The sequence below is a fragment of the Brassica napus genome, chromosome C6, assembly GCF_020379485.1.
Source record: "Brassica napus cultivar Da-Ae chromosome C6, Da-Ae, whole genome shotgun sequence".
Lineage (NCBI taxonomy): Eukaryota > Viridiplantae > Streptophyta > Magnoliopsida > Brassicales > Brassicaceae > Brassica > Brassica napus.
In genome coordinates, this window is record NC_063449.1 from 33,224,564 (window position 1) to 33,368,742 (window position 144,179).

The 144,179-nt window shown below is 35.1% G+C and overlaps 11 protein-coding genes, 2 long non-coding RNA genes, 1 other non-coding gene and 2 pseudogenes across 25 annotated transcripts; 7 read left to right on the top strand and 9 right to left on the bottom strand.

Annotated features, from left to right (window-relative positions):
- Positions 1-2,515: 2,515 nt before the first annotated feature.
- On the bottom strand, positions 2,516-3,088 carry LOC106433352 (defensin-like protein 1). Its single transcript, XM_013874192.3, has 2 exons — positions 2,965-3,088; positions 2,516-2,885 (listed from the first exon to the last, which is right to left on the bottom strand). Exons 1-2 carry the CDS (start codon positions 3,026-3,028, stop codon positions 2,710-2,712), a joined length of 240 nt encoding a protein of 79 aa, XP_013729646.1. The 5' UTR covers positions 3,029-3,088; the 3' UTR covers positions 2,516-2,709.
- A 5,781-nt stretch (positions 3,089-8,869) lies between these two features.
- LOC125588490 lies at positions 8,870-9,340 on the bottom strand. Its single transcript, XM_048759856.1, has one exon. The coding sequence runs from the start codon at positions 9,338-9,340 to the stop codon at positions 8,870-8,872; it is 471 nt and encodes a 156-aa protein (XP_048615813.1).
- Positions 9,341-17,344: 8,004 nt separating this feature from the next.
- On the top strand, positions 17,345-19,439 carry LOC125589208. 12 transcript variants are annotated; one of them, XR_007325380.1, is made up of 5 exons: positions 17,345-17,765; positions 17,836-17,988; positions 18,088-18,327; positions 18,410-18,520; positions 18,964-19,439. It is a non-coding gene; the product is annotated as an uncharacterized LOC125589208 (long non-coding RNA). The 12 variants fall into 12 exon arrangements; XR_007325384.1 differs by having other exon boundaries at positions 17,347-17,765; positions 17,895-17,988; positions 18,203-18,327; XR_007325377.1 differs by having other exon boundaries at positions 17,349-17,765; positions 18,091-18,327.
- A 2,692-nt stretch (positions 19,440-22,131) lies between these two features.
- LOC106433344 (F-box protein At3g07870) lies at positions 22,132-23,253 on the top strand. The gene has a single exon (XM_013874187.1). The coding sequence runs from the start codon at positions 22,132-22,134 to the stop codon at positions 23,251-23,253; it is 1,122 nt and encodes a 373-aa protein (XP_013729641.1).
- A 1,647-nt stretch (positions 23,254-24,900) lies between these two features.
- Positions 24,901-26,575, top strand: LOC106433333 (ER lumen protein-retaining receptor erd-2.2-like). The gene is made up of 6 exons (XM_048760380.1): positions 24,901-25,287; positions 25,403-25,602; positions 25,677-25,817; positions 25,893-25,973; positions 26,071-26,195; positions 26,273-26,575. The coding sequence occupies exons 1-6, from the start codon at positions 25,065-25,067 to the stop codon at positions 26,319-26,321; spliced, it is 819 nt and encodes a 272-aa protein (XP_048616337.1). The 5' UTR covers positions 24,901-25,064; the 3' UTR covers positions 26,322-26,575.
- A 5,130-nt stretch (positions 26,576-31,705) lies between these two features.
- Positions 31,706-35,978, top strand: LOC106433359. The gene is made up of 6 exons (XM_013874198.3): positions 31,706-32,231; positions 32,670-33,523; positions 33,604-34,305; positions 34,565-34,839; positions 34,934-35,015; positions 35,093-35,978. Exons 2-6 carry the CDS (start codon positions 32,672-32,674, stop codon positions 35,777-35,779), a joined length of 2,598 nt encoding a protein of 865 aa, XP_013729652.2. The 5' UTR covers positions 31,706-32,231; positions 32,670-32,671; the 3' UTR covers positions 35,780-35,978.
- Positions 35,979-37,582: 1,604 nt separating this feature from the next.
- LOC106433353 lies at positions 37,583-39,874 on the bottom strand. The gene has a single exon (XM_022704385.2). It carries the CDS (start codon positions 39,872-39,874, stop codon positions 37,583-37,585), a length of 2,292 nt encoding a protein of 763 aa, XP_022560106.2.
- Positions 39,875-51,944: 12,070 nt separating this feature from the next.
- Positions 51,945-52,740, top strand: LOC106433346 (gibberellin-regulated protein 1). Its single transcript, XM_013874189.3, has 3 exons — positions 51,945-52,167; positions 52,248-52,287; positions 52,378-52,740. The coding sequence occupies exons 1-3, from the start codon at positions 52,093-52,095 to the stop codon at positions 52,557-52,559; spliced, it is 297 nt and encodes a 98-aa protein (XP_013729643.1). The 5' UTR covers positions 51,945-52,092; the 3' UTR covers positions 52,560-52,740.
- A 5,645-nt stretch (positions 52,741-58,385) lies between these two features.
- On the bottom strand, positions 58,386-58,457 carry TRNAT-CGU. The gene has a single exon. It is a non-coding gene; the product is annotated as a tRNA-Thr (tRNA).
- A 1,452-nt stretch (positions 58,458-59,909) lies between these two features.
- On the top strand, positions 59,910-60,367 carry LOC106433345 (annotated as a pseudogene).
- Positions 60,368-60,880: 513 nt separating this feature from the next.
- Positions 60,881-61,568, bottom strand: BNAC06G22260D. Its single transcript, XM_013874196.2, has one exon. The coding sequence runs from the start codon at positions 61,292-61,294 to the stop codon at positions 60,911-60,913; it is 384 nt and encodes a 127-aa protein (XP_013729650.2). The 5' UTR covers positions 61,295-61,568; the 3' UTR covers positions 60,881-60,910.
- A 20,535-nt stretch (positions 61,569-82,103) lies between these two features.
- LOC106433332 (histone H3.3) lies at positions 82,104-83,017 on the bottom strand. Its single transcript, XM_013874179.3, has 4 exons — positions 82,851-83,017; positions 82,693-82,769; positions 82,501-82,591; positions 82,104-82,413 (listed from the first exon to the last, which is right to left on the bottom strand). The coding sequence occupies exons 1-4, from the start codon at positions 82,920-82,922 to the stop codon at positions 82,243-82,245; spliced, it is 411 nt and encodes a 136-aa protein (XP_013729633.1). The 5' UTR covers positions 82,923-83,017; the 3' UTR covers positions 82,104-82,242.
- Positions 83,018-87,089: 4,072 nt separating this feature from the next.
- On the bottom strand, positions 87,090-88,137 carry LOC106433349 (auxin-responsive protein SAUR50). Its single transcript, XM_013874191.3, has one exon. The coding sequence runs from the start codon at positions 87,710-87,712 to the stop codon at positions 87,386-87,388; it is 327 nt and encodes a 108-aa protein (XP_013729645.1). The 5' UTR covers positions 87,713-88,137; the 3' UTR covers positions 87,090-87,385.
- A 5,615-nt stretch (positions 88,138-93,752) lies between these two features.
- Positions 93,753-95,636, top strand: LOC125588646 (annotated as a pseudogene).
- A 1,852-nt stretch (positions 95,637-97,488) lies between these two features.
- LOC106433334 (B-box zinc finger protein 21) lies at positions 97,489-99,154 on the bottom strand. Its single transcript, XM_013874180.3, has 3 exons — positions 98,848-99,154; positions 98,366-98,758; positions 97,489-98,108 (listed from the first exon to the last, which is right to left on the bottom strand). The coding sequence occupies exons 1-3, from the start codon at positions 99,037-99,039 to the stop codon at positions 97,734-97,736; spliced, it is 960 nt and encodes a 319-aa protein (XP_013729634.1). The 5' UTR covers positions 99,040-99,154; the 3' UTR covers positions 97,489-97,733.
- Positions 99,155-109,741: 10,587 nt separating this feature from the next.
- LOC125588647 lies at positions 109,742-112,863 on the bottom strand. The gene is made up of 3 exons (XR_007324777.1): positions 110,948-112,863; positions 110,550-110,646; positions 109,742-110,398 (listed from the first exon to the last, which is right to left on the bottom strand). It is a non-coding gene; the product is annotated as an uncharacterized LOC125588647 (long non-coding RNA).
- Between the last annotated feature and the right edge of the window lie 31,316 nt (positions 112,864-144,179).

Genomic DNA, 144,179 nt, shown 5'->3' on the forward strand with positions numbered 1-144,179 from the left:
TCATATGATTTCTCACATAAACAGTTTTCTACCTATGTAATCTGTATAAATGGCTCATATTGTTGTAATATGTCTAAAATATTAGGTTTGGGTTGTTTCCACTGGACCATTTTCCACCCACATCTCGAGATGGGCTATTAACATCTCACATCGTGGGATTGTAGTGTCATTGGGCAATATATAAGTGCATGGACAATTTTTTCACTCTTGAACTAGCTTTTGTATGTGAGTTAGACCCATCACTAGCTCATGGTAAAAACCCAACAAATAATTTCCCACATAAATAGTTTGCTACCTATGTAGCATGTACAAGTGGTCTATCTTGATGTGGTATGTTCGAGATGTTGGGTTTAAGATGTTTCCATAGGACCGTTTTCCACCCAAGTCTAGAGAGACTATTAGATAATATATAGTGCTTGGGTAATTCTCCATTCTTGATTTAGTTGTTTAGACTCATCACTAATAGCCTCTTCGACTACATGTATCACCATGGCAGTGGCACGATACTATTGATAAACTTGTGGTGTTGTATATCGGGTCGGATCTGATTCTTTTGATGAGATGATATCATTAAAGAAACAGTATAATGCTAATTTTACTTGATATCTCCTTAAAAGCCCGCGTAACGATTCTTCAACGTGAATTGACTCGTGGTTTTCATCTAGTGACTTAACGTAAACTTTCTACAAAACTTGATGAGTTTTTCTTCTTTGACATATTCGTTGGCCATTTAACCGGACTTGATAGTCTTTTGTAGTAGAATAGTTTATATATGTTTATTTTTAAAGATCAAAACCAATATACTTATATACATAGTGAATAAACCACCACTATTTGTTTCTCTTCTAAAGTTGAATAAGCTAGGTAGCTACTTTCCTGTTAAACTGGAGTGATGTTATATATGTACCTCCATACGCGCGTGAGCGTAAACATTTTCTGATTAAAGAAATTAACGTAAGCTTTTTGGAAGACTTTTAAATGTTTAGTTTTTTTTCTCTGAAATTTCTATTTTATTCATCTTCTTTTTGGAGATATGTTCTGGAAATTTTACAGAAGAAGGATAAACTGAAAACATACACGAAAATGAAAGATGAGAAGTTAAAAGAGAAAGTACTTAGTTGAAATTAAAAAGTCAAGTGAAGAAGCCTTGAAAGATGATAATCAGCGATTGGTGTTACGGTTGAAAGCACTTAATTGAAATTAAATGTTTAGTTATTTTTTCCTTTAGCATGTTCTTCCGTCATTTAACATATTAATGAACACTATCCTGTCAAGGGAGGGAAGAATATGTCAAAGAGAAGACTTGGTCTTAGCCTTAGTCTCTTCGGAGATTATTACCAATATTCATATATATATCAGAACCGCCACTTTTGTTTCTTTTTCTTTATCTAGACTTTATTGGCTAGGTAATCCAATTTCTGATTATAGTGAAGATGATATTATGTACCTCCAGAGTGGATGCTCTTAATCATGTGTAGTTCTTATTGAAAAGTTCTCACTCCTTATGCCCATGTTGAAGACAAACATGGACAAGAAGAAACAAGAATCCCCTATATATTATTTGAGAAACATTACAACTTCTTTTTGTAGTCACATGTCATCACTATAATGATTCTTAGAATCACTAGAGAAATATGTTGGTCTATCTAATTATATAATAAGATTTTTATTAAACTAACAATAAATTCATCATTAATGCACTTTATTATTTCCTTAAATAAAATTTACGGAATTGCCTAATGTGTCTAAAGTATATATGACAATTAATGATTTTGAATAATAAAGATTTGATAAAAAATAGTGTATCTTCTATCATATTTGTTTAATTTTAAACTATTAAATAAATTAAACAACCACAATAACCATATAATAAAATTTTAGATTTTTATGTATATCTTATATTTTGAATTTTTACAAACGGCTATAAATTACTAAAACTGTTAAAAGTCTCACATTCAAATTTTATGATCCATGGTATAAAATTTTTTTTATGACAAAATACAAATGATTACAAAAATTATATAAGTAAAAAGTCTAATTTAATTAATTATTAAGATTAATATATATATCGTTTTAAATTAAACTATACACCATATAAAATACAATATTTTAGTTTCAAAATTTACTTTGAACAACTTTTTTGATAAAAGTTTTGAACGATCATTGACAACTTATTTTTTTAAAAAAATTATAAATTACTAAAACTATTAATCCCACGATGAAAATTTTGTTATCAGTAATTTATTTTTTTTTCTATAAAAGATACAAATGATCAAAAAAACTATATGAGTAGAAATTATCATTTAATAGACATTAATATTAAAAATATACTAAAATATATTATTTATGTTAGTATCACTTAAATTTAATAACATATCCTACCAAATATAAAAAAAAAATATTTTTTGGATTAATAAAATTGATTTATATGTTTACACCAATTTAATTATATATTTATAGTTACTGAATTTTAATTATTTAATATATATTTATTGTTTCATAATATGTAAAAATATTTAATACATAAAATAATTTATATATATAATGTTGATTCCGCGTAAGACGCGGATCTTAACCTAGTATTACATTATTATAGCAAACAGACATAAACATATATGGTACATGTCATAATTAGATCACTCGTAGAATGACACGTGACTTACTTTATGAGAATACATACTTTAACTCCAAATATGTTTGGTATATTAATTAACATGGGAAGTAGCAGATGCACTTGTTAGCAGGGAAGACAAAGTTGCAAGATCCATGACGTGCTCCTTCAAGTCGAATGCACTGATTCTTACACGCATGATTGTTTCCACAAACTCCTGACCATGTCCCACTTGGCCTCTCGCACAACTTTGCGTCCACCATTGTTGGTGCTTCTGCATATATCTCAACGTTAGTAATATATATAAGAAAATTAGCTATCACATTTGCCATGCATTAAGATGCATTACTCACCAAAAGCAGCAAAGAAAACAAGAGCAACAAAGAGAAAGGTGGTGATGGTAGCAGCCTTAGCCATGACTATGTTTCAGTGTATGAATGTTTTATGTTTAGTGTGAGGAAATAAGCCAAAAGATCAACCTCTATTTATAATGAAATGATGGTGGGTTGGCTAGTATTTTACTTTTCAAAGTACAATGTATTCTAACCCCCACAAATGAACATACGTATCGTCTTCTAGTAGAAAACATGAGAACGCAAGCCTTTAATTGATAGAGAAGATAAGATATAGATCCATTCATTTATGTTCTTCACTAGACGTGTCTTCCTCTGTGAGGCTGTCTCTCTCCCTAAGTAGCTTCGAGTAAGTGCTCCATTTTCGCATTGGCGGCTAGTGCATTTGACATTTCTTCCTTTCTTAGATAAGTTAATTTAACTATGTCACGAATAAAAACTTTTCATCTTTGCCTCAATTTAATATTTCGATGCGAGAAAACTTAAAGGGAAGTAGCTATGCACTTGGCGACACTGATGCAAGCCATCTGTAAACTTTGTCCTATTTAATGGATTGGTATTGGGCTCGCGCTAACAGTTGTTCAAATTAGAAATGTGAATATGGATCACCGACAAGACTCAAGGGCCCAACTAACTTGACTGAGTGGGTGAAGAAACCAGTAGTAGTTCTTGTTCTTTTAAGACCATCGGTCCACTCTATTTTTTACTCTAAAATAGTTTATAACTAGTATACATTTTGTGCTCCGCACGGATTAATTCCATTCTCTTTCAAATTATTTGTTCACTAGTATGTTTCATCCGGACTACGCACGTGTATACTTTAATTACTTTTAAAAGAGTCGGCGTTTATTTCACATGAAATTAAATTTGAACGATTTCTCAATTAGAAGATTTTTTTGATGAAAATATGACATTTTAGTGTATCTATTTGTATTTATCAAAAAAATTATTTTGTAAAACAATAATAGTAAGAGAAATATTGCATAATTTAGATATTTTTACTTGGCAGACCATAATATAGGATAATATTCTAGATGTGAACTGATTACAAAATTATTTATTTTATTTTACTTTCGTTTTTACCAGATTTTTTATTTCATATGCTTATTTATGTTATGACGATGATGATATGCATTACAGAAAATGATGTTCAGAATTTGTCATTTAGGGGACGCACAATTTCGATATTTAAGAATTTGTCAAGAGTAAATTGTTTCAACATTAATTGATAGTTAATGAGAAAAATAGAAAATAAAATTAATTTGTTGGTCAAGGTTTTCCTGCTTACCTATTAATCATAGCATGAGTGGATTGAGAGTCTCTTGGTAAGTTGGAGTCCATCTTCTCTTCTATCCTTCATTAACCCATGTGGTCTTTAATCTAGAACAAAACTTGTCAATGTGTTATAAAAAAAAAAGAACAAAACTTGTTTCTTCCTCCACCTAAGAAGAGAATATGTTTTACCAAAAAAGACGAAGAAAAAAATCTTTGTGAAAGTTGAAGTCGATCTCTTCTTCACTTTTCATATATCTTCTTCAGCCTGCTTCGATTTTTGTGATAATCATAGCTCTTTATTCACTCTTCTTATTTAGTTGAAATTGTGTTCTCAGCTTATTGCCCTTCGATTTTCAAAGGAGCTGCTTAGTTCGAGGAAAAGTCATCCTCAGTAAAAAAAAGGAAAACAAAGAAGTTCTGTAAGGAAGATAAATTAGTTATGAGAGTTAAAAATTATCGCTTACTCATTTGTTAAGAAACACTATAATGTTGTAAAAGAATGGAGAATTATTTCTGTGTATTATTAATGAGTAATAGAGGTTCCTTATATAAGGATTACAAAGTATAGGAAAAAAGAAATTATCCAAAACCTAATACAACATGAAATAAGAAAAGATCTAAAACAGATAAATGGAAAACGTCCTAAGACTAAAGTCGGCCAAGGCATGGACCGGCTCTCTCTCCTCTTGGACGCCGACTCTCTCTCCTCTTGGACACGGCTGGGCCTTGTCCTGGTCTTGGTTTTGGGTCATCCACATAATGATTTATAACACTCCCCCTTGGATGCAATAACCATAAGGGTTTGTATCATGCACGACCTTGCCTCATTAAAACCTCTCTAGGAAAACCAAAAACCCAAGATGGGAAAAAATGGAAACCGTAGACAGGAAAAAGAGTACAACACATGACACTCCCCCTGATGAAGGCATCACTGAAGATCCTTCAACTGGCGCATTCCTATCTGATGAACCAGCTTCTTGAACGTTGAGGTTGGCAGAGACTTGGTAAACAGATCGGCCGAATTATCACTGGACCGAACCTGAACCACTTCAACTTCTTTAGCCTTCTGCAGGTCGTGGGTGAAGAAGAACTTAGGCAAGATGTGTTTCGTTCTATCTCCCTTAACGTATCCATCTTTGAGCTGAGCTATACAAGCTGCATTGTCCTCATAGATGATCGTTGGTTCTTTCTTTTCTTTTCCCACGGCCAGGCCACTTTCTTTTAAGATATGGCCGGTCATGTTCCTCAACCACACAAGCTCTCGGCTTGCTTCAAACATGGCTATGATCTCGGCATGATTAGAGGATGTTGCCACTAAGGTTTGTTTCGTGGACCGCCAACTTACTGCAGCCCCACTGTGTATAAACACATAACCTGTCTGAGATCTAGCATTGTGTGGGACAGATAAGTACCCAGCATCTGCATATCCGGCCATGTTCTCTCTTGGCCGATCGGTATAGAACAATCCGAGATCGGTTGTTCCTTGCAGATATCTGAACAGATGTTTTATTCCGTTCCAGTGCCTAAGTGTTGGACATGAACTGAATCTAGACAGTAAACTCACGGCAAAACTAATGTCCGGTCTTGTATGGCTAGCCAAATACATTAAGGCTCCAATGGCACTTAGGTAAGGTATTTCCGGCCCGAGCATATCCTCGTTCGGCTTCCTTGGTCCGAATGGATCCTTCTCAAGGTCTAAGGACCTCACGACCATAGGACTCGACAAGGAATGAGCCTTGTCCATATTAAACTGCTTGAGTATCTTTTCTGTATATGTCTTTTGATGCACAAGGATTCCATTTTTTACATACTCAAATTGCAGTCCCAAACAGAACTTAGTTTTTCCTAAGTCTTTCATTTCGAATTCTTTCTTTAGACATTCGACCGTTTGGGAAATCTCTCCAGGGGTTCCAATCACATTCAGGTCGTCCATATAGACAGACATAATCATGAAGCCCTTGCTGTCAAATCTCTTTATAAAGATACATGGACTTGTTCAGCTTAATGCAATGCTGTTCTCGAGAACCTTTCTTATCTTTGAGCTCAATACCCTCTGGAACTCTCATATGAATTTCATTATCCAGTGGACCATACAGATACGCAGTTACTACATCCATTAGGCGCAGATCAAGTTTCTCTTTCACGGCCAGACTGATCAAGTATCGTAATGTAGTTGCGTCCACCACAGGGGAATAAGTTTCCTCATAATCTATTCCTGGTCTCTGTGAGAATCCTTGTGCTACAAGTCGTGCTTTGTATCTCACTACTTCTCCTTTCTCATTTCTCTTTCTCAGAAAGACCCATTTGTATCCCACTGGTTTGACATCTCTAGGTGTCACGGTTATAGGACCAAAAACGCCTCCTTTCTTTAATGATTCTAACTCCACGTTTATAGCTTCTTTCCATTTGATCCAATCTGATCTTTGCATGCATTCATATATGGACGTGGGTTCTAGATCCTCATCTTTTTCCATGATCTCAAGTGCTACTTTATAAGCAAAAATATCATCGACGTCGATATCATTTCTGTTCCATTTCGTTCCAGACATTATATGGTTTATAGAGATCTCTTGATTGTCCGGCCCTTGTGTCCCATGAAGTTTGGCGTCCCGAACCCCATCATTTGGAACGGTCGGATCATTTGGTTTGCCGGCTCACTTGGCTCGACCGTCTGGGTCGGCTCGGCCGGTCCATCAATGTTTTGGACGGTTTCCTTGATGCTCTCGGATCCAGCACCTCTCTTGGACTTCCGAGGCTGTTTATCTTTGAAACCAATAGGTCTACCACGTTTGAGACGTTGTTTAGACTCTGTAGCCACTTGACCTTGTCCCTTCTGGACATCTATTCGTATTGGTGCATTACAAGCCGGGATTTACGATTTTGTCACTCTATTTGGGTCAGCAAATGAATCTGGCAGTTGATTAGATAGCTTTTGAAGATGTATAATCTTTTGGACTTCCATATCACATTCTTTATTCCGAGGATCTTGCCAAGATATTGATGGTCGAGACCATTCGATTTCATTGCTCAATTCTTTGCTCAACCGGCCGTTATCTCCCCCTAAGGTCGGATATGTGGACTCATCAAACTGTGAGTCTGCGTATCTGGCCTTAAACAAATCACCGGTTGTTGGCTCAAGATACTTTATAATGCTCGGGGAGTCATATCCTACGTATATTCCCATCCTCCTTTGTGGTCCCATTTTCGTTCTCTGTGGTGGAGCAATTGGAACGTAGACGGCACATCCAAATGTTTTGATGTGGGACACGTCTGGCTCATGACCCGTGAGTAACTGGGATGGCGAATATCTATGCTCACTAGATGGCCTGATGCTAATCAGTTCTGCTGCATGTAATACGGCATGTCCCCACGCTGATACCGAGAGCTGAGACCGCATGAGCAATGGTCTGGCTATCAGCTGGATACGTTTAATGAATGATTTGGCCAAGCCGTTCTGCGTATGTACATGTGCCACGGAGTTTTCTACGCTTACCCCCATGGACATACAATAGTCATTAAACGTCTGGGACGTAAACTCACCAGCATTGTCTAGACGTATAGTCTTTAAAGGAAAGTCTGGAAAGTGTGCTCTCAGTCTTATTATCTGAGCAAGCAGGCGTGCAAATGCCAAGTTCCGAGTGGACAGTAGGCAGACATGCGACCATCTGGTCGATGCATCAATCAGGACCATGAAATACTGAAACGTCCCATTAGGTGGGTGTATTGGTCCGCATATGTCTCCCTGAATTCTTTCCAGAAAGTTTATAATCTCTTTATTAACTTTGGCTGATGACGGCCTGGTTATGAGTTTCCCTTGTGCACATGCTGCACATGTGAGATTGTATGGGACAACTCCTTTGAACGTGTGCCCTTGTGAATTCATCATCAACTTTCGCATCATGTTAGTATCGGGATGGCCAAGCCGGTTATGCCATAAGGTGAAATTGTCGCAGGCATTAGCCTCAATCATACTGACCTTTGCATAGTATAGGCCAGTAGACATTGCAGGTAAGGTTTCTAGGATCCTTTTATAGCCTTTGGTGATCGAAATTATGTTAAGGAATTCTTTATTTCCTTCTTCCCATGTTTCAAGATGGAAACCGTTCAATCTTATATCTTTGAAACTCAATAGGCTCTTTTTAGAGCTTGGGGAATACAAGGCATTTTTGATCTCTAGATGAGTGCCCGTAGGCATCAATACATAAGCCTGGCCGTGACCTTCAATCAGGCCGGCTACACCTGCAATGGTGTGTACGTTTGCACTTTGCATTTTGAGATTTAAGAAATATTTTTTATCTCTAAGAATTGTATGACTTGTGCCACTATCCACCACGAGTATGCTCATTTCGTCATTCATTTCTATAAATAAGATTTCATTTCTCAGAGACTTCAAAACTTTCATTTATTAAAGTTGCAGAACACCGAAAATTAAAACACCAAATCAATCATAAAGCAATAAAACAAGTCGTATCGAAAATTTTAGTCTTTGAGACAATCAGAAGTCTCAAAATCCATAAGGTCGTCATCTGCAACATCGGATTCTTTATCAGTCTCATAACCGGAATCATGGACCATATGGGCCTCCGGGTTCTTGTCCTTAAGACTCTCTTGGTAGAGCTCACATAAGTGCTCAGGATTTGGTTGAGTAAGACGGTTTGGATATACCGCCTCGACCTCGTCCATATCCGCCTCGGCCACGGCCGGGATTGGAACCACGACCACGGTTATTGTGGTTTCCTTTCCGTCCGGCCAAGTACTTATCTCGACCGTTCGAGTAATTGTCACGGTTCATGTATCCACCACGGCCTTTGCCATATGATCTCTTATCATTCTGGATGTAATTGCACTCGTTGGGATTTTTCTTTTCAACTTCATTAGCCTCTGGTAATGGGGCAGATCCGACAGGTCTAGCTTCACTGTTCTTCATCAGGAGCTCATTATTTGCCTCAGCCAGTAGCAGGCACGAGATCAGATCAGTGTATGTGGCGAAGCCTTTCATTCGGTACTGCTGCTGCAGGATTATGTTTGAGGAATGAAACGTAGAGAATGTTTTCTCGAGCAACTCTTCTTCGGTTACTACTTCACCACAAAGTCTCAACATTGAGACCGTCTTAAACAAGACTGAATTGTACTCATCCACTGACTTATAATCCAAGAATCTTAGATTCTTCCAGTCATTTCTAGCTTTTGGGAGTAACACCGTTTTCTGGTGATCATATCTATGCTGTAAAGCATCCCAAAGCTCTAGTGGATTTTCCATCGTAATGTACTGATCTTTTAGACCTTCAATGAGGTGATGGCGTATAATGCTTATAGCCCTGTACCGATTCTTGTCGGTCTCATTGTTGTCCTTGATGATTGTATCACCAAGACCTTTTGACCTTAAGCTGATCTTTGTATCTAGCGCCCACTGCAAGTAGTTATCTCCGGAGAGATTAAGGGCTGCGTAGTCTCTATTTGAGATTTTCGACATCTGAATCACATTATCATTTCAATTTAGGTTCACAATGTGATCATGTGGCCGCATGGTATAACAAGCTCGGCCAAAAACTTGTCTTACGCATCTATGAGAAAACAATCAATCTAATCGACCATGGTACGAACAAACAAGCCGCACGGCTATGTGGTCAAGCAATAGGATCGGACATGTAAATCTAAATTGACCATGGTGCGAACAATCCTAATATTTGATTCTACATGTACCAGGGAGATTAATGCCACACGGCCATATGAATTTCAATGCAATCAGATTCGAATTCATGTGTTTCTATATGCTGGTCGATTTCTTTAATCAATGTGAATGCAATCCAGTGCAAACAACCTTAGCAATTTATGAATTTAGGGTTTCTACTTTTAAATCTAAGGCTGTCGGTTTTAATTAAAGGTTTCAAGGCCTTTAGGATTCAAGTTCTAGATTAGATTACTTCAATCAATCAATCTAACAATCCTAAAACCTCAAATCAACAAACAATTCAATAAATTAAAATCGAATTCAGTCCTTTAGGGTTTAGGGTTTCGATTCCTAAATTAGGGTTTCTCAGAATCAAATCAGGAACAATCAATTTAAGTTCTAAGGAATCAATTTCTATATTTCTAGTTAGGAGGTTGCCGATTTTAATCTTGTAGGTTTTAGGGTTTTGATCAAGATCAAAGTTTCCATAATTATGGATTAGGGTTTTGATTAATCTAGGTTCTCAGATTAAGTTATACCTTTGTTTATAGGGGTTTAGAACCGGACCACCTTTAGAGAGAGAGAGACGAACGGATCGGGTCGCGGATGGAACGATCGCGGGCTGGAGGCGTCTCGGCTGCGAGCTGCGCGGAGATCGGGTCGTCTCGGGTGCGATCGCGTCTTCGGGTGTTGATCGCGAGCTGGGCGGTTCTTCTGAGCTGAGAACGTGATCTGAGAACGTTTGGGATTCAAGAGGGATCAACTGAGTTCTTGAATGAACTAAGAACGTGATTAGGGTTTAGGGTTCTTGGTTGTGGTCGCCGGTTTTGGCTTTTAGGGTTGAGAGGTTTCGATTTGTCTCAGGGATCTAGAGACGATCGTGCTGATAACGTGTTGTAAAAGAATGGGGAATTATTTCTGTGTATTATTAATGATTAATAGAGGTTCCTTATATAAGGATTACAAAGTATAGGAAAAATGAAATTATCCAAAACCTAATACAACATGAAATAGGAAAAGATCTAAAACGGATAAATGGAAAACGTCCTAAGACTAAAGTCGGCCAAGGCATGGACCGACTCTCTCTCCTCTTGGACGCCGACTCTCTCTCCTCTTGGACACGGCTGGGTCTTGTCCTGGTCTTGGTTATGGGCCATCCACATAATGATTTATAACATATAATATAACTCCACCACTAACAAGTGGATACCAGTATATATTTCAAAGCCATGTGTAACTTTCGCTTAATCATTTTCAAAATCACTCTGTACACAATATCGATCGTTCTTGCCACTTCAAAAACTTTACAGCCACCATCAAATTGAAGATTTGTCTTTCTTCAAAGAAAACAAATGAGAGCATCTGCTGTTCTACTTTGTGGAATAAATTAAACTATTTGAATTTTGTAAATAAATTTGTTGTAGAATTCGATGCGTGGACTTGATATAATGTATGAGTATGAGGTGGAGATCGTGGTTGAAACCTATAAAAGAACTTTTCATTTTTTGCTATCTTTTCGGTTTTTGTCGTCACTTTTTTTCTATTTTAATGCCAAGATATTGTTTCAAATTATTTCTTTTAAGTATTTTTAAAAAAATTGAAGAGTTAACACATGTCAAAATATAATTGATTGAGTGACTTGTGTTTTAGTATATAAATAATTCTACAATATAGTTGAATAATATTCCAGTGATACTCTATTTTGGAATGAAAAATAGAGTGATGAAAAAAAAAAACTTATTCTATATATATAAAATAAACTTAACTTTTACTCTATTATAGAATGGAAAATAGAGTACTATTGTAGTATTTTACTTTAAAATTTTTTTTAGAGTGGAAAATAGAACTAGGTTGGAGATCTCATGTGTAATCTTGTCTAAAGCAAAGCCCAAAGCCAAGAGCGGATGCGCTTCGTAATTGATGAGATTGAGTAGATCTAGTAGACCCTACTATGTGATTGATTGATGATGTTAGCTCCATAATAATTAAACATCTTTGATTGATAAATCATGACTATAGTTTTCTTTTCTTACAGCAAAACCAGAGTTTATGTTTCTTATAGACCACAACGTTATAAAAATGTAATTTTATTGTTATTTACATATACTGAAAAAAATTACGGATCTGATTTTACTGTATATAATATCAGCCACGAGTGCCCGAGACGTTTTTCTCTTTTTTTCCTTTGTTCTCTTTCATAAATTTTTCACAGAGGAAAAGTGAAGAAATGAATCTTTGGGAAATCGACGGTTATCTTACGGCTGTTTGCTTTTACTCCGGTTTCGGTATCACCGACCAGTTTTTTGGTTGCCGGTTTATTTCGGCTTTGACTTCCGTTTGTGGGTAGCGATGGCTCCGTCTGTACCGACTTCGCCGGCTTTCGACTCTGGGAGGATGGTGACTCCTATAGCATCGTTCCTTTCCGGCTAGGTTCCGGGTTTATCTCGGATTAGTTTGATCTACACCTTCCGATCTTCTCAGTTCCAATTGACTCTCGATCTGAATTCCCGTTAGACTTTCTTTTCCTCTCCAAAGGTCATTGCATCTTCATGCTTATTCGAATCTTTAAAGATGCATGTTCGTGCATGATGGAAATTCAGTGTTTTTCAGAGCAATTGAAGACGGTTGCCTTTCTTGCGCGTAGATCCGTCAGACCAGACTCTACGGTTGGAACTCTTGTGAAGGTCGTTCTGTTTGAACGGTTTATTCACTGGGTTTTCTTCGCAGATGGGCGGAGCTCCGCCGCGTCTCTTCACTGGCTCTTTCCAGAGGAAGACGGTGGTGGTCGCTTGCTTTGACACGTGTGCAATGATCGTAGGGCGATCACGCGTGGTGGGTGGTGTCCTTTCTTCTTCTACGGTTTTGCTCTAATAGGCTTACGGCCCTGAGTTGCTTTGTTTAGCTTGTTGACCCTCTCTTGTAAAGTTTGTTGGGTTTTGTCACTTTTGGCTTTGACCCACTTGATAATAATAAGATGACAAAAAAAAAAATCAACCATGCGATTGAACAAAAAAAGTGAATGGTGATTTAAGGGTCATGCACGGAATGAAATGGCATCGATTTTGTATTTGATTATTCATGCAATAATACAATAGCCAAAAAGTTCATACAATAATAATAGTAATTGATAGTGTCTAAAACCCAACATCTGCCAAACAAAATTAATGATTTGTTCCCAATAATACTGATATTATCTAGGGAAAATTGTCAAAACTGGAAAAAAAAAATGCAGCATGGTTGTCTTTTTAATATAAAAAAAAATGTGTCCACTGTTTCTCTTTTTTACTCTTTTCAATTCTAAAAGTTAATGAAATAAATGATTTTATGAATTAAAAAAATTGTAAAAAATGGAAACAATTTATAAAACACTCATATACACAAACTCATATTTTTTTTTTTGGTTGAAAAACTTGATAAATTAAATTTTAAAATTACGTTATACGAAAAGTATAATTCATTTTTTACAGAAAATGAGTTAGTAGAAAGTGAATTCTAGAATAAACAAGTTCGTCTACTTTTTTTAGAACGGACAATCTACTTTTACTAAAAATTCTAAATAGGAGAATGTGAATTGTATTAATTGTAAAGATAGCTACTTTTCTGTCGGATGCAACTTCTACTTTTATTATGTATTCTCAACTCCTGAAATGTGAAATTTAGACATTACTCTGACGGCTACATGAGGTAGAATCTCCTTATGAGATTTTTGTTTTCGTTCTAGGCAGTGTAGAAAATGCATTTCTACGGATAAAAAAACTTGATTTTTGCTAAACTTTAGGAAATTTCAGTTAAAAGAATATTATAAAAATATTTGAAATATTCTAACTTCCTAAAACGTGTATATTTGGTCACAAAAAAAGTCTATAAATATTTGTAATCTTTGTGCTTTCCTAAAACGTTACAAACATATATATATTCAACGTTTTTTGATATATTTACAAACATATATCGACCAAAAATTATATTTTTTTATTTTATTAATATATTTATTAATATAATTATTTGAAATTCAATTGTGTATATCACGCGGGATATATAAATGTTATTGTCCATGCTATGCATGAGAATGTTTTATCTTTAATTAACATTATATATTAAAAGTAATTATTGAATTTAAGTATATAAGTATCGTAAAAATATGGGTATATAAGTGTTATTTATTATAACTGTTTAAAGTATAAAATTATTTATCATGATTAAACATTTAAATATTTAATAAAAGTTTAAGTTATTTAAATAATTTATAAAATAGTTAACATACACTAAAAATTGTTGAATATCGACTAAAGTGTCACATAAATTTTGAGTGACACTTTAGAAACTATCTTTACATGTGCTAATATGTAATTACAATCTATTAAGTAAAAGGACAACCATGTCTAATTAAAATCTATTAAGTATTTTATGTGTATCTTAAATTTTGTGCAGACATAATAAGTTTAGAATAGTTAACATGGTTGTCCTTTTATGTGATATGTGACACTTTAGTCGATATTATCTAATTAAAATCTATTAAGAATTTTTTTCTATATGATCATTAAAATATTTTCTTTTTGATAAGTTTATTAAATTATATGTGCAGACATATTTTAAGTGACACTTTAGAAACTATCTTTACATGTGCTAATATGTAATTGGTTCTACTTAATAGATTTTAATTAGATAATTTTACTATATTAAAATACTTATAATTTGGATCTGAACCAATGGGGGTGCTCATCACGTAGTCAATTTTTGTTGGAAGTAAAAAAATAAAATAATTTAGAATAGTTTAGGGGCATTCGGTCTAGAACCTCTAGACATTAAAAAATACATCATTGTATAACATTTTTGCAGTTGGAGACTTGAACCATTTGATCTCCGCGACAATGAGTGGTGTGACATGCTCTTTAAGGTTCCCTGGACAGCTCAACTCTGACCCTCGTCTCCATTTCTTCATGGTTGGTTTCGCTTAGGGGTGTTCAATCCGGATATCGGTTCGGTTTAGGTTCGATTTTTTTTGGTTTTCGGTATTTCGGTTAGTAAAATATAACTACCATTCTAAATCCATATTTACTTCGGTTCAGTTCGGTTTATATACCGTCGATTTTCGGTTTATTCGGTTTTATACCAAAAAACATAATTATTTAGTTTGAGATCATATAAAATGAATTTTAGAGTCATATTGTCAATATATTCATTTATTAAAACTATATTACATGTTCAAATAAATGAACAAAAACGTAAAAATGCTTCTACCATCAAATAAAATCATCAAATCTATAATTAAAATCAGAGCCTGAAATTTTGAAAATAAAAATATGAAACAAAACAGAAGCATGAAAGAAAAAATTTTCCACTCTTCCATATTTAGTGTTCATTAAAGTCATCTTTTTTCGATTGAACACGAAACTCTGTTTGTTTATAGATAAGAAAAAAGTTGTGAAAATTTTCTATTAATTATTTTCCATCAAATTTATCATCTTCATATTAATTTATTGAATACTAAAATAAAGCAAAAAGATAAAAAAAAATTTTAGAAAATAAGATGTCTGAATTGCGATGTATTCAAGTGTTTTACAAATTATATAAGGTTCTTTATTACTATAACATTATGGTAATAGTTATTAACACAAATTTAACTTATATAACAAATAAATTTTCATGTATTGTTATAAAATAGATACATATTTACATGTTTCTACTTTTAATCGGTTTTGTTCGGTTTATTCGGTTTAATCGGTTATATACCAAACCATATCCAAATCCTACGGTTTTTATAAAATTATATCCATTCGGTTTATATGGTATATACCAAAACCAAACCATATTGTCTATTTCGGTTCGGTTCGGTTCGGTTCGGTACGGTTAGGTTTTACCGTATTGAATAGCCCTAGTAACTTTCGCTCCTCTCACTTCACGTGGCTCCCAACAGTACATCTCCCTCACAGTCCCTGGGCTCACTCAGCAAATGTGGAACGTCAAGAACATGATGTGCGCAGCTGATCCACGCCACGGACGGTAGCTCACAGCCTCAGCCATGTTCTGAGGAAAGATGAGTACAAAGGAAGTTGACGAACAGATCTTGAACGTCCAGAACAAGAACTCATCCTACTTCATTGAGCGTAAAATGTTTATTCTAATAATTGTTGAATACGATCTTTGACTGTTCAACCATAATTATATCTTTCATAAGCCCTATATATATTAATTTGAATGTCTATTAAATGTAATTTTTATTCATATGGTTTTATGATCAGTTGTATTTTATTATAACAAAAAATTTAAACTATAGATCATAAAATTTTCAATGTGAGACTTTTAACAATATTCATTATTTATAGTAGTTTTTAAAAATTCAAAATATAACATATACGGAAAAATCTAAATTTTTATTATATTGTTAATATGATTGTTTAATTTATTTTAATAATATAATATTAAAAATAATGGAAGATATGTAAATTGTTATTAAATCTTTATTATTAAAATCATTAATTGTCAAATATGTATTTTCCACTTTTGGTAATTCCGTAGTATTTATTTAATGAAAAAATGAAAACTAATAATTATAGATTGTTAATTAATTTCATGGTTAGTTTAATAAGAAATATATAATATATGTTTAGTGGACCAACATATTTCTCTAAAAACTTTAAAAAACATTCTATTGATGACATGTGTCATAGTTAAAATGTTATAATGCTTCTCTTTTAATATATAGGAGATTTCTTCGCGTAGTGTTTTGAAAACATGGTTGGACTAGTTCTTTATCAGATTTTGGATTATGTTACATAAACTTATATTATGATTATAACAGTTATACACAATATTATATAAATTAGTTATATAGTTTTACATATATAATTAATTTAATTTTAAATAAAAAAATTTGTTCTGATCATTATGATAGTTTTTACATCATACTTAGAGTTGTTGATATATAATTTATAATTTTAATAAATCATATTTGAATAATTAAATAAATGAAAAATGTGAATGTGTTATAATATGAATCATGGAGTCTACGAAGACATGTATTTTCATGAACATCATCGTTTAGATTTCATATATTTGTATTTTTTATAAAGTTGTAACTATAGTATAAAACTAATAAAAAGTAGAATGCTTATATATATATATATATATATATATTAAATCAAGTATATAAAACAAATATATATATATATATATTATATAATCGCCCGAAAATATAAATTTGTAGAAATACTACTGGAGTAAAAAAAATTGAATTCTGGATAATCTAAAAGAAAATATTTAGTTATTTTGATAATTATCATTATATCAATATCTAAAATATTATGCATTGTGTTATTATCTAAAATATTATGTATTGTGTTAATCATAAAATCTAAAGATTTAATAAACTAAAAGAGAAATCTCTATATATACTTATTTATCTATCCAAAAGAAAGAAAATAAAGTTGTGAATTTCCAAGTTCTCATGCAATAAATGTAATTTTATTTTATGAAAATACTTATTCAAGTATAAAAAGTTTATTGTTAATTTATTTTGGATTTTTCAAAAGCATGGATCATTTAGTTTGTTGATTTCTGAATTGATTTACAAGATGATTGATTATGTGGATGCTGCATTCGCGGACAAAACACATAATCTATTATTATCGACGGCGACACGGTGACGTTTGTGCTTCTTCTCATCACCAATCCATTTCCAATCAAACGTTCAGATCAACTGGAAAGACAACAATGGAGACATTCTTGAATGATGTCCGAATTGGGACGAGCGGAGCTTCGATTTTGGCTAATTGATTTGTTTGGAATTTCTGGGAAGCGAGGAACACGGCGAAGGGGCATTTTAATTGGTCTATAGCTCCTGCTTATTGACGAACAGGTTAGAACTCTGTGTTGATTAATTTTACTGCTTCCATTGGTTCCTATTAACTAATACCATTCTGCGAAAGGCAACTGAGCGTGGACAAGAATACATTCTTATTATTTTCTTTGCAACAAAAAAAAAAAGAAAAGGTTCTGCAACTCCAGTTGGTGATTTTGGAAATATGAAGAAGTGCAAGCAAGAAGCTTTATCAGACATTTAATCTGCTAGAAGACTAAACGTAAGAATGTCTTAATGGATATACTCTTCTTTTATCTTTTTAAAAAAGTTACCCGACTGCTCAAGTGATATACTTTAATCATTCTTTCTTTATAAAAAGTAGTAAAAGAACTCAAGGTTCTTATCATCATGGAGCATAAACATCCTCTACCCAGTTTTTCCACAACAATTGACGCTCAACGTAATTCTTCACAACAAAATCCTCCTCATATCAGGTTATGGCAAATCGCAGATTGTTAGATGCATCTGATGGTTATAGACTATGAGAATTATGGAATACCTAATGCCGAGTACCATTCAATTGTGAGGAGGCGGTAGAGAAGTTGATTCCGTTCTCCAGGTTTCACCTTTTTGTCTCCCTCATTAATTGCTCAAGTTCCTTCTTGGAAGATTGTGTAGTAACTGATTTGCTTTCTCATCAGGTGGTGCGCTGCTTTGAGGACAACGATATTTATCATGTCGGTGGCAAAGTAAATCCCACGTCTGGCCTTGATTTCATCAATCTCAAACTCATTTTCTGCGACTTGGATCAGGTTACGCTTACTTATTCATTCCCTTTCTCGAACCTGGCTAAGCATAGTTTTATTAAAGCTGCTTTACTTCACCTTCTTACAAGAAATACAGATTTGTAAAATACTCGAGAGACTTACGAAATGCAAGGCAAGAGGATTCACAATCTAAAGTCAAAGAAAACTATTGTCTGAATGCCTTTGGTATAATTGTAGTGTGCTTTATAGTGATATTGCAGTAGATGTGTAGCTACGTAGTCTAGACAAGTAAATTAAGAAAACACGAAGGATCAGTTTAGCTTCTATAGATAATGGGATTTGATGTATTTGATTCACTAAATGAATGGAGTTAGAGCTTTACAAAAAAATGTTTCTTTTATTGCATATCTTTTGGCGATTTTTGACCCGTTCAAACTAATGTGTTATATATGCACACAACTGTTCTGATGGATCAAGATTTCTTGCAGGGAAATTGAGAAATTAAAATTATCTGAGATGTCAAGCAAATAAGGCGTCATTGAAGTGGCGAAGATGTGAGCAGTGCTTGCTTCTCATATACTCAACTTCAGTAGTAAACTTTTGTGATTCTCTTTATAACGACCGATGATTTGTTTGAAACCATATATGTTTTTGAATCCTCACAGTTTCATTTTAGAGCAAGATCTAAAGTGAGGTACATGTGCAGCATTTACAAGCTACACGATGAAGCCAAATACAAGGTCTTCATGCGCTGGATATCTGATGAGTCAAAATGGGAGCACCAATTTAAATGTTGTTCTAAAGATGGTGTAAAGAAATGCTGTTCTAAAGCTTCCGATAAACCATGTTTTGTTCTTGGATATGATCTTGCAACTTTGAATTTAATAATTTATTATTTTGTTTGACTTAATAATTATTAAGTTGTCAAAATTCGTTTATAAAAAAATTAACAAATATTAGCTCTTTTGTCTTCTTTTTTGTTTAATAATATACAGTCGTGATCTTATACTTGCCCTGGAGAAACGAGACACCAGAACTACAAACTAGCTTATGAATGTATCTTGATCTAAAATTATAGCACACGATACATTTTTAACTAATGCATATATCATATTATGTTTTTTTTTATGTTCCATAATAAATTTCTAAAATAAAATAATAGATTATTCGGTATAACAAATAAAAATAATATAGGAGGTAATAGAATAAGTAAAAAAGCCACCGATTATATACGAAACTGAATAATAATATTTTATTAAAACACAAGTACATTCACTATATACAAAATATAAAATAATCAATGTTTGGAGTATTAAACCTAACAACAACAATACAAACTTGAATTTACTTACTATATATAAAAAAAGTGAGCAAACCTTAAGAAAATATATACCATTTCAATCATGAAATTCGTGTCATGCTAATACAACTTTATAATCTCTAAAAAGAATAATAAAAAATAAAGAATTTTAGTTAGAAAATGACATAAAAATGTATTCTCATTATAAAAAACATAAAAAGAAAGAAAAATAATAACAAAAATAGTATAATGTCATAAAATATATTTGACAACAAATAAAAGAACAAAAACAAGTTACAAAAAGAAGCAAACATCAAACGTTAAGTAAAATGAATATAGTATCTTTCATCACTTAAAATTTTCTACAAGACAACAATCATTTTAATACATACTAGGATAAGACCCGCGCCTTGCGCGGAATTAAGTTATTATTTTTATTATATTTTGGAGAATGAAACAATAGTTTGGCTTCATTTGGATTAGGGGTGTTCAATCCAGATATCGGGTTGGTTTCGATTCGGTTCGGTTTTTTTCGGTATTTTGGTTAGTAAAATATAACTACTATTCTAAATCCATATTTACTTTGACTTTAGTCTTTCACATACTTTTGAAAGATTTCAACTGGACAACTAAATTGATCATCCAATCTTGTTGCTTTAAATCATTAGTATATATATATATATATATATATATATATATTATTTAGTTTGAATATTTATTAAATAAAAATTCATATGCGTTTTATTTTATGATCATTTGTAACTTATTATAACAAAAAAAATAATCTATTGATCACAAAATTTTCAGAGTGAGAATCTTCAAATTTCTAATAATATATAGACGTTTTGAAAAATTCAAAATATAACATATAAGAAAAAATATAAATGTTTTTATTATATTTAATGTGATTTTTTAATATCTTTTAATAATATAAAATTAAAAAAGAACTAAGATACCAAAATTGTTATCAAATATTTATTATTCATAATAATTAATTTTCATATATATGTTAATCATATTAGGTAATTTCGTAGCTTCTAATTAAGGAAAGTGCAAAAACAATATTTGGTAGATTATTTATCAATTCGAATATTCGATAGTTAGTTTAATAAAAAAATATAATGTAAGTTAAGATGGACCAACCTATTTTTTTAAGAATAGTATATTTTATATAGTCATTTATTAAATGAGAATTTATAATCATACACTTCTATGATCATTCATATCGTTTTATAACTGAATATTTAAATCATTGATAACAAAATTTTCAATGTGAAATCTTTAATAAGTTTATAATTTATAAATGTTTTTGAAAATTCATTGAAAGTTTTAATATTAAAATATTTATGTAATCTTATGGTATATAGTTTAATCTATATATATATATATATATATGTTTTATTATTAAATGATATTTTTTACTCATATGGTTTTAAAATCATGTGTATCTTCTTATAATAAAAATGTTAAACCATTGATCATTAATTTTTAACATAATAATTTTAATAGTTTTAGTCATTTATTGTCGTTTAAAAAAATCAAAATATAACATATACGAAAAAATCTAAATTTTACTTTTATAGCTAATTTGATTGTTTAATTTATTTTAATAATATAAAATTAAACAAAAAATGATGGAGGAGATATAAATTGTTATCAAATCTTTATTATTAAAATCATTAATTGTCATATATATATTAGTCATTTATGGTAATTCCGTAGGTTTGATTTAAGGAAAGAAAATAACATATCATATCATTATATCATATAGTTTGACCAACTTATGTATCTAACAACATATAAAAATCGAATGTGGACCTACTTATTTTTCAATTGAATGTAATTGACTACCTAATTGAGTGACACCTATGCATTGGGGCCTATTTTAATTAATACAAAATTGAGGTTACATCTTTTCAAATGTTCTTCAATTAATATATAGGGGATTTCTTACAAATGCAAACCTAAAATACAAACCACAAAATCGTACAAAAAATTAAAATCTAGATCACAAGTAAAGTATATCCCGCCCGTAGGGCGGCTTACCCTAGTTTATAATATAATTTTACTATTTTATCATTAGCTCTCCCAATTAGGCTAGCTGTAATTAGATACACAGAATATAGTCAGATTATACATAGAATAAGGAACGAACAAGGTTCTTGGTACATTTTTCTTTACAGTGCATAGTGTTTATCCCTAGTTTTGAAGATTCTATAAAATTTAAGTTTTGGGAATAAAATAGAAACTGAATTAGAATACTTACTTTCTTACTATTAAACTTCCTAACCTGAAGATTTGGCGAACACGCATATACATTATATAACTCACATGTTTTCTCCGGTTACTTAGAAAGATGTTTTCTTGTTCTTTTCTTCCTCCGGAAGTTATCATCAGAATCCTCTCTTTCATTCCAAGCAAAAGATTACCAAAACTCCGATTAGTTTCAAAGCAATTCAACTCCATAATCTCCGAACCCTGCTTCCTCCGTCTCCACCACACTCATGCCCTAAATTCACCATCCATCCTCACCGCCTTCAGCGTTTCCAGCAAATCCCTAGTCGTAGAGCTCAAGCTCCTTCGCTACACAAACCCTAACCAAACCGCTCTCACTGCTTTTCAGGCATCTCTTTTCGAAGAACGCTACAATGAGCAAACACAAAAACCCATCACAAAAAGCTTCCTCGGAGACAGAGTTAGAGTCTTGTCTTCCAACCATCAGTTAATATGTTTCGTGACTTCCAAGGAACACTTTCTCTATGACCCTATTAACCAAAAAACCCTAGAAATATCTCAATCACCATCTGCTTCTTCTTCATCTAGCCTTGTCTCCTTTGGCTTCGTCCCCTCAACATTACAATACAAAATCATCAGATTTCTCCTTCCTTGTCACCCAATCTGCAAGTTGGAGACACTTACCTTGTCCATCAAGGGAAGAAACTACAAGCACCATCTCGAGATATCTCCATGGAGATCACAAGAAACAGAATGTCCTTACCTTCTACAGCCATACCCTCCAGTTCACGCTGATGGATTCCTTTACTGGACAACAAAAGAAGCTCCAGCAAAGATTGTCACTTTCTCTCTAGAACATGAGAAGTTCTCTGTTCTGCCTCCACCACCATGTTTTGAAGACAATCCTAGTCACGACTTCAGCTTATGTGGTACCAGAGGGAAACTCTGGGCTGTAGACTACAATGCTCTTGAACCAAACATTGAGATTTGGATGATGAATGGTTCCAATGGATCTGCTTGGGTTAAAACGCATCTTATTGACCTCAAAGAAACGTTGACCCGTTACTATCGAGCGTTTCCGATCAGGATTCATGATATACGATGTGATTGTGTGTTTTTCCAGGTTTTGTATCCGAGTCGGGTGAAGATTTATTACACAAGCAAGAACGAAGTAAAGGACTTTGGAGAATTAAACCATGAGTTACAGTGCTGTTATTACACTGATGGTCTTTTGTGTCTCTGACTTTGACTTGTAAGATCTTTTGATCATATCTCTTCAGTTTTGTCTCCATCTATTCTAGTATTCTACATATGATGAAGTGTATTAGGCCTGCCGGTTCGGTTCAATCGGTTAGCTTGGTTTGGTTTATTTGGGTTTTGTTTAGTTTGATTTATTTTGGTTTCGTTTGGTTTGGCTTCTATGCTAAATGAACCAAGCAAAATTTTGGTTTAACTTAGATCTCATCTTAGTTTGTTAATGAAAATCTTATTGAAACTAATCGAAGTTTTTTTTATTTCAGTTTAGTCTCAGTCAAAATTTCGAAATTGTTAAATTCCGATTATTTAGGTTCAAAGTTTGGTTCATTTGGTTAGTTTGCTATATATATTTATATATTGACTAGATTAAAATCTGCGCCTTGCGCGAGATTAACATTATATATATAAATTATTTTATGTATTATAAATTACTTTATTTATTATATATTTTTACATGAATAAATATATATTGAATAAATAAAAATCAGTAACTATATATATAATTATATTGATGAGAATATATAAATCAATTTTATCAATCTAAACAATATTTTTTTCTTTTTGATAGGATATAATTAAATTTAAATGATATTAACATAATATATTTTTTAATTTTAATGTATAAAATGATGCTTTCTGCTCATATTTTTTATATAGTAAAAATTTAAATTACTGATAACAAAATTTCCATTCTTGATTAATAGTTTTAGTAATTTATAATTTTTTAAAATTTAGTTGTTAATGTTTGTTCAAATTTTTTTATCAAAACAATTGTTCAAAGTAAATTTTTAACTAAAATATGTATGTATTTTATATGGTATATATTTTAATTTAAAATGATATATATATATATATATATATATATATATATATTAATCTTAATAATTAATTAATACTTTTTACTTATATGATATTGTAATCATTTGTATTTTGTCATAACAAAAATTTTAAATCATGGATCACAAAATTTGAATGTGAGACTTTTAACAATTTTAGTAATTTAAAGTCGTTTTTAAAAATTCAAAATATAACATATACATAAAATTCTAATTTTTATTATATGGTTAATGTTGTTGTTTAATTTATTTAATAATTTAAAATTAAAAAATATGATAGAAGATATACTAATTTTTATCAAATCTTCATTGTTCAAAATCATTAATTATCATATATACTTTGGCCACATTATACAATTGTAACTTTTATTTAAAGAAATAATAAAGAATATTAATAAAGAATTTATAGTGAGTTTAATAAAAAGCTTATTATATAATTAAATGGACCAACTTTGTTCTAATGATTCTAAGAATCATCGTAGCGATGACACGTGGCTACAAATATAAGTTGTAATGTTTTTTCAATTAATATATATATGGATTAGTACGGGTTATAATTAAAAAAAAAATAGAAAATCGGAGTAACCAACTACTAAACCAATTACCGTATTTTTTGGTTTAATCTACCGATCATGGTTTTGTTATTTGGGAATACGCCTTGAAACTAAACCGGTTCTTACAGTCGTTGGCTTACCACAAATCTAACTTTCACCTAAAACAAAACTAACCCATCCACGCGTCAGCATCTCTAAGTGTCAAGCTTTGTTTTGTTTTGTAATAAAAAAGAGTAATCTTTAGTTAGTGCAGTTATCACCCAATCGTCCCAACAATCAATTCGCACACATAAGAGAGAGAGAGAGAGAGATCTGGTTCGTTAAAATCTTTAGTTTAGTGCTACGAAAGGTCTCGACTTGACTGTTTCTATTTGACGGTAAGAAAGCGAGGAGAGCGAAATCAAAAGATGAAGGCGGCGCAGAAGCCGATCCACGCCGTGACGACATGGGTTCGCCGGCAACCACCAAAGGTCAAAGCTTTTCTCGGTGTTGTATCCGCCATGACTGCTCTCGTTCTCTTAAGAGTGATTGTTCACGACCACGACAACCTTTTCGTCGCCGCCGAAGCTGTCCACGCCCTTGGAATCTCCGTTCTTATCTACAAACTCACCAAGGAGAAGACTTGCGCCGGTACTCAATCTCTCTTGATTCTTGAAGTGTTTCTAGGTTTAGATGTTGGGAATTGATTGGATTTGAGATTGATAGAGTTGGTTTGATTGCAATCTTTGGTTTGTGTTTCCGACAGGATTGTCTCTAAAGTCTCAAGAGTTAACAGCTCTGTTTCTGGCTGTGAGACTTTACTGTAGCTTTGTGATGGAGTTTGATATCCACACGTTACTTGATTCGGCTACATTGGTGACTACCCTTTGGGTTATCTACATGATCCGTTTCAAGCTTAAAGTTAGTTACATGGAAGACAAAGACAATTTTGCGATCTACTACGTCGTAAGTTGTTGTCTTTTTGGTTTCTTTCTTGAGTTTCTTGTTGGAGATCTCAACTTTTCTAAACATTGCTGCAGGTTGTACCATGTGCTGTATTATCAGTCCTGATTCACCCATCAACACATCATCATATAATCAATAAGATCTCTTGGGCCTTCTGCGTTTACCTAGAAGCTGTTTCAGTCCTTCCTCAACTTAGAGTCATGCAAAACACTAAGGTACTTTCCAAAAGCTTGTAACCAAGTCTTTATCCTTTTACAGATTTAAACTAGTAACGCATTGTCTTGTCTCAGATCGTGGAGCCATTCACAGCACATTATGTATTTGCTTTGGGGATCGCCAGGTTCTTGAGTTGTGCACATTGGGTCCTTCAGGTTTTTTTTTCTTTGTTTCCTTAACTCTAATCTATAAAGCTCCATTATGTACAACTATATAGTATACAATAATAATAATAATGTGATGGTGGTGTAGGTTTTGGACACTCGAGGGAGGTTACTGACTGCTTTAGGATATGGGTTTTGGCCTATAATGGTTCTCCTCTCTGAAGTCGTACAAACTTTCATTCTTGCCGACTTCTGCTACTACTATGTCAAGAGGTAAAATCAAAAATGTTTCTGACACCTAATGACATTGATGGATGTTAAAAGATTCTTATGTTTTTGGTGTTCTACAGTTTGATGGGTGGCCAGCTAGTTCTTCGTCTGCCGTCAGGTGTTGTGTAAAATCTGTTGAAGAAGAGAGAAGAAGACACGGTATGGCTTTTGAGCTCATGGTATGGAGTTTGATTCTACGTTTTTTTTTTGCAGGCCATCGTTTTAGTCTTCTGTAAACTCCTTTTCTCATACGTGTTATGTTTGTTTCTTGGATGACTGTAAGGAAAAAGGGAGTTGATTTAGAGATTTTTGACAATATTACCTTCTCAGCTTTTAATCTCTTGCTATATATTTTGCTATATAACAAAATTGGTTTTGGTGTTGTTTGAGAGAAGAAACAAAAACTTTAGTAAATTACTAGTAGAGGAACAATGAATTTTATGTGACCTCTTTTTCTTTTCAAGACTACTACTTTTTTGTGACCTATATGAATATTTAAATGCTGAGAATAAACATTGGTGATGAATGATATATTAGTTCACGTTTTCACATTTTACAAAAATGATATACTATTTATTATCATGAATAATATTTCTCGAAACTTTAAGTTAAAAATCATTTAACTGCATATAGTTATGATGTTCAAAGTCTAATAAAAACAAAACATGGTTAGAGTATAGAAACTTTTTCCAGTGTTTTATATTTATTTTATATAAATTTTATTCAATTTTTTTTTAATAGAACCATTTTATTATTCATCTAATTACCAATCAAATATATCATATTCGTTTTAAAAAAAATTCAATCATAATTTTATTTGAGTTGGAAATACATTATTTATAAAAAAAGTTATGGACTTTCATCATATAGTCTTTTACGTTCCCAAAAATTGATTTATTTTTTTTTTGTTTCGCAAAACTGTCATTTTATTTTTATTTTTTAAAGTGTCATTCTTCTAAATATATAAATTTATATATTAAATTTATCTTTTGCCTTTTTGAATGATCTAGATTTTAATTTGAATCAGTATCATTTAATTAATTTACATTAAAGAAAAGTTTATTAATATATTTTACATTTTAATATATATGAAATATGTTAAAATGATATTTTTTTCAAAACAGAAGAAATATAATAGATAATAATATAAAAGTTTTAAAAAAACTTCTGTATATAACCAATAAACACTACACCTTTTTAGTGATTTCATAATTTATTTAAACAGATTTTTATCACAAATGAAAAGAAAACAAATTAAACTTGAAGAAATAAGAAACTAATTTGGATGTGAAATTGGTATTGCATATGACCATCTTTTTCCAATAAATATTCACGACTTATTTTAGACGAATTAGTTAGTATCTAAGACCTGAGTGATGACAATTGATGCTATTTTTTGTTTCCTTCAGCTATTTAAACTTTTATTTGCAAGTAGTATTATTTAAAAATAAAAGCTTTTAAGTTTGAGCTTATCCAAGTATATTTTGTTATAATCGATTTCGACTGTTTTGGCGGCGGCAACAGCTGGAAAACTCTATAATCATATAACCTAATTATATTCCACCAGATATCCCTATTTTATTATAGACTGGGTGAAAAACTTTCTGATTTACAGTAATCTTTGAAGAGGTTGAGGTGGAACTCATATAACCAGATATAAATTTTTTGAACTCATCATATAACCAGATATAATTTTTTTGAACTCATGTAAGCATATAGTTTAGCTGGAACTTAATTACATGTATATGTTTCAGTATTTCTTTTAACAAAATAAGAATAATGACAAATGCAAGGGACGTACGAGATTAATTTAACTTTTACTTTCTTATTTCCTTGAACCATTTGAAGTATAGTTCTATCATATGTGGTCACTACACGATTCCCTCGGTGTTTGGTATCGTAGAGATTGTCGTTTGTAAGAATGATCATGCAGAACAAAAGTAAGTATGGACCATAGCCATTGTGATTAAAAGAACCATGGCACAATTGCTACAAAAATATAAGAGAGCGTTACACTAAACGACACATTGCGTGTTTCCTTTTCACCTAAAGACACGTTATGAATTTGACACACTTTATGTGTACAACAGACTTTTTTTTTCTTTTTGGACAGTGTACAACAGATTTTTTTGAGACGAAAATGCCATGGTTTCTTTTTGTGTAGTTTCCCTACCAATTCTTCTCCTTTTCATCGTTTAATAACAAAATATATTAGTTTTTAATTGAAACTAACTTTTTGTACCCCATCATCTTTCATTCATCATTATTTACTATTTCAAAGATAAATGTATTAAGTATATTTATATAAAAATAAAATATTTTTTCTTTTTATTTTAATATCCATATGTATATATATTTGATATTTTTTAAAAAATAATAATTATATTGTGAAAAAAAATTCTCGTGGATATAGTTTCAGTGGACAAGACTCCTGAATATGTTTTTATATACGAAGTTGTTGTGGATGTGTTCTTATGGACAAACTTATGTGGTTATAGTTGTGTTACTATTCTGAGAACTAGCTTGTTGGTAGAGTTTAGTAAACAAGAGAATCGGAGTGGAAGCTATTATTGTTAAACCCTTTATATCTTATGTTGCTTATTTTATACAAAAAAATTAAAATTATATTATTTTTTTACCAATTGGAATCTATTATTGAATTTGTTTTTACCAATTTGAACATAAAAAATTATAAGTGATGTTATGTGAATTGTTGGACATGAAACCGTGGACAATGAATAGCATTCCTAACATATGTGCATGTCCATGTGATTACTCTTACTAAATATATTTTTTTATTGCTAAATGGTAAATATCATTGCAATAATGAAGGTTTGATTACATGTTAGTGCAACCACAATCTGCTTTTCAGCTATTCTGAAAGCTTAGAGGTGCAAAAAAGTTTAAAAAAACTTCTAAACTCCAAAGAAATTATGTTCAAGTCTTAACCAAAATGATGGAAGCTTTGAACATAATACCAAACTAGAACAAAAGACTAACAATTGATCTCCCCCTCCAAGTCTTCTCGTAGTACTGGAACAACCAGAGGTAACAAGGGTAAAGCCATAAGAGAAGTATAGTCAGGTCTCACCGAAGTGGCTCCAAGCAGGCACCGACGGTAACGACTGGCTCCCATCCCGGAGCTCCGCTGGAGGAGGACGCTGACCAACAAAACTTAAGCTTTCTCGGCACTTGCTAACATGTAGACCCGACTTCGACGCCATTTGAAGATAAAACAAAGGTTACGGTCAAGCGCAGACGGTCGATTTTGGCCCCCTATCCGCCTACGCGACACAATGGGCACAACGTCGGCCTCAGGACACACGGAAACAAGGACCAAAGCTTAGGAGGATGAAATTGATGAACAGAAGAAGTGAATACTCCTTAAAAGCATATGGCTTTGGGTAAAAAGAGTCTCCTCCTTGAAGCAGTTGACGCCGTAGCTTTGGGTTGTCCTCAAGACCCAAGTGAACAACATCGGACGCAAGAAGGAGTTACCAAACTAGAAACCCGAGATCACCATGGTTGATGTCTTTCGAACTAAGGGAAGAGGTCCTCGGTGGCTTACCTCACAACCACCTTTCACTCACGAAGAGAGGAGAATCCCTACAACAACCTTGGAGCCACACAAAAGAAGGAACATACTGGAGTGAGACGATGAGGTGGAAGCGGTGACAGCAGCGATGCATCATGCGTTCCAGCGAGTCTCAGATCTCAGATCTGACCCAGATCCAAGCACAATCGGTGACTAAAGGTCGATCCAAGGCTCCCGAAGCTTACCTCAACAAACCGGACCTCGTTCGTGTTCCAGAGAGACCAAAGACGCCTTCGATTTCAGTTTACTTCGACGGTGAAGACCAATCGAACCCAGACACAACGAACAAAGAGGAGAGAAGAGAGGAGGAAGCGAAGGGATGAGACGGAATGCTTAAAACGGACAGTAGATGTGCGGTGGCCGGAGACGAGGCTCAAACAGCCACCACAAGAAAGAGCTTTCTGTTGGCGAAATTAGGGCTTGACGGCTGCTATGGGGAGCGTTGAGGTTTTAAAAGAGACAAAAACTACTAACTAAATATTTTAACCTCCTCTGGTTGTGGACTATTGAGTTGTGTATAGGGAAAGTTGTAGATATGTGAACTGTGGATGTGCTACCTTTGGATGCATGAGTTGTGGACATAGGTGTAAGAAAAAATTGTGGATCGTGGACATGAAAATTCAATCTCAATGGGTTCACGAGTCGTGGACATGAAATTTTATGGACGGGATCTTCTGGACGGATTGATGTGGACGGGTATGTGCGGATATGTTTGTATATAAATTTACAACCTGTGCATATATAAAATTGGATTCGCATACACGATTTTGATTCAGCGACACATAAATGGAGTTTTACAACCTTTAGTTAATCTTGAAAGAACATGTAAATGATTTTCTAAAGTTTAATGGAGTTTGAATTGTTGGAAAAAAAACAGTCCCAGAAAATACGTATTAGTTGTGTTGTTCTTGGTTTTTGTTATTGTTGGTTTTTGATTCATTATGACTTAGACCAAAGAAAAATCATTATGACAACGATTCATATTATTAAGCTGTTAAAAAAAAGTTATAGTCGATTTAGTTAGAAACAGAGATCAAGACATAAAGAGATAAAAAAATAAAAGAAAAAAAGAAAAAAATTGGTTCTTACGTAGAAAGAAAAATATATCTTTAGTTGATTTAGTTTGAGGGTATTTGGAACATTATACATGTATAATGTGTCTCTCTAGTTAGAAGTGTTTTATCCGGTAATTGAAAACACATAATGTGTGTCTGAGAATAAATATTTCAAATAATATCTTAAATTAAAGTGCATGTTTCTTTTAAGTCAATTTGCTTGAAAGAACCCATTATAAGTTAATAATATTAACATAAACTACTAGACTATAAACTCCAGTTTTTTTAAATCTCGTGGCCCTAATAACAACTAAGCCCTAGAATGGGATGGGAATAAAAGAACGCCAAAGAGACCACAGGTTGGCAAAATTTTTTATTTTATTTTATGTCAAACTAGTATACTACAGCTGTTAAGTGAATAACAACACTTCATAGCTGGCTAAAGAACTCACTTGTATTTATTTATTTTCTTAATTATGTTTCTTTTTGTATATACTTTTGGTAGCATAAGACCAACTTCAATGGTTTGATACCATGAAAGTATCTAAAAGAAAAAAATAATAGCATTATGATTTCAGATTTTTGTTTTGATTTTTTTAAATAGATGAAATGTTAGTTAGGTGACATGTGTTATTTAAAATTGTTAATGGGTTCTAAAAGGTTGAGTTTTAAGAATTTTTTCATCTTTCTCTTTGTTCTTTTAAATATTTTTGAGAAAATTGCCAAAAGAGAACAAGAAAACAACATAGTTGTCCCTATGGTATAAATCCATCATTAAATTGTCCCTTTAGTATAAAATTTTCCAAAATTCCAAAACTAACCTTGAATTAATCTAATTAAACATAATTTAATTGTGTTTGTTTCATGTGCTAAGTAATTTTTTTTTTTAAAAAAACGTGTTACAAAGATATATTAAAAAAGTTAAAACAAAAAGGGAACAAAACACGTAACCCTAATTTCTTGTTGGTTTCTCCGCCTCTCTCTCAAGAAAAACAATCGAGACTTTGAAAATGGCGATCCTGTGTAATAACCGGTGAATTCAACGGCGAAATCAAGCTTCTCCGCCTCTCTGCTGCTCGCTGCTTCTCTCTGTTTGCCTCCACCTCTGAACTAATTTCGTTTTTGTTTCACCGCCTCTCTCTGATGGCCAAAAAATTGAGACTTTGAAGATGGCGATCTTGTGGACGAACCAGTGAAATCAAAGGCAAAATCGAGCTTATCCGCCTCTCTGCCTCTCCGCTTCTCGGCGCTTCTCTCTGATTCTCTTCACCTCTCCGCTACTCTCCGCCTCTCTGCTTCTCGTCGCTTCTCTCCATTTCTCTCCACCTTTCGGCTTCTCTCCCCTTCTCCGCCTCTCTCATCCGGCTATCTGGTCTCAATTTGTGAACGGTTTGTTTCTTTGATTTGTCTTAGTCTTTGTTTCATTATTAAGTTTGTTACTTTGACTTGGATCAATATTTGTTTGCTTGTCTGAATTGACTTTTTGATTATGTGAACCGATTTTGGTGAACAATGTTAGTGTTTGTGTTTGTCTTTATGAGTGTTACGATACTGATTTCGCTGAACAAAGTTTGTGTGTATTTGACTGTTAATTGTCTTAATTTGCTGATTTGATTGCGAGATGGAGATTGACTTGTCTTATTTGATTAATCGATCTACTGTGTTTCTAAATTTAAATTTGATTAGACAATGGTGTTTTGCTTTTGATTATTATCTTGTGTTTGGCTCAGTTTCACTCTGGCTCAGTTTCACTCTTACGCTTGTTTCGGACGTTTGCATGTTTATGATATTGCTGTTAACAACCATGTGTTTTATTATCTTTTGTAGATATGGAGCTGGAGCTACCTAAACGATTATATGCAGAGGGTTCAGAACCTCGGGTTAAGAAGATCAACAACAGTTGCCGCATGGAACTTATCAGAGATCTGAAGAAAGCTATGTGTGCAGAGTACGATGATGTGAAGAGAGATCCTGTTTTCACACATATCATGGCTATTGCCGAAAATGATCTCAAGTTCTCTGGGAAACTAGTGGATAGCTTCATATGTAGACAGCTGATTACCTCAAAGCTGCATGAGAAGTGGTTTGTTTTTGCGAGGACGCCTCTCCGGTTTTCGCTTCAGGAGTACCATGCTGTGACAGGCCTCAAGATTACACGGGAAACTAACAGTGACGTAGTGAAATGGAAAAACGACGGGGGTTTTTGGAGTAACCTACTGCACACAGGTGGTAAGATCACCTTGCAGTCGATCAGAAAGGTTCATCTACAAGAAGTTCACACTTGGACGCGGCTTGATAGGATGAGGTTGATCTACTTGTGTGTAATAGTGGGTGTGGTGATGGGGAGAGATGAGAAGGTGTCCATCCCTCATATGTACATCAAGTTGGTGATGGATTTTGACAAGGTTCGGAAGTTCCATTGGGGTCTTCACTCGTATGATTTCCTGTTGAGTTCGATTGAGAAGGCAATGAAGAAGTTGGGTAAGAAGGAGAGCTACATTTTCGAGGGTTTCTCCTATGCTCTCCAGATTTGGATTATGGAGGCAATTCCTGATTTTGGAGAAATATTAGGCAGAAGAGTCTCAGACAGCTTCAAAGGTCCAAGGTGTGGCAATTGGAAAGGAGTTGCAAAAGTTTCTTATGAAGACATCATTGAGCTCGAGGACTCCTTAACTAAGAAGGTAACATTCTCTCTGTTTTTTTCTTTTATATGGTTGTTGTATATATTTTGTTTGGATTTTCATGTTTTAACTGTTTGCAGGATAACTTCTTCTCGGTCATATCAGTGACTGGTAATGGTGATGTGTTTCTAGATGCTCAGTACACAAGGGAGGGTGAGATGGAAGATGAACGAGTGGACCTTGTTTTGGGGAGGATCAGGAACAAGTATGATTGGAGCAACACAGACTGGCCAGTTTTAGACCCTGAAGAGTCTAAAATGGAGGAACCCGACAGCCATGATAGAGGGTCAGAAGCTGATAAGATCGTGGATCATACGGATGTTGTAGCAGACGAGGAGAACTCTTCGGTTAAGGTCGCAGGAAAAGGCAAGAGAAAGTTTCTTGATGAAGGAGCAGAGACAAGAAAGAAGAAGGTGCTGTGTAAGCGATCAGCAGAAAAGTTTCTGACTTTTGGTCCTGAAACTATGAGTTTCATTGAGGGTCTTATCCGCACATCTGTCACTTCATTGGGAGATGTGCTCAGTATGCAAATGGCGAATATGGAGAGGGTGTTTACAGAGAGGATGGAAAAGATGGAGATTGAGGTTTCACAGCTCAAGGACGCAATCAGTTTGACTGGTGAAGGAAGCTATCCTAGTAAGAAAGAAACTGAAGAAGCTCCACTAAACAGCAAAGCCAAGGAAGCTCCACCTAAGAGCAAAGGCGCTCAAGCTCCACCTAAGAGCAAAGGCGCTCAAGCTCAACCTAAGCGCAAAGGCGATCAACCTACTCCAACAAAAAAGGTACTACCTAAGAGAAAGTGTAGAACTTGATGAACCTGGAACTAGGATGCTTGAGTTAGGGTGCTGGAGCTAGGCTTATGGAACTTTATATTGACTGTGTAATATTATGTAATATGGAATGTGAAACTTTGTGTAATAGGTTTCTAAAGTGTAATATGTTTGAATGTTTGTGTATTAAACTCTATGAATGTAATGCTTTGTTTGTGTTATGAATAAATGGCTTCTTCTTATATGCAATGTTTTAAATTTTAATGAATAGGACGGGAAAAAGATTGCTACAGAAACTAATGATTTTGATTTTGGATTGAGTACACAAGACTTGCGGGACCTGTCCCAAGCTACATTTGTTGACGGTTTTGATCTGTCTCAAGTGAAAGTTGAGACGTTAAGTAAATCGAAACCGTTTAACATGGCTCCACTGCAGTGGAATGATGAGGAAATGGATCGAACCAAAGAAGACTCGCCAGATGCCGCGTTGGTGTTTTTCCGTGAAGAGGATTGGGAAAAAGTTAGAACTTGGTCAACTTCCTCCACGTAAGTACTCTATTCTCATTCATCTGACATGTATTAATACATTTAAAATAAACTAATGAATGTTTTACAATTTTATCATTGTATTTGGTTTCAGACCTATACGGATTGGACCTGCCACTTTAGATTTTGAGATTGCTAATCGTCTTATGGATAAATCTGAGTGGTTAAATAGCTTGGTAAACCTTAGAGACTATTTGCTTCCATATGTGTCTTTTAAATACATTGTGTGTGCTAAGATTTTCAAAATATGCAGGAGATTGACGCTGCAATGTACGTATTCCGGGAGAGAACATCTTTGAAACGATGGAGACCTCATCGTGTCGCCTTCATGACTGTCGTCTTCAGCAATATGATTAAAAAAGAGTATGGTCATTTAGAAGCTCAGGGTAGAAAGAGCTACATGCTTCATAATTTGCTACTGCAGTTCGGTAAAGGAGTCCTTCCACCACATGGCAGGACACATGAGATATGGAATATAGATGTGGATCGCCTGTATGTCCCTGTTCATGTCAGTGGGAATCATTGGATCGCCTTGTGCATCAGTTTCGTGACGAGGAGCATTGAAGTGTTCGACTGCTCGGGTAAGAAAAGGTACAAGGAGGTGGATGGGTTCGCAAACCTTATTCCGCGTATTGTCAAGGCAGTTCAGCCTATGAGACACCAGAAGGATTTCGCAGTCGGTGCATATACTGTTTCCTATGTCCCCGTTGGGAATCTGAATAAAAGTGCATGCGACTGTGGCGTCTATGCAGTGAAGTTCATTGAGTGTCATGCGCTTGGATTGGAGTTGTCGTTGTTGCATGATGGTAACATTATCGAAGCTCGCCACAGGATTCTATGGGATCTTTGGGAAGCAGCTAATGATCCGGAATTGATTGATAGGATGTCAAAGTATCAATCCCCGGAGTGTCTCTCTTCGACTGTAGAAGAGATTTTGTGAGACTGCTTGGTTTCAAGTTCTAATGTAATGAACAAGATTGCTTAATCTGATGTATAACTTCTAGATTTTATTATCATTTTTAGGAACAAGACTGCTTAGTTTATTGTATAACTTCTAGTGTTTAATTATGATTTTTAGGATTGACTCTTGTAATCAAATGTACATCTTGTGGTTTTGTTATTAAGAGTTTTTAGCTGAAGAATGCTAGAATTTAACACTGTTTTAAATTAGAACCTTAAGCTAAACCCTAAACATGCCCTAACCGAAACACAAAACCCGGAACAAGACCACAGTCAAACCTAACCTAAACCCTAAACATACCCTAAACGAAACAAAAACCCATAACAAGACCACAGTCAAACCTAACCTAAACCCTAAACATACCCTAAACGAAACAAAAACCCATAACAAGACCACAGTCAAACCTAACCTAAACCCTAAACATACCCTAAACGAAACAAAAACCCGGAACAAGACCACAAGAACATTTAGAATAATTGTTTTACTAGATCATCCCGTAGGAGTAAATAAATCGAATCAAATGTAATACACTTAACTTGGCTTCTTGCAAACCAGACTTTTGATCCAACTCAACAATCAAACCCGACCAGAACTAGATCCACAATAAACCTAAAACCCGACATATATAACACCAACTCAGCAACCAAACCCGACTTTTCCCATTTTTTTCTGTTCTTCTTTTTCGTCAATCTCCTTTTTCTCTCTGAAGCAGTTTCTCACACACATGAATACTTCAAGGCGACATTCATACGGGGTGCCATCTAGGTGCTGGTGCGGGAAAGGGGTTGTGATATTCTACTCGAGAACTGATGACAATCCTTACCGACGGTTCTATAGATGTGAAATAGGGGCACAGGTTCATAGTCTTGATTTGTTTTTCGATTCAATTACCGATTTGTTATGTTCCTTTTTTGTCTGATTCGATTTTCGATTGTGTAGGATAAACAGCATGTTTTTTCATTCCATTTTACTTCTCCTAATTTGATTTTCGTTTCTATGTAGCGAAAGAAGGAAAATCATTTATTTAAGTGGGTTGATGACGCCTTGCTTGATGAGATTCGAAGGGTAGAGGCTGAGCAAGGGAGAATTGTAGAAGAGATTGAAGATCTGAAAAGTAGTATCACACAGAGAATAGAAGAAGAAGTTAGGAAGCAGAAAAATTCACTCGAATTAGGTTGCTTAGGAAGCATTCTATGGCTTTTTGGAAGATTAAGAAGCCAAGAATGAGTGAAATCAGTCTACTGGTTCTAAGTATCTTCTTGTTAGTGTGTTTTTTTCATTTTTACCAGTCATTTGGTTCTTAGTATTGGCTTCAATAAGTGTTTTGTTGCAACAATATTTGTGTCGACTTTACCAGTCAAATGGTTCTTATATTTTGTGCTCAGTGATCTGTTCTTACAATCCACCTTTTTTGTTGAAAAATCAGACATCAGCTATTGTCAAACAAACTTAAACTCGAACTCAAAAGCATAGCTGAACATAACTAAACAAACAGAGAGATAGAGAAGTGAAGTGAAAATAATACCAATGTATAACAATGAAACTGATAAAATAACCATACAAGAATTATCCAAAGTATCCAAAGTTAAACAAAGTTGATTGTTTTTAGAAGAAAAAACCATACGAGACAAGGCAATACTGCACTTTCAAACACCACAACTTGCATACTTGAACAGACCAACCTGTAACAGAAACATAAATACCTGAAACACAATTAAATCGAGATTGAAAAACATATAAACGAACTGGCTATATAAGCTGACCCTTACCATATGTGACTGACTATATTGGTATTTTACAAGTTGCTCTGTTGTGCCCACTAATACCACATCTACTACACTTGCGAGGCTGCCTCTTTTGTGATGTTTGCGATGACCGAAGTTTATCTTCAACAGTTTCATATCTCCGTTTTCTATTCCTTCCAACTGATTTTCTTGACTCTGGTGGTAGCACATTGTCCACGACAACATCTTCTGGCATGGACCAAGCATCCTCAGGAACAGCAATAGGATTGATGCTTTCATGATAAGCTTCTCGCCAAGCTTCTGTAGTGTAAAATAAATCAGTTAATGTGTGTGGCTGTCTGCCAACATGAAACCCAGCTTTAATTGCGTGCCGACAAGGTATCTTCATCAGGTTGTACTTCCCACATGAGCAAGTACGTCTATCCAAATCAACTAAGCAGTCGATTTTATCACCTCTAACAAGCAAGCGACCATCGCTGACAGGGTAAACTGCAAATCTTTTGCCTTTCTCGGTTCTCCTTTCAATCTTTTTCTCCACATCTTCGGTAAGAGGATGATTATGCTTTGAAATCTTTTTCTTACGGTTATAAAACCACCGAGTCAGCATTTCTCTGATACTGTCCAACAAGGGAATGATTGGATACTCTCTCGGCGAACGCAAAGCAGAGTTGATGGATTCGGCAGGGTTTGTTGTCCTTATGTCATATCTATATCCAGAGAATTGACATCTTGCCCACTTTTGGACTTCAGCATCCCTTAGGTATTTTCCAATTGCCGGACTGATATTACACACATTAGCAAATATCTTTTCAAACTCAGCAACTCTATAAACCTTGGACGCCTTTGCAACCAACCCAACAAGTCCTTTCCCATGGTAATATGTTACCACATTATTCAACAAATGATGAATGCAAATACCATGTTTAGCTGTTGGATACACAGTCTCAAGCGCCTTAGCAATGGCCGCATGTCTATCCGAAATGAAAGCCAAATGATGATCATCAGCAATGACACTATTTAGTTGTCTCATAAACCATTCCCAAGAATTTTCATTCTCTGAGTCGACTACTCCGAATGCAAGAGGATACAAATTAGAATTTCCGTCTACAGCAGTTGCAACCAATAGAACTCCTTTGTATTTGTTCTTCAGAAAAGTGCCATCAACCACAATAACCCTCCTTATGACTCTGTTAAATCCTCGTAGCGATTGCCCAAATGCAATAAACAGGTACCGAAATCTCCCTTTGCTGTCAATCTCATACGATGAATGTGTTCCCGGATTAGCCTCTCTGAGCATGTGCAAGTATTTCGGTATTTTTCCATAACTTCTCTCTGGTATACCTCTAACAGCATTAACCGCATATTCACGAGCATCCCATGCTAAAGATTTCGTGATCTCACAGCCATGATCCATAAGCATAATCTGTATTATATCATTGCATTTCGGCCCTTCCTTAACCCCTTCATACCTATGCATAATCAGACTGCCTATAGTTTTGGCCGAAGCAGTCCTACCCGGTTTGGTTTTGTTTGAAGGTGCACATGTATGTTCACCGACATACTTTTTGATAATGAAATATTCAGAATCCTGCAAACACTCTGCTCGAACACACCAATTGCATGCATTATCCTCACATCTAACGTACCAAAGTTGTCTATCCGTTTTGATAACCTCATAGTGAAAGTTATGCTTCATTGCACATATCTCAAAAGTCGCCTTCAGCAAAGTTTTGTTCTCAAACAATTGTCCCTTCTTAACAACATTGAGCACAGAAAACTTTGACATCTTATGTACGTCCTCTTTGGCCGAGATCATGGTATCGGCATGATAGGCATCCTCATCAACTTCGACTCTTCTAATCTTTTCTTTCTTTTCCTCGCACTGCCTCTCAACAAACACAGGAGCTGGTTCATTCCCCCTATCAACCGAGTTTCCCTCCTCTTGAGCAGTAGTTGAATCAGCTGGCGACTTGTTAAGATCAAAGTCTGGTTCATTCAGATTCTCAACTTTGGCTTTAGATGTTACACACAATCGAGTAGAAACACACTTTTGAACAAAACAAACAAAATTCTGAAGCTGTCGATCATTTGCAATGATCACAGGCGGACAAGTTGATGTATTGATCAACTCATTAGGTAGATAACTCAACTCCAAATCGGGTAAGCTATCTTCTTCCATATCAAAATCTTCCAAAACCATTCTTTTAAAATCCTCTAAGGTAGAAGTTGATTCCAATAACAGTAGCCTAGCCCCTCTCTCATCAGCCGTAAAAACCCATCCCGTGGTTGCTCCAAACTCCCAAACACCACATGTTGTATAGATATGCATCATAGAACAAGAGTTTGTAAAAATCACAAGACAAACTATAGAGAAATCATTGGAAAATCATAGATTGGTGAAGAAGAACATTCAAAATCGATTTTTTTTTTAATTTTTCACGAACCAAATCAATGAAAACACGTTTTAGGAAGTTAGAATATTTTGAGAATATTTTAAAAACTGCAACTTCCTTAATTTTCGAAAATTCAGTTTTTTTATCCGTAGAAGGCACCTTCTACACTGTGTAGAACATAACAAAATTCCAGAATGTAATTTCTACACTATGTGGACGTTCGTATATGTTTTAGATTTTGCATTCCTGATAACTTAGAATACTCAATAAAAGTAGAAACAGTTTTCTGAATAAAAGTAGCGATCATTACAAATAGTAGAATACGTATTCCCCATATTTAGAATTATAGTAAAAAGTAGTTTGTACGTTCTAAAACAAGTAGATGGATGTGTTCATTCTAGAATTCATTTTCTACTTACCCGTTTTGTGTAGAAACAGAATTCTACTTTTAGTAGAACGTAATTTAAAAATATTATTTATTATGTTTTTCAACCCAAAAAAAATATGTGTTTGTGTAAATGGGTGTTTTATTAATTGTTTATATTTTTAATAATTTTTCTGATTCATATAACTATTTATTTCATTAATTTTAACATATGGAAAGGGTAAAACGGAGAAAAAATGGACAAAAAAAGATTTATACCATAGGGACAACTATGCTGTTTTCTTGTTCTCTTTTAGCAATTTTCCCAATATTTTTTATTTATTTTTAATTATAAAAAATCCATAAAACCTATCGTTGGAGTTTTCTCTTAAGTGTTACTACTTACTTCACTGAGGCGATATCTTGTAAATACCCAAAAATACATTTTTTATTTACTACTTTGGATACCAGGCTTTAACCTCTTAACCTATAGTTGGAGTTGTTCTATTCCGGTCTGGCTTCCCAGACCACCTCAAACTTGAGTAATATAATAGTCGTTTGATGCCAAAAAAAAAAAAAAAAAACCTCCTAACATGGCAATCAGGATATTTATAATACAGTTTAGGAAATTGTTGTAGTTAGAGTATTTACTTGTTGTTAGGATGTAGAATCTGTAAGTTTTGTGTATTATTATAGGATGTAGAATCTGTAAGTTTTGTGTATTATTAATGAATAAGTATTCCCTTTATATAAGGGTTACAAGAGAGATAAATGGAAATAAAAGAATAAGAAAGATTACAAATCATAAACATAAGTAAATTAGGAAAACTAGAAGAATGGAAAGTCTCTTGGCCGTCTCTCTCTCATACTCGGTCAACTCTCTCTCCTCTCTCTCTCTCATGCGGTTTGGGCCTCTAATAGATCGGACCGGTTATGGACATCCATCAATTGATTTATAACACTCCCCCTTGGATGCCATGACTATACAGGGATTGTAATATGTTTAATGTTGCCTCATTAAAACCTTATCAGGAAAATCCAGTGGGACAAAACCATGATGAAGGAAAAAGAGTACAACACGCACTACTCCCCCTGATGTGAACCTCAGTGGATATCCTTCAGCCTACGCATCCCAATCTGATGTGTGAGCTTCCTGAACGTGCAGGTAGGAAGTGCTTTGGTGAATAGGTCTGCTGAATTGTCACTTGATCGTACTTGGACGACCTGAACCTCACCGGCTTTCTGAAGCTCGTGAGTGAAGAAGAACTTAGGCAATATATGTTTCGTCCTATCACCTTTTATGTAACCGTCCTTGAGCTGAGCAATGCACACAACATTGTCCTCATACATCACGGTTGGCTCTTTTCTCTCGGCCATCCCGCAATCAGCTCGGAAGTGTTGGGTCATCGACCTCAACCAAACACACTCGCGGCTGGCCTCATGTATGGCCAAGATTTCCGAGTGATTGGATGATGTGGCCGCGATGGTTTATTTCATGGAACGCCATGAAATGGCTATACCTCCATGTGTAAAGACATATCCTGTCTGTGATCGAGCATGATGTGGATCTGATAGATATCCTGCATCAGCAGAGCCAACTAAACCATCTTTGTTATGGTTAGTATAATATAGACCCAAGTCTTTCGTTCCTTGCAGGTAACGAAGAACATGTTTAATCCCGTTCCAGTGCCTTTGGGTCGGGCAAGAGCTAAACCTAGATAGTAGGTTCACGACAAAGCTTATATCAGGCCGTGTGTGAGTTGCCAAATACATTAAAGCTCCTATGGCACTGAGATATGGCATTTCGGGACCTAGGACATCCTCATCGTCCATCTTGGGACGGAATGGGTCAGTGTCCAGACCGAGAGATCTCACGACCATGAGACTGGTTAGAGGATGGCAATCAGCCATATTGAATCTCTTGAGTACCTTTTCTGTACATGCCATTTGATGCACAAGGATTCCATCACTTATGTACTCAAGCTGTAATCCCAAACAGAATTTCGTTTTTCCCGAGATCTTTCATCTCATATTCTTTCTTAAGGTATTCAACCGTTTGGAAAATCTCTTCAGAGGTTCCTAGGATATTTTATATCATTAACATATGCTTGTATACTTTAGTTCTCGAGAACCTGTTGCATTTGACAACTCAATACCCTCTGGGACTTATATATATATATATATCTCATTATCGAATGGACCATACAAGTAGGCGGTTTCTACATCCTTTAACCGCAAGTCTATTTTTCTTCTTTTATGGCCAGACTTGTTAGGAATCTAAATGTTTGTTGTATCCACCACATGGGAGTATGTCTCCTCATAATTGATTCCTGGTTTTTGTGGAATCCTTGTGCATATGGCAGTGCCTTATATCTTGCTATCTCGTCATGTATCATTTCTTTCACAAAGACTCATTTTGTCCAACTAGTTTCATATCTAGAGGTGTCCGAACTATGGGACCAAAACCTCTCTTTTCTTAATGAACTTAACTCCATGTCCCCTTTCCATTTGATCTAATATGATTTGTTGAGTGCACTCATGTATGGACGTGGGTTCATGATCCTCATTCATTTCATAATCTCAAGTGCTACACTGCATGCAAATATATCATCAATGTCGACATTCTTTCTCTTGTTCCATTTGTTTCCCGGACATGACATAACTTATTGAGGTTTCATTATGACCTTCAGTACCCTGAAGTTTGGCGTCCCAAGCCTCATTGTTAGGCACCTTAGGTACAACCATTTTTTTTATGGTTTCCTCATCCACGGCCGTGGCTTTTAAGTTTGTCCATCTTAGGATCGACCATGTCTAGGATTCCCTCGTCCACAGATTTATTAGCACCTTTTTTAATATCCGAGGGATCTTATCTTTGGAACTTATTGGTCTACCACGTTTTCAAACGTGCCTTAGACTCAGTAGCAACTTGATTGTGTCCTTCTTGAACATCAATTCTTATTGGTGCATTAACAGCTGGTATATATGACTTAGTCATTCTATTCGGGTCAGTAACGGAATCTGGCAATTGTTTAAGCTAGCTTTTGTATAATCTTTTGGACTTCTAAATCTCATTCTTGAGTCCGAGGATCTTGCCAAGATATGGATGTTTGATTCCATGATATTTCTTTTACCATTTTACTGCTATCTCCCCCTAATGTTGGAAGTTCAGATTCATTGAAATGTCAATCTTCGTATCTGGCCTTTAAACAAATCACCCGTAATTGGGTCGAGATACTTTAAAATCGTAGGGGAATCAAATCCAACATATATCCCCATCCTCCTTTGAGGTCCCATCTTTGTTCTCTGTGGTGGAGCAATTGGAACAAAAACGGCATAGCCGAATGTCTTTAGATGGGAAATGTCTGGCTCGTGACCCGTAAGCAATTGTAATGGGGAATATCGGCCGCGTGTCCCCACGCTGAGACCGGAAGTCTCGACCGCATGAGTAATGGTCGAGCTATGAGTTGTATGCGTTTCATAAATGATTCGGCCAAGCCGTTATGTGTATGTACATGTGTCACGGAGTGTTCCACACTTACCCCCATGGACATACAGTAATCATTAAACGCTTGGGAAGTGAATTCACCAGTATTACGAAGACGTATAGTCTGGAAATGAGCTCGTAATCAAATTATCTGAGAAAGTAACCTGGCAAATGCCAAGTTTATCATTTCCTTAGTGACTTTAACTGGTGATGGCCTAGAAATGAGTTTCCCTTGGGAACAAGCAACACAAGATATGTGCTTAGGGATGATTTGTTTCTCTTTAAGAGAATGGCCGTTTGAGTTTAGAGTGAAATTGTCGATTGCTTCTTTGTTAAAAGTGGCATTGACTTCGATCATACTGACTTTAGCATGGTAAAGACCAGTAGATAGTGCGGGAATGGATTCTAAAACTTTCTTATTGCCATGGACGATATCAAAGATTTAAAGGGATTCTTTGTTTCCTTCGCCCGTGGTTTCAAATATGAAAGCTATTCATTCGAATGTCTTTAAAGCTTAATAGGCTTCTCTTAGATTTGGGTGAATACAAGGCATCTGATATCTCAAGATGTGTACCCATAGTCAACATGATGTTAGCCTGGCCATGACCCTCTATGAGACTAGCTATACCCGCAATGGTGGAGATGTTGGCGTTTTTCAGAGTTAGGTTTATGAAGTATCTTTTGTCTTTTAAGATCATGTGGCTTAGAGACTTCATTTATAAAAACCATTCATTTATTATTAAGTTTCAAAGAAATGACAACATTGGAAATGAAAACACCAAATCAAAGAACACCAAAATTTAGATTACAAATGTCGAAATCAAACTTCAGTCTTTAAGACAATCTGAAGTTTCATAATCCATAAGATCGTCCTTTTCATGATCGAAATCATTTTCATCATCTTGATATGTCATATGGACTTCATGATTCTTCCCTTTCAAACTCTCTTGATAGAGGTCAACTAGATGCTTGGGAGTCCTACAAGTCTTAGCTCAATGATTGCTCATTCCATACCCATGACACACGGATTTGTCTGATGATTTGGTCGAGTGTTGGAGTTTGAATGTAGATCCACGGCCGCGACCATGGCCTCTTCCAAATGAGCCACGATCTCGTCCATGGTCTCGACCATTCCCTCGCCCGCGGCCAAAAAATCTTCGACCGCGGCCACGTCCATTCGATTTGTCTCGACCACGGCCATGCTGGCCATTTCCTTGAACGTGGTTGGACTCTTTATTTTCCTCTGTCGTGTGTGCTTCAGGTAGTGGAGCTGATCCAGGAGGTTTCATCTGACTGTTTCTCATCAATAATTCATTGTTCTGCTCAGCGAGCAAGAGACAAGAAATAAGATTAGCATATGTCTTGAAACTTTTCTCACGGTACTGTTGTTGTAACAATACATTGCTTGCATGGAAAGTGGAAAAGGTTTTCTCAAGCATATCCTGATCCGTAATACTTTCATCACCACAGTTCAATTTTAGAAACAATCTTAAACAGTTCAGAGTTATACTCGTCCACAGACTTATAGTCTTGGATCCCGAGATTCGTCCAATCAAACCGAGCCTTTGGTAAGATCACTGTTCTCTGGTGATCATATCTCGATTTCAATTATTTCCAAAGATCTAGTGGATTCTCAATGGTTAGATACTGATCCTTGAGACTCTCAGCTAGATGATGACGAATGATCAAGATGGCTCTGTATCGATCTTTTTCACTGGCATTATTGCCCTCGGTGATACATTCACCGAGATCCTTGGATTTCAGGATGATCTTAGCATCAAGCGCCCACTGAAGGTAATTATCTCTAGAGAGATTTAGGACAGCAAAATCAAGGTTGTTGATTTTCGACATCCGAAATATTTTTTTAGATCTTTTAGGAATAGGTTTTAGTGTTTAAACGATTAGGGTTTTATGTTCAAACAATCAATCAAGCCTTACGGCCAAGATCTATGTCTCTCGGCCAATAAGCCAGCCGCACGGCTATGGATGCAATAGGTTCACTCTTATGCATTTAGTTTGTCATGTAATTGCAATCCTAACATGGTTTTTATCAGTTCATACATGATGCAATCAAACATGCAAAATCCCGGCCAAACAAAAGAACAAGCCATACAACTATTTAATTTGATTCAATACCATTCCTATAATAAGTTCTAGGTGCAATTTGCAATCAATCAAGTGTGATCAAATTAGAGTATGAATGCAACAAGGCTACACGGTTACGAGATGATATGATCTAGAACAATTAACCTAGTAAGCAGCTTCAGATTCGATTTTAAGACAATCTAAACTAGGTTATTAGGGTTTCAGTTTAAACAATCTAAACGATTTCAATTTATTCATATTTCAAGTTTAAGCAATCTTAACAATAGTTCTAGGTGATCAAATCAATCAATCAATGTTCAATTTCAAACAATCAAAATCGATTTTCAGAATTAGGGTTTTAAGGTTTCGATTTGATTAACAAGCAATTTCAAATTCAGGATGATCAATTCAATTTCAATCAATCAATAAGTTTTAATCAATCAATATTTTTCGAATTAGGGTTTTAGGATTTCCGAAAATTTGATCTTAGATCAAAGGAATTTGATTTGAGATTCAAAACCATTAAGGCTTTGATTTTAATTGATCAATGGATCAATCTCGTTTTAGGGTTTGGGGATCGAACTTATAGAGCTTCGATTTACTCATTAGGGTTTTGATCTATTGTCCTATGGTTTTATCTTAGAAATTATATTTTAGGGTTTCATTCTTTGCAATCAACCAGATTCGATTCATGTTCTTAGAATTTGAATTACCTTAGGTTAGTAGATTGTAGAAACCGGACCACCAAGAGAGAACCGCGAGCTGGACACGAACGGGACGCGAGTCGGCTCCTATCGGATCGCGAGCTGGCTAATGTTGGATCGAGCTGTTTGCGGACGGACTGAGGCTGATGTCGCGAGTTGTCCTTGCTGGATCGGAAACACGCACCAACTCCTATCGGGTTTCGAACGTCGGCTCGGGAACGCCTTGGTCGTCTGTCGCGAACGAGCTGGAGCAAACCGGGAACGCGAGCTGAGGCTGAAGTCGTCTAGGATCAGGAACGCCTAGGGGCTGGGGCTGATCGTCGGATGCGAGCTAGAACGGAGATGCGAACGGATTAGGGTTCGTCGGGTTTGAATCACCGGGTAGATTAGGGTTAGGGTTTTGCGATTTGGTTTTTAGGCTCAGGGTGTTTTAGAGGCTTTCGTGCTGATAACGTGTTGTGAAACTTAGGATTTAGAATCTGTAAGTTCTGTGTATTATTAATGAATAAGTGTTCTTTTATATAAGGGTTACAAGAGAGATAAATGGAAATACAAGAATAGGAAATATTACAAATCATAAACATAAGTAAATTAGGAAAACTAGAAGAATGGAAAGTCTCTTGGCCGCCTCTCTCTCATATTCGGCCGACTATCTCTCCTCTCTCTCTCCTGCGGTTTGGGCCTCTAATACGGTTGTGGACATCAATCAATTTATATATAACACTTGTTTTAAATTTTTTTTTGTAGCTGAACCTGTTTTAATTAGTTTAATGATTCTTAGGTTAAAAAAAAATCTTTTAATCGTATTCTCCTTTTTTTCTAGTCTCCCTTACGGCAAGTTTTTATATTCATTGATTTGACTTAGCGATTTGAAGGATCGGACTACGACTACCGAACGTGTGTTCCCTGTATATTAATAAGAAACATTACCATTTTTTTTAGTTATGTGTTTTCACCATTTCGAATCATTAGAAAAATAGGTTGGTACATATAATTATATAATAAACTTTTCATTAAACTAACCATAAATTTATTATTAATGGTCTTTATTATTTCCTTAAACAAAAATTATGAAATTACCTAATGTGACTAAAGTATATATGATAATTAATGATTTTGAATAATAAAGATTCGATAAAAATTAATACATCTTCTATTATATTTGTTTAATATTAAACTATTAAAATAAATTAAATAACCACATTAACAAATAATAAAAATTTAGATTTTTCTGTATATGTTATATTTTGAATTTTTAAAAATTACCATAAATTACTAAAACTCTTAAAAGTCTCACATTCAAATTTTATGATCCATGATTTATTTTTTTTATGACAAAATACAAATGATTAGAAAATCTAATAAGTAAAAGGTCTAATTTAATTAATTATTAAGATTAAAGATATATATATATATATTATATTTTTTAAATTAAACTATATACCACATAAAATACACAAATATTTTAATTTTGAAATATATTTTGAACAATATTTTTTGGTAAAAGCTGTGAACAAACATTGACAACGTATTTTTTTTAAAAAAATATAAATTAGTGAAACAATTAATCCCACAATGAAAATTTTGTTATCACTAATTTGAAGTTTTTGTTATAAAAGAAACAAATGATCAAAAAACAATATGAGTAGAAAACATCTTTTAATAGACATTAATATTAAAAATATACTATATATATTAATATCATTTAAAGTTAATTATATATCCTATCAAATAGAAAACAAATATTGTTTAGATTTATAAATATGTTCGCACTATTTAATTATATGTGTAATAGTTACTTATTTTTAATTTTTTAGTATATATTTATTATTTCATAATATGTAAAAAAAAAATAATACATAAAATAATTTTTGTATATAAAGTTTATTCCGTGCAAGGCGCAGAACGTAGTATCCATGATAATTGAAGTGACATTCTCATGCATACACAAATTCTATATGTTGACTCAATTATTTATATTAAATTAGATGACTATGGTCTATGGTCTATGATATAGACTGTGTGTAGTGTGCGTGCGGTATGGTGCTTATCCATGGCAACATGGACATTTGCCATGGATCAATGGGTCCAAATATTTTTTGTGTTGTTTTAAAGATCTATTTCAATCTGTTAAATTATCAAAAAGATTCATAATTAACTAAATCTAATTTATTTATTACAAGACAAAACAATAAAAAATAAGTACATTCACCATTAGTTTTGAGATATTTTTTTCTATTTGTTTCAGGTAGTGTTTTGAAAACCGGACCCGACATTGATTCGCCATTGTAACTAGATCAATGGTCGGACCGGTCCAACTGGTTCAACTGGATTTTAAATTTTAATTAAATTTTATATTAAGTAACTATTATATGTATAACATAAAATTATTTTTATAAAATTTATATAATTATTAAAATCTAAAAATGATACGAAAACAAAAATAAATTTTTTAAAAATAATATAAAATAATGAAAATAATTTATTTAGATAGATACTTAGAAAACAATATGAATTTTTTATGAAATATTTTTAAAATTTGCAGTTTAAAAAAAAATACTTGAATTTTTTAAAAAAAGATTTTAATATCGATCTTGATCACTGGTTTTAGCGAGTTTTACCGGTTTTTGACCGGGTTTGCCAATTTAACTCAAATCCGGTTTTTAGTATAACCCGGAACCGAATAGATGGCCGAGTCACGGTCCGACCGGCAGGTATGGTCAAGCCGGCCGGTCTGGTCCAGCCGGCCGGTCCGATCTAGTTTTCAAAACACTAGTTTCAGGTGTTAGAGTTCAAGTTAAAAGAAATGCAGTCAAAAAAAATATTGAAAATATTTATAAAAAAGTCTATGTTCTGTGTTTTGGTCAGGACTATTATATTGGTTAAGACGGCACTGGGTTCGTCTTATTGGAGTCGATAAGGTCGGTGGAAAAAGCCATACACAGAACTAACTCACAAGACAGACGATCCGTGACCTCTCACTTTCACTCCTCTCCTTTGTCTTTCTAACTATTTCGGAACTCTCGGGATTTGATTTCCATTGTCTCGATGTTTTTTTTGCTAGATTCTAATTATGACTCTAAGAACATTAGCATTGGTTAAAATTTCACTAGATTTTTTTGACAGTAAATTTACATATTTAAAATTATAGATTAGTATAAAAGTGACATGTGTAACAATTGTCTTTCAAAAATGTGTTTGTGTATCTGAAAGAAAAAAACACATTTTCTCTCTTTTGTCTTTAATTTAAATCATTTATTTTATTGAAAAAATCCATTGAGAAATTCAACCAATGCTAATGCTCTAAAAACCGTTTCATTGCAAAAGTTGTTCTTAATTATGAATATTTCACAATTTCTAAAACATAATTGTACTTATTAATTGGTGTGAGATACTCAAAATTGAGAACTCTTTCAATGAAGTTTCTCTAAACATGGTCTTGGATATATGAATAACAACGTCAAAACTCAACCCCTTGGGCAGGCCAGGTTCACAAAAGCATACATATCGACTGTTTGAAGGTCTGGTTAACAAACCGACTCTTGATAAAGTTAGTTCCCTAGTGGATTCATTCTTTGCTTCGTCTTTATAAATTCTCTTAAATTGCGAGCTCTGTGAGCTTCTTGTAAACATAAACGCATTTACTATTTTGGTTCGTTAAAGGAGGAGCATTCACTTTCCAACCCAAAAAAAAGTCAAAATTTAAACCAGATCATAAAAATTAGTTTAAACTGTATCAATATATACAGAAAAAAAACAGCGAATAGTAGACAGTAAAAATACAAATAGTTGTGTTAAAACAAATCGTAAAGAGTGATCACGAAACTTGTTTAAAACAAAAGAAAGTATACGCAAGAAGAGTAGTGGGTCATAACTAAGAAGAAGTGCAAGCTGTAACATGAGGTATATAAACAGAATCCATTTATGTATACGGAAACGTAGAAGTCTACACTTATACAGTAATACATTGGCTTTTAGTTTTTTGACCTCTTAAGAAATATTAACATAAAAACAAGAATTTCAAATAATTTATAGATAAAAATATGGTGGAGAAAACATATACCGAATCATTTGTAAATAAAGAGACCACGAATAGTACAACCTATTTTCCCACCAATATATTATATTCTCTTCTCCGCCTACGCACAACTTTTATACGCATCAACCGACCCACTTAAAGAAAAATATATCGCATTTACACCTAAACATTTTTTTTTTTTTTGTAAAATATACACCTAAACATTACTATGCTGCTAACTGATAAACCCCGCACCAGAGTGAAATACGTAAAATAATAACATACTTGCAATTTAAAATCAATTATGTATTTGCAATTTTTTTCTCTGCTTGTAAAAATATATTTCAAATTTAATAAAGCATAGAGAGGACACGAAATATTATATAATATTTCTTGTTGTTTCTATTTTAGTAATTTGATGGTGGTAATTGTTTAACATTGAGTTTATTTTTTGTTTACTTCATTTTAATTAATTTTAAGTTTATAAAAACGTAATATAATCTAATTTTATTCAGTCTATTTTATAGATTCTTAAAATATATACTAAACGAAAAAAAATTCAAATGAGCTGAACTAAAAGCATAACCTTCTTTTTCAGATCTTCAATGAAAGAATGAAATCATTTTATGTTGCGTAAAACGAAAAAAAGAGAGAATAGGTTATGCAACTTAATTTTACTCAAACTGTTCTGTTATACAAATATATAAAATTTACAGGAATTCTTCCGGCTTCATCTTCCTTTTTCAGTCTTTCTTTCTATAAAGATATTCATGGTTTTATTTTTAATATATTAAATGACCTTAGACCAAAAAAAATAGATTAAATGACCAAACATCAAAGTAAAGAGTTTAATATTTATTTATTTTTATATTTGAAATTGATGACATATGGTAAAATATTGAGTGTTCTATTTAATATTACTATTTTAATAATCATGGTAAAGTCGGTCCAATTAAAAAAAAGATGAAGAGCGCTTTCAGCTTAACACGTAAGCATATTCCTCAAAGTTGTCATTTAACCAATGTTACATAATTAATATTTGGGTGATTAATTAACCATCTTTTCATCTCTTGGCCATTTATAGTTAAAAACATAATTACTAAAAAATATATATAATTGCTGTAAAAATTACAAATGACTTTTCTCTTAAAGAACTACAACTAAAAGCATTGCGTATAATTTGTTTTATTTTCTGATTTTCTCATGATCATCAATAACTGTGTTAAAGTGTTAATTGGCTACTTGCTACCATATCCTATCGAATTCTGAAATTCGGAAAGGCAATTTCATTTATCCCAAAAAGGCAAAAATTATTCTATAAGAAATAAATAAAACAAAAGAATAGTCTCGACCAATGTATGGGGTCGACTATCCATGGAAATCAGGGATATAAATAGAAGGCCTCCAAGTTCTCAATAGACACAACAACTCAAAAACACATAGTATAATCTTCATTGAGCTAGCTCTCTCTCATATAATATTCATCTCCTTTGAGGATTATGGCTATTTCAAAAGCTCTTGTTGCTTCTCTTCTCGTATCTCTTCTTGTTCTCCAACTCGTCGAGGCCGATGTGGTATGTATCTTTAATCACAAATACTCAATATTTTTTTTAACATGCTTCTTACATTTATCGTTTTCCGAATATCCATTTAGGAAAGCTCAAACAAAAAGGATGGTTACGGCAGTAAAATTGGTAAAAATATCACCTTTATACGCACACACGTAAAACTTTATATTTTAATTAACGTCTAATTAGTAAGATTAATAACGTTTATGTACGTAGATTGTGGAAGTGCCTGTATAGCACGGTGCAAGCTCTCAAGTAGACCAAACCTTTGTCACAGAGCGTGCGGGACTTGTTGCGCCAGGTGCAACTGTGTGCCACCTAGCACCTACGGGAACCACGACAAGTGCGAGTGCTACGCTAACCTCACCACCCACGGTGGTCGCCGCAAGTGCCCTTAAGTACTCAAGTTGCTGCGGATATTCAATTCAATGTCGTTTGCTAGAATTTGTCGGCGTATGCCTGTATGTGTGGTACTGTATTATTAATTGGTCTGTTTGTTGTAAGTTTTTGATTTTTATTCGTTTGGTGAAATAATCTCGTTGTATTTTTTCATTTTCTATATAAAGTTATGTTGCTTTATGAATGATTGATTATAATGCTTTCTCCTCAATGAATTGTCAGCTTTCTAAATGATTTTGACTTCGAAAAAACATGTTATATATGCATGCATCTATACTATTATTTATGAAATGATTTAGCTTATTTGTTATCTTCTCCATGATTTTAGTTAATTTGCCTACTTGTCATATTTTCCATAATTTTATGATAAATCATTAGTTTAATTAATATTATTATTAATTTTTTTTTATTTTAATATCTATATATTTATCATGATATTTAAAATCATGATAAACATGAACCTATTTTACCGATATATATACTATATTTTTTAAAAATATATTTTAATATATAATAAACATGATATTTAGGACATTTAATTAATAAATAGATATTAATAATATATACCGATAATATCATCATTACTTTTCTCTCATTTATAATTTTAATGACTAATATTTTAGCTAATAGTTAATTTCTCTGATTTTTACTGAAAATATTGATCAAATACAGATTGTTATAAAATTTACATATAAGTATACTAATATATCTGAATTAATCAGTTTATTTAGTTAATTTGCTTATTTTTCATCTTTTCCATAGTTATAGGATAAATCATTAGTTCAATTAATATTATTATTTAATTTGTTTATTTTGATATCTATATATTTATCATGATATTTAAAATAATTAATAAACATTAATATATTTTACCAATATATATATACTAATATTTTTTAAAAATATATTTTAATATATAATTATCATGATATTTAGGAATTAATAAATATATATTAACAATATCTATCGATAATATCATCATTACTTTTCTCTCATTTTATAATTTTAATGACTAATATTATAGCCAATTTCTCTGATTTTTATTGAAAATATTGATCAAATACATATTATTATAAAATTTATATATAAGTATACTAATATATCCGAATTAATCGGTTTCTTTTGTTTATTCGGTTTGATCCCTTAATATATTGAAAAATATTCATATACTGATGTTTTCTAAACATAACATCCTCGGTACTTCCAAATCCAAACTATTTTCTCTATTTCGGTTTGGTTCGGTTTTGAATGGTTTGGTTTTACCAGATTGAACACTCCTAAACTATTGTTATTTGTTAATGTTTTATATTTGTAGTTTTTTTATAATCCTTATAGTACTACATGATTTCTTTTCAGTCCAAATACAATATGTGTTAGTTTCACATACAAAATTTCTTAATTTAGTTATTACTATAAAAAAGATTTTGATCCAAAATCTACATCACATAAATAAAAATATGAAACAAAATAATACAATTTAATAAATTGATTACCAATATGAATATTGAAATTTTATAATTTATAATAATTTAAAATTTGTATCTAATTTAATTATTATTATTTTATTAAAAATTGTTAGATGTATAAATATATTAATCCGCACAAGGTGCAGGACATCAACTATTAAACATGTATTTCATGGATTTTTATTAATTTATAAAGGTGTTCTCAAATTTTTATTAATTTACGTACAGCATAACCCATATGCATTTCAGGGATTTCGTTTTATTTGTGGAGACCGAGACCTTTGATCAGATTTTTATACACGATATTTTGTTAGCATCTATATTTATTTGGTACGCATAGACCCTATTCCCAACATTTGATCCACATAATCCATACAATACAAAATAGATTAATAGCATAGGGAAGGAACTACAACGACGAGGTATGAACACTGCAGCCATGTGTCCTCGTTGTAAGAAAGAAGAAACAGCGATGCACGTCTTTTTTCAATTCCCGTTTGCCAAAGAAGTGTGGCTTCTTCTCCCCCTCAAATCACCAATTCACATAGCTGAGGAGGCGGATTTTAAAACTTTGGTGGTGAGATCCAGAGAGATGATCTGTCTCCCACCTACAGGCATTAGAGCACCAGTGTTCCTGTGGATCTGCTGGTCCCTGTGGACAGCAAGAAACAAGTTAATTTTCGAAGACAAGACGGTTCAACCTTCGGAAGTAGCAACAAAATGATTAGCAACAGCTTTGGAATGGGACCAAGCCCAAAGCTTGGACAAATCGAGTAGGAGCGAAGCCTTACCGGTCAGATCGGCCCATCGACATGTCCCCAGACTCCCCCAAACGGACGCTCTGCTGCTTCGTAGATGCCGTTTGGGATGCTTCATCGAACCGAGCAGGTATTGTCTGGCTTTTCACCAGTGAGCTAACGGGATCCCTCTCATCAGGCGCCCGGATCATCGAGAATGTTGGCTCCCCTCTTATGGCCGAATCGTTGGCCCTCCGCAAAGGCATCACAAAAGCTATGGAATTAGGTTTTCCTTCAGTCACCTCTCCGACTGCGCAACGCTCATCAGAGCAATCTCCTCCCCAAATCAGTTGAAAGAAATCTATGGTGTTCTTAAGGATATCAAAAGTCTCTCTGCCAACTTCGATTCTATCGTCTTCAATCACATCTCCTGTTCTCAGAACATAGAAGTTGATCTTTTAGCTAATCAGGTCCTTAAGGTCCATTGGTGTCCTTCTTGTTTTTCTGTGGACTAGCCTCTACGTTTTGGGCTTGAACCTCTACTTTCCTCTCTCCATTTTTAATTTATAAAAAGTATCAGTTGTTCAAAAAAAAAAGCATAGGAAAAATCAAAAGGGATGACTAACGTTATAGGAATGATAGATAGCAAAGTACATAGGAATGAATAATATTATAGCAAAGTACGTTGCTGTAATCTATATTATAATGAGTCAGTTTCATCACTCTTGATGCGACACGTCAGCAGGTAAGCGGGCTCCACTTTTAAAAAGTGTGAAAAATGTCAAGTCTGTGGCTCGAACCCGAGTTATTGTGATATAAACACCAACATTTATACCACTAAACTAAAGGATACTTTGTACATTGATTACCGAAACTAATATGTATTTATGAAGGATTTCTTATAGTGGATCCCACACATAACTGTAATGTTTCAATACTCACGTGTAACTTTGATCATCGAAACCTATTTAGTAAAATCCGCATTCTGGCCCAATAAAACATATAAGTGGGCTAAATCTCTTTTGTATGTATCTAGGATTTTTATAGTACTCTGTCTCCACCGATAAACCGAAGCGTTACCCTTTTAGCTTATAAAAAAAAATTCTGAAACTTTTCATCTTCATCTCTCTATATCTCCAACGATTAGTTATGGTACCGTTTCACCTCTGAAACGATCCGTCTCAGTATATATAATTCCTCAAACAAACATTGAGGCCCAAATCTCTTATTAAATTACTCCTAAATTGAACTGTCACAGCTTTTAGCAACCTTCGAAGATGTCAGCCTCCAGTGTTGTTGTTGCTTAATTGGTCGTTGTCCCCGCCACCTTTCTCCGCCTAGAACATAGTACCCAGGAAAATGTATTGACAATTTGACTTTCTATGGAATACTATATACCATATTTGTTTAATCAATATTCAAGCTATCAGTTTTAATACTTTAAGCGTATGTTTCTCTGGGCAGAATTCCGAGATCCACGGTTATATCCCAGTTCGTGTGAATCACTACCATCCATCGCTACGATAGGGGGTCGATCGTGAAAGTTGATTGATCGCTTTGAAGTTGTCCGATTAACTAATATGATGTAAACTCTGTTGTGATGGGCTATAACGGAAAGTTATTTGGTTGCTAGGACTAACAGAGGTTGCAAGGCTGGGTACGTCTCAGGCGAAGCTGAAGGACGGTACAACTAGAGCGCCTATTGTCCGGTTTTTGTCGTGCCAACGTGCTATGGAACTTAAGCCTTCCTAGGAGAATCCAGATCACTTCGAAACGTCGGCTGTCATTTTCAACAAGTACCACCAAGATGTAAATTTTTTTTTATGTTTGTGGTGTGGTTCGACTCAAGATTGAAACTTTTGCTGATGAAATAATGATTTTGTGGATGCATGTCAATTAGATTTACGAGGCTACAAACTGTTCACTGTACATTGATAGGGAAAAAATGGCTATGTATGGTTCAGTTGAAACACCGGTGTGGTGCAATGGGGATGGACATGGTAACCAAAGGTGTGCATAATGTTATTGAGTTCCTCAGCGATGATTCCCCTGACATGGATGTGATCGAAATCTCTGGTGAGTTCCTTTTTTATGGTATTGGTTTGATTTTAAAACAATGCTTTTTAGCTTAGTGTCAACTTGAGACTTAAAAACTTGAAATTTATTGGTCAGATAACTTCTTCTCCGACCTTAACAAACCTGCTGCGGTGAACTGCATCGAGGGACATGGCAGTAATTAGAAGAGAGATAGGGAACAAGGTGTTGAAAACGAGTGTGTCTGGCTTGGTGGAGCTCAATATACTCAAGAACCTCACCGTCTATGTTGTTGCAGGCTCTCTAGGTGGATTCAAATCTCATGCCAGCAACATAGTGTTTGATGTATTCATAGCTACTTGCCAAGATCCAGGCCAAAACATGGAGAGCTCTCAAATTGATGGAAGCAATCACCGTACCATCACTATCTCCACCATCATAGAGAACCATGGCAAGGTTGTCTAATTTTACTTCTCATCACGTTCATGTATTTCAGGAGCACAATGAGAACATTCTTCCAAGCAGTGAAAGTGACGTAGGATTGGCAGCATCATCGGGCCCGTCTGTTTTGGGAGACAAGGTCGATGAGGAATGTGCTGCAACAAATCCTCCAGAGATTTCAGACGCTCAGAACAACCGTAAGTGCTGCCATGAGTGATTGGAAATATCTATTATATTCTTATCAGCCCGTCAACGTCTTTTCTATGCATTTTTAAAAACTGCTATTATCTTTGTTTTCCATCATAAACTTTGGATATTTTTTTCCTTGCATGTTTTCTCTGTTCGGAGATTTTATTTATATTTTGGATTATTAATGAAACGTTGACGGGTTCTAACTCATACAAGATTTGTCAGTGGTGTATTTTTTTGGTTTACCTATTTCTGACATTTTTTTGTTCACCATAAACTATTTTTAACAAAGTCGAGTAAAACTCTAAAAATAAATAATTTTGCAATCGTATAATTTTATAAATTTTTCTAGAGTTATAAATTTTTTTTAAAAAAATAGTTTATTACAATTCTATATTTTTGAAATTAATTTAGGTAAAATAAAAAAATAATTTAATTTATTGTTCGATAAATTGTTTAATTTTTTTAATTCAAATTTTTTATTTTGTTCCTTACACTATTTGTTTTATATACTAACAACTACCTAAGTAAATACTATACAATTTCATAAACTTTATCTTTTGAACATGAAAGCGCTAATATTGCTAATGGTCGATCAAATCATTACGAAAATAATATATATGAATTCGCCGGTCATTCTTATATCAACTTAATCAAACTGTGTGATTTCCAAATGTTATATTCATCACCATTATATACAACACGGAAAAACAAAAATAGAAAAAAATAAACGACAAAATCCCGTACACAAAACTACACAACGATCAATAACTTATCCGGCTCCGTGCTTGCGCGGAGGCTATACCCCTAGTTTACCAAGTAGGAATGCATTGGACAACAGCAATAAAAATAGTGTAAAGTGTTATAAATACTGATGGAAAAATCCATTGTGCAATGGTTCTTTCCGTACAACGCCGCGCGGGGTTTATTTAGATAAATAAAAAATAACAGTAGACAAAGCCCCCGGCGAGGATCGAACTCGCGGCCTTTCGCTTACGAAGCGAACGCAATACCACTATGCTACGGAGGCATTTTGCTAAATGTTTCTAATGAAGTAATATTATCGGCTGCTTATTCAGGAGCTCAAGTTCTTTCAAAGTAAGTCTTGCCTATAAATTGTTGGTTTTTTCTTTTCGCTGTGCTCGGTTTATTTATGTGGGTCTTTCTTTCTTTTCGCTTCCATGCCTTGGATGAGTCAACCAGTTTACAATAGCCAGCTCTCAACTGCAATTTATAGCCATCAGGTGAATAAGTATCTGCATAATAATGTGACTTTCAACTTGTAGATGCAGCAAATGTCTCCTTATCTAGCAGTCGATTCCAAACAGCTTACAACATAAACCAGCAGAAGCAGCAGCTTTAGAAAAGGCCGTGGGCTGCTCTGTGCAGACCAGCAACAAGTGGAAACACCGTGCCGCCATTATCGAACCACTACAGTAAACTAAACCTCTGCTTAAACCTGACTAGTACGTTGCTTCCTCCCCAAGATACAACAACAATGTATCTCAACAGCAACATCGTCTCGTGGTTACTGCAGCGACAATGTTAATGAGTCATCGCCATAACAATCCTTTACGGTTCGTGATGAACAGGCGAGATCATTGTTTGATTGTTTCCCATTTCTCTATGAAGATACAAGAATACCCTTGCAATTACTATGCAACGATCAGTCGTGAAGATGTTTTGCTTTCTTTGGAAGCTAGTCTTTGCACGGCTGGATCCTAACCGTGCACAGCTTTCCTCTCTTGGGAAGAACTTCTATCCTGGATACGAGTCTCCACTACCTCAGCACCTTCCACATTGAAGAACCTCGCGACACAATCTCTGATTTACAACGTCTGGAGGCAGCGGAATACAGCAGTTCATCTATCAGGCTTCGCCTCAGCGCACACAACTTTCAACAGCATTGACAGGGATATCCGCAACACCATCAGTGCGAGAAGACATAGGAGGAAATTCTCTCCTCTTATGCAACTTTGGATTAGATAGCTTGCTATCTTAATCTACTTTCATGTGATTGCCTTGTTTTTTATTCTTTTTTGCCAAGGTTTCACGTTTAGGCTTTTGTAACCCTGACCTTTCATATCTATGATATTCACAATTTAGCAAAAAAAAAAAGATGTTTTGCTTTATAGTTAAACTAGTTTCTAAGAATCAACAGTTGGTTGACAAAACAAAACAGAGTTTTGTTCTGTCTTCTCCGCAGAGTGAGATGGTGTTTCATAGGGAAAGGAAAAACAAAATCTAGGTTTCTACAATTTCCCTCTCCTTTTAGATTTGTTTTAACAACATAAACTGAGTTTCTTGTGCAGCAAGCTATTTATAGTTGTTTCATGGCATGACAAATATACTAAGTACAAACTATCACGTTTACGACATGAGCACTCGCTTATATAGAATATATTTCCGAAACCCTTAAAATGTACTCAAAAACATCGAAAAAGAAGAGTATTTTTAACGAAGTGGAGATGAAGAAACAAATATGTTTTGCGAGAGATTAGAGGATCCAGCCAAGATTGAGACATAACTTGAAGAAACAAATACGTACGATCTCAAAAAAGCAAAAAAGAATACAAGTGAGAAAATCTTTGTCTTCTCTCAAGAAAGAGCTTGAAAGGATAAAACAAGAGCTTCAGAAGCTGAGAATAGATCCTGAGGAACCCAACAAAAACTAACTTGGATGGTACTGTTTTCAAAACCAAATTCGAAGGTGTTGGAACCTCATGTTGATGATGGACCAACTAGTACTAGTCCAAGGTTGAGATCCATAAGTGAGAAGAGAGGCGCGAAATTTGCAAACTCAACTACGAGTAATAATAATGGTTCGGTGGTGGAGATGTTTCTTGTGAGACACCCTTTGATAAATAAGGATAAGAAAAACACTGTTTGATACCTTTGTTTATTGAAGGAATATTGTCAAAGAAAAAGATTTTGCAATGAAACAGCTTCTTTTATAAATTTTCCTTCTCTTCTTGTGTGTTTTGTTTTGGTTATGATAATAATGTCATATCTATGAGTATGACCTTGGTAAATGGTTCTTGAATACATTTATCTATTATACACTATCTATGTTATCCCCAAAGTATGTAAAGAATCTTGTGATGTTATCATTTTGAATGTCTATGGGTTTATAATCATGAACTTAAAACTCAAGAAACTGATCTCCAAACCCTAAAATGAATCTTTCAACCTAGATGGAAATACTAGAAATTTATAAAGAAGCTAGACTAGTAAAAATTAAAAAAAAAATCACAATAGTTACATCCTATACATTTCTTTTTAAAGTAGGACAGTTTAAAATTATTGAAAATGCTATGAGTTTCTAAGAAAACTAGATTCAGAAACATATGTATACCTTATAAATGCTCATATAATATAAGTGTTTCATGATCATCACAACTCATATAGAACAAAATAAAAGCAGAGCCTTGAATCATCAAATGTTATAGCAAAAAAAGATACATGTGAGTTTTAGAGATGTGACTAAACGTAAAAACAGTCACGAACGTCAACTGACATGACCAGTTCTTGACCCGCATCACAAGACATAGTGGAAGACTTGTTGAAGAACTCAATGCAGTCTGCGATAGCTTCACTGAAGGGTACGTGAGATGAATAGTACGAACTACTGCACGATATCTTTGGCGGCTCAGACCTCTCTCCCTCACAACCGTTCTTCTTCCGGCGAGAGGAGGAAGGGATGGTGAGGTCGATGAGCCTCATGAAAATCTTTCGGAACTTGTGGAAGACCTTCATGAAGATATGATCTTTTAGGATGAAGGATCTTGTGGGTTTGGCTATAGTGTAAATGAATGGTGAAAGATATAGTTCGTACGTTGGTGCGTTGATAATATAATAAAGAATCATTCATTTTCCTATAAAAATCCCAAGTAAATTTGTAATGATTCACCAAGGAGGAAAACCAGGAAGAAGAGTGTTTCAATGATTAAACCACCAAAGAATTTCTTGAGATGTGTTTATCCTATGAACATATGTAGGACCCATCTTAACTATCAAATCTCTTAATCAAATATTAATTGTTTCAAATTCTCAATGTAACAGAACAGATGTTTCAGGAGTATTACTAATTTACTAGTTGCTGTAAATCTTTAGTGACTTTCAAAATCAAATAAATACTTGACCTGCGGTCTCGAGTTCAACCTCGGTCATACAAGTTAAATAGTCTTATTCCCGTTGATTAAAAAAACTAGTCTTATTCCTAAAAAATCTTCAAACTAATGCTACTTTAAAAATTTCAACGAATATAAGAAAAAGAGAACAGGAATTGATTAATGTATATGATTAGTCATAGGTTAATTCTGCGTTATAATCAATGCATAATTAAAGCTGTAATTAGTGATTACATTCACAAAGAGTTTTGTGGTCCTGCATTTATTTTTGACCAAGTTATAGCGCACAACAATATTTGGGACCAGTGAGCAAACATTCAGCTTCAAAAGCTTTATTCGTTGGGCAAAACAAGAGTTTAATCTTTAATAAGGCAGATAACGGGGAGAGAAATTAGAGAGAAGGAGACATGAAGAGAACATAGAAGAGCTAGGAGGCTTTAGGTGAAATGATTATTAGATTATGATCCTTATTATAATTTAAGGTTTTATGACGGCTATGATTATGTCTTGTACTTTACTTCTTCCTTAAAGTTAAAACTAAACCACCTGGGTAACTCATAAATAATTAATAGTGTATTAATTAGCAGATAGTGAATTATCTAAGATAATTCTATAAGACTACTTCAATTGGTTGTTTTATGATTTTATCTAGTGCAATTGTATAAGGAAAAGCTATTTTAAAGACCAAAAACAAAAGACTATTGGGTCTAATTCAAGCAGCGTTCGTGCACGGTGCACCTTTCAGCCCAAAATTTTTAGAGTTTTTTAATAGGTAATAATTGAAGGGCCAAGTGTAACAAGTTTTGAAAGGTCCCCGTGTAATAAACTAACGAAAGGTGCAAATGGTTGCTATTTAGAAGAATAAAATTAGAGAAACTTATATGCTATCAGGGCTGTTCAATATGGCAAAACCGAATCGAACCGAACCGAATCGAACCGAACCGAACTGAAATAGATAATATGGTTTGGATTTGGTATATACCATACAAACCGAATGGATATGATTTTTAAAAAACCGTAGGATTTGGATATGGTTCGGTATATAACCGATAAAACCGAATAAATCGAATAAAACCGATCAAAAAATAGAAACATGTAAACATGTATATATTTTATAACGACGTATGAAAATCATAAGTTAATATTTTTGCTAATAACTATTACCATATTTTTTACAGTAATAAAAAAGTCATGATTTGTAAAACACTTGAACTATAATTAAATAACAATTCATCGCAAACATGCTTCTTATTTTCTTAGTCTTCTTTTGATCTTTTTGTTTTAATTTAGCATTGAATAAATTGAAATAAAGATTATAAATTTAATGATAACAATTAGTGGAAATTCTTCACAATTTTTTTATCTATAAACGAATAGAGTTTCGTGTTTAATAGAAGAAACATGACTTTGATGAACGCTAAATATGAAAGAATATAAAAACTTTTCTTTTGTGCTTCGTGCTTCTGTTTTATTTTTTGTTTTTTATTTTTATTATCAAAATTTTGAGCTTTGATTTTAATTATAGATTTGATTATTTTCTTATAGAAACATTTTTTTATTTTTGTTCTTTTATTTAAATTTATAATATTTTTTAATAAATGAATGTGTTGACAACATGACTCTAAAATTCATATAATATGATCCCAAAATAAAGAATTATGTTTTTTGATATAAAACCGAATAAACCGAAAACCGACGGTATATAAACCGAACCGGACCGAAGTAAATATGGATTTAGAATGGTAGTTGTATTTTACTAACCGAAATACCGAAAAACCGAAAAAACCGAACCGAAACCGAACCGATATCCGGATTGAACACCCCTAGCTATCATTGATATTTAATGTTTTCCTAAATTTCACCATTTTCAAAAGAGATAAACAAAATTCCATTCATCCTACTGGAGAAAAATACAAAATATTACAAAATTTTAAGGAATATATATCAAATTGACACTTGTTGCTTGTAAACCTGTACGTCTAACATTGAAATAAAAGCAGAATCAATTACTTCAAAATGCACAAATTCAACTACAGAAAATTCTTGTTACCGACCTGGACTCAAAGGTAAATTAGCTGGAGATTTATTTTTGACGCCCCAAAAAATAATGGTTTGGGCTGCCTATATCTCTGATATCATTTGCAACTTCAAGGAGCAATGGAGTTATTACCAAATAAACAATGTATAGCAGCAGCTTCTGACAATGAGGAAAGTTCCAATGGCTACCTCACAGCTTTCAAAACCTTTAAAATTTATGGGTCAATTTTGAATTTATAGGGGTGGGCGTTCGGATACCCGTTCGGGTTCGAGTCTGGTATTTCGGATTTTTGGGTATTTCGGTATAAGGATAGAGAACCCGTTCGGGTATTTCTGTACTTCGGATCGGGTTCGGGTATTTTTAGTTCGGGTTCAGTTATTTTGAATAGGGTTCGGATATTTAGATTTTAAAAGAAAAAAAAATTAAATTTTTCATTTTTTAAGTTTATTGTATTTAAAAATATAGATTTCAATTAACTGTTTTTTTATTTTTTATAGATTGAATGATTAATAGGTTTGGAGATAATATTTCAAAAACAAATAGATATTAATTTGGGTATTGTTTTTAATCTTTGAATGTAACTTTTGTTAATACATGAAACAAAAAGTTTGACATGCATTTTAAATGAATATCAAATCATTTTCTCCATAATTATATATATACTTATGATCTTAAAGTACGTGTAACATCAATATAAACATTTTTAAAAAAAATAAGAGATGTAAACTAGAAATATAAGAGTAAGTATTCATATGTTCGGTTATTTTCGGATATCCATTCGGGTTCGGATATTACCCGTTCGGGTTCAGATATCCAATCTCTCTTAACTTAATACCCGTTCAGGTATTTTCTTACTTCGGTTCGGGTTTTTCGGGTCAGGTTCGGGTGCAGCTTTGGTTATCGGGTAAAGTGCCCACCCATATGAACTTATATGAATTATACAACTACTAAACTAAAATCATACAATACCTAAATAATTATATTTTTTAATCAAAAACAGATTTGCCTGGTTATCGAGAAAACAACCATAAAAAGTTTGAACTTTCGAATTAAAGCCAAAAGAAACTTGAATTCATGTTTGAACCAAAAAATACTTTAACTTTTAAATATTGGTCATTTTAACCCCATTTTTTTTGTTAATTAGGCCATTTTAGAAACTTGAAAAGCCAACTGTTAAACCTGTAAATGTCGGTTAACTCGGTTAACGACGTTATTTAAAAACTGATTAAACATTAATGAAATGATGTCGTTTTACATCTGTAAATATTTAAATCGTTTCCTCTTCCGTGAAACCTAAATTTTCTAATTCTCTAATCTCTCAATTTTCTAATCTCCAAAACCCAGAGTCATTGATAATACAAAGAATGGTTAGAACGATGGGTTATTTTGGGTTCGTCGTAGTGAGAGATATGATTGAACAACATAATCAAGTCGGTGAAGAAGGTGATAATGAAAATTATAGTGAGACTAATGAGAATGATAATGAGGCTGAGAATAATAGTATTGGTGTCGAAGAAGACTTTTTAAATAGTATTTAAAAAGACGTCGTTTAACAAGTTACCAGATGTTTACGGTATAATAGTTGATTTTCTGAGTTTCTAAAATGGCCGAATAAACATAAAATGACTAACATTTAAAAGTTTGAGTATTTTTTAGCTTAAACACGAGTTAAAAAAATTTTGGATTTAATTTGAAAATTCGAAGTTTTATCGGCAGTTTTTTCCCTGGTTATCTAAACATATCAGATTCCCTAGAAAATAAAATACGCAAAAGAACTCGGGAGAATAATGTTGTGAAACTAGAGAATATAATCTATGTTTCTGTATTATTCATAAACATAAGGAGCCCTTTATATATAGGGAATTACACTGTCGTAGAATAATGGAAAGACTAAAGAAAGGAAATACAAATATGGAAAGAGTACAAATCATAATCTAATAAGGAAAATGCAAGATGCCGATTCTCTCTCTCTCTCCTCACGGTCGACTTTCTCTCTCTCTAGCATTGGGCCGGTTATGAACTGGACCGGTTATGGGCATCCACAATATGATTTATAACACTCCCCCTTGGATCCCATAACCATCAGGGATTGTAATACGCTTTAGATGTTGCCTCATTAAAACCTTACCAGGAAAACCAAGTGGGACATAACCATGGTGAAGAAAAAAGAGTACAACACGTATTACCCCCTGTTTTGAACAACTCGCGGTTGGCGTCATGAACAACCAAGATCTCCGAATGGTTTGAAGATGTGGCCGCGATCGTCTGCTTCATGGAACGCCATGATATGGCCGTTCCACCATGTGTGAAAACATAGTATGTCTGTGATCGAGCATTGTGTGGATCCGAAAGATAACCTGCATTAGCAAAATCAACTAAACCTTCTTTGTTTCGGTTAGTATAAAATAAACCCAAGTCTTTCGTTCCTTGCAGGTAACGAATAATATGTTTATTCCCGTCCCAGTGCCTTTGGGTTGGACAAGAGCTAAATCTAGACAATAGATTCACGGCAAAACATATATCTGGTCGTGTGTGACTAGCCAGATACATCAAAGCTCCTATGGCACTGAGATATGGCTCTTCGGGACCAAAGACATCTTTATCGTCCGTCTTAGGACGGAACAGATCAGTGTCCAGGCTGAGGGACTCCACGACCATGGGGCTAGATAATAGGTGAGACTCGGCCATGTTGAATCTCTTGAGTACTTTTCTGTATATGCCATTTGATGCACAAGGATTCCATCTCTTATGTACTCAAGATATTTCATCTCGAATTCTTTCTTAAGATATTCAACTGTTTGGGAAATCTTTTCAGAGGTTCCTAGGATATTCAAATCATCAACATACACTGCTATGATTACAAAGCCCTGGCCGAATTTCTTTATAAAGATACAAGGGCTGATCGGATTATTCTTATATCCCTCTTTCACTAAGTACTCACTTAGTCTATTGTACCACATTCGGCCTGATTGTTTCAATCCATAAAGTGATTTATTCAAATTTATACAGTGTTGTTCTCGAGTACTCGATTTTTTTTTCAACTCTATACCCTCTGGTACTTACATATAAATCTCATTATCCGTGGCCCATATAAGTATATAGTTACAACATCCATTAAACGCAAGTCTAATTTTTCTCTTATAGCCAGACTTATCAGGACTCTAAAAGTAGTAGCATCCACCACAGGGGAGTATGTCTCCTCATAATCGATTCCTGGTCTCTGTGAGAATCATTGTGCAACAAGCCGTGCTTTATATCTTACGACCTTGCCGTGTTCATTTCTTTTCCTCACAAAGACCCACTTATAGCCGACTGGTTTAACATCATATGGTGTCCGGACTATTGGTCCAAAGACATCTCTCTTCTTTAAAGAGTTTAACTCCACGTTTATAGCTTCTTTCCGTTTGATCCAATCTGATCGTTGAGTGCACTCATAAATAGACGTGGGTTCATGATCCTCATTATCATCCATGATTTCAAGTGCTACATTGCATGCAAATATATCATCAATGTTGACATTCTTTCTGTTCCATTGTATCCCAGACAAGACATAGTTTATTAAGATCTCATTATTATCAGGACCTTCAGTATCCTGAATCTTGGCGTCCCAAGAATCAGTATTAGATACATCAGGGCCGGCCGCATCTAAGCATTCATGATCGGCCGTGATCGCTATTAGGGTTTTGGGATCGGTTGCGGCTAAGTCCTGGGATTTAGGAACGGCCGCGGTCGTGTCTATGGTTTCAACAACTTCGGTATTGGGGTCAAAAACGGTCACGACGAAGTTAACGTCCAAATCCCCGAAGAAGAAAAACGTAGAAAAAATCTTCGACAAATATATTTTCGAAATAGATTCTTCTTTACGAAAAACCTTTGCGAAAGAAACGCAAATCATCAGACAAGAGCTCGAGAAGGATCGTTAAGCAGTGACCAAACGCGTACTCCGCTCGGTCGCTACGTTGCGATCGAGTTCGAGCCAAAGCTCAGTCGCTACATAGCGACCAAACGCCCATTCCGCTCGGACGCTACGTAGCGACCGAGCTCGAGCAGAAGCTCGGTCGCTACGAAGCGACTGAGCGCTTGCTTGGTCGCTACGAAGTGACCGAGCGCTCGCTTGGTCGCTACGTAGTGACCGAGCTCGAGCCGGAGCTTGGTCGCTACTTAGCGACCGAGCTCGAGCCGGAGCTCGGTCGCTACGTAGCGACCGAGCTCGAACCAAAGTTCGGTCGCTACGTAGCGACCGAGCTCTTCCGAAACATCGATACGACATCAGTCCATGCATTCTCGTCTACCCTTCGATGCTATCTCCCGAATACCGTAGCGAACCCATCTCACGTTCCCTGCCATCTCTAAGTTATCAATCAAACTTTACCATAAAAACCGCGGAAAGTTCATTCTTTATCGAAAGAAGCCGTAATAAACGCTTCGAGTCGAAAGACGGCCCAAAGGGACCTAAGACACGACTCGAGGCCCAACTTACGATTTCTTAACCAATAGCCTGTAAACCGCATGTCGGTTTACGCTTGGTCCGCAAGGGAAGATAAATGTCAAGTTTCCACAGATAAATACGAAATTTTGAAGATAATTACGAAGATCGGAAAAAATAGAATATCTCCATTTTTATGCTATGCTGGCTTAAGGGCAGAAGAGGAAAGGCGTAAACCGACCTTGGAGTCAGTATATAAGGGGTCCTAGGCGAGAGGCATGAGGAGGAACTTTTAGAGAGAAAACTTAGCACTTAGGGCAATTAGGCAACTTTCTGTTTTTGTTATTTCGAGCTGCGACTCAATTAGGTTTAGCCGTCTTAGGGTTGCTAGAACTAGGAATCTCGCCGACAGCTCTCGTGCTCAGGCTTATACCTTTTTGTAAACGCTCATACGCAAATTCGGAATAAGACTTCTCTTTGCTCTCTTCTTGCGATTTTTATACTTTATCGTTGTCATTATTGTGTTCTGATTTGCTTGGCGGTGGTATTAGCAGATATTCGGGACCTCTGGGAAATTAGGGTTTTCCTAGTTTCCTTATGTAAACGGAAATCGACAGTGCGAATTTCGGTTCCCACAGTTTGGCGCTAGAAGAAGGGGGATACGGATCAATCTAACTCTCAACCACATCACGGTCAACAAGACATGTCAACTGACGACACGGATAACGTGCAGACTCCTCTTAACGGAGGCAGTGGCACTGATCTCCACACTCCCGCAGCGGACGTATCCGCGGCCAACGCACCAGCCAACGCCGCGGCGCTCGAGGAGTTTAAAAAGATGTTCGCCACCTATGAAAAAAGGTCGGAAGAACAGGATAAGCTCGTGAGCACCTTGACCAAACAAGTTGAAACTTTAACGGCAAGGACTCGAGCAATCCGCCCCCGTGGAACCACTAAAGTCCGCGGAAAAAGACTTGACTTTGCGACCCCACTCAACAGGCCTAGAGCCGCCCAGGAACGACCTTCGGGTCAAAACCCTAGTGAGAAGTCTCCCATCGAAAAGGGAAACTCCGAAAGCCCTCCGCCTCCCGCGAAGGCTTCGGAGGACAACGGAGTCGAGCAAGTCAACATGGATCCTAGCGATGTCTCCAACAATACTGATGAAGACGCCGACAGACATCCAAGAAGGACCAGAAGCCGATTCACTCGGGAAAGCTCTCTGTTCGACAAACCGATGACAGAAGAGGAGGAAATCCTCTATTGGAACGAACAGGAAGAGCTGGCTGAAAAACAAACCGAGCTCACTCGCAGTAAACGCCGTCAAGCGCGGAAACCTGCTGACGAGACGTCGGATATACGCGATCTTCGCGACTATATCACCAAGACTGCGGCAGAAGTAAGAGCCATAAAATCTAAAATCCATCATGCTACGAGCGCGGCCCCCGAGATCGATAGACTGCTGGAAGGGGCTCGGAAAACCCCTTTCACCGCTCGCATCTCAGATACGAAGGCATCCGATCCAGAAAAGATCAAAGTACCAAATATGATGGTACGACCGATCCGAGAGCTCACCTTCAGGCTTTCCACATCACGATGGGAAGAGCGAGGCTGAAGGATGGCGAGAGAGACGCCGGCTACTGCCGCCTGCTCGTCAAGAATCTAGAAGGAGCAGCCCTCGAATGGTTCGCGTGCCTTAAACAAAACTCTATCGGGAGTTTCCGATAGTTCGCATCAGAATTTCTCAAGCAATACTCTATGTTCATAGATAGAGAAACTTCCGATGTCAATCTCTAGAGTCTGTCCCAGAGGGAAGAGGAACCCCTCCGCGAGTTCATCAGCCGGTTCAAGTTGGTGATGTCCAGGGTCAGCGGGATAAGCGACAAGGTGGCCATCGACGCGCTCAGAAAGGCGCTCTGGTACAAGTCAAAATTCAGAAAATGGATATCCTTCGAAAAACCACGGACGATCCAAGACGCCCTCCACAAGGCGACGGACTACATCATGATCGAGGAAGAAACAAAAATCTTATCGCAGAAGAATAAATCGGCAAGATCGTCCTCGAAAGATGTAGACCCAAAAACAAGGAAGAAGAACCCTCGTAACGACAAGTATGTCCATCACGAGGGGGAAGAACTCCAAGGAGCGCACAATTACGCGATCAGCTCGGACCAGGGCCGAACCACAGGGAATACGTGGACTCGCAATCAAGGATATGATGAAAACACCTTCTGCGAGTTCCACCAATCCCGAGGACACTCCACGACTAACTGCAAAGTCTTGGGAGCAAGGCTGGCCGCGAAGCTACTAGCCGGAGAACTCCCGGAAGTGACCAGCATGAAAGATCTCATCCTGGAGACCGATCGCCCCCCGAAGCCGGACGGAAATATTCCCGCGGAGAGATCTCCCCAAAGAAATCAATCTGGGGATAAACGCGGCAGGAGGCCAGACAACAAAGGGAACGACAATAATCGTCGTAGAGTCAACATGAACATCGGAGGTCGCAATTCTGCAACGATACGGTCTCCGCCATCAAGGCTTACCAGCGGAAAGCGGAGTCGAGCGCAAACTGGCCTACATGGTCTCCTACCAAAGATGATCAGAACTGCTCAATCACCTTCACAAAGGAGGAAGCCAGCGGGATTGATCAGCCTCACTGCGATCCGCTCGTCATAGACCTCGTCATACGAGATCTGGAAGTCGGAAAAGTACTCATTGACACGGGAAGCACAGTCAATGTAATCTTCCGCGACACTCTCAATCGGATGAGCATCGAACTCGGAGAAGTAACTCTAACTCCGAAACCGCTCACAGTCTTTTCTGGCGAAGTATCGATGACCCTCGGATCGATTCAGCTACCTTTCATGGCCAAAGAGGTCACACAAAATGTAGAGTTCGCGGTAGTCGATCATCATGCCATCTACAACGTGATCATGGGAACCCCATGGCTCAACGCTATGCAAGCCGTTCCGTCGACGTACCACATGGGCGTCAAATTCCCGACCCCAAACGGAGTCACAACTATCTGGGGATGTCAGAAACAGTCGCGACTATGCTTCCTTGCAGAACACAAGTTAAGACAGATGACAACCTCTGCAACAGCAAATCGCAAATGCACGAAGATCGATAAATCTTATACCAACAACATTTCGAGAAAAGACAATATCATATCGTCTGCCGACGCAGACGCTTCGGGCATTGAAACTCAACATGAGGCCGAAGCCAACACTACAATTCAACTGGAACATCCGGAAGAGAACACTGACCCTGCCACGGTCATCTCGATCAAGGCGGTCAGCATGGCGACAATCGCCGAGTAAAAACGCTCGCGGCATAAAACAGAACTACGAGATGGCTTGATCCTCGAAAGGGGTACGTAGGCAGCTCGTCGAAGGACGAGTTCAGCTATCCCCCTCTCCAAAAAGGGGGGGAATGGGTGCGTATACTCGTATACTCCCACATAGGAAAAGATGCGTTATTGTAATCAAATTCTATCGAGATTTCGAGAATTTTCACGAAATATGCGTCGCTCTTTTTAAGACAAAATCGTAAAGCAATCTCAATTCAAAAATATATGTATAGTCTTCGATATAACTGTGAGACATCGTCAAGTTAAAAATCGAGATGATACGAACAAATTGTCCAAACGCGACCACTACAAATCTTACACTCCGTTCGTCGATTGGCCTCGACGAACACTTAGCCGTATTAAACAAACGCAACCTGATCACTCTTTTGATTTTCAAACGTCCAACACAAGGACGAAAGCGCGCTACAAAAAAAATCTGAAATTTTGGTCTAGCACTTCCAGTTGGCGTAAAAATTGTCTTTGGAAAGATTCTCGATTCGTACCATACAAGTCGTATAAGCCGGGAACCTATCGCGGACTTTAAATCGGTACGAATCAGGTAGAAATCACAACAGGAAAACCGATAGCCGGCTAATCACCGCACAAACCTTAAAACCGAGAGTAAACCTAGGTCTTGCCCTAAACCCATCGCATTGTTTTCAAACATCTCCAAGACATGATATCTAAACGATACGAGATTCCTAAAACATGTCTCTTCGTTCATATCTCAACGTTCCCGAAAAATCGTAAATAATTTTTACGAAAACTCACGTCTCGAACGAACTAGCAGATCGAACGCCTCAACGAAGATAAATATGAGACGACAACTCATGTTCACTTCAAACCCACTCTAAACAAAGTAACCCAAACAGACATCCATTATATAAACCGCATAGCGGTAGGGGTTCAAGGCCACCAACGGCCAGTCCCGATAAAAGCGGCAAAAAAAGGCCCGTACAAAGTTCAAGGCCACACACGGCCAGACATATATGAACAAAGACCACACTAGGCCGCTAAATACTAGATAAAGGGAAAAACTCCTTCCCGCCAAAACACTCACAGGTCGAAGTTAAAACTGCCAGACAAGGAAGCCCCGAATGCATCCGCGGGAAAGTTCACTTCCTCATCATCACCAGCAAAATCAGCCGTAGTCTCTACGGTATCGGGGGAAACCGGGATGGGATCCCAGAATCCATGGATCTTCCCGTCGATCAGAGGAATGGTCGCCTCAGCGTGAGCATGGTCCTTCATGCCACCCTTCATTAACTCCATCTCCCTCTTGAAGACGTTGTCATCTTCATGCGTCTTCCAAAGGCTCCCGACGGAGCCGCGACACTCACGGAAGTTGCCCAGTGAGTTGAAAGCACCCTTAAGATTCCCGTACTCAACCTGAAATTGAGAAGCGCGAGTCTTCATCACCTCGAAAATTTCCCTCTTGCCCTTCCGTTCCGCCCAGCGAACAGCCCTCGCATGATCACGAGCGAGTTGATCGTCTCGTGTCAACATCTCATCTCGCATACGAACAAGATCCTTTTCCGCCTTCTCCGCTTTAAAGCGATAGATCATGGCCTCTCTATGGCTCGCCTCAATGGCCGTTCCAAGCAAGTTCAAACCCTGTAAAACCGATTGACACGTTATAAGCAAAAAATAATAATAACGATCGTCGGGATTCTTAAAAATTATACCCCGTTAATGATGCGAGATCCTTTCGCAACAACTCTCGGCCTCCCTGACTCGCTCGTGGCCAGAGGAGTGTCAAAACCCGACGGAAGACCAGTGAAGAAATCATCGAAGTCTGGAATAGGGACCTCGCTCGTACCACTTCCATCGCCGAAAGCAAGGTTCGGATCCCATCCTGGAAGCATGCAATCGTCCACCGAAAACTCCAGGTCACCGAGATCAATACCTTTCCCCTTCGAAGAATTCGGTCCCGTCACAATAGTGGGAGTGGCGTTGGGACCGGCGTTGGGACCTTGGTCTTCAGGTTCGGAATCACTCCTTGTTTCTCCGCCCAAAGCAGGACCAGGATGCACAAACTTCAACGCCTTATGAACTCTCTTCGGCGTAAAAGAAGTCCAGAAAAAAGGACCATTCCTGAGCAGATCCCTCATCGCAATAATGTCCTCAGGAAACGGAGCAAGAGAGTTGATGGAGGGACGATCGTTCGGTAACCTCCGAAACAGTGGGATACAACTCTCCTCGACGGACGCTGCGTCTACACGAACGAAGAAGAAAAACTTCCTCCACGAGTTGAAGTTAGAAGTGAACCCCTTTACCACTGACATGAGGTTCCGAGAAACTAGCATGTACGTGTCCATGTCCCGGATGATCTGTAATCGAAGAAGCGCTTCGAAACGATCAACGGTGAGAGAGAGACCATGCTCGTAGCTCAGGACCAGGATCCCTATGAGGTGATGGATGCTAAGAGGATTCAGTTTGCTTATCGCCACCCCGAAACGAGCCAACACACGGACGATGATCTCGGGGATCAGAAACCATAAACGGCAACACACTACAAATGCCTCGTAACTAGTAAAGAAGCCCTCCGGGGGACTACTAGTGCACTCTCCTTGACAAGGAATCTTGAATTCCACCGCGTCCGAAATATGGCAGAACGACCGCATGACCTCGAGGAATCCGCTAGTACTCCTACTCGGCGCACCTGCCTCCACCGGACGATGGTTCATGACCGGGAACGATTTTTCTATGGGAGGCGTGATCGAACCGTAACACGCCACCCACCATGCCTCGTTCTCGGCAGGGTCTACCGAATGAGGAACGAATTTCATCTTCGGCACTCGAAGCTCTTCAGAAACATTCGTGGGCAAAGACCCTTTCTTCGAACTCCTCCTCTTACTCGACATCTCGTGTTTTTCTTTTTTTAGGATCAAGGAGGAAATGACAAAGAGAAAGAGAAAGAATTTTTCAAGAAAAACTTCTCTATGAGAATGAGTATGAGAATGAGTAAGTGTGAAGGTTATGAAGAAGTTACCTCCCTTCTTATAGGCATGAGAAATTACTATTTACTTGCGGATTTTTTGACACGAACTTCGCTCAAATACACCAATCTCGTCCAAACTTGCCATACCACGCATTAGGACCTCGCTAGAAATCCACGTTCCCAATGTGCTGGGGGGCTAACTGTTGGGGTCAAAAACGGTCATGACGAAGTTAACGTCCAAATCCCCGAAGAAGGAAAATGTAGAAAAAAATCTTCGACAAATATATTTTCGAAATAGATTCTTCTTTACGAAAAACCTTTGCGGAAGAAACGCGAATCATCGGACAAGAGCTCGGGAAGGATCGTTACGCAGCGACCAAACGCGTACTCCGCTCGGTCGCTACGTAGCGACCGAGTTCGACCAAAGCTCAGTCGCTACATAGCGACCAAACGCCCATTCTGCTCGGTCGCTACGTAGCGACCAAGCTCGAGCAGAAGCTCGGTCGCTACGTAGCGACCGAGCTCTTCCGAAACGTCGATACGACATCAGTCCATGCATTCTCGTCTACCCTTCGATGCTATCTCCCGAATACCGTAGCGAACCCATCTCACGTTCCCCGCCATCTCTAAGTTATAAATCAAACTTTACCGTAAAACCGCGGGAAGTTCATTCTTTATCGAAAGAAGCCGTAATAAATGCTTTGAGTCGAAAGACGGCCCAAAGGGACCTAAGACACGACTCGAGGCCCAACTTACGATTTCTCAACCAACAGCCCGTAAACCGCATTTACGCTTGGTCCGCAAGGGAAGATAAATGTCAAGTTTCCGCGGATAAATACGAAATTTTGAAGATAATTACGAAGATCGGAAAAAATAAAATATCTCCATTTTTATGCTATGCCGGCTTAAGGGCAGAAGAGGAAAGGCGTAAACCGACCTTAGAGTCAGTATATAAGGGGTCCTAGGCGAGAGGCATGAGAAGGAACTTTTAGAGAGAAAACTTAGCACTTAGGGCAATTAGGCAACTTTCCGTTTTTGTTATTTCGAGCTGCGACTCAATTAGGTTTAGCCGTCTTAGGGTTGCTAGAACTAGGAATCTCGCCGACAGCTCTCGAGCCCAGGCTTATACCTTGTTGTAAACACTCATACGCAAATTCGGAATAAGACTTCTCTTTGCTCTCTTCTTGCGATTTTTATACTTTATCGTTGTCATTATCGTGTTCTGATTTGCTTGGCGGTGGTATTAGCGGAAATCGACAGTGCGAATTTTGGTTCCCACACTCGGTTTCATTCTCTGCACCTTTCTTAGTTTTCCGAGGGTTCTTATCTTTGGAACCTATTGGTCTACCACATTTCAAACGTTGTCTAGACTCTGTAGCAACTTGATTGTGTCCCTCTTGAACATCAATTCTTATTGGTGCATTAGCAGCTGGTATATATGACTTAATCACTCTTTTCGGGTCAGCAAAGGAATCTGGCAATTGATTAGCCAGCTTTTGTAAATGTATAATATTTTGGACTTCTAAATCACACTCTTTGAGTCCGAGGATCTTGCCAAGATAAGAATGTTTGATTCCATGTAATTTCTTTTACCAGTTTATTGCTATCTCCCCCTAATGTTGGATGTTCGGATTCATCAAAGTGACAATCCGCATACATGGCCTTAAATAAATCACCCCGTAGTTGGCTCAAGGTATTTTATAATCGTGGGGGAATCATATCCAACATATATCTCCATCCTCCTTTGAGGTCTCATCTTTGTTCTTTGTGGTGGAGCAATTGGTACATAGACGGCACAGCCAAATGTCTTAAGATGGGATATGTCTGGCTCATGACCCGTAAGCAATTGTGATGGAGAATATTTATGTTCACTAGACGGTCTGATACGAATCAGTTCGGCCGCGTGCAAGACCGCTGTCCCATAACTGTGGTCGTAAGCTTATACCTCATAAGCAATGGTCTAACTATTAACTGAATTCGTTTTATGAATGATTCGGCCAAGCCGTTCTGTGTATGTACATGTACCACGGAGTGTTCCACACTTACCCCCATGGACATACAGTAATCATTAAACGCTTGGGACGTGAACTCACCAGCATTGGTCTCTATCATTCCGACCTTAGCATAGTAAAAGGCCAGTAGAGAGCGCATGTATAGACTCTAGGACTTTCTTATAGCCTTGGCCGATCTCTATGATATGAAGGAACTCTGTGTTTCCTTCTCCATTAGTCTCAATATGAAAGCCATTCATTCGAATGTCTTTAAAGCTCAATAGGCTTCTCTTAGAGCTGGGTGAATACAATGCATCAGATATCTCTAGATGCGTACCCTTAGGCAATAGGATGTTAGCCTGGCCATAGCCCTCTATGAGACTGGCTATACCCGGAATGATACTTTAGAGACTTCAAATAAAAACTTTCATTCATTAATAAAATAAGTTCAAAGCAATCAAAACATAGAAAACATAAAGCAAAGAAAATGAAAACATAGATGTCGAATTCAACTTCATTCTTTAAAAAAAAATCTAAAGTTTCATAATCCATAAGATCGTCTCATTCATGATTGAAATCATCTTCACCATCTTGATAAGTCATATGAGCTTCAGGATTCTTCCCTTTCAAACTCTCTTGGTAGAGGTCAACGAGATGTTTAGGAGTCCTACATGTCTTAGCCCAATGATTATCCATACCACATCTATGGCACACGGATTTGGTCGAGTTTTGTGGCTTGAAAGATGTACCACGGCCTCGGCCATGTACACGGCCTCCATTGGAGCCATGGCCATATGAGTTGCCTTGGCCTCGACCAAACGAGTTTTGGTCTCGACCACCACGTCCATGCCATTTTCCACGACCACAGTTGTGTTGGCTATCACTCTGGACATGGTTCGACTCTTTCTTAGCCTCTACGGTCGCATGTGCCTCAGGTAATGGGTTTGTTCCATGAGGTCTCAATTCACTGTTTCTCATCAACAGTTCATTGTTCTGCTCTGCGAGCAAGAGACAAGAGATCAGATTAGCATAAGTTGTGAAGCCCTTCTCACGGTATTGTTGTTGTAACAACACATTGCTTGTGTGGAAGGTGGAAAAAGTTTCTCAAGCATATCCTTATCCGTTATATCCTCACCACACAGTTTCAATTTTGAAACTATCTTAAACAGGGCCGAGTTATACTCGTCCACGGACTTGAAATCCTGGATTCTGAGATTTCTCCAATCATACGTAGCCTTTGGTAATAACACCGTTTTCTGGTGATCATATCTCGTTTTCAACTTTGTCCAAAGGTCTAGAGGATTCTCAATAGTCAAATACTGATCTTTGAGACTCTCACTAAGATGATGGCGTATAATTAATATAGCTCCATATCTATCTTTCTCACTTGCATTATTGCCCTCGGTGATACGTTCACCGAGTCCCTTGGATTTTAGGATGATCTTAGCATCAAGTGCACATTTCAAGTAATTATCTCGAGAGAGATTTAGGGCAGCAAAATCCAAGTTGTTGATTTTCGACATCTGAAATCATATGTTTCATAATTTAGATTTAAAAGTGTTCAAGCGAATGCAATCAATATGCTCAAACAATCCGGATTCTAGGTATGATGCAAATAGGTCATTCGTATATGATGCATACATGTTCAATCTTAGCATTCAGATTCTATATGCAATCAGTTCGTACTATTATGCATGCATGATGCAAACAAGCTGCACGGCTACAATCTTAACAAACGGTTTCAATGCAATCAATACAATGGTTATTCGTTTTCAATCTTCGCAAACTGTTTTCTAAGAGTTCAATGTGTAATTGCAATCAAACAGTCGAGCAATGCATCAATTAGGGTTCATTCGAGAATGTATGAAAACTATCAATACTACCGGATCATTATCAAGACGAGAATGCATAAATCATTTAACCTAGCTAGCGATTTCTATTTCAATTCAAGCATTCGGTTTTAATCAATCAAACAAGATAGTATTCGATTTTAATTTCAAAACATTAGGGTTTCGATCAAACAATCAATACGACTTCAATTTGAAAATCATTCATTCGGTTTTATCAATTCAAACAACCAAATTCAAGAATGAGATTATCAATCCTAGCAATCGATTTCTATGTGATCAAATTCAATATGGTTTTAATTAATCAAGGCTAGCATACTATATCCAAACATACAATCATTCAAACAATCAATTTCGATTCAAAGCATTAGATTAGGGTTTCGATTTTAATTCATTCAATCAATCAATTTGATTTCGAATTAGGGTTTATAAAATCGAATGTGTTTTAGTATTAGGGTTTTAAATAAAATTGATTTCATGCATTCATGCAATAAGCATGTATGCGGCTAGGATCATGGATATTAGGGTTTCGATTTTGATCATAGATCATTGGGGTTTTGAGATTCAAAACCATTAAGGTTTCGATTTTAATTCATCAAACAATCAATCTCGATTAGGGTTTGGGGTATCGAACTTATGATTATGAGCTTCGATTTACTCATTCGGGTTTTGATCTATTACCCTATGGTTTTGATTTCAACATTAGATCATACTATTAGGGTTTGTAGTTTTTATGGTTTCGATTCATATCAAACAATCAAATTCGATTATGGGTTCTCTTTAAGGTTTCGAATTACCTTAAACTCAAGTAGGGTTGAATGGACCACCAAAGAGATGAACCGCGTGCTGGAACTGATCGGAGAGCTGATGTTGTCGCGAGCTGTTTGATTGCTGAGATCGGGAACGCGAGCTGTCCAACGTGCTGATTGGGTCGCGAGCTGTCCGCGAGCTGTCTGCGATCGTCTTGTTTGCGAGCTGAGGTTGAATAAGCCGAGATCGTCTGAGCTAGGATCAGGAACGTCTTGAGCTGAAGCTGATCGGGAACAGATTGCAAACAAGGATCGTGATGTAAGGTTTCACAATCGGGATTAGGATGGTTCGCCGGTAAGGATGTTCGCCGATTAGGGTTAGGGTTTTAGGCGGTTTGTTTTAGCTTAGGGATTCAGATTTTATCGTGCTGATAACGTGTTGTGAAACTAGAGAATATAATCTATGTTTCTGTATTATTCATAAACATAAGGAGCCCTTTATATATAGGGAATTACACCGTCATAAAATAATGGAAAGACTAAAGAAGGAAATACAAATATGGAAAAAGTACAAATCATAATCTAATAAGGAAAATGCAAGATGCCGATTCTCTCTCTCTCTCCTCACGGTTGACTCTCTTTCTCTAGCATTGGGTCGGTTATGAACCGGACTGGTTATAAACCGAGTCGGTTATGGCTCGGTTATAAACCGGGCCGGTTATGGAAATCCATTTATAACAAATAAAACAATTTAGGGATTACGCATGTGGTCAACTATATCACTACTCTCTGCCACTTCCACACTCTTTGATGCCCACCCAGTGTCAGCACTCAGCAGACTCAGCACACCTATGAAAATTACTATTGTTAAAAAAAAAATATTTACGAGTTAAAAGCCTAGAGTAAGAAACGACAACAGCAACAAATAAAACCACGAGTAACTTCTTTATCAATCTATCATATGCATTTTTGCCCATTTTACTAATGAATTCTTTTTAACCTAATCATGAATTCAATGATAATAATTATCTTAGACCATGATTAACCATGGTCTCTTAGCCGGAGCTCTTATCTCATGATTTAACATTTTTTTTTTGTTTTTACACTTTTCGGCTAAGAGACGACTCTTAGACCATGATTAATCATAGTCTCTTAAGTGGGATTTTTAGCTTCGGATAAGAGATGGTTCTTAGTTTTTCTTAGATTTTAACTAAGAAAAGCTAAGAACCGTCTCTTAAATAAGAGATATAAGAGCCGTCTCTTAGCAGTGTAAAAAAAACAAAAAAGTGTCAAATCATGAATTAAAAACTCCAGCTAAGAGACCGGAGTTAATCATTATATATCTTATTTAAGAGGCGGACGGTTCTTAGCTTTTCTTAGTTAAAATCTAAGAAAAGCTAAGAACCGCCCAGTTAAGAGATTGAGGTTAATCATGGTCTAGAGCATGATTAACTCGGGGTTCTTATGATGAGGTTTTTAGCGGAAGTTAAGAAACAGTTTCTTAACTTTTAACTAAAAAACTAAGAACCGGTTCTTAAATAAGGACTTTAAGAACCGGTTCTTAAATAAGGACTTTAAGAACCGGTTCTTAACTTTTTTAGTTAAAAGTTAAGAAACAGTTTCTTAACTTCCGCTAAGAACTCCATCATAAGAACTTCGGGTTAATCATGGTCTTACGATATCGATGTAAACATATATTGTATATCGATTAATTCTTCTAGTGAGAATAATTACACACATCATGTATATAATTATTCTAGTGATAATCAGATCTCTAAGAATAAACCGACATATAAGATGGGCCTAAACTAAGTTAACTAACATGTATACAAAATTAAGATAATTACACACATGTGTGATGCTACGATTAATTCTTCTAATGAGTTTTAGGTTTTCATCCCTATAGGTCGTGTTACCATCCTTTGAACGCTCTTGTGTTCCTTATTTTTCTCCACATTATGTCTTCTTTATGCAGTTTTGACTTTGAGTCTATGCATCATCATTCATCATGTATAGTGTATACCAAGTAAAACCAAACCGTATCATATTATCAGAAAAAGAAAAAAAAAACTATTTTCTTCTACCATATGTATACAGAAGCAAAGATTCTATTCAAATTTTGAATAAAAAAGGTTAATTTTATTACATGTATAACATAAAAATTATAATATCGATATAAAGATAAGAGTGAAAAAGAAAATTTTCAGAAATAGATTAAAGAAATCTACCAAGCGATATATATATTCTATGTTTGTTTTGGGATCAACGAAAAGGACTTTTTAATGTTTTCAGACTTTAAAAAGGAAACGGATTAATAAAAGCGTCTATATATATATATATGAAACGGATTAATATTAATCGTCTATATATATATTTTGAAATTTTGAAATTTTAAAATTTTTAATTATTAAAAAATAATTTCGAAAATAAAAAGGGCAAAACCGGATATCCATGTTTCATTAAAGCAATGAGGATATAGAAGATTTGAGAGACCCATAGGAGATTGTCTCTGAAGATAATGGGAGGATGAGAGAAGTCAGGGCTCCAAAATCCCCAGTTCTGTGTTTCTCAGTTAATACTCTGGTTTGATTTTATTTTTTGACCAAAGAGTTGGTAGAGTTTCATGCTCTTTACTTTATTGCTACGTGAAAGCTTCATGATTACATGGACACGAAGACTCTAATCCAGTTATCCTCATTGGAACAAATGTGATTCAAGGTCATCATCAAGAGAGATGATCTTAACTTCATTCAATCCCAAAACAATACACCACTTAATACTAGCCCAGGGATTATTAATACCCAAACCAAACCAAAACTTTGGTTTTCAGTAATTCAGTTCAATTCGGTAAAGCATTTTACAAACAATTTGGTTATCAGCTCAATAGTCGGTTAGTTCAGTCTAAGGAAAATAATCAAATTCTGCACCAATCTAACCAGAAAAAAAATGAACCAAAATTAGGTGAAATTATCCAATATCGTAACAGATTTAAAGCGAAATCCAACATAATGGTTAATTCAATGGAATGTTCAAAAACTAAAATTACCAAACCAAAAACTGTTTTCGGTTCAACTCAAATGAGATTTTGGACGAAGCAAACTAATTGATACACTTTCTGTTTTTTCTAAGCAACTAATTGATGCACTTTCTTGAGCCAGTTTCGATTGTTGTAAGAAAAAGATTTCTTAGAAGGTAAAGTAGCTTCTGCTAAGTTCAAATATGTTCTTGATTCAAAGAGCGTTTAACAACAAGCACCACTAGACAATGACATGAAGAAAGAAGCAAGCAAGAAATCAAAAGCAGAAAACACCACAACCCTAATGGAATTATAGTGATAAGATGGGAATCTAAGCACGCTCTCCACGAATGCGCCTAGCCAATTGAATGTCTTTGGGCATGATGGTGACTCTCTTGGCGTGAATGGCACAGAGATTCGTGTCTTCGAACAAACCCACCAAATACGCCTCCGCAGCTTCCTGGAGAGCCAACACTGCGTGGCTCTGGAATCTCAGATCCGTCTAACAAAAATTCAATCAAAAGAAACAGATCATTACTTGTTCAGCTTAATCAGAAAACAAGATTGAGTTTAAAAACTAAAGATTTACCTTGAAATCCTGAGCGATTTCACGAACAAGACGCTGGAAGGGAAGTTTACGGATCAGCAACTCAGTGCTCTTCTGGTACTTACGAATCTCACTGATTCCATCAACAACAAACACAAGACAACCGTTAACTAACGGAGGCGGAACTTTTCCGTTAATTGATTGAAAAGGGGGAAAGAGATTGGGAAGTTATACCGGAGAGCGACGGTTCCGGGACGGTAACGGTGAGGCTTCTTGACTCCTCCGGTGGTCGGTGCAGATTTCCTCGCAGCCTGTTTCATCGATTTCGTTAGATCCACAAATCAATAATCACAAACCCTTCTTCCGTAAAATCGAATCGAAGAAGAACAAACCTTGGTGGCGAGTTGCTTCCTCGGAGCTTTTCCTCCTGTCGATTTCCTCGCAGTCTGCTTCGTACGAGCCATGGCTTTGAATCGGAGATGATGGGATCGAATGTTTGTTAACTTTAGAGAGAGAAAGTAGAGAAGATTCTTAATTTATAGTGGGGAGGTGTTTTAAAGAAGTGGGAGACGTGCGATTAGGATCATGTTCAACGGTCCAGATTTGATTGAGGAAAACCATTACGCCTACGTGGCGATCCGTGTTATCGATTCTTATTGGTCCGTTTCTTGTTAGGATTGGTTCAGTCACTGCTTTATCTGTAAGTTGAACCGGAATTTGGGAAGTTTACTTAAATTGAACCGGAGTTTGGTTGGTTCCAGAACTGGAACAAAATTAATGAATTAGTGATTGATTCCCTGGTCCATATTTAAGCCCCAAAGTGATTATGGTCGAACTATGCAGTTCAGTTGAAATATAGCTCGATAGGCCCATCATCGATAAACCTCAGCATGGACGAAAAGTAGCTTGCAACAACCATAATCGTGTAATCAGAACTTCGAGTAAAGGTATAAAATACGTTCAAAAATCATTAAATTTAAAAATCGACCTCACAAAGAAAAAAAAACAATTCTGGTTTGTTTCATGTTGCTCATTGATTCCGTAGCCCACAAGAAACTCAACTTGTCCGCCAACGAGAATACTCATCTCCCGTGAAACAGAATCTCGCCTACATTATTACGAGCAATCCATGCCACTCCACATACCCTTATCAGTGCTAAGACCAAAAGGCTCCTATGTTGCATTTAAGCTTCTCAGCTTGTGGCTTCTGCCAACCCAAATTGCACTCGAGGTGAACTCTATTCTGCTCTGCTACCACGGCCGGGCACATGATCATTAACCATTAGCCATATAACTCAACAAACAGTGTTCGTTAAATAATTTTTTTAAAATCATATTCTTCAAAATAAAATTCCTTGTTGGAGATGACCTAATATATATATAGTCCACCTACTCTCAATAAAACTATTTTAGTTACAACTTTTTGGAGTTATCATCCGGTCAAAAGTTTCATTAAACTAGATTTTGACATTCCTGAAATTTGTAGTTTTAGTTTTTGGTAAAAAAAAGTTTATAAATAGTAGTGTTTTTTAAGGGGAGAGGTCAAGTTAGTAGTTTATAATTCAATTTTGGGGTTGGATCAGTTTTTTTGGGCCATCGGGGTTGGATTAGTTCTCCAATGATTGATTCTATCGGAAGAGCCTCGGACCGTTTGTTAATTACCGTACGGCGAGGAGAAGGTGAATCCACGTCAATTCATATTTTAGGAGTGTATTAGGTGATACGGTGAATCTTATCGTGATCTCGAAGTCCAAAATAAGCCAAGTTTATGGTCGTATCATAGCCGTCCAAGTAATTGAAGTAGGTCCACCACCTACCACTTTGTGTCAATGTGTTGTAGATGATTATCATCTATCATCAACCCATGAGAAACTTCTGGGGTTCATACAATTGATCAACGATACGAGTTTTCCTAAGCTACTCCCATCCGCATGTGTGTATGTATAAACTCCCTGACGTTGATTTTGACATCTTCGAATTTTTCTTTTATATTTTCTAGATGTTCAAGACATTCATGTTTTTTTCAGTCACCTGAAAATTATATTAAAGGAGTGGAATGCAAATGTTATATAACTAAACCGGCAAGAAACACACTCCCTCCAAAACTATAAGCCGATGAGATAAAACATACCTCCCATAGACTAGAACGAAATCAACACAAGCACACATAAGTTTAAAATAAGACAGAAATGAAAACAAAATACTATAAACTTTCAGGACAAATACAGAATCAATAAAGAAGCAAAGCAAGTCAATACGGGATGTCATAATGGAAGAGAAAGCGTTGAAGGTCGCAATTATTTACTTAAAAAAAATATATATTATATTCAATTGATCCGTAAACCGAGAACCAAACACATTTTACTAATTCAGAATCAACCTCAATGAGAATCGAGAGCGGTTCTCAACCTTTGACGATTATCCCGGAAAGGTGAGATATTTTGTTGCCTCGGATACTGAGACTTCCTGAGTCGTTTCTGGCGTAGCTAACTCCCGATGAACTTGTCGAAGCTTGTAATCATCCCCAACACTGAAGCTTCATACGAACTGAAAGAGAGGGAGGGCAAAAAACACTAAATGAGTATCTTATAGCCCGACTATATTGTACACCCACACCTTTGTCGCCAAAGTTGGGCCTGATCTTGACACCGAACACTAATCCAGAGACTGATGACCTGCACAAAGCCGCAAGAACACTACTAATCGCAAACCAAATTATTTACCATCAGTATTGGGATGTGAAACATGACTCAAAAGTGACACTGTCACGATCAAGACCACAGTCAGGACACCTTTTGCCGACTTTGAGAACCGAAGTATCAGATGCTCGTGACTCGTCAAGTAATCCACCAGTGTCAACGGTGAAGCAACCGAACAAAAAGTTTAGAGTTGAACTCCGACAAGAAAGGCCGTCGCCACCAAGCAGAGGGTCCAGAACGTGACAACAGCAAGGAATCTGAAATCAGAAGGGTCCATCGAAAAGCTACTAAAAGGCCATAGACGACCACCTTTCGACAAACTCAAACGACCCTAACGAGCTGGAGCCATGACCAGGTACATCACCTCCTACATACAAGGGTCCTCAGCTCACCTCTGTGACAACCAATCGTTGGAGCTCACTTGGCTTGAGCGGAATAGAAAGCATCTCCACGGCACTGTAGAGATCCGGAGAACCAAACGCCAAAGTTTACCGCCACCTACGAGATAGCTACAGCACCACCGCAGCCGTCGAATAGAGGAGTTGATCCAACAACCCCACAACTGAGCATAGAGACCACAAGACAGATCTAAGAAGGAGAATATATCTGAACCATACCCTAAAACCGAACTTCTCCAACGAAACTGTGCGTTCCTCCGTGCATGAACTCCAGAGCAACTGAATCAATGTCGATATGAAATATCTTTGCGAGCGGAGCAACTTCCCGGAAAAGAAACCTAAACCCATAGTCGAGAGCAAGACGAAAGAGATAGAGAAACGGGGGAGAAACAAAGCAGGAAGAGGCGAGGAGAGGAGAGAGATGATGCCTCCAGCACCGGACGCCCGAGCTGCTGTGTAGAAAAAGCTTGAAGTCCAAGAGAGAGTTAGAGCAACATTATCGGGGAAAATTTGAGGTTTCTTAAGGGGGAGGGGGCCCACAAAAAACACCAGAACCGAGGGGAGAAGTAGCTAAATAAGATGCGTTTTGGTTTAGTCCTTGTACTGTTTACAGGCCACACTGACACGTGACGGTCCGTGGTTGGTTCATTTTAAATTTTTTTTTTTTAAATCAGAAAAAAAAAAAATTTAAGAACCCAAAAACGTTTTTACCGATAATGTTGCTCTTAAGTGAGAGGAGCGAGAGTTAGGCCTTTCTCTAACGTTTTTTTATTGTTCAAACTTCAATAAAGTATAACCACTTGTTAGATGACAAGTGGAGAAAATCTTCACCATTCTTACCAAAACAAAGATGTATTTCTCATCTTTACCTTATTTTTTATTCTCTTTACTTTTTTTATAGTTTCTTTATTGAAATTGTGAGAGATCGGATACGCTCTTTATAGTCTAAATAGTAGATGATTTTGAACAAGTACGGTTTGCTTTTGAAAGAATTATAATACCTTCTAGTATCATAATTTAAGACAAACATTAAACATTTTTTCCGAGTCTCAACATAGCAGAGCCCTATATATAGTTATATTCTGTAAAAACCTGCAACTAACATCCCATACCACGTACATTTATTTATCTTTTAGTTATTTCAACAGTTTTAACGGCCATAAAACGCCGGTTAAGAGAGACACCATCGTCTATTTTTAGTAGAGGAAAAGAGACATGGGGAATTTTTACAAAATATAAAGATGGGAAATTTTGAAATATTAAGAAATTTGAAAAGAGAGAAAAAAAACTCTAAAAAGTAACCACCATGTCTTATTGCTATTTTTTTTGTTGGTCTAAAGTCTAAACTATCTTACTGATGAGATTTATTTAGAAAAATGTGAAATGAGCTAAGATTTTAACATGGGTCTGAGACTCAGATTCATAAATCACATTTATGAATAAAATGATGAGACTCAGATTCATAAATCACATTTCACAGCAATTCATTAATTTATGCAAAAGAAAAACCACACCAATAAAATGAAGCCTGAGCTCTAGAAAATTAAAAGTCTCATCCATCAAATATTAAGATCTCTCTCACAGGGTACATATTCAACAACGATTGATCTCCATCAGCAATTTGTTTTGTTTTTTACAAATCTGAAAAGAGAACCAAGAATAGTAAATCATTCTCATTGGGTTTATCTAAGGGTTAGGTCTCAGTCTAACACAACACTAAACCCATGTACTAGCCAAAACATATAAAAATTAGTCTGCTAAAACAGAGAAACATTTAGTCATCAGCTATCTCTGTTATTAAAAAGAGAAGCAAAATCCTAAAAGTTATGTTCATCCGAGCATGGAGGTGAGAGATTGGAAGACGACTTCTTCACAAGGGATAGTGAGACCCATTTCGTGATCGAAACCAAACTCTTCCTCTGCTTGCTGGAGAAGAAGCTGGAACTCTGGTCGGGTCAAAAGCAAAATGGGGACAACGTACCTGACTCGATTCTCTCCAACATAGACAACGAAATGACCTTTAGGCACGTCGAGAGGATGCCCGTTTTCGTCTTCGCTGTATTCATTACTCTGTTTCTTCCCCAAGCTCGAGCATCTCTTCAAAATTTGCTTGATCATCGCCGTTTGTGTTAGCTTGTTTGCCTTTTTCATCGCCATTCTCTTCAAAATCCTCGAAAATGAACTAATTAGTATTTATTTTCTATAATCTTCGGATCTTTTTGTTGTTGTGTGTTTCAAGATCCTTCTTTTTTTCTTGTTTTCACAATGGAGGGTGATTGTGAATAGAGTGAGCGAGGGCTCATGGAATTGTGGTTGGGGTATTTATTGAGGACTATGGCGAGTGTGATTTTTGATATTTTATAAACCTCAATATACGAAATTTAAAACGTATATACGCGAATTTATGCACACCCACATGTGTGTGTATATGCATAGAGAAAGTGAGATGATGATATCGAGGCGTTGAGGAGATTACGATGTTTTTTTTGTCCGAATATGAATTTGCGTGTTTGCTACGGATAACCATTTGTTGTGCATTAAGATGCAGCAAATATTTATTTTGTTGTAGAACTAATAGAATGTAGAGACTCGGAAGCGACAGCTTGGTCATCTGGCTTGGCTCTAAAATATTATCCTATCAAACGAACATAAAACAAACCGAGGCGTAATTTAGATAAATAAATTTTACTAAAATGAGAGATATATTTCCAAAGCATGTGAAAATGTGGGGTCCAAATCCAAAATGAGACGAGTATGTTAGGGATTTTTTTTTTTTTTTTTTTTTTTGAGAAAGGGCTTATGTTAGGGATTTTTTAAACGGGCGGTCTTATGTTGATCTTCCTTTCACTATTTGTGGTTAGAAATATTATAATATCTAAGATAAGATAACTATACTGATTTATGGTTCATGCATGCTCGCTGATTTTGTTAATTATTTAGGGTTTTAATCTCAACCTTCGAGGTTGATTAGGGTTTTATGCGAATTTTTGTATAATTCTGTAAGTTCGTATTTTTTTTTTGACTGATCTAAGTTCGTATATTGTATACTCTTTATTGTCTCCACTTTATGTGTTATCTAGACACATTCTCCATTATGTCCCGGTTTCTTTGTTTACTGAGCGTGGGGACTTTTATGACTTTATCCAAGTTGTTAGTGAATTATTCAATATCACATAACGTGTTACTTCATGCACGTTCATATATAAGCAGCAATATATACAGTACTATATATTTTTATACTTAAACAAAAAGAAATATTCAATGATACGGTATATTTTTTCTATCAAAATTTTCTTTATGATTGCCAACTTGCATGAACTAACACGTCAAGAGGTGTTGTTTCAGTAATTACCAAGTACTAATTAGAGATTGGTGCTACGTGTGGGAAAATATAGCTTACGTTTTGTAAATCTTCCCATCTTTTAAAAATGTTAGTACTAGGTCCTTTGATAGACCAATAGTGTTTTTAACTCAACAAACCACTTTTACTAATTATGGTTATGATTATTCCTTATTTTTTTGTATTAAGTACAAAGCTTCAAAATAGAAAACAAAAACTATTATGTATTGATTATGATTATTCGTTATTTTGTTGTTTTAATGTTCTTTGTACCAAAAAGATGGAGTTACAAACTAAAATGTCATACTTTACATTACCCATAGAAAATTTTCTTACCTTACAAACTTACCCGTATTGATTATGATTATTTGTAATTAGCAATAAGTTTCATGTGTTTGATCTTCAATTTCGGTGGTCAAAGTGCAACATTATCATAATACTAAAGAGATGAAAATTCAAAATTATTACTTTTTCTCTGACAAAATAAAATTACCACACTTCTTGAGTATATTTATATATTTCTCCAATGAGGAAGAAAACTAAAAAGGCACCGAAGCGTACCACGAAATTAATTTGGTTACTGAACCCGTGTGAGTCTAGAAGAATAAAAGAAAGGACAAGAAAGCTGAAACTTACTCCATAAAAGATAAAAAAAGGATACTTGAGCCATTAGTGGGTACGGTAGAAATATATTGAGCGATCGAGAAACTATGGTTAGAAACTTAGAAATACGATAATATAAAAATATGATAATAACGAAGTGTTAACGTAACACGTATAACCGAACTTCTGTCCACTTGTAAAACCATATACAGTGAATCTTTATGTTATATTAAAATGCATTTAAAATCAATAGGAAAAACAAAGAAGCAGAGGGAAGGGGTCGATGTTTCGGACTACAAACCTTTTTTTTTCTTTTGTGCAATCGGACCACAAACTAAAACCCAGAAGATTGTAGTAACTAGTAATCAAACGTGGACTCTTTAGCTGTTTCAACTAACTCACATGCTTTCCTGATTATATCCTTGTTATCTTGAGATAAGTAAGTAGTCACGTTCCCATTTTTTGTGAGTTGATATCGTGAATCATTTTTCAGTTTAAAGCTAAAAGCCTAAAGGTTAGCAATGTAAGCAACAACAAGGTAAAATTCTCTAAATTATATAACAAGAAAACTTTTAAACTTTTTGATAATTAAATACGTACAGCTCCAAGTTGCAGTGGTAGTAGCCCTTCCCTGCCCGAAAATTAAATTTACAAAATTTACTTCCTGCGGCTCAATAGCCCACAGAGTCTATATATTATACTGTTTCATTCGTATTATCTGATTCCATAAGTCATATACACGAAAAAATCCGGCTAGGTTTCAAAATCGTGTTAAAAGAGTTCAGAAATATATTTCTAACCTCCAAAATGCATGCCCGCACACGGTTACGTTCTGTCTAAAACAGTATAGTTAAAAAAAATAGTATAGTTTTGTTTGTATGTATAAATTTATTTATTACAAGTACAGCGTAGACAAGATTACAAAGCGAGAGACGAAAATAATGGCAAGCCGTGACGGGTTTGTTGTTTGTACAATATCAAAGAGCATGATCGATGAACAGTTACCAAAGCAGCAGCGTGTGGATGAGGCTTAAAAATAAGGACAGGTTACTGGTTATAAATTTTATAAATAAGGGATAAGAACTTAAAGGTGTCTGGTTCGTACAATGACAGTACTCGAACCCGTTACGGCTTCTCTAATTTATTATCTGCAACTAATCTAACAAATGCCCATGTTGTAAAAATCGGCCGCCTAGACGCTACACGTCACTTTTCCGCCTCGATTTATGCCAAATCGGTTTAAAAATCGGATATCCAATTTTTTCCGTCTAGACCGCCTAAATGACCACCTAGCCGCCTAATCTATTTTTATTTTATTTTTTTATTTTACTTTTAATAATATTTTTGTTTGTTTTTTTAATCTAAAATTTTATAAATATCATTTATATTCATAATTTTGATGAAAATTACACTATATTAAGTTTATATATTCTATTTGTGTGTTTTATACAATCTTAAACATGAAAATGTATTAATGTTATACACAATTAAAGATTAACATGTTTTATAATATAGTAAACCATCTAAAAATTCCACCCCGCGTAATTTCCGATTAATCTCCGATTTTCTCTTTAGGCGCTAGGTCCAATCCGACCGTCCGACTAGCACCTAGCGCGTTCCCGAACAGGGACAAATGCACATGCCAGCCGTATATTTTGTTGGACTTTAATGGTATGTAAATTCGTCGTCATCGTCGAAATCCATTTCACGGCATTTTCTGTTTTCACCTACTTGAATAATATAATAATATAATATTATAATTTTAAAATTATACAAGAAAAGCACGAGCTTGTAATGTTTTGGGTTAATAAGGAAAATTGTTTATAAAGAGTTCAACTGGGGGATGACAGAATAAGGTTTCTAACGACTAAAAACTCCGTTGTCAAAAAAACAACAACTAAAAAGCTTTAAAACAAACTGCCAATCTCTTCTTAGAATGAAACCAAACTAACATGTTCCATCAACGAGATTGGTCACATGAAAACTGAAACTTATTTTTTTTTTTGAAAACTGAAACTTATTTATTATTTCAATTTTTGTAGAAACCATACTAGTTATGGATCCCACAATAGCGAGGTAGTTGGCGTAACCAGACCACATAACGGACCTTCATGTTTATTTTACAAGAAATAACCACACATCAATTTTGGCAAGTGTATACTACTTTGGGCCTTTGGCTGTTTCTTTTTCCTTTAATTATCTAAAATGGACGGACGACTAAAAAAGAGTTTACCCGTACGAAATGAATGTTATGGGAAGTACATTTTATCTAAAGAGAAATAAACAAACTTTCTGAAAAATATATAGTAAAACAAATAACAAAATCTTGCCTTAACTAGCCAAATACATAAAACTTATACCAACCAATTCTCCTAAAAAATTAAAAACTAAATGATTTCTTTTCTTTTGAAAATGATTTTAAACCATTTTCAGGTGGAGATGTTAGTTGAAGTGGCTGGAATAAGATATGATTTAATCGCCGCAATGAGTAATATGAGATATTGTAATCACATTTTTGTTTCCTACAAACACTAGGGTCATTTGATTGTGTGCAGATACTAAAGTTTACAAATCTGACTTGTAAAGCATAGACGCCAAATCTACCACAATCCCGTTGTAGTCTAGCTGGTCAGGATACTCGGCTCTCACCCAAGAGACCAGTCCCGGCAACGGAGTTTCCTTTTCGGGTTAGGTTTGGCGGACCTCAGCTTCACTATCAAGAAATATATATTGCTTTATTTCCCTTTTGAGATTGAATTACGGTTTTAATACGGCCCACTTAAAAATCCCAGACCAAACTAAACTCCATGAAAGTGATCCTAAGAGTTTCTTTTTGTAAGCTGTTAAGAGTTAGTTGTATACCATTGGTTGTATATGTATAGACTACACACGAAAAGATGAAAAAATTGTATTTTATATGCAATCGAACTTGTTATTAATTGGGAGAGAGAAATGGTGGTCCAGTTCATCTCAGAGTGCAGATGAAACTGAAATTAGATACGTAAAAGGGAAAGTATAAACAACAGTACCGAATACTCCATAGACACAGCGTTGATGGCATCATTGCCTACGTAAGTTTTTCTTTTGTAATTTTGTACAAAGAAAGAAAGATGTTCATCGAAGGAGAAGACTTGCAGTGCTGATTGGTAGCTACTACCGCTAGTAGTGTTACCTAAGGGATCTCTTATTTTTCTTGGTTTATAATCACTTAATCATTAGTTGGTTAACCACTATTATCTCTTACTACTATATACTAATGGGGTATAGTAATTACAAATAATGATGTATTTTAACTATGTTTGTGTAATGTATAAGTGATGGATCTCAAAAGTCAATCTACTCAGAAATTAGAGTTAGCGTTTTGATAATGTATCTAAGAAGAAAATTAAGAAAAATATGCTGATTGATGATTTCGTATGGAAAATATATGATTTATTGATAATAGAAATATAGTACAGCTATGATACAAAGAGTATTTGAAAACAAAAGAGTATGATTTGATTGAAAGCTATAGTTTTTTTCTCCAAGAATTATAATCCCCTTCTTCTTGCCCTTTGTCTCTTTTTTATAGATGTATCTCAAGTGGATCGTAATAGCGACATGATCACCAGTCTTTATGAGTGTCAGTACTCTTTTAACCTTTGTTACATTGTGGTTTGAATAAGTAAGCTCGGCATATATATGACATCTTTTGAATTTGGGATGAGCCTATTATCTTTTGAGTCTTATTAGTGGCACTAGACCAAGCTTTCAGAACAGGTGAAATCCGGCTCCAACAATAAGTACTAATCCTAGTGACAACTAATAAACTCTAATCTTATATTGCAAAGAAAATTAAATGAACTAGAAATGGGAGATATCGCGTCTTTATAAGAAGCAGTTGTGACTTTAAATTATTTGCTGTAGAATTAGGGCCGTAGAATATTGTGGTGTAGCTATATGATTTTTAGCTGTGAGTTAAAAAAAAAACATAATTAGTAAATATTATTTATGTATTTTAAATTAAAAATTCAACCATGATTATTTTAAATAAAAAATCAAATTGATAAGTAATAATCAAATTTTATAAACTGGATAATTATTATTTTAGTATGAAATATCTATTATATAATTATGAAATAACTATTTTAGATAAATGAATACAGTTAGCAAAAATCATACATAAGCAAAAAAATCAAATTGATAAGTAATAATCAAATTTTATAAACTGGATAATTATTATTTTAGTATGAAATATCTATTATATAATTATGAAATAACTATTTTAGATATATGCCTATGAAATTTATAATTACACATCCATATATTTCCAATCAAGTGAAATATAAATGTAGACATGTATTATAAATATATATCATTATACTGATATTTTTAGAAAGAAAATATACATTTTTATAGGAAAGAGGAAAATCATCACCGAAAGCACTTGTAATAGTGATTTGGAAAATTTGCTCTCTAGAGCAATAAAATGAAAGAAACACTAGTTATGGCTGTGAGTTCTAAAACGTAAACTGAAGTTTGATTGTTGTGGTTTAAGTGCTGTAGATTGAATAAAAGCTGTGTACATCACTCACAGCCCTCCCCAATCATACGTCAACATGCATCCTTAAAAACACACATAATAAGTTGCCAAAAAATATAATTATGATGTTTTAATCTCTTCTTCATTTTTAGGACAAACAATTTATTCTTGGTAGGTCCAATCGTAGTTCTCAATGAGAATTTTACTTTATTTAAGGGGACAAAAATAAAGAAAGAACCAAAACGAAGAAGCTAATGTATCATGTCAAAGAAAACAAGTCTACTTACAAACTTCATGGAGTACCAAGAAAAATGAAGACAACTTCGTCATTGGTGGTTATCTTTCTTCTCATTGTGATCTTTCAAACTAACAAACTAGTGAGTGGGCATGTCCGTTCCAGCGAATAAGACACGGCCAAGAAGAACAACACTGATATAAATAACACAACCTCCAAAATAGTTCTCAAGGACACGGAAATAAGTTATGGTGGAGGAACCGGAAGCTTAAGATGGGCATGGGGTGGTGGTGGCGGCGGAGAGGGTGGAGGAGGAGGTGGTAGTGGCAGAGGATGGGGATGGGGATGGGGAGGAGGAGGTGGTGGTGGAGGATGGTACAAATGGGGTTGTAGCGGAGGAGGAAGAGAAGGAAGAGGAGAGTTTGTGAAAAGAGAATATGCAGAGTGCAAAGGAAAAGGAAAATGTGGAAGAATGAGACTGGAGTGTCCACAACATTGTGGAGGTTTTTGCTTTTATGATTGTCGCTTTCTATGCAAACCACATTGCCGTCGCTAGAGAGATACATATATACATCCATATCGTTTGATCAATTTCTTCATTTTTCGGTTTTTTTGTTTACTTTTGTTTTTTGGTAATCTAATTTCTTAAGCTAAGGGTTTCTGCTTTACAAATATTTTGGAGCTTCTTGGGTGCTGATTGCTGAAAACGAAAAAAAAAGCTATTATACTAGGATGATGGTTCATATACGTTATTTTCTTATTTGCTTTCTCTAAAGAACTAAAAGTTCCCAAAAGAACTCCAATATGAGATTTTCTTTTGTTAAAGTTTTTTTTTGTTTTTGCTTTCGATAACGAACATCTTTTGATAAGAACTATACCGTCTGTATTAGTGTTTTCGAACGAAAATTATGATATAATAATTTGTTAGAAAGATGATATTATTATAACGATTGTTTTAGAGCACCACAATGACTAATCAATGTAATCTCTTGGTTACTTTAACGAGATATATCTCATTGTTCTTATAAAATATTTCGATATATCCTGATCCTTGCATCACAGTGGCTGTTGATGAAAATATCAAAATATATCATAATATGACTAGATTTTCCTGAGAGCATTCAACTTTAACTATTCATCTTTTAAGCAATATTTTTGGCTGACTGTAATATACTAGAAAAAGAACACTCAGTGGTCAATGCAGGAGAAAAAGGTTTTGAAAAATAAAAGTCACATTAAGCTTAAAGGTAAGCTTTTGGTTTTTTTTTTTTTCCATATGAAACGCGACAGATTGGTATATTTTGTATCCAACATGGGCCTCAGTTAGTCCTTTTTTAGTTTCCACTAATTTTAAGTATTTTTGTACGATCTGAGAATTCAACCATACCTCCCTCCCCCCCACCCCCGGCCCTCAGGCGTCTTAAAATCAGCTGCATCAAAGACATCATTATGTTTGAACATCTTTTTTTGGTCTCTTTGGTTCGTGTATGAATATTCATCTAGTTTCAAATAGTTTTTTTTCCCACTTTTTGGGGGCTTTTTAAAATTGTTAGAGCTTTACCGAACCGGTGTAAGAACCGTTACTTTTTTTGCCAACATATACATGAAATGATAAACTTTTTTGCAGCAAAATTCTTAGAGCTTTACTTCTTTCATCTAGTTTCGAAGAATACATTAAATAACCAGTGGCGGTAGTCCAGTGGTGCTTGAGGAAAATAAAAACTCAATACGGCGAAATCCTAGTTCGATCTCCGCTCGCCACCCGAGCTGTTTTAAATGGTAAGAATACATGGATGTTGCGGACCTCGTGGGATTAGTCGGTTGACCTCGGTCGCCGGATCTCCACGATTATAAAAAAAAAAGAATACATGAAATGATAAACAAAATTACCTCCACTAAAACCAGTTAGAATACAAAATAAAGTGGAAAAAGAATTAGTAAACTTTGAAAAATGATTAAAAATTTGAACAACTATAATAATGGAAATTTAAAAATCTCCGAAAAATTATTTGAAAACCATATACCCAAAAAGATATTGCATATTGTTAGATAAAAAGTAGTTCATGAAATAAATGTAATTATCTAATTGGATTTTGAAATTCTACATTTAATCGAATTCGGTTCGAAACGAATTCGATTGTTCACAGGTTTCTGGTTGTTTACCGGTTTGATTTCCTTCGGTACTGATTTCCATTGGGTATTACCATCAACCCAACCCAGTTGTATCTCCGGTTCGCGGTTGAACCCGTTTGACCACCGGTTTGGTCCAGTTTTAAAAACAGTGATTTTTGATATTAGATTCACATTTTAACAAACAAACAACCATAGTCACTACACAGAAAATTATGATAAATAAAATCATAAAATGAGCTGTTACACGACTTCAACCATTATATAACACCCATATCGTCTATGTCAGTGGTTTCCAAGGTCCGTTCACTTGATCCGTAAATCCCAAAATCCAACTAACAGTTACTGTGTTAAAACTTTGGAGGTTTGAAAGATCTATTTACTAACTATACAATCAACACGTGATTTGTCTTCGTATTTTGATCTTACTTGCACGATAATAAGTCATCAATTCATTTAATAGTATAGTTCAAATATGTTTAATTCTTCTTGCAGAAAATAACCAAAAATATATACACTTTAGTGATATCAGATCAATTCTTTTAAACATTTCAACATGTATTACACATTCCATAAGACACTTCCAGAAGCCAAAACTTGATTATCCAGTGGCCACATGCATACGATTACTTTCTCCTTCGCAAACCACGTTTTGAGCAATTTCAAAATCTCCCTTATTTATTAGTAGAAAGCAACTCAACTTCTAAGTTCCAATCGTGAATACGAACATGATGGTCATTGATTGGGGCGCATCGTGATCAGTTTCATTCCAACTCAACTTAATGACGTGATGCTGCCTTGTTACCTTTTGGCTTTTTGCAATTTAGTTCGGGAAAACGAGTCAATGGCGTGTCGGTACTTTGTTCGTATAGTTTTGGCTGCCATAATGACGTGTCCATAGTTATCAGAGATTTGGAGGCATATTCAATCAGAAACAAAAATATGCCGATGGTGACGGGCACGTTATGGTGAATTTGTCTATATGATATGCTCTTTTCTCATCTTTATTTCTTAATTAATATTAAATAAATACCAACCAAATCCACGAACAATCCTTCACCCATATGGGAACTGGAGATGCAGAAGATGAAAATGACTCTTCCTTACACGCAAAAATACACCACTAGATAGCAATAAGTCATGGGGCTTTATTACATAAAACTTGCAAGAGAGGATAAGAAAGACCAACCAAAAGTGAAAAATAGGATTATTACAAAGATTAAACCGCAACCTCAACCACACTTTAAATTTACAGAAGACAGAACAAAAAAAAAACTAATTCTATCAAGACCGAAGTTCAGAGAAATCAAGATGATCAAAAGGGCAACAAACAAACAAAACATATAGATTACCAAAAAGCTCTGGACTTTTTATTAGAATGAAGAGGAGGATGACTTAAAGTAGTAGTAATTTGTGGGACAGTGAAGCCACCATCATCATACCATCTCTTGTTCTGTCCTTGCTGTTTCATGTTTTGTATTGGAGCATAAGTCTTCTCTTCTGGTGATTTTTCTTTGTTGTTGTACATCCCAAACTGAATATTGTTGTTGTTGTTTTCCTGAGAAAAGTACTGATTTGTGTTTGAAGAAGGAAGAGTTTGTGGAATCTGAGGGACCCAAATCCCCAAATTCTCAGATGGAAGTGATGCTGTATTGTAGTTGTTTCTCTTAGTGCTGTCATCTTCTGCTTCTATATACGGTAACACTCCATCATCATGACCACTCTGAAATCACAAAAGAAAACCCACGAGAAAAGGAAAAAATTAAAGAAAATTCAGAATTTATACAAAAGTAGAAAAAATCTATCCCCATCTATAAAGTTTGTTACTATTTATATCTCAACTAGAACTGATTTGATATTTTACGTAAACAGAGGAAATTAATGTCACTAATAAACATTAATTCTTGATTAACCTAACTTGATCTTTTTTTTTTGACTGAAAACGTGATCTTTCTTAATTAAAGAGAACAACAGACAAACCTTAGAGAAACCAAAAGGAGGAAGCGAGGAGTCGAGGAAGTCCTCTACGTGCCAACCAGGTAAGGTATCGATCAAGTATTCTGAAATCGTGCTTGTAGATCCCCACTGACTCACCTCTGAGTCGCCACCGATCTTTGAAGAAGGTAGGATCTTGGAGGTGTTGCTCTGAGGAGCTGAGAGAGGTTTCTTAGAAGGGACAGAGCAGTCTTGACTACTAGAAGAAGAAGATTCTGAAGTTGGTTTGTAAACAGAAGATGTAGCAGAGAGCTTAACCCCTGTGAGAAGAAACCTATCGTGTTTCTTCTTGTGCTCGTTGGCAGAGTGTATCGATGTATCACAATCTTTGCATAAGATAGCCCTATCTTGTTGACAAAACAACAAAGCTTTTTTCTCCTACAATTTACAAAAAAATGACTTCAGATTATTTTGATCGTTAGACCAAACCCAGTGTCCTTAAATCTTGACAAGAAGTTGAGAGAGACCTGACAGATGTCGCAGATAGGAGAGGAGTTGTTGGAGGAAGATGGGTATAGGAGAGAGAAACGGAGATGTTTGGAGGCAAGCTTGTTAGCGTGGTGGACTTGGTGGTCGCAGCCGCCGCACAAAGACGCTTCGTCGGCGGTGCAAAACACCGAAGCTTCTTCTTTATCGCAGACGTCGCACCTGATCTTCATCAAACGATCGACTAAGAGAGATAACGCGAGAGGTTCTTGAAGAGGATAGGAGAGAAGATGTGAGATTTCGTGGAGTTCTTGTACTAAAAGAAAGAGAATAATAAGTAAATAATATAAGAGGGCTGTTGTGTAATATCATCATTTTCTTCTTCTTTTTTCTCAATCATATTTATCTCTTTTTCTAGAAAAATAATACTCGATACTTTTTGCAAGAAGTCGTTTAAGGTTTTCTACTCACGAATTAAAAAAATATTAATTTTTTTTGTTTATCTCTATTTAATATAATTTTGTTTGGTTTTATTAATTAATGAACAAAAATAAGGGTAAATTTTTAAAAAAATATTTAGAACATGTATTATAAATGTAAAACGACACTTATAATAAAATAAAATTTTAAAACTAAAACGACACTTAATATGAAACGGAGGAAGTACTTGTTTTATATGAAATGTCATCAATCATTTTTCAGTCAATTTTTTTCATTCTAATATAAAACTTTTGATTATTGATATATTCTATCAATTTCAATTGGTTACTAACAATAGAATTACATCACACACCATTCCATTTTTCAATACAAATTCAAGAGATTCTCCTTTCTCTACTGGAGCGCTAACTCCTATTTTTTTTGTAGAGAATCCTTGTGTAGAAGTCGACGAAGACGGAGTGTGATTATTTGGTTGAGTTAAAAGTAAATTAAGAAAGATTAAAAATGTGTGTTATCACTTTATTTTTCACTAATTATATATACAAAATTATATTACATTTTATTTTAACTTTTAATTTATTTTATAGCGAACGACTATTATATTACTCAGATTTGAGGTGACCGAAATAAAACAACCAATAAAACATAATTCTCTATGGAAAAATGTCGCAGTCCTAGCTAGAAAATCCAAAATCTTATTTGCGCTCGTGTGATATAAATGATCTTGAATTTCGGAAAGCACATATCCAGAATCTCTATCCTTCAAAATACTGTTGCAAAGCTTGGCTGAGCACGATGCTTCTACATCATTTTAACTTTTAATTTTAATTTAAGGAGAGAAGATGTGAGAGATTATTGGAGTTCTTGTAACAAAAAGAAAGAGAATATTAAGTAATAATATAAGAGGTTGCTTGTGTAAATCATCATTTTTCTTCTTTTCCTTTTTCAATTATATGTCTCTTTTTCTTAGAAAAATTGTTCTTGTTTTATATGAGATGTAGACAAAGACTTGGAGTGCGATTATTTGGTTGAGTTAAAGTAAAATTAGGAAAAAAAATTGTTTATCACTTTATTTTTCACTAATTATATAAAAATAAAGAAAATTAATTATTTCTTATTAAACCGTGCATGTGCGTTTTTCGTATGATCTAGTTTACACGGAAGATAATATTGCGTTATTTTCCCATGAATTGTTGTCCCCGTAAAAGCATTAGATTTGACACATATTCCCTCTGTTTTATAATAAATATCATTTTAACATTTTTTCTTGTTACAAAGAAATATCATTTATAATTCTAATGCAAATTATATTTATTTTTAACTGAAAATTAATTAAAAATTGCTTTAATTTTATAAATAATTTTATCTATCTCAAATACTATTGGTTAGAAAGATATAATTAATAACAATTTATATATATTTCTGTCACTTTCTTAATGTATGTGAAAAATGTTAAAGTAACACTTATTTAAAAACGAAAAGAGTATATACGAATATATACGAAGGAGAAAATGTGAAACTACCTTTGTTTTAGCGTATTTGACACCTCTTGTTTATTTAAATTCCATTTATAGTAAAGCTCATGCAGTCAAGTCAAAACAGAGTTATATGTTAAATAGTTGCATATATATCATCTTCTTATTTTTTTGTCAATTTATCTTGTTATATGTTTGCAATATTGATGTGTTATCTTTGTTTTTGCAGACTGTGATTTATGCCATCGAAGAACGTTGCCTTGGTAGTGGCCAGTGGGTGGTGTGAACTATGAAGCGCTGGTCTCGAACCAAATTGACTGGTGGTGGTGGGTCATTTTTTTTACATAAATAATTAAATACATAAAAACATGTATCATTGTGGCTTCCTTTTTTGACAACTTTAGATTCACCTTTTGTTTTGTTTTTTGTTTTCCCACTAAAAAATATATTGAAAATTGAAACAAAAGATAACACCTAGTCTAAAACAAAGTGGGCAAGTTTGCCGAACCATTAGAAAAAGGGAATTTTTTTTTGTCAACAGTAAAAAAAGGAATAGAAAAAAGAGAAATTGGACGGTATAACCTTCAAACAAATTATAATTCATCTACTATCTAAAAGACCTAATTTATCTATATACCATGTATATAATATGCATTATTGTCATATTGCCATCATATTCAACCGGTGAAACCTACTGCAAAAAAAACTTAAATAAATAATTAATTAATGTAACAAGTAAAATATGTGGCAACGTTGTATTCACTCTCACCTCTCAAGATAATCAGATAGCTTTCATGAAGATGAAGATGAACGTGGTCTTTTATTATGCACACATCTTATTGAACTGAATTTCTTCTCATGAGAAGAACAAAGAACAACGATGAAGACGTATACAGTGAGCAAACATAACAACTCTTTCATTTCTTTTCCTCTTTCTCTTAAATCATTGATTCTCACAACATGATTTTGGTTTCATACTTTGTTTTCGTTTTTTTGTTGTTTTAGTGATCCAATGGTGAAGAATAACGACGGCGGACCGGTAAAAGCGTCGCCGTGTCGGAAAAAAGGAAAAGAGATGAAGATGATCTCTATATGGTAGTGAAGAATAACGACGGTGAATGAAGTGAATGTGTATCAGCATGTTTGACAGAAGAAGAATTGAAGAAGATGAACTTATCGTCTATACTATACTCGGAAAAGGAATAGTATAGTATATATTCTTTAGTGTAGTTATTTATGTAAAGTTACTATACTATTTGGGATATATATCTAAACAATCCCTTAAAAATATAATCATTTTCATATTTACAAATTTGATAGTTTTCTTCTATGTCATTTTGTGTAATTGATTGTAATATGAAATTCATACTATATTGGTTTAAGTGTAATGATTAAAACCAATTTTGGATAGATGACAAATAAACTCTTATATTAAGGTACTATACTACACTTCTCAACTATAAATAATATTTATATAGTATAAATTAATATTACATAATATTATGTATCATTTTAGATTTTGATATTTGGATTTAGAGTTTATATTTGAGTTTATGGTTTAGTAATTAGTGATTAGGGTTTAGTATTTAGAGTAATAGGGGTGAGTTTGAGGCCAATATTAGATTTTGAGTTTTAGGTTTAGAGTTTAGGGTTTATGGTTTATATTTGGGTTTAGGGTTTATACTTGGGTTTAGGGTTTAGTGATTAGGATTTAGGGTTTAGTATTTAGAAGGGCGGGGTTGGGATTTAAGTTTAGTGAACATGTATCGTTTCATTTGACGATTAATAAAGATTGTTCTATTTTGTTTACCAATATGTATTATACTATTTATTTTATTCCATTATGTTTGGGTTTATGGGCCATATTGAGTTTAGGATTTAGTGATTAGAGTTTAAAGTTTAGTATTTGGAAGGTGCGTGGTTAAGGTTTGGGTTTAGTGATAGCAGTTTAGGGTTTAATATTCAAAATATGCCTTCAAGTGTCCAATATTGGAAAAAAAATTATAGATTGTATTTGAGTTTATAAGTTCATGTCTAGGGTTTAAATTTACAAAGTAGAGGTTTGGGTATAGTAAACCACATATATATATATATACTATTTGGGTTTATACTTCCTTAATTAGGGTTTAGCTTAATAATTAATGGTGTGTCTTGTATTGTTGTATTTTTGCGGGTGAAGATGATTTACTATTTGCATTTCATACTATGGATACACAATTGAATTTTTTTGATTATTTTAAACATTCGTGTACTATACTACTTAGACTATATGAAATAGAAAATATGTAACATGTTAACCAAGTAAATGTGCCTTCAAGTGTCAAATATTAGGAAATAATTTATAGATTGTATTTGAGTTTATAGGTTCATGCATAGGGTTTAGATTTAGTAAGTAGAAGTTTGGGTTTAGTAAACCATATTATATTTTTTGTTCCATTCTATCTGGGTTTAGGGTCTATACTTGGGTTTAGGGTCTATACTTAGGTTTAGGGTTTAGTGATTAGGATTTAGAGTTTAGTGATTAGCATTTAGGATTTAGTATCGGGGATTGAAGTTTGGGTTTAGTGATAACAGTTTAGGGTTTAGTATTCAAAAGTTAGGGTTTAATATAAAATCAGTTTCATTCAAATGTTTGACAATGTTAGGGTCATCTCTAGTTCTTTTTCATCAACAAGTACTTTTATTTCTTCTCGTACTATTTTACATATGATGCTCAACTAATATAAATAGAATAAGCATTTGTATACTATTTTATACAATGTCCATACTATGTATGTATAGTACTTGAAAATATTATAAAATATTATATATTTAAGATTTTGGTTTTCTTTTAAATATTTATTATAGCTTAGATCTGGGTTAAGGATTTAGTGGCTAGGGTTTAGAGTTTAGTAATTAGGGGTTGGGTTTAGAGTTTAGTATGATATTTTCCATCTTTATATAGTATAGTTTAATATCACAAAATATTATATATATTTTCAGATTTTAATTTTATTTTAAAATTATAAATATATAATATAGTTTACATTTGAGTTTGGGTTTAGTGATCCATTTAGGGTTTAGTATTTAAAAGTTGGAGTTAGATTTAGGTTTATATTTGAGTTTATGGTTTATATTTGGATTTAGGGTTTAGTGATTAGGGTTTAAGGTTTAGTATTTAGATATTAGTTTCAGATTGAGATAAGTTTTAGTATCTAGATTTAAGGTTGATGTATAATTAATATTCTATATTATTTTGGTGATATGAAGTAGAATTAATGAAATGTTAGTGGTTATTATGTATGTGATATGGCTGTATTATTTTCCTTTTGTTGGTGACAATTTGCATTAATTATTGGTCACACTTGAATTTTGTCAACGTCATCTTTACATCTTTAAGCCATCAGCAACTTGTATGAATCAAAAGTAAAATCAATGGAAATGAAGCACAATTATTAGATAATACAATATGTCAAAATCAGTGATCTGCAGTTAATTTCTTTTCCAAACTTGGTTATTTCACAAATTCAACCCAGAAAGAAAGTAACATCCAAAGTCAATACTTACTGAGGATAAACCATTATCTAAAACTTTTTACTCCACGAAAATCTAAAAAGATTTGCTTTTAGTTATCTTTTTTTTTACTTGAATTCTAAAAGCTCATTCAATCATAAAAACTAATACTAACTAAATAATAAAATGCTATGTTTTCTAGTTTTTCAAATAATAATATACAAAAGTTGATCATATAATTCTAAGCCTGAAAATAGATTACGGAACGCAGTAACTGAAGAAAAAGAAAACTAAATGCTTTTTCAGTATGAACAAAATCTTAATTGGCCTCTAAGCATATTAATTGGTTTTTCTAGATGTTAAGAATAGGTTTTAAAAATGTAGACCCACTATCAAGTAGTAACAGAATATTATAACGATTTTCTAATCCTGAAAAAGTAGCATACAAAAGAATAAAATATTTGACAAATAACTAAAGGCGTATGCTTAAAGAAACTTTAAACCCATATCGAACCCTGCTAAAGTATCATAACTATAATTTGTTTTTATTAAGTGGAAAGTATTATGTGTATTAAAGTTCAAAAAGGTATTATATGTGTATTATGAAATATTATAAAGTTACAATTTTAAGAATCCATGTGTACCTCCTAGCTCGTAATAGTTTATATTTTCTTATGAGTCAACATAGAAATACCCTTCAGCCTCTTCAGTGAGACTAATATGTTAGATTAGTAAAGTTAATATATATTTTCTAATATAAATAGCAAATTTGTGCATGATTGTATATAATATAGTTAGAAATTATACGATGATTTAACGAGTATTATCGGGTGTTAAAAAAATAGCAAGTTTGTGTCAATTAGCAAGAGGTCAAAGTAACTTGTATAATACACATATTTCGAACCGAGGTGTAGCGCATCAGTGTGAGTTTTTGTGACATTACTTTAAGCTAAAAATCCATATTATTATATAGAGAGCACATAATATCATATTTCGAACCAAGTTTGTGTCATGTGAACGTCGTCTAAATCAAGATTACTTTATCACTTCGTGAATGTGCTAAGGGAACAAAATGGCCCCCACTTTCATAGTCTCATGTACTATATCATAAGCAACGAGCAGGTGGTTAATCATGGCGAAAAACATTTAAATATCATAAGATCATGGCAATTAAAACTGGTCAAAATCAATTGTTTGTTTTATTATACTATTCTTGGAGCCTGGATGATTTAAATATCACAAGAAATTGCTGGAATTACGTATTTCATGATGTCAAATGTTCATTCATTGTTAATTAAAAAACGTTGAAACTTATTTCAATACAGAAACTTTAATGTTAGCCCAAAAGAGGGTAGTAGAATGGACGGACAAAGAAGAGAAACAACACGCGGCTAGTTTGATCCGTTGTGTCTATCGTAAGTTGTTCTAATTCATTCAAATTAGTCTACACGTTATATTTTCTTCCTTATATTAGTTCACGCACTTTTGACTCTATTCGACTAAAGTACAGTTTGATAGTATACTAGTAAAATAGTCAAGTCATCTAATAACAATAATATTTGATCACATCAATTATCTAGAATGATAATAAATGTTAAACTAGTCTTAATATATTAGTAACTTTTCGTTTCTAATTCCTAACACATGGAAAACATATAATATAACTACTTTGAAAAATATGGAATTTTGATAATTATGTATATTAAAATAGCATAATCACGTTACTAATATATGAAAATCATATAGCATTAGTTAACCCTATTATATTTCTTTGATTTTCATAACCGAAAATTTTTTACCCGAAAGAACCAAAACCGACCCGAATAGACCCGGACCCGAAAAGAACCGATCTGAATAGATCCGATCCGATAAGAACCGATTTTTATCCGACTTAAAAACATGTATATCCAAAACTATGATGTTTTTGTGTTCTATTTTATATATATTATTTTATGATTTAGTTGAAATATCATTTGTTAACAACATTTGTTATTATTTTTTAATATTTTTAAGTAATATAAAACTTTAAAATGTAAAATTTAGAGTTTAAAAATGTTTTATTTAAATTATTAATAGTTTCATTTAAGTTATTTTGTAAAATTTTAGATATATATGACATATATCAACTAAATTTGATGGAATTAGGTATGTCATGTCCTTTTCATATCCTAAATACCCGAACCCGACCCGGACCTGATATGGACCCGAAAAATTACTGGTATTTTATGAGTATTTTAATTATAGATCCGAACCAATCCGGATTCGAGAAGAACCGACCCGAACCCGAACCAAAAATTTATAAGTACCTACTGAATTTAAATATTTATGATCCGAAAGGAACCGGCCCGAACTCGATCCGAATACCCGAACGCCCAGGCGTAGTGTCATCAAAAGAATTTTAAATATTTCCATGACATTTTAAATTATTTCCATGACATTATAATACAACTACCCACATTGATTACTGAATTTTTTTATACATTTATACAATAAAATAAGAGAATTAGTTGGATCTGAATGGGCAGAAGGTGGGGAGGACAATATCGAAACCTCTCGATCCTTACTTAACAGCGATTCAATAGTTTTTTATTAAGCGAGTTTAATGGTTTTATTTTTATTGGACCATTCTGAGAGTTTTTTTTTGTTAACCACTCCGAGATTTTTAAATTTGATCCTTACAACCTACACTATATTACATTTTCTTTTGAAGGATAACCAAAAACAGTTACCCTGTTTAAAAAACATATCTATACTATTATTTACAAGTATTTATAACCATGCCATTTTTTGAAATCTCCTTGTGTTTTACAAGTATTTATAACTATGCCATTACTTTATTTTATTTAAAATTGTATTGATTAGTTATTTAAACTAAATAACAAGTTTTCTAAAACTACTCAACAAAATCAATTAAAATATATCACCACTTAAAAACCAACATAATAATTATGAATTATGGGTTTAAGTGGCATCTTTTTTCTTTGGCATCGATTTAAATGGCGCACATGTTAATATATAATGTGGTATCTACTTTTTTTCCTAAATGACAACTAGCCTTTGATCCGCGTTTCCACGCGGACGTAATTTTTGATATAAATTATATAAAACATATATTTAATACTATAGATATATAACGTTTACCATATTACATATTTTGTGTATAACATGTCTACATATAACATTTTTATTGTATTTTGATCATCAATATATTATTTTTGTTTATTAATTTTCTAAATTAGTATGGTTATTTTTCTTGAAGTGTTTGTTCTACAAGAAATTAATCATAAGGCAAAGTGAGAATTATATATATATATAGTAATATTAAAAAGAAAAGGATGGATCCGTTGAAATCTTTTTTTTTGGAAAAGATTGGACCTAAAATTTATGCTAATGTTAAAGCAAATGGTCTGCTTAGGTTCATTCTGGTTTTGTTACGAGTTAAAAAAGGTAGGCTGGTCTAGTTTAAGTCGCATGTTTAGTACAAAATTAAAATCTCTTTGTTTTATTTCAGTGGCAATCTATCGTAAATATTTAGAAAAAGTCAGAATTAAGTTCTAATTCTACTCTTGTTTTAATAGATTAGATGACATCACAGACATTTCACATGTTTATATTTAAATGTACCAGCGAACCTTTTTATTAAATATATAGTTTTTTTTTTTGTAAACTGCTTTCAAATTTTTTTTTATTAAATGTACCAGCAAAATATTCTCAAGTTTGTAATCAAATATTAAAAGAAAGTTTATTACTAATAAATATAGTTGTATTATATATTCATAATATAGATATATTAACTATACTTGTGTGATCACTACAGTTGTATAGTAAAACGTGTATGTAACTGTACTACTTATATGTTTCAAGTTTATAATCAAATTTAATGCAAATTTTTCAACAATATAATAAAACAAAATAAAATATATTAAATTATCCCTCAAAATTTAAGAGGTTTTCAATACTTTTAAATTATTGAAAAATTTAAGGATTCAACCGCAACCTATATAAATTTTAACAATATTATTATCCCACATGAATAATTTTAAAAAATTACTCATTTTTTTAATAAATCAAACAAATGCGAGAATATAGCTCTATTTACTAACACAACTAATTAATATCCCCCAAAATAATAGATATAATTTTTGCTTTAAAAAATTAAGAACTTATAAAATATATTTCCATAATTTTACACTCTCTATGGTCTATATACTATACAAATGAGGTGGTAAATGTATTCACCATATTACACTACAAGAAAACACAAGTTTAGCGAGGAAACTTAACGAGGAAAACTAATCATCGTAAATTTACATCGACTTTACGAAGAACTTACGAGGAAATATAAAATCAACGTTATTTCCTCGTAAAATAACGACAAAATCATTTCGTCGTAAAGTCGATGTAATGTCACGTGGCTTTTACGAGAAAATACGCTTTCCTCGTAAACTCGACGTAAATGTATCGTGTATTTTACGAGGAAATATGAGTGCGAAGATCTTACCGACGATGCCACGGACGAAGCTGTTGAAGACGAGTTTAATAAAAATGATGATGTTTCTAGTGATGACGAGAATGTCAATGTATCCGATTGATGTATTTGTTTTTAATAAGATTGATTTTCAGAATTAATGCATGTGATTTGATGGATTTAATCATGAAAAACTATTTATATAATTTGATTTTGTGTAAGGTAATGGGAGTTTGAATTAGAAATAAGAGATTGAGATTATAAGTTAAGGAATTGTGGTTTTAGAATTTGGGGTTTGGAATGGAAAGAATAGATTGAGGTTAAAGGGAAGATGGGTTTGGGGTTTGGAAAATATGAAGTAGAAGATAAGGAAGATAGGGTTTGGAGTTTCGGATTTTAGGGATTTAAACATAATCCTCGTAATTTTCTCGTAAAATAACGAGGAAATAACGAAGAAATTAAAAAACAAAGAACGCGGAAGTCGTTAATTCCACATAAACCGTATTGGTCGTAAAAAACTAGTAATAAGAAAACGCGGGCCTCGGTCATTCCTCGTAAATGAAAAAGCGGGTCTCGCTAATTCCTCGTAAATGAACGAACAATTACACTACAAGAAAACAGTCAAATAGCCATGGATTTTTTCATTGCTAGTGAGGATAATCTGTTGCTAAAATGCAGCAGGCGACAGACGGCTACGGATAGAAGCCGTGGCGTCAGCACCGACGCTATATCCGATCCGTCGCTATTCCGTAGCTCGTTCGCAACAGATTTGCGAGGGAGTTAACCGTAACTATTAGCGACAGCGTAGCTACATTTTTCGTTGCGCATTGGCAACACTTTTAGCGAAAGATTTAGCATAGCTAAATAGCCACAGAAATTAACTACAAATTTGTCTTAGCCAAGTTGTAGCAAAAGTAGCCACAAATTTAGTTACAGATGTTTTGTACCTAAAATATTGGATTCGGATTAGCAACGAAATTTTAGCAACTGAAAGTTGATTTTCGTTTTGTATTATCCAAATTGATTTTAAAACATTACAGCATAAAAAAAAATCTGAAATTCCCAAAACAGAATAGAAACATTGCATTCGTTGCTAGCAGAAAACAAAATATTAAACCCAATAGGTGGAAACTAATGACATAATAAAAGTTCAAACTAAACACAAAAGATTCCAGTTGCTATGTCTTCAATTGATTGTAGAAAGTCATCAACATCATCTAGATTCTCTGCTCATTGGTGCTAGGAGGTGAGGATGGAGAAGGGTTGGTAGTTGCATCAGTGCTTGCCACTCCTCTAGCTTCACACAAAGCAGTGAGCTGCTAGCTCATCAAGTAGACAGTTTCAGTCAAACTAATCAACTCCTTCTCTAAACGAGATTGACGAGTAAGAACGACGGCCTGGTGGATCAATGTGATAATTGTTCTCCATTTGTGTTGTTCCACGTCCAAACAAACATCTTTTGTGTGGCTTGACTGCCTAAGAAACCAGAAAACAAAAAACACAATTACTAAACTTACAATAAAGCATAACACTGCCACATAGCCATAACAAAAGAAAGAGGTAATCAAACATTTACCAATAAGCAATAACACAAAAAGAATCACAAGGGAAATACATAATCTTAACAATAACAATAGACTCAACTTTATTCAACAGTATTCATGTGGATCTTCCCCTCTAAGTCAGTATTGCTGGCTCCTCACCCATCTACATGATCTATAAACACAAGGCAAATAGAATAGTATAAGAGTCGCAAGGAAATACCCAATCTTAAAAGTACATAATAAGACAATAAGGACAAATTTCTTGTAGGATATCTTATTTGACCTTGGCATAAGATTTGGAACAGAAATGTGTTGATATATACCTGCCTGAGATGTGTTCTTCACGAAAGTTGTTGCGCCTTGTCCAATAGTAGATTTTGTAGGGAAATTGCCTTTTCTTGGTGGATGCATACTAGAGCCCTAAATCAATGAATCACATAGTTTAAGAAGAGACTTAAAGAAGATATGAAAACGCAGAGACTTTGATTGAAGACTGAAATAAACCATAAGCAGACTGAAGACACAAAAATTGATAGAAGAAATGAACCCAGATTGACTTGAGAATATGAACCCTAATTTGATTGAAGACGCAGAGATTGATATAAGAAATAAACTCCAAATCGATTTGAAAACATAAACTCTAACCTACACCCATAAACCAATCAAAATCGCACTAGTGAAGAACAATATATTGCAACAGAGTTTTGGAAAAGAGAAGTACCATTAAGAGAAGCTCTGGTAATTTGTCGTGAATGAGAAGTGGGATAGGGTTGGTCTTTGTCGGCGATGAGAGTGTTTGTTTCCACGGAGAAGAAGAGTTAAAAGGAAAGTGTAAGAAATATTTTGGCTGAGAAATTTGGGAAATTATTTTATGGCAGTAATTGAATATTTAGGAGAAAATTTTGGGCGCCATTAAGAAAATTTGGCGTGAAAATTTTTCTCTCCACCGCCAAGCAGGGACCTTGACAGATTTTTATTAATTTCGATGTTTTTTCTAGACTTATCTATATATTGTTAGGAAAACTCAATATGCAGCGATGTTATAACATTTTAAAATTCAAACTTTATAATAAAATTTATTAAACTCCAATATATCAATATATATATAAATAAGTTTGTGTACATATGGTAGTTGATTGAACGTCACATAATTATTCAAAGAAAATAAAAATATATCAACATAATAAATTGATAAAAGGATAAAAGTGTATAAGACATGAGTTTTTTTTTTAAAGTAAAACTTCGTTTTATTTCTAATAAAAAATTAGCTTGTTTTAACTCTTTTAACATATGAGAGTATATTATAGGGTTTAGGGTTTGAGGTTTAGGGTTAAATTTAAAATTGGAATAGAAAAATCAGAGAAGAAATTGGTCATATATGTATCCTCAAATAATAAAACTTCTATAAAGAACTTCCATAACATTTTAAAAACTTAACTTGAAAAAAAATTAAACATTCTTGACCTTGTTATACAAACCGATGAAATGTCACAATTAACATAAACTATATAAGTAGAGCTATAATGTTCAATGTAAACCTAACAAAAGATGCTTGACAATTACTATAAGTGACTAAACTTAAACCAGCATATGTGTCTAGCCATTAATTTTACTGAACTACTGCTGTTAATATATGTGCATCAAAAGTTTATCTTAAAACATAAAATTCAATTTGCATTGTAAAATTAATCGATAATCATCTTATTAATACATACATTATATATATATATATACGAAATATTATAATTTATATTAATTTAATTATTTTTACTATATGTAGCATTGTGAGGATAGAAATATATGTAGCTAATCATTGCTAACAACAACTAATCTCTAACCAAGACGTAGCTATTCAGCTACAGACCACCTACAAAATCTTTCTATAGCTATTTAGCTACAGTTAGCAACAAATTTAGCTACAAAGGTAAAATTATGTATTCTGTCGCTATATTTGTAGCTAATAAATTTGGCTACAGGAACTCTTTCGCCATAGTTTACTGAATTCTTGTAGTGTTAGGGAGTTATGTCTCTGGTCGAAATAATCATATATAGACTGCTGTTGTAATATTTGAAAAAAGAAGAGAAGAAAGATACCGGAATCACAGGTGGGAAGAAACAAGGCGAGACCTATGTAAGTCTAGCCTTGTCTCCGCCCACATGTGTTTCAGTATCTTTCTTCTCCTTCTTTTTTTTTCAAATCTTTCTAATTTGAGAAGCAAACTGGTGAGTAATTATCTCTGATTTGAGAAGTGGTGCTAGACTTTTCAAGGGTCTAAGATCAAATCAATGTAGTATAAAAGATTGTCGAACCAATCCTAGGTGATTCTAAAGCAAAGGGAATGCAAGTTCATGCTTAAGCTAAGTGCAATCCGGTTTTAAAGATGGTATGAACTAAGAACTAATAAGCTAATGCAATAAAGTAATGATCTTTCTTTTCTCAATATGAAGCAAGAGGACTCATGGGACTAGGCATTTGATCTTGGGTGATGTAGATCCAATCTAAGGGTGACAAGCTAGCAATCAAACACTTTCCTTATGCCTAGACACTAAGCTAAACAAGCTCTATCCCTAGATGAATGTTCTTTTGCTAAAGCAACTCAAGCATCTAATCCCTTAGGTTGAATGTTACTAAAGCAAACATGGAGAGCAAGTCTAATAGCAATCTTAACTCCTTTAGCAACTAATCCCTTAGGTAAAGCAAGCTAAAAGCATTGAAGAGTTGGTTTAGGCATTTCATCATACACCTTGTGGGTAGGAAATGCCTAGAGATCTATTTTAGTATGATCAAGACTAAAATAGCATTGAGAACCCTCAACAAGCAAGGAAACAAGTGGATCTAACACTAAACATCCTAGATCTTCTCTAATCACCCTTAATCACCCTAGCCCATGAATCCAAGATTAGTCTACTCACTAATAGACATGAATAACCCCAAAACCATGGATGATTCAAGGTTAAACATGATTAGAGAGCAAGATAATCAAGCAAAGATAAGAAATTATGATCAAGAATAAATCTTTCACCCAAAAGTGGCTTTTGATTAGATAGAAAACAAGATAATCTCTAAAATTAAGTCTAACAAGTATTTATAGTGGTCTAAAAACGAGCTGGGTCGACCCAACAAGCTTGGGTTGACCCAAGATAATTTGGGTAAAAAGTTGGTAAAAACAGAAGTGCAGATTTTTCTAAATGTCGCAGCTGGCTTTCGACATGTCATTTGGCCGCTGCAACAAGTACATATGGGGCAGGGGCGTGTGCATTTTCCCAGCGGTTTGGCTTGGCCACTGCAGTTGGCCGCTGGGACAGTTGGGACCTTGTCCTTTGAACCAAAATCACCATTCTTGTCTCTAAACCATCTCCAAAGGTTCCAAACTCACCAAATAGCATCTTCATCACCTAATAGAGACAAATGTATATGCAATGCATCTAAATCTACTCTAAATGCATCTAAATGGACAAATTGAGAACTAAAATGATTGCTAAAACTATGCAAATACATAAGATATCAAGAAGCAAATTGGTGAGTTTATCTTTGATTTGAGAAGCAAACTGGTGAGTATTTATAGGAAATTTCGAAAGGTTTTACGACCAATTAGCTTCGTCTCATTCCTCGCAAATAAAAAAGCAGGCCTTGCTAATTCCTCGTAAATGAACGAGGACGTTACGAGGAAACCAAACACGGGCCTCGCGAGTTCCTTGTTACGAGGAAACCAAACACGGGCCTCGTTATTTTCTCGTAAACTAACGAAGAGCTTACGACGAATTCTAAAAATAAAGAACGCGGGACTCGTTAATTCTACGTAAGCACAATTCGTGTTAAAGACCACGTAATAGGAAAACACGGGCCTCGCTAATTCCTCGTAAATAAAAATGCGGGCCTCGCTAATTTCTCGTTAATCAACGAGGACGTTACGAGGAAACAAAACGCGGGTCTCGCTAATTCCTCGTAAAGAAAAATTCGGGCATCTCTACTTCCTCGTAACTTTACGAGAAAATTACGACGATTACTAATTTTTTATATATACACGCGAGCTTCTCACTTCCATTTCGTCACCACTTCCTCTCTCTTTCGTAGCAATGGTACGTACTCTCTATATTTCCTCTCTAATTTGATTAGTTTAGGGTAGATAAGGTGGTTAGTGTAGGGAATTTAGATAGGTTTACTGATTTTATGTTAATTAGTGTTGATTAGGTGGTTAATGTAGGGAATTTAGCTAGATTTATAGAATTTGTTATTTATAGAATTTGTTAATTACTGTTGATGTTAATTTTAAAAATTAATTTTTTTTTCCAGACGGTTCGAAAGAACAGACTTACTCCCAACTACAGAGAGATGTTCGGTGAGCCTGGTAGTCGTTTAGACCCGTCTTCTTCAGCTCTCGGTTCTTCTTCAGCTCCCGGTTCTTCGGGTCCGGCGACTGTCCCCGAGACTCAGTCTTCTCAGAGAGTCACTCGGTCGCATTCTTCTAGTGCACCATCGGTTCCTCATGTGCCTCCTCCGATGGCTCCTCTGACGATGCCTCCTCCTATGCCTCCTCCGATGGCTCATCCGATGGCTCCTCTGACGATGCCTCCTCCTGTGCCTCCTCCGATGGCTCATCCGATGCCTGCCGAGATTCATCCCGATTTGATGGTGCCTCCGAGTGCTCCTTACTCGCAGTTCACTGACGAGGACCTACTCGGTCAGCCAGGCAGAGAAGGTTTACCAGTCATAGACCCCGACCGACCGGACGGAACTTTGTGGTATGTTACATTAATTATTATTTTTAATTCTTTTAAAATTCTTTTATAACATTAATAAATAGTTTATACTTTAAATTATTTTTTTTCAGGTTTGGGGTTGACGGATGTCTTGCATCGGACGTAACCGAGACGATCAAATGTTACTTCTCCATGCCACATCCGAACTGGAAAAAGACGCCGATCTACGTCAGAAAGACGTGGTTCAAAATTTACACTGTAAGTTACTATTAATTAATTATATACACTTTAATTTTTTCATGATATATATATATATATATATATATATTTAACTAATTATTAATTTATTTTTTTTTACAACAAAAATATCATTGGTCCATGGAGGTCAATGAGAGGGTGAGGAAAACGGTTTACGCGAAGGCGAAAGTTCGCTTGTTGGGCACGGTCTCCAACTGGAAGGGTGACTGGATCGTGAAGGGGTATGAGCGTGGCAAACCCCGCTGAGCTCACCACGGATGTGTAGGATGGCCTCATCCGTTATTGGCGGGATCCTAATGCCATTAGAATCGCCCAATCTTGCTCTGCCTCCCGTAACACGGTAGATGAGCACGGCCACGGGCCGATGCTTCACTCTACGGGCCAAAAACCCCACGCCGGTGTCCGTTTGGAAATTTAATATTTTTTTAATATATATATATATATATATATATATTCTAACTTTCTTAAAATGTTTTTTAGGCCAAAGAGACGGGACAACTCCCGTCTCTTTTGCAACTTTACGAGAGGACCCACAAGAACAAGGCAGGCCAATTTCTAGATGGCAAGTCCGAGCAAATCTTCAACGACTTGGTTGCTCGGGTTGACGACCGCCAGACCCAGCTGACCCAGCAGTCCACCGACGGATTACCCGTCACCTTATCCACACTTGAAGTGGATAGGATTTACGAGGAGGTCATTTTTTTAAAAAATTTAATTTTTTTTATTATTCATTTAATTTAACTTTAAATTTTTACTAACAACATTTATTTTTTGTTTTTAAGGTTGTCCCTAAGAAAAAGGGACGTACGTTGGGGATTTTTTCCATCAACGATGTTCCGAGAGCGACATCGTCTTATAGTCAGAGACGGGATGAGGAAGTCACTGAGCTGCGTAACGAGTTGGCCTTGACAAAAACTGCTTTCGCAGCTCGTATGGGTGAAGTCGAGGGCTTCTTAGACGTTATAGCGGCCACAAATCCGGAATGGGAGTCCATGTTGAGGAACATGCGACAACAACTTCTCATTTCACACCGCTCGCTCAAGAAAGCGGTAAGATGTTCTTTTCTTGTCGAAAATGCAACAATTTGAAATTGGCAAATCGTGAAAATGTTTGGAAGCATTTAATAAATAGAGGTTTCACGTCAAATTACTATATCTGGTTTCAACATGGAGAATGTTATAATTATGATCAGAATGAAGCTAGTAGTAGTAACAGCAATTTTCAGGAAGAACCGGTTGATCATCATTTGCATAATGAACATAGTTACCATCAGGAGGAGCAGATGGTAGATTATGATAGGGTTCATGATATGGTAGCTGATGCATTTGTAGCTCATGATGAAAATGAAGAACCTAATATAGATGCAAATTTTTTTTATGAAATGTTAAATGCGGCGAATCAGCCACTTTACAGTGGTTGTAGAGAAGGTCTCTCTAAATTGTTGTTGGCTGCTAGAATGATGAATATTAAAACTGATCACAATCTACCTGAAAGTTGCATGAATGAATGGGCATACTTGTTTAAAGAGTATTTGCCGGAAGACAATGTGTCTGCTGATTCTTATTATGAGATTCAGAAACTGGTTTATAGTCTTGGGTTGCCTTCAGAGATGATAGATGTTTGCATCGATAACTGCATGATCTACTGGGGAGATGATGAGAAGTTAGAAGAATGTCGATTCTGTAAGAAGCCACGATTCATGCCGCAAGGACGGGGACGTAATAGGGTATCGTACCAAAGATGTGGTACCTACCAATTACAGAGATATTGAAAAGATTGTATCAATCTGAGCAGACAACCGGAGGGATGAGATGGCATGCCGAGCATACTCAGACGGATGGTGAGATGACTCATCCATCAGATGCAAGAGCCTTGAAACATTTTAACAAAGTACATCCGGAATTCGCTAGCAATATCCGGAATGTGTATCTTGGATTATGCACATATAGATTTAGTCCATTCGGAATGTCAGGGAGACAATATTCATTAAGGCTAGTCTATCTTACGCCATACAACCTGCCACCGGAGATGTGCATGCAACGGGAGTTGCTATTCTTGACCATATTAATACTTGGTCCGAACCATCCAAAAAGGTCGCTGGATGTTTTCCTACAACCACTGATAAAAGAGTTGAAGGATTTGTGGTCAACAGGGGTGATGACGTATGACTGCTCAACGAAGACGAATTTTACGATGCGAGCGATGCTTTTGTGGACCATAAGTGACTTTCCTGCCTATGGGATGTTGTCTGGATGGATTACACATGGGAGATTAGCTTGTCCATATTGTAATGGAACGACATATGTGTTTCAACTGAAGAATGGTAGGAAGACAAGTTGGTTCGATTGTCACCGTCGATTTCTTCCCATTGGCCATCCATACCGGAGAAACAAGAAATTTTTTAGGCACAAAAGGGTTGTGAGAGACACTCCTCCTCCATATCTAATCGAAGAACAAATTGAAGCGCAAATCGACTACTACGGAGCTAACGAAACAGTTCGTTGTGGTGGTAATTGGCATGTCCCCGGTAATATGTCTGATTCTTACGATGTTCATCACAATTGGCACAAGAAGAGTATATTTTGGGAGTTGCCATATTGGAAGGATCTTCTTCTGCGCCACAACCTCGATGTGATGCATATAGAGAAGAATTTCTTTGAGAACATCATGAATACAATATTGAATGTCCCAGGGAAGACAAAAGACAACATAAAATCGAGGTTGGACTTGCCGGATATTTGCTCAAGAAGTGAGTTACATATAAAAAGCAATTGACAAGTTCCCGTTCCGATATTCAGACTGTCTTCAGAAAAAAAGTCGGTGTTGTTCAACTGGGTGGCATCAGAAGTGAAGTTCCCCGATGGGTATGTTTCAAATCTCTCTAGATGTGTTGAAAAGGGTCAAAAGTTCTACGGGATGAAGAGTCATGATTGTCATGTCTTTATGCAATGACTACTTCCCTTTGCATTTGCGGAGCTACTTCCAACAAACGTACATGAAGCACATGCAGGTAGTATATTATGACGCAGTAATTTTATAATGGTTTAGTTTGCAATAATATATGACTAATAATGTGTTTAATTGTTTTTGGAATATACAAGGCATTGGAGCATTTTTCAAGGATCTGAGCACACACACACTCTTAAAGAAGAAGTCGTGGAACAGCTTCAGGAGAACATTCCCATCTTATTGTGCAACTTGGAGAAGATATTTCCTCCGGGATTTTTTGAGGTCATGGAGCATCTAGCTGTTCACCTCCCATATGAGGCATTGCTTCGTGGACCTGTACATTACGGATGGATGTATCAGTATGAGCAAGCCATAAAATATTTGAAGGGAAAAGCAAAGAACCTCGCAAAAGTTGAAGGTTCTATAATTGCTGGAAGTTTGACGGAAGAAACTTCTCACTTCACATCGTACTACTTTGCGTCAAAAGTACGTACCCGGAAAAAAGCTCCAAGAAGATATAATGATGGTGGTGTCGCGCCAACATATGCAGTTGCTGGTGTTCCAGACATCTTTAGCCAGATTGGGCGACTCGGTGGAAAATCAAAAGAGGTTTGGTGGTTGAGTGAAGAAGATGCTCATATTGCACACACCTATATTCTACTCAATTGCGATGATCCATTGATGCGTTATTTTGAAAGGTAACATATATGGACACTTCTAAACACATATAAGTATAAATTATATAATTGCCAAAGATTAATTAATATAAAATGTGATTTTACAGCCTATTTGCTTCTCAAGTCGAAGAAACATTCCCAAGTATATCCACAAGTGACGTAGACAAAAGGAAAGATCAACACTTTATTAAGTGGTTGAAGAATCAGGTATTAACAACTCTTAATTTTTTCAAGTCGATTAAACTCTTTTTTATACATGATCTTTATTTCAACGTTCTCTTTATTTTTGCAGGATGATTATGACGACGATGCAGATTATCCTAAGTGGTTACACAAAGTAATTCAATCTTCACTTGTAAAGGTTACCACATCACAGATGTATTTCACACGAGACTATACTTTTCACACATATGAATATGGTAGACAGCAGGCGGCCAGTAACTATGGAATATGTGTGAAAGGGGAAACATATTTCTACGGGATCTTGACAGAGATTATTGAAGTCGAATTCCAGGGATATTGAAGCTGAAATGCGTCCTCATCAAAGGTGAATGGTTCGCCCCCGTTGTCAACAGAGGTGTTCGGTTTAACAAATTCGGTGTAGTTGATGTCAATGGTGGACGAAGGTACAACAAATTCTTTTTTTGCCATACATGAGAAAAATAAATTAATTTCTACGTTTTGTTTATTTTTGCAGGTACAACAAATTCGAGCCTTTCATCTTAGCTTCAAAAGCAGACCAAGTTAGCTTCCTTCCATACCCTCGGATGAGAGAATCGGGAATAAATTGGTTACCGTGATCAAAGGTACACCTCGAGGACGAATCAATAGTGGAGAAGAACCACCATTGCAAGAAGAACAGATAAATGAAGTCGAGGAACCTGAACAAGAAATTGATGACATTCTTCTCATTGATCCGCATAATCATGAGTACGAAGATCTTACCGACGATGCCACAGACGAAGCTGTTGAAGACGAGTTTAATAAAAATGATGATGTTTCTAGTGATGACGAGAATCTCGATGTATCCGATTGATGTATTTGTTTTTAATAAGATTGATTTTCAGAATTAATGCATGTGATTTGATGGATTTAATCATGAAAAACTATTTATATAATTTGATTTTGTGTAAGGTAATGGGAGTTTGAATTAGAAATAAGAGATTGAGATTATAAGTTAAGGAATTGTGGTTTTAGAATTTGGGGTTTGGAATGGAAAGAATAGATTGAGGTTAAAGGGAAGATGGGTTTGGGGTTTGGAAAATATGAAGTAGAAGATAAGGAAGATAGGGTTTGGAGTTTCGGATTTTAGGGATTTAAACATAATCCTCGTAATTTCCTCGTAAAATAACGAGGAAATAACGAAGAAATTAAAAAACAAAGAACGCGGAAGTCGTTAATTCCACATAAGCCGTATTGGTCGTAAAAAACTCGTAATAAGAAAACGCGGGCCTCGCTCATTCCTCGTAAATGAAAAAGCGGGTCTCGCTAATTCCTCGTAAATGAACGACCAATTAGGGACTGCTGTTGTAATATTTGATAAAATAAGATAAGAAAGATACCGGAATCACAGGTGGGAAGAAACAAGGCGAGACCTACATAAGTCTAGCCTTGTCTCCGCCCACATGTGTTTCAGTATCTTTCTTCTCCTTTTTTTTTCTTTCAAATCTTTCTAATTTGAGAAGCAAACTGGTGAGTAATTATCTCTGATTTGAGAAGCAAATTGGTGAGTTTATCTTTGATTTGAGAAGCAAACTGGTGAGTATTTATAGGAAATTTCGAAAGGTTTTACGACCAATTAGCTTCATCTCATTCCTCGCAAATAAAAAACCGGGCCTTGCTAATTCCTCGTAAATGAACGAGGACATTACGAGGAAACCAAACACGGGCCTCGCGAGTTCCTTGTTATGAGGAAACCAAACACGGGCCTCGTTATTTTCTCGTAAACTAACGAAGAGCTTACGACGAATTCTAAAAATAAAAAACGCATGACTCGTTAATTCCACGTAAGCACAATTCATGTTAAAGACCACGTAATAGGAAAACACGGGCCTCGCTAATTCCTCGTAAATAAAAATGCGGGCCTCGCTAATTTCTCGTTAATCAACGAGGACGTTACGAGGAAACAATTAAATTTCCTCTCTAGTTTGATTAGTTTAGGGTAGATTAGGTGGTTAGTGTAGGGAATTTAGATAGGTTTACTGATTTTATGTTAATTAGTGTTGATTAGGTGGTTAATGTAGGGAATTTAGCTAGATTTATAGAATTTCATATTTATAGAATTTGTTAATTACTGTTGATGTTAATTTTAAAAATTAAATTTTTTTTCCAGACGGTTCGAAAGAACAGACTTACTCCCAATTACATAGAGATGTTCGGTGAGCCTGATAGTCGTTTAGACCCGTCTTCTTCAGCTCCCGGTTCTTCTTCAGCTCCCGGTTCTTCGGGTCCGGCGACTTTCCCCGAGACTCAGTCTTCTCAGAGAGTCACTCGGTCGCATTCTTCTAGTGCACCATCGGTTCCTCATGTGCCTCCTCCGATGGCTCCTCTGACGATGCCTCCTCCTATGCCTCCTCCGATGGCTCATCCGATGGCTCCTCTGACGATGCCTCCTCCTGTGCCTCCTCCGATGGCTCATCCGATGCCTGCCGAGATTCATCCCGATTTGATGGTGCCTCCGAGTGCTCCTTACTCGCAGTACACTGACGAGGACCTTCTCCGTCAGCCAGGCAGAGAAGGTTTACCAGTCATAAACCCCGACCGACCGGACGAAACTTTGTGGTATGTTACATTAATTATTATTTTTAATTGTTTTAAAATTCTTTTATAACATTAATAAATAATTTATACTTTAAATTATTTTTTTCAGGTTTGGGGTTGACGGATGTCTTGCATCGGACGTAACCGACATGATCAAATGTTACTTCTCCATGCTACATCCGAACTGGAAAAAGACGCCGATCTACGTCAGAAAGACGTGGTTCAAAATTTACACTGTAAGTTACTATTAATTAATTATATACACTTTAATTTTTTCATGATTTATATATATATATATATATATATATATATATATATATATTTTTAAGTAATTATTAATTTATTTATTTTTACAACAAAAATATCGTTGGTCCATGGGGGTCAATGAGAGGGTGAGGAAAACGTTTTACGCGAAGGCGAAAGTTCGCTTGTTGGACACGGTCTCCAACTGGAAGGGTGACTGGATCGTGAAGGGGTATGAGCGTGGCAAACCCCGCTGAGCTCACCACGGATGTGTGGGATGGCCTCATCCATTATTGGCGGGATCCTGACGCCATTAGAATCGCTCAATCTTGCTCTGCCTCCCGTAACACGGTAGATGAGCACGGCCACGGGCCGATGCTTCACTCTACGGGCCAAAAACCCCACGCTGATGTCCGTTTAGAAATTTAATATTTTTTAATGTATATATATATATTTTAACTTTCTTAAATGTTTTTTAGGCCAAAGAGACGGGACAACTCTCGTCTCTTTTGCAACTTTACGAGAGGACCCACAAGAACAAGGCAGGCTAATTTCTAGATGGCAAGTCTGAGCAAATCTTCAACGACTTGGTTGCTCGGGTTGACGACCGCAAGACCCAGCTGACCCAGCAATCCACCTACGGATTACCCGTCACCTTATCCACACTTGAAGTGGATAGGATTTACGAGGAGGTAATTTTTTAAAAAAAATTAATTTTTTTATTATTCATTTAATTTAACTTTAAATTTTTACTAACAATATTTATTTTTTGTTTTTATGGTTGTCCCTAAGAAAAATGGACGTACGTTGGGGATTTGTTCCGTCAACGATGTTCCGAGAGCGATATCGTCTTATGGTCAGAGACGGGATGAGGAAGTCACTGAGTTGCGTAACGAATTGGCCTTGACAAAAACTACGTTCGCAGCTCGTATGGGTGGAGTTGAGGGCTTCTTAGACTTTATAGCGGCCACAAATCCCGAATGGGAGTCCATGTTGAGGAACATGCGACAACAACATCTCATTCTAGGCGAATCATCCGGCACACATAACGAGACGGATGTTGCGAGGAGTGAGGAATTCTACCAGACGATGAACGACCCTTAATTCTTTTTTTTTTCGGTTGTTGTATTATAAATTCAAGACTTATTTATAAATAAAATATTTTTCGTATTGATTTTTATTTTAAATTATAATTTTATTAATAAATTAAATAATTTAATTATTTTTTAATTATATTTTTAAATTCTGTAAAATAAAAAAACGAAGTAAATTCGTAGTTAAATTACGACTTATTTACGTGGAAAGTTTACGAGGAATGACGAAGAAGGTTAAACGAGTATTTTACGAAGAAATACTTTCGAGGTATTTACGTGAATTTTACGAGGAAATACTTTCGAGATATTTACGTGTAATTTACGAGGAACTCTTTTCGAGGTATTTACGAGGAAACATAGCGACCTCTTTGCGTGGAATGATTACGTGGTCTTTACGACGAAATGTATATTTCGTCTTTACGACGAAATGTTTTCCTCGCTAAGTTACGATGAATTGGCGAGGAAATATGCGTTACGACGAACGAGTAACGACCAAACATTTTTCTTCGCTAATTCTTCGTAAAGCCTCTTTTACGACAAACTCACGAGGAATGCCGCCGTCGTTAATCTCATGTTTTCTTGTAGTGTTATAACATCGCCCTTTTTACTAGAACTTCCCATATTTAACTTAATATATTTATAAAACTATTGCATCTTAACATAATCATTTTCTCTAATATTTTTATAAGATTGAATCCCATGAAAATAAAAATTTAAAATTAATGAAATCTATAAAATTTCCTTAGTTTATATAACAGAATAAGATATATGATAGATTACAGTTATTAAACGATTTCTTTATTAACCGATATTTTCTGTGATTTTAATATATGATAGGGCTTTTTGCAAAAGTGACTCAAAACTTGGAGTCAAACAGAAAACTAACCTTTTCTTTTGACTCCTTTTTTTTTTGAGATTTTAACCCCACACCTGCATTTTATCTACGAAAATGCCATTAACATTTTTTTTTTTTTTCGAAAATGGCTTCTTTACTGTCTCAACCTCATCTTCTTCAAGTATTTACAATATTGCCACTGCAATGAATAGTGGCAACAACCTTGTACGAACTGTTTGGAGCTTTTAATGCCCTTTAATGCACGTAAATCTCTTTACACTCTCTCTGTTTCAATTGTTATGAACTAAAAACAACATTTCTTTCACTTTCTCTCTATATTCATCCAAAAAACTCAAGCTTTTGATTCAAAATATGGGCTATGGTTGACAGAGCCATATTTCTTTCGTTTTGACTTACGGTTGCTTTCGTTTGAGGTTCTGGGTGGTTGGAGAAGACCCTGTGTGCAAACGAAGTCATCTCACCTAGTTTAAGGTACGAATTTGAATTTTTTTTCAAGATCTGTTCGCGTAGAAGACTTACTAGTAAGTCATCTGTATGTAGAAGACTTACTGATGAGTCTTCTGGTCAAACGGACGACTTAAATTAAGTCGTCCAGCTTTGTTTGTTAAAAAAAACACTCCAGACGACTTATATATACGTCGTCTACGAGAAACGGGCTAGTTTTGCATTTGACCGAATCGTGTCAGATCTTTGACTATTTCTGGACGACTTATAATTCAGTCGTCTCTGGGAAAGTTAAAATTTCAATATTTTATGAAAACTTGACGACTTACGTGTAAGTCGTCCTAGGTTAGTTTTGTAATTGAAAAATAAAACTTCATAATTTAACTTTAACCAGACGACTTAATATAAAGTCGTCCCTCCAGAAGACTTAATTTAAAGTCGTCCGGGGAAAGCAAAGTCGTCCAGAATTTTTCCCAATTTTCTGGTCAAACCTTGCTTATCCCGGACGACCTTAAATTAAGTCGTTTAGCTGGACGACTTTCATCTAAGTCGTCTGGAGAAAGTTAAATTTCAAGTTTTATTTTTCAATTACAAAACTAACCTAGGACGACTTACACGTAAGTCGTCAAGTTTTCATAAAATATTGAAATTTTAACTTTCCCAGAGACGACTGAATTATAAGTCGTCCAGAAATAGTCAAAGATCTGACACGATTCGGTCAAATGCAAAACTAGCCCGTTTCTCGTAGACGACTTATATATAAGTCGTCTGAAGTTTTTTTTTTAACAAACAAAGCCGGACGACTTAGAATTAAGTCGTCCCTTTTAATTTTCAATTGCAAAAGTGACCTCTTTAGACGACTTACCTTTAAGTCTTCTGGACGACTTAATGCTAAGTCGTCTGCGGCAATGTTTATTGAACTTCTTCATTTTCTCTATGTTTACTAATGTGTTTTATTTTGAATATTTGCAGATGATTTTTCAGTTACATGCAGTGTATGGAGAATGGTTGTTGAGAGATTTCCGTTGGGATTTTGTGGTTGATGATCTCAAAGGAGCAAGATTGTTTTTATTGAATGAAGATTCAACACATGCTGAACTTGTTGCAATGGCTCAAGAAGATTATAACCTGGACATGAGAACAGTGAGTGTGGAGATTAGCTACTCATTACCAGCAGAAATGATGATGGCTCCAGGCAGTCTTCCCATTCATGTTACAAGTGATAGACAAGTTCGAAACTTGCTGGAGATACTCAAAACCCATAGAGTATGTCTTTGTGTATCAAGCCGCAGCAAGGTCGAAACGGTTTCAGAGAAAAGGGATATTGATGAAGCTGGTGAATGGGAAAAAGATGTTGGTGATAATGATGAAGCTGGTGAATGGGAAGAAGATGTTGGTGATGATGATGAAGCTGGTGAATGGGAAGAAGATGTTGGTGATGATGATGAAGCTGATGAATGTTTTGAAGATGTTGGTGATAATGAGTTTGTTGAAGATGAAATCAAGATGGGGAGGAGGAAAATGGGGAGGAGGATGCTGATAATTCTATTGTTGGTGAAACGGATCAGAATGGTGGGGATTACAGTCTTTATGGAAAGGTTCCAGATGAGGACGAGGAAGATGATGATAATATTTGTTTTGAAGAAATCCAAAAGACATATGCTAAGACAAATGCTATTGAAGGAGGAAAATCGAATGGTACCAGTATCTATGTCAACCAGAGTTTTGTTAGCAAGGGTGCACTGCTTTCAGAGCTGCGGTTGGCAGCAGTGAGGGGTAAGTTTTCTTTCAGATTATACAAATCAACGAAAACTCTCGTTGTGGCAACATGTCCGGTTAGCTATTGTGGATGGAAGGTCAGAGCGAGTGTCAAACATGGGACAAACACGTTTTGGGTAACAAAGTATGTGGAAAAACATTTATGCTCAGCGGGAGACCGAATCGCTCAGCGGAGACACTGTACTCCGAAGTATGTAGGTAGTCTTTTCATTGATCGTGTTGGAATCATTGATGGGATAACTCCGCAGCATATCACTGATGCAATGAGGAACATGTTTGGCATGGCGCTTGATTACACCACTTCATACAGAGCACTGTTATATGCACAAAGATTGGTGAGAGGATCAGCAGAAGAAGGGTATTCGCGTCTGGCATCATATCTCGAGCAAATCTCCATTGCAAATCCTGATTCTATCACGGCGATAGAACTTGATTCTATGAAAAGATTTAAGTATCTATTTCTCTCTTTTGGAGCTTCTATCAAAGGTTTTAAGTATCAGAGAAGGGTCATTGTGGTGGATGGAACTCACCTAAGTGGAAAGTATGGAGGAACTATGTTAGTTGCAGCCGCACAAGATGGCAATTTTCAGATATTCCCATTGGCTTTTGGGATCGTGGATGAGGAAGATATACCTTCTTGGGAATGGTTTTTCACAAAATTGGCTAGTTGTATATCTCATGACAAGCCTCTGGTGATAGTCTCCGACCGGCACAAGGCCATTAAAAGTGCGTGTGATAAGGTGTTTCCTTGGGCAACCCGAGGAATATGTTATTATCACCTTCAAGATAACATTGTCAAAAAGTTTAAAGGGAAACATCTCATGTACTTGGTGAAAGGGGCTGCTTATGCTCACACGGTTTACGATTTTGACCGGTACATGGCTGAGATACGGAGTGCAAACCCGGAACTTGCAACGTATTTGGAGAAAGCCGACGTCAGGCTATGGTCAAGGGTTTATTGTAAGGGGAACAGGTTCAACATAAAAACAAGCAACATTGCTGAATCTATTAATTCCGCACTGAAGCGAGCAAGAGGATTTCCGATTACGTTCCTGCTGGAGTTCATAAGGCAGAAGTTAGGAAAATGGTATTGGAAAAGGAGACAAGATGCTTTGAGTCTCACAACTGAACATAGCGGGGGTGTTGAATACTTGCTTGCTGTTCGAGAAGAGATAGCGGGTACGATGACGGTCGAACCAATTGATGGATGGCATTTCTTTGTCAAAGGTGGCAAAATGGACTGTGTGGTTGATTTGGAACATGCAAAGTGTGATTGTGGTGTCTATGGAGTGGAGAAAATACCTTGCTCTCATGCTATAGCTGCTGGAATACATGCTGGTTTGCATATCTCCACACTTGTATGTCCACTGTACTCAAAGAATTATCTGTATGCAGGATACTCAGAGAATATATATCCTATCGTGTCACAACATATTGAGGAACGAGAATGCTTTCCTCCAGAACTAAAGCGTGGTCGGGGGAGACCGAAGAAATCAAGATGGCAATCTTGGTTGGAGCTATCTAGGATGAGAGGACACAAACCCAGGAAGAAACACAGGGCACGGAGATGCTCAAACTGCAAGGAAACTGGCCATACGAAACCACAATGTACACAACCAGTTGACTAGTTGTCCAGACGACCTAAATTTAAGTCGTCCAGTCTTGATTACCCGTCCAGACGACTAAATTTTTAGTCGTCCAGTGTATTTTATTTTTAGACGACCTTCTACTAAGTCGTCCAGTGTATTTTATTTTTAGACGACCTTCTACTAAGTCGTCCAGTGTATTTTATTTTTAGACGACCTTCTACTATCCCTTCAAGTGTATTTTATTTTTAGACTACCTTCTACTATCCCTTCAAGTCGTCCAAACCTTCTAGACGACTTATTTGTAAGTCGTCCAGTTGGAAAACCTTCCAGACGACTTATAATAAGTCGTCCAAACCTTCTAGACGACTTATTTGTAAGTCGTCCAGTTGGAAAACCTTCCAGACGACTTATTTCTTCCAGACAACTTATATATTTACAAATCTATACAAAGACAAGCTGAAATACAAATACTTCGCTCGTTAAAAAATCATGTTCAAATACAAAGACAAGTTCAAATACAAACACAAATCTAATCATACATGCCCACGAACTTATCACCATCCACATTTTCTTTCAGATGCTGATCAACAAGCTCCTTCCATATATCCACCGCCATATTATCCCTCATTTTCTTCGCGTTGCACCTAGCAAAGTCTTTAGGGTCAAAGGAGACCCCAAGAGCATGACATTCAATGTACTTTACAGCGTACACGCCACAATCACCATTGTTGGCCGTGGGTACACCTTTCAGCGGTCTCTCATATGTGTATGGCTCCAACCCGTATTTGACCCGTATTTCGTCGGTGGCTGCGCACTCAACAAGCAGATAAGGGACCATCTGGAGAAAAGGCTCCATTATCGCATCCCATGCGTCTGGTACACTAGATGAAGGTATGCTGTCCCAGACGACTATGTGCCTCTTAGGGATCGATATCCAAATAGCAACCCAATGCTTGTCGTCCAAGTTCACTGGCGCATAGATATCATCAATGTCCTCCCCCCACTTCTTGTTTGATTGGCAAAATGAAGGTATTGATCCGTCATAAAAATTCGACGCCCCACCAGGTAGAACTCTTCCTAAACCTTTGTGATCAGGTTCCGATGTTTTGAAGAGCTGATACTGCTCTCTCCAAGACTGGGAAAAGTTGTGATCCAGGAAGCACATTCGCTCGCTCCTGAAAGCTTGTGGGTTCTCCTGATACCTCTGCCTTAGCACATTAATCCAAGCATCTATATGCTGCATATTAAATATAACAAGTTAGAAGTTACCAGACGACTTAATATAAGTCGTGTGCAGAAGACTTACGCAGTCTTCCAGCCATCCTCTGGCTGTCCGGAGGAAGTGGTACCACCTTGTTGGTGATGTACGTGGTTTGTCCTCGGTCTTAGTTAAATAATGACTGCAAACAAAAAAGCAATCAGTTTTGGACGACTAAATCAAGCTATTATGGGTAAAGCAATCACTTACGGATCAGTTTTCAACCAATCAGCGAGTTCCTTCAACTTATCTTTGTTTACTGGCGGAAATGGATTATAGGCTGCCACTTTATCTTTTTTTTCTCTGCCGTATAAGGAGATCTCACAGTGGGAGCAGGTTTCTTCGCTCGTTTACTCTTTGCACGCTTGTCCAATACAACCAGGCTCGGTTCTGAAACTGGATCGCTTGGCTCGGTGGAAGCGAGGCTCGGTTGTTGATCGGTGGAAGCGAGGCTCGGTTGGTGATCGGTGGAAGTGACAGCAACAATCTCTTTGGAGGTGACACCATCTGCTTTATCCTCCGGCAAGATCTTATTTACCGAGTTCGCCTCGGTTGCTGTATCCTCCGGCAACCATCTCTGCAATAAAAGTTGCACACAAGTTAACCCTGGACGACTTAAATAAAAGTTGTCTGGACGACTAGTTGACCCTGGACGACTTAAAATTAAGTCTTCCGTGGTCAACTAGTCGTCCAGACAACTTACGTTTAAGTCGTCCAGGGTCAACTAGTCGTCCAGACAACTTTTACAGTCGTCTGGACAACTAGTTAACCCTGGATTTGATACTAACCTCTTTGATTTGAGGAGGCTGTTTCTTTTGAGGAGGAGGCTGTTTCTTTTGAGGAGGAGGAGGCTGCTGCTGTTTCTTTTGAGGAGGAGGAGGCTGCTGTTTGGTTTGATGAGGAGGAGGCTGGTTACTAACCACGGTTTCATTGGCATGAGGGGTAGCCTGTTTGTTTCTACCCCCGGTTTCTTTGGCAAGAGGGGTAGGCTGTTTATCTTGAGGGGTAGCCTGATTGGTTAGAGGTGGAGGGGTAGCCTGATTGGTGACACCAACCTTCTTCTCCACAGCTTCCAATCTATCGGACAACTTCCTAAACTCCCTCATGCACTTATTAAACCCTTTTTTCATGCAGTCAGCTACGCCCTTGAACATAATTTCCAACTCCTCTCTGGTCACCCCTCTAGCCTCTTCTCTAGCCTCTTCACTAGCCACTTTAGGAGCCTCTTTACGAGCTTTCTTCCGAGGTCTTGGATTGTCTTCCTCCTCCTCCTCCTCCTCCTCCAACACAACCATCTCTTTGGCCTTCTTCGATGGAGTCACAACCTTAGGTTTTGTATTGACCTTAGTACCAGTGACTTCCCAGCAATCCATGGTCCACTTCCACGGTCTCCGCTCATACATGACTTTAATGATGTTCTCCGCGGGCAGGTCCTCAACCTCAGAGTCCCATTTTGGCCACATTTCACTAATGTCCTTCTCAACAAAGTTGATCACGCGGGTCTGCAGTAAATAGAAGAATCGAGTTAGATATTTGAAAAAAAATACTAAATAGACGACTTAATTATAAGTCGTCTACTAAGTCGTCCAGCTGGAAGACCTTCCAGACGACTTATAATAAGTCGTCTAATAAGTCGTCCAGATGGAAGACTTTCCAGACGACTTAATTAAGTCGTCCGATAAGTCGTCCAGCTGGGAAGACTTTCCAGACGACTTATTATAAGTCGTCCGATAAGTCGTCCAGCTGGACGACCTTCCAGACGACTTATAATAAGTCGTCTGCGCAGTCTTTTGGATTGAAGTAAATACCTGACTCAAGATAGCAGCTTTCATTGATCTGCGGCCTCTGCTGCCCTCGTAAGCCAGTATCGGTGGAGACGGACTGTCTGCTCTGGGACCACCAATACTAGCACCCAATTCCGGCATAGCTGTGTACGTCCAGACCTGAAGAACTTGTATAAACCCATCCACGGTGTAACAGCCAGCAATTTCTTTGTTCCACAAAGAGTCCATCAGCACCTTAAACGCGACTCTCCCCCATGGATAATTCTCAAACCGTTCTAAATCCATCACTAGCCTTGCCAGAGTAGATCGTGTAGCGGTTGAAAACTTTCTCCCTTCAATGAATCCAGTGAAGATGGAGAGGTACGCGAGCCGCTTGCGATCTTCCCTGGACCAATCCCCGCATCTCTTCAGTGCTGCTATTATCTGATCAGTAGTTGGCCCAGCTTCCAGATGAACTCCCAGCATCCCCCAGAAAGAAACCATCTCTGGGGTAACGTCACATTTTGGTGTCTCAAGGTCCTCGATGTACTCGCAGTTTAGACCAGTGAGGTTTTCAAACTCTAACAGTGAAAACCTCAAAGGTTCTGGACCAACGAGAGACCACATCTCATACTTCTTCTTAATGTCCAGCTTGAAACTGAGCATGTAGTGAACCAGCCTTGAAGCCCAACCAAATCCCTGCTCCTTGAACTTGATGAAAACTCCCAAACTCGACTCCTTGAGCTCTTCAAATTCGTCATCAGTAAGAGCTTTCCTAAGAGCAGTATGCAACTTGCTGTTATCCGTATGATACGAAATGCTATTGTGGGCTTCTGGCTCTTCCCCTGATGTGTATAACCTACGGGGGAGTTCTGGAATATCCATCCTTTTTGTCTGCAAAATAATCAAAGACAACAATATAAGTCCAGACGACTTAGTAGACGACTTAAATTACTTACAAGTCTTCCAGTCGCAGAAGGAGTTGGAGTACTCGTCATTGCGGTTATAGATCTGAAAAAATAAACGTGAAACGGTGAGAATGAGTAAATTGATAGAGACAACGTTTTATGTTCATCTTTTCCTCGAGATTGATGACTTAGCGGCGTTAGGGTTTACAGAGAAACGGCGCTAAGGTTTACAGAGAAGAAGCGGCGGCGCTAGGGTTTAGAAGAAGCGGCGGCGCTAGTGTTTAGAGGAAGCGGCGGTGAGAACGTTGGTGACCACGGTGGCGAGGGCGACGGTTTGTTCGGAAATAGTGGAAGCGGCGGCGCTAGGGTTTAGAGGAATCGGCGGCGCTAGGGTTTAGAGGAATCGGCGGCGCTAGGGTTAGAAGAAGCTGCGGCGACAACGGTGAGAATGAAGTGAGATAGATAGCCGACGTTGAGAACGATGGTTTGTTCGGAAATCGTGGGAATTCGAAATCGCCTTTGAGAGAGAACTGTTAGGGTTTCTGAATTTCGCGAAAAATGAAACAAAAAAATAAAAATCACCTTATATATTGGGTAAATAATCCGGTTAGCTTTAAAAGTACATTGGTAAACTTTAAGGTTTGGTCCGGTTTAGACGACTTATTCTGGCTGATAATGTACAACAGACGACTTAATATTTAGTCGTCTGTTTTCAGACGACAAAATATTAAGTCGTCCTAGACCCTAAAATGAACCCCTAAACTAAAATGACTAGATTAACTAACTAACCACGTTATAAAATCAAATTATACTTAAATAGTGTTTACTATACACAGAAATGAACACGCATAAGTAATTTTAAAAATTTTCAAAAACGGTTTTAATGCTTTCCAAAATCTAACCCTAAGAACACATACAATACTACAACATATGTTGATGAAACATAAACTAAAGAATATCATGACTCACTACTTTCACTCATCTATGCTGAAAACAATTGAAATTTGTTATATCTTAATTTATACCTCCTAAGACATATGTTAATTACATAATTCCCATTTTTCACTTATCAAAATATTTTTTACAAAATTTTTAAATTATGTTTAAGACTAACTGTCCAGACGACTTTCAGTTAAGTCGTCTGGACGACTTATTTTCAAGTCGTCTAAACAGACGACTTGCGAGGGGTAGAAACGTAAAAAAAATTCCATTTTTTTGTTTGGTCACAAGGGGATAGTTGTAATTTCAATAGCCTTTTAGGTTACTTTTGCCTTTGACCCAAGTTGGGGTATTATTTTGGGTTTGACTCCAAGTTTTGAGTCACACTTGGCAATTCTCCCTATATAACATATATTTTTGTATGCTAATATTTGGAATTAACAAAATAAAAACTACGTCTAACCGACTAACCCCATCCTTATTCATCTCTAACTTATTTTGTATCACGCTTTAACAAAACATAACTTCTACCGTGTAAATAAAAAAAAAAGTTGAAAGCTGTGAAATCATTCAAAACATGATGGCTTTGAATATACTGCAATTTTAGGTTAAACAATATTACCATTATCTTAAATTTGTGCTTAAATTTGGTTATACAAGTTTAAAATTTGAGTAGACATGATTTGATTTAAATGGGATCAGTCAAAAAAGTTTTGGTTCATAAATTAATATGGTTCAATCGAGATCAACCAAATTTAATTCAGTTCATAAATTAATATACTCCCTCTGTTTTTTTATATATGAAGTTTTAGAGAATTTTTTTTGTTCCAAATTATTTGACGTTTTTAATTTTATATGTAAAATTTATTACTAATTAATGCTAGAGGACCAATGATATTATAGTTTCTATTTTATTATTGGTTAAATTGTAGTTAGGTAAATAATTAATGATGTTTTTGTTTAGAAAATTAAATGTTTCTTAATCTATGTGCAAAATCCTAAAGCGTCTAATATAAAAAAAACTGAGGAAGTATAGAAGTTTGTATTTTCTTAATATATGTGCAAAAACCTTAAAAATCACTTAAAGTGGTACAGAGGGAAGAAGTATAAGATATTCCTAGGAATAATTTGTGTAACACTAAAATTAATTATTAATTACATGATATTTGTATTTAACTTTCAAAATATCAGTTTATGGGATATGAATATCTTGATTGGATTTAAAATAAATATTATAAATCATGATTATTTATTTTCTACACAAAATAAAATTTTTTATTGCAAATCCTAATTACTAGAAAACACATGACTAAATATGTGAATAGATCCGATCAAATATTTGTTTTCTGCCGACCTTAACGTCATATAAATACCATCACATTCAACCTAAAATAAACCAACCCACATTGCCTAAAGCAAAATAAAAATCCATGGCCATGACATTTACTAGCATCAACAATGGCAAGCCGTTTAAAACCGGTTAGACAATCAATGTTAAAGTCTTTCAAACTTCGAAGCATTACACAACACAGTCCGGTGAGACGCTACAGATCATATTTTCCAATCAGAATGTAAGTTTGCACATTAACATAGCTCTATTTTAGTGTCATATAGAAATACATAGTACATAATTCGTTTTTATTCAACATGGTGTTTTTCTGTGAAATATCAACAAAGTTCACATCGGAAGAAGTTACACAAAAGAGAGTAATATATAAAAAGATGTCTAACTTAGTTAGTACGGGGTCTTTTAAGAAAGAATCCAAAAGTAAATCTATGCGGGCTATCTTTTTAGGTCAAAAATAGACAATATCGTACTAATTATAGTAAAGAGTTGGACATGGACTTTTACAATTCCAACAATTGGTATTAGAGTGGTTTGACGAAGATTTGCAAAAAGACCAAAATACCTTTCGAATAGAAATGGAACCCTTCAAATTAGAATATGAGGTCTGTGGCAGAAACAGATCAGAAGATCATAGAATCTGTGATGTAATATTGTGGGAGAAACATTTTCAAAGGAACGAGATGTTATGACAAATGAATGTGATTTTTATTTTGAGGAGGAAAATATGAAATATCAAACAAAGCGGACAATATGGTACTAATAGATATTAAAGAGTTGGATATTGGCTTTCATAATTCCAACATTTTCCAAGACAAAATTTTATGTTTTATTTTAAATTTTTTCGTTAAGAACATTAAAAAGGTTATGTTATCATTCTTGCAGTATATTTTGTGACGCGTCTCTATATTAACTGTATTTCATTTTTCATACATAAGCTGAGAAGCTTATAAATCGTTATAAGCATATATCTAAACATACATATACATGGATACTCGTTTACCTATCATCAGTTCCATTCCTAATACTTGACACTACAACTATATAAGACTTAGATTACTTACTTTATAGTTTACAATAAGCCTCTCACATTTATCGAAATCTATTTGTTCTGGTTTAATTAAATTGTTTATATTAAAAATTCATTTATGTAGCCCTCATTTAAACAAAGTACATAATATATTTAGAAAATATAATCAGCTAAACACAATTATGCTTAAAATTTATACAATCTTAAATTATTAACCACAAGAAAATAATATTTTTAAAGAAACACAAACCATAAAATATCTGTACTATTAAAACTGAAGTACATTTTCGAATTAACCCTTCATTTACCTTAATGATTATAGTTTCATGCCATTGAGTTAATATATATTAATTTAATAAAAGCATCTATTATTAATTTTAAAAATAACCGATTATTTAGCATGGAAACCAGCTCCTACGTTATTCTATTTGTTTCTATTTTCTAACCACACAGATTTGGGTATCAAATAAATATATATATCACAAATTTAATTTTAAAAATACATATATTTTATTAAAACTGTATAATGAAACGAGTTGAAACAATAAAAAAAGTGAAGTAATATTTTAGATAACTTTCCAATTTAATATAAATATAAAATAATTATATAGCTTTCAAATACTCTAAAATAAAAATGTTAAAACATTTCTTGTCAAAAAATGTTAAAATCTATTGTTATTGTAAAGTAGATTTTGTTAAGAAACATTTTCGCGCTTGTAAACATGCGTCATAATCTAGTTATATATAATTTGAGAAGCATTATAACATTTGAGGTAGCCATGTGTCATCACCATAATGATTTGAATCCTTAGAGAATATGTTGATTCATCAAAATATATAATAAATTTTTTATTAAACTGACCATAAATTAATTTTTAATACTTTTCATTATTTCCTTAAATAAACATTATGGAATTGCCTAATATGGCTAAAGTATATATGAAATTAATGATTTTGAAGAATATATATTTGATAAATATTAATGTATCCTCTATCATTTTTTGTTTAATTTTAAAATTATTAAATAAACCAAAAAAAAACATTAACCATATAATAAAAATTTATATTTTTTCGTATATATTATATTTTGAATTTTAAAAACAACAATAAATTACTAAAACTGTTAACAGTTTCATGTTGAAATTTTTGTGATCCATGGTTTAAATTTTTTTGTTATAACTATATACAAATGATTTCAAAATCATATATGTAGAAAGTCACATTTAATAAATATTAATATTGTTTAAATTAAACTATATACCATATAAAAATATTTTAATATTTTAGTTTCAAAATTTGCTTTGAAATTATTATTTTTTTGATAAAAGCTTTAAATTATTGACAACTTAATTTTTTTTTGTTAGCAACGTAAATAGACTCATATAGACTTTGCAAACCAAACTGCAAACTCTGCATCCATATGGACGACAAAAGACGGTTGCTTCCTTGCAGTACGTGCAAGACTTTCCGCCCCTGAATTATGCGTCCGTAGTATATGAATGAGCTCTGAGCCGTTGAAAATTCTCTTCAAGAACTTTATATCTTCCAAATAATTTGCAAAGGTTGGTCATTCTTCTGGTTTTGAAACCATATTCACCAACTGAGAACACTCTAATGCAAATGTGATAGTAAATTATCGTAGGTTCCTCATGTATTCCATTGCCCAAATGAGAGCCTCTATCTCTGAATGAAGTGGCGACGGACTCGCTCTTGTATTTATCGCTGCCATTAAACCATCAAAGCCTTCCAATGTGCTATAGCACCCTTGTCCCGAATAGGTTTCCTGAGTTTTCTATGATCTATCCGTAAAACACCATCTACTGGGATATATAGTACTATTACTTCTACTGGTAATCGATTTTGATCGATTCCCTGTGTAATTGAAATATGTGCCTCAGCCCATATCATTGACTCAGTTTCGGCAATTTGAGAGTATCTCTTGAATCAATATCTAAATTGGTAAATACATTCTTTTCCATATGTACCATAAGATCCATGCAAAATGATGATCTTTTAATTGCGGAACTCTGCAGAATAAATGATCCATGTTCGCATAAAGTGATTGAGTAGGAAATATATCTTGATTCGAAGGAGTTCGTGAGAGCACCCAAACCTGAATCACTGGTGGACATTCGAAAAATACATGATTTATATATTTCTCAGATGCTCCACATCGTGCACAATTTGTATCCCCTTGTATTTTTCTTGCTCTCAAAATTTTCTTAACCGCTATACATCCAGATACGACAATGAGAATATTTAAATTTCAAACTTTGCATTGATTTAAAAAAAAAACTACTAAAACTATTAAATATCACACAATGAGAATTTTTTTTATCAGTGGTTTAAAAATTTTGTTATATAAAAGATACAAATAATCAAAAATATGAGTAAAAAACATCATTTAATAGATATTAATATTAAAATATGTATCTATGATAATATAACTTAAATTTAATTATATACCATATTAAATAAAAAGGGATTTTTTGGGTTAGTAAAATTTATTTATATGTTCGCACCAATTTATCTATATACGTAATAGTTACTGATTTTTTAATTATTCAATATATATTTATTATTTCATAATATATAAGAGAATACATAATACGTAAAAATAGTTTTTATATACAATGTTTATTACGTGAAAGTCGCGGATCTTAACCTAGTATGTTATATAACATATCATTTTGATTGGTTTAGTATCTAACCACAATATGAGTAACAAATGACTGACAATTAAAAATCATCGATCTATCACAAATGTTATATACTGCAAATAAAAAATAAACGCTCTTATAGATGCATTTTTGTGCAACCATAATATTTTTGTGCTGTGAAAAAATTAAATGCTGATCAAGCTCCACTATAATCTTATTTTTGTATTCCAAATAAATATATCTTGACTTGCATATTCTTCTGCAACAGCAGAATCTGCATTACCATAAATATGGAATATGTCATTATATTTAGCTTGTGATGATGATGATCCTGATTGGATGCAGAGGTGGTTTCATATGCTTCATCACTGATACTAATGAAGAAGGATTAATCGAGTTTCGAGTTTTCTGTTTGTACAGTTGCAGGTTAAGATGATCGTTATCTGAATCTCTTCGAACTCTCAAGTTGTAACAGTTTATTTTTCACGTCTTGTGCCAAACTCTAAAGCCTTTTTGAGATCTGCACCATTCTCGTCTTTTGTGGACTTTTTTAATATCAAGGGCTTTAAAGTATAGAAGAAGAAACTTCTAGATTATAAATATAGACGCAAAAAGTTCTGGATGTAGCTTTAAAGTTATTCGAAAGTCATTCGAAAGAACAATCTGGGCCGTCCGAGGTTAAAACCCCGCAATGGATTTCAATATTTCTTACCACTACAAAATTATATAAGATCAAATAGGCCAACTCACTTATTTATACTGAAACTAGAGTATATGCTAAAGATTTGTGAATGGTCTACAAGCAAATAAAAAACTATACAAAATTTTATAGAATAAATGTTCTATACATGTGAGCTAGATAAAACACTAATAACACACATTATTAGTGATAGACCTAACTCACACCCAAAAACTAGCTCATGAGTAGAGAATTGCTACATCACATATATATTATCCAACAACCTTTGTTATACAATATGTGGGACTCTATTACTCTAATAGAGTAGAGAATTACATCACATATATATTATCCAACAACCTTTGTTATACAATATGTGGGACTCTGTTACTCTAATAGGCCCCTTCGAGATGTGTGTGGAAACTATTTATGTGAGAAATCATATGCTGGATCAAACACCGTGAACTCTGATACCATATTAGTGATGGATCTAACTCGTACCCAAAAATTAACTTATAAGTAGAGGATTGCCATATATATATATTTTGCCCAAAAGCCTTTGTTATACACGATGTGGGACTCCTGTAACAAGGAATCTGGTACGCCGCAATATGCGCTGTGACAATTACTGCTCAAGATGTGGAGCACCAGAAGAGACCGTTACTCATGTTATCTTCGAGTGTCCACCGGCCTTACAAGCATGGGAATTATCATCAACGCCGTCAAGTTCTGAAATTTTCCCTGTACCAAGTATTTATGCTAATATGGACTACCTTTTTTGGAGAAAGAATGGTATTCTGGAGCCAGATGATGATAGAGATCCTTATCCTTGGATAATTTGGTACATTTGGAAAGCTAGGAATGATAAGCTGTTTAAAGGCATAGACAGAGATCCATTGGAACTAGTTAGGTATGCAGAGGGTGAGTGCCAAGCTTGGTATAATGCAAGAGACATTATAAGCCTTAAGCTTGGGTAATATTTGTATGGTGGATGGTTCATGGACCTCCACAGCTCAGTTTAGTGGAATGGGATGGGTTTGGAAGGATACAATGGGGAAGATACAGCTCATGGGGTCAAGGAACTTGCGGAGAAGAGAGACACCGCTGCACTCGGAACTGGAAGCGCTAAAGTGGGCAATGGAGAGTATGATACAACACTCGACCTGTCAGAGGTTTGGGACGGACTGCAAGGACCTGATTGCAATGATAGAACAGCCGCAAGGTTGGCCCAACTTCTCAACTGAACTGGAAATCATTCAAACTCTTCGGTTATGTTTTTCGGACTTCAAGATCAGTTACTTTCCAAGGACGCAGAATGAGATTGCAGATTCGTTAGCTAGGAATGCACGTTCGTTTCATAGATCTTTATGTTTTATTGGTTGTTCTGTTCCGGTCTGGCTTCCCAGACCACCTCAAGTTTGAGTAATAGAACAGCCGTTTACCGGAAAAAAAAAAATACACGATGTGGGACTCTATTGCTCTAATACATATCAATATAACATACAACTCTCTGAAGTCTGAAGAGTGCATGGTCGTTGTCACATGACATATGTCAATGACTAAATGAGCCTTTGTAACCTTCGTGGAGACCACACCTTTGTCTTTTCTTCGGCCGGTCTCTTCTCCTTTAAAAGCATATGTAGGCCTGTTATATACCTTTATCCGTACTTGCATATTAACATTATCATTTATCGTAAGAATACGAGATAAACTTGAAAAGAATGAATAACAATAGATAATAGATGAAAAGACTAGAGAAATCAACACCCTTTTTCCAAAAAAAAAAAAAGAGATCATAGAGAATAAAAAAAAAAAGAGATCATAGAGAATATAAAAAAAAAGAGAATAGAGATGTAAATATATTTTTCTTAACATTTAACAGTTGTGACTATAAAAGAATTATAAGTAGATATAACTTTTCAAGGAAGTTAAACAAATTTGGTTTATTAAAATATATATATATATATATATATATATATATATACTGTTCAACTTATTGTTTTTTGACCCTTCTCCTCAAACTGACCATATGAATTCCAGAGATTAAGTTTGGGACCATAAAGATTTACCTCATTAAGAACATAAGTGGGAAAAATCATTTGAGACAAAATCATACTTATAAATAAAAAGAATATAAATTTTATGGGTTAAGGATTAAGATATATCTATGAGTCCAAGTTTCAAATGAATAAATTCACAAACATTGGTGTTAACTGTTTTGGTAAAAATGTCAGCTAGTTGAATCGAGGTTTTTCGGTAGGATGGTAAAATCATTATTTTCTTAACTATTTGTCTTACTTTATGACAATCCATTTTGATGTAATTGGTTGTTTTATAAAACACTAAGTTGGATGCAATGTGAATCATTGCTTGATTGGCACAGTACCATTGATTGTGCCGGGTGATTCAATTCTCAAATCTTTGAGAAGAGTTTTGAGCCAAATAAACTTATTAGTGAGCTTCTTCATATGATTCAATCGATTCGATTTTTCAAAAAATATTATGATAATTTCTTTTGTGTTTGAGAAAAAAATCTTGGCAATCTTGGGCGACAATGTTAATCATTTGAATATGTTGTATAACCTCATTAGCTACGCATGACATATAGCAGTTTTCGTTATTGCTGGAATTATTTAAATAACATAAAGATATATTTCAAAACATCTATACTAAAAGTGAATGAGTTAGCAGCAGCTTGTATACATATATTTTCGATAACAATAGTCCACGGACATTTATCCTTTGCTATGTTTTTTGACATTAAGTATTTAACATATATACTACTAATATTATTTTAGCCATATACAAAATATAGAAAGAAATCATAACTCCATCCAACGCACGAAGATATGCCCGCCTCTTCCCTCTTAACAGAATTATCATCCGCGAAAACCCTCTAACCAGTGATAGCTACTGTTCCCGTCAAGTTATCCAAAATAATAAGAACAAAATGATAACGGGAGATTTTTTTTTTTTTTAATGAGAAAGGAAGGGAAAAAAAAAGGTAAAGAAAAAGACAGAAGGGACATAAACAAAGTACTGTAGTTATAATCATGAAGATCCAGAGTCATCAAAGCTAGGGCTCCTTAGATTTCTATTAAGGTAATTTTGTAGAATGGGGAATAGTGTTTTATTAAACTAATTCCCCTATTCCGTAAATATTTTGCTAATCAACAAAATTTTCGTTATAAAAAAAAAGTAAAAATATAAATTTGTATTTTCGTTGAAAAATATGCAAAAAAATAACTAAGTTAAAAAGTGAATTTTGATAGACTGAGAAATTGCCAAAAATAGCAAATTCATATTACCACTTTTCAAGTTTACACTAACCATTTTTACTTTCATTTTTAATAAAGAACTAAACTTTGATCCGCGCGGACGCGCAGGTATATTTTTCAAAAATATGTTTCTATTTGTTTTTCATGTCAATAATATAAGGGGTAGGCAAAATACTCGAATCTGAAGAACCGAACCAATCTCGATCCGAAAGAGTAGTACCAAACTCAAACCGAAATTGATTAAAATATCCAAATTATTCAAAATTTTGGTTTTTGGAGAACCGAAACCGAATCTGATCCGAACCGAAGTATTCCGGATACCCGAATGTGTCTGAAATAGATTTATATACTTATATATATTAATTATTTTTAGATTTAATATATATAAAAACATCTAAAATATATATGATACTTTTAAGCTGGTTTAAATACTTGAAAATATATACAAATAATCAATAGTAAATATATAAAATAGTAAAAGTATACTTAAAACAACAAAAATACTTAAAATAATTATTGATTCTCTATCCAAATATTTGAACTAAAATAATTTATATGTTAAGTTTAGGTATTCTGACATATGTTATTCAAATTTATATTTAATATATTATTTTGTTTATATTTTTTGAGAAATTTAAATTATATAAATAAATAATGAATTTTAAAATTTTAAAAGTAATTTAAATTGGTTATCCGAACTTGAACCGAACCCGCAAAAATCAGAAGCGAACCCGAACTGAAATTTAGAAATATTAGGTACCAGGTAGATAGAATACTTGAAAATGTATACAAATAACCAATAGTAAATATATAAAATAGTAAAAGTATGCTTAAAACACCAAAAATACTTAAAATAATTATTGATTCTCTATCCAAGTATTTGAACTAAAATAATTTATATGTTAAGTTTAGGTATTCTGACATATGTTATTCAAATTTATATTTAATATATTATTTTGTTTATAGTTTTTGAGAAATTTAAAGTATATAAATATATAATAAATTTTAAAATTTTAAAAGTAATTTAAATTGGTTATCCGAACTCGAACCAAACCCGCAAAAATCCGAAGCGAACTTGAACTGAAATTTAGAAATATTAGGTACCAGGTAGATAGTTTCTCATAATATAATGGACTTCTAAATTTTCTTAAAAATATAAGCCAATTACTTTTTTTTTCTCTTAATATACTGTTATCTATGTTTTCAAACAAATCTATTTTTTAAAACTATAATCTATGTTTCCAAACAAACCTCTTTTTTAAAACTGCAATCCATGTTTCCAAACAATTTTTTTTAAAAACTACAATCTATGTTTCCAAACAATTTTTTTTTAAAAGGGTTAACTAATCTACACTTAGAATTTAAATGTGAGGGGTAGGGTAGGGTTTTTAGAACATGAAATTTATGATTTTAATAAATATATAAATAAATATTTAAAAAATAGCTTCAAAAATAATTTTTGATTTTCAAAAATATTTTTGAAAATAAAAACACATTTCGAAAAAAAACAAAATTAAAAAATAAAAACTTTATAAAAAAGTTCGAATTTTAAAAAGTATAATTCAAAAAGATTAAAAAAAATATATCGTTTTTATTTTTTTTATTTTTTTATTTGTTTAATTATTTATTATATATATAGAAAACAATGATATAAGAGTATTGTGCGATTATCGAGCCAGCAGCCATGGCGAGCCTCTTCTCTGACCTGCGTTCATAACCCTAATGATAAATTTATAACTTACTTCTTATAGAGAAACAACTGGTTTATCATCTGAGAACAAAGAGCTCAAGCTTCGTTTACAGGTCAAGCTTCCTTTTCCAGCCATGGCGAGCCTCTTCTCTGACCTGATTCATTCATTATGTAAACTGTTTTTTTTGGGGGGGGGGGGGGAGGGGGGAGTTTTTGGATTTCAGTTTAGAAGCCACATGTGTTTTAACTCGTCTTATTACCCTGATTCATGGGAGCTACCCTGAATTTCTTGTAAATGGTGGTTGTGTTGGCCATGCCTTTTCCTTAAAATAGAAATGAAATTGTTTTATTTTACATGTCTCTTACATCACTTTTTTTCTCTTTTGTTGTTTCAGTAATGTATATCGTAGGGAACTTTATACTTCAATCACAGGTTTCTTAGAACTCACACAATAGCCCTAATGTCTGAATTCACTTTTGGATTCTTCACTTGTCTTAAAACTGCACTAGGATTCAATACTAGAGACAAACATATAAAGATATTGAAAAAGCCACTTAAGCATTCAAACTATAATAGGGTAACGTCTTAAACTAAGTCAAGACAACATTACATGAACTGAACTAGTCATGATGATTGTGTACATATGGATACCATGTTTGTTTACGTTAATTATGTGTACATATGGATATCATGTACATGTGGATATTGTATTTATGTATACACGTGGATATATTGTTCTCAGGTGTACAAGTGAGTATTGTTCTCACAAAGATCCAGTCCATTCATCCCGCACAAATTACATCTAGTGATATTACATACAATTATCTAACATAAAGCAATCAAATTTTCGAAGTCATAAAAATACACATTTATGGTTATATTGCTATCCACAAGTTTTCGATCTCTAATGTCCATATATACACACTCTCTCTAATGTCCATATGTACATATTCTCTTGTGTGCACTTATTTCACTCACTATATAGATGATCGATTTAAATAATATCCATCCACCCCATCAATGAAATATGTGATCCAGTTTATAATAGTTCT

Bases quoted from the DNA above. Each gene is read 5' to 3' on its own strand.
- LOC106433352 (XM_013874192.3), bottom strand. From the start codon at position 3,028: ATGGCTAAGGCTGCTACCATCACCACCTTTCTCTTTGTTGCTCTTGTT. The intron at 2,886-2,964 runs GTGAGTAATGCA...AGATATATGCAG, and splicing joins TGTTTTCTTTGCTGCTTTTG to AAGCACCAACAATGGTGGAC.
- LOC125588490 (XM_048759856.1), bottom strand. From the start codon at position 9,340: ATGTTGAGACTTTGTGGTGAAGTAGTAACCGAAGAAGAGTTGCTCGAG.
- LOC106433344 (XM_013874187.1), top strand. From the start codon at position 22,132: ATGTTTTCTTGTTCTTTTCTTCCTCCGGAAGTTATCATCAGAATCCTC.
- LOC106433333 (XM_048760380.1), top strand. From the start codon at position 25,065: ATGAAGGCGGCGCAGAAGCCGATCCACGCCGTGACGACATGGGTTCGC. The intron at 25,288-25,402 runs GTACTCAATCTC...TGTTTCCGACAG, and splicing joins CAAGGAGAAGACTTGCGCCG to GATTGTCTCTAAAGTCTCAA. The intron at 25,818-25,892 runs GTACTTTCCAAA...GTCTTGTCTCAG, and splicing joins GAGTCATGCAAAACACTAAG to ATCGTGGAGCCATTCACAGC.
- LOC106433359 (XM_013874198.3), top strand. From the start codon at position 32,672: ATGGAGCTGGAGCTACCTAAACGATTATATGCAGAGGGTTCAGAACCT. The intron at 34,306-34,564 runs GTACTACCTAAG...TTTAATGAATAG, and splicing joins AACCTACTCCAACAAAAAAG to GACGGGAAAAAGATTGCTAC. The intron at 35,016-35,092 runs GTAAACCTTAGA...CAAAATATGCAG, and splicing joins CTGAGTGGTTAAATAGCTTG to GAGATTGACGCTGCAATGTA.
- LOC106433353 (XM_022704385.2), bottom strand. From the start codon at position 39,874: ATGCATATCTATACAACATGTGGTGTTTGGGAGTTTGGAGCAACCACG.
- LOC106433346 (XM_013874189.3), top strand. From the start codon at position 52,093: ATGGCTATTTCAAAAGCTCTTGTTGCTTCTCTTCTCGTATCTCTTCTT. The intron at 52,168-52,247 runs GTATGTATCTTT...ATATCCATTTAG, and splicing joins AACTCGTCGAGGCCGATGTG to GAAAGCTCAAACAAAAAGGA. The intron at 52,288-52,377 runs GTAAAAATATCA...TTATGTACGTAG, and splicing joins TGGTTACGGCAGTAAAATTG to ATTGTGGAAGTGCCTGTATA.
- BNAC06G22260D (XM_013874196.2), bottom strand. From the start codon at position 61,294: ATGATTCTTTATTATATTATCAACGCACCAACGTACGAACTATATCTT.
- LOC106433332 (XM_013874179.3), bottom strand. From the start codon at position 82,922: ATGGCTCGTACGAAGCAGACTGCGAGGAAATCGACAGGAGGAAAAGCT. The intron at 82,770-82,850 runs GTTTGTTCTTCT...TCGATGAAACAG, and splicing joins GGAAGCAACTCGCCACCAAG to GCTGCGAGGAAATCTGCACC. The intron at 82,414-82,500 runs GTAAATCTTTAG...AATTTTTGTTAG, and splicing joins AAATCGCTCAGGATTTCAAG to ACGGATCTGAGATTCCAGAG.
- LOC106433349 (XM_013874191.3), bottom strand. From the start codon at position 87,712: ATGGCGATGAAAAAGGCAAACAAGCTAACACAAACGGCGATGATCAAG.
- LOC106433334 (XM_013874180.3), bottom strand. From the start codon at position 99,039: ATGAAGATCAGGTGCGACGTCTGCGATAAAGAAGAAGCTTCGGTGTTT. The intron at 98,759-98,847 runs GTCTCTCTCAAC...TGTAAATTGTAG, and splicing joins CTATCTGCGACATCTGTCAG to GAGAAAAAAGCTTTGTTGTT. The intron at 98,109-98,365 runs GTTTGTCTGTTG...TTGTGATTTCAG, and splicing joins CTCCTTTTGGTTTCTCTAAG to AGTGGTCATGATGATGGAGT.